This window comes from Schistocerca americana, chromosome 7, assembly GCF_021461395.2.
Source record: "Schistocerca americana isolate TAMUIC-IGC-003095 chromosome 7, iqSchAmer2.1, whole genome shotgun sequence".
NCBI lineage: Eukaryota > Metazoa > Arthropoda > Insecta > Orthoptera > Acrididae > Schistocerca > Schistocerca americana.
The window spans coordinates 162,071,405-162,215,583 of NC_060125.1; positions in this window are offsets into that span (position 1 = coordinate 162,071,405).

Sequence of the window (144,179 nt, forward strand, 5' to 3'; positions counted from 1 at the left end):
ATGGAGTGTAGCCATGTTTGGAAGTGAAACATGGATGATAAATAGCTTGGACAAAAAGAGAATATAAGCTTTCGAAATGTGGTGCTACAGAAGAATGCTGAAGATTAGATGGGTAGATCACATAACTAATAAGGAGGTATTGAATAGGATCGGAGAGAAGTTTGCGGCGCAACTTAACTAGAAGAATGGATCGGTTGGTAGGACAAGTTCTGAGGCATCAAGGGATCACCAATTTAGTATTGGAGGGCAGCGTGGAGGGTAGAAATCGTAGAGGGAGACCAAGAGATGAATACACTAAGCAGATTCAGAAGGATGTAGGTTGCAGTAGGTACTGGGAGATGAAGAAACTTGCACAGGATAGAGTAGCATGGAGAGGTGCATCAAACCAGTCTCAGGACTGAAGACCACAACAACACCAACAACATTGGTATTGATTAGTGGCAGCTTCACATTCACTTAAACTGGTACCTTATTACTGTAAAACAACTAAAGTAGCATCACTTTAGAGTCTTATCAACTGTATACGAAATTAGTTCTGGTAAACAATTTAAATTTTTACATTATCACTTTGTCACTGCACTTATTGCTTTGCTCTTAATACATCATAACGTATACCACAGCATTGCACCCTATATTATAGAAAGCAGCTCATTCAACTTCCTACACAGTAGTACCGCATAAGAAAAACAGTAAACTAAGTTCGGCAGGCAACTGGTTCCAATAGCTTGGCATAATTTCTTTATAGTAAAATGTAAAACACAAAAACCCCAATAAACATCATAATTCATGCCCGTTAAACATCAATAAACAAATTACATCTGAAAATAAAATTACTTGTATTCAGCGCAAAATGATATACATAATCCACTTCACTAACCGTATTACAGTGTCTTGACGTCAAGGCATACGAGTGCTTGAATCTCAAGGCATAATCGCCATATGCTTTGAGCAGCTTGAAGTTTTCCGTCCTCACTTTCTTCATAACAGTGTCTGTAGTTGCAGTTGACTACTGTGCGATGTGGTGGGTGGAAGTGCAGGGAGTGGCACAGCTTAACCGTGATACAGCTTTAAACGGTCAAAATGTTCTTCCACAGTGAGGTCAGGCAATTGAATTTCTGTATTTACAGGAGAAGTCACTTGTACATTGTGACAAGTGCCTTCATTTTGTGTTGTAAATGTCTTAGTCTTTCCTTTCTTAACCACAAGGTGAAGAAGCAAAATTACGTCCCTGGGTTTATACTGGGGGAAGCATAGCCAAATGGTTCAAATGGCTCTGAGCACTATGGGACTTAACTTCTCAGGACATCAGTCCCTTAGAACTACTTAAACCTAACTAACCTAAGGACAACACACACGTCCATGCCCGAGGCAGGATTCGAACCTGCGACCGTAGCGGTCGCGCAGTTACAGACTGTGGCGTCTAGAACCGCTCGGCCACACCGGCCGGCGAAGCATAGCCCCTTTGATATAAATTAATTATGTTTCTGAGTCATTTTGGAATGTTTCTATTCTACCTGCTTTCAGATTGACTTCAAGTAACGGGTTAACAGTTTCACTCCACATGAGTCCACTCCAGGTAGGAATTTATCAAGTTCAAAAGAGGAGCTCACAGGCCATCTACTACTGGCCATTAAAGTTTTTACACCTCGAAGAAGACGTACTACAGACGCGAAATTTAACCGACAGGAAGAAGATGCTGTGATATGCAAATGATTAGCTTTTCAGAGCATTCACACAAGGTTGGCACCGGTGGCGACACCTACAACGTGCTGACATGAGGAAAGTTTCCAACCAATTTCCCATACACAAACAGCAGTTGACCGGCGTTGCCTGGTGTAACGTTGTTGTGATGCCTCGTGTAAGGAGGATAAATGCATACGATCACGTTTCCGACTTTGATAAAGGTCGGATTGTAGCCTATCGCGATTGCGGTTTATTGTATCACGACATTGCTGCTCGCATTGGTCGATATCCACTGACTGCTAGCAGAATATGGAATCGGTGGCTTCAGGAGGGTAATAAGGAACGCCGTGATGGATTCCAACCTCCTTGTATCACTACCAGCCGAGATGACAGGCATCTTATCCGCAGAACTGTAACGGATCGTGCTGCCACGTCTCGATCCCTGAGTCAATACATGGGGACGTTTGCAAGACAACAACCATCTGCACGAACAGTTTGACCCATGGCTCTATCCTTCATTCGATCCCTGCGAAACCCTACATTTCAGCAGGATAATGCACGACCGCATGTTGCAGGTTTTGTACTGGCCTTTCTGGATACAGAAAATGTTAAGACTGCTGCCCTGGTCAGCACATTCTCCAGATCTCTCACCACTTGAAAACGTCTGGTCAGTGGTGGCCGAGCAACTGGCTCGTCACAATACGCCAGTCACTACTCTTGATGAACTGTATTATCGTGTTGAAGCTGCATGGGCAACTGTACCTGTACACGCCATCCAAGCTCTGTTTGACTCTATGCCCAGGCGTATCAAGGCCGCTACTACGGCTAGAGGTGGTTGTTCTGGGTACTGATTTCTCAGGATCTATGCACCCAAATTGCTTGAAAGTGTAATCACATGTCAGTTCTAGTATAATATATTAGTCCAATGAATACCCGTTTATCATCTGCATTTCTTCTTAGTGTAGCAATTTTAATGGCCAGTAGTGCACGTACTGCCTACATCTACATCTACATGATTACTCTGCAATTAACATTTAAGTACTTAGCAGAGGGTTCATCGAACCACAATCATACTATCTCTCTACCATTCCACTCCCGAACAGCGCACGGGAAAAACGAACACCTAAACTTTTCTGTTCAAGCTCTGGTTTCTGTTATTTTATTTTGATGATCAGTCCTACCTATGTAGGTTGGGCTCAACAAAATATTTTCGCATTCGGAAGAGAAAGTTGGTGACTGAAATTTCGTAAATAGATCTCGCCGCGACGAGAAACGTCTTAGCTTTAATGACTTCCATCCCAACTCGCGTATCATATCTGCCACACTCTCTCCCCTATTACGAGATAATACAAAACGAGCTGCCCTATTTTGCACCCTTTCGTTGTCCTCCGTCAATCCCACCTGGTAAGGATCCCACACCGCGCAGCAATAGTCTAACAGAGGACGAACGAGTGTAGTGTATTCTCTTTAGTGGACTTGTTGCATCTTCTAAGTGTCCTGCCAATGAAACGCAACCTTTGGCTCGCCTTACCCACAATATTATCTATGTGGTCTTTCCAACTGAAGGTGTTCGTAATTTTAACACCCAGGTACTTAGTTGAATTGACAGCCTTGAGAATTGTACTATTTATCGAGTAATCGAATTCCAACGGATTTCTTTTGGAACTCGTGTGGATCACCTCACACTTTTCGTTATTTAGCGTCAACTGCCACCTGCCACACCATACAGCAATCTTTTCTAAATCGCTTTGCAACTGATACTGGTCTTCGGATGACCTCACTAGACGGTAAATTACAGCATCATCTGCGAACAACCTAAGAGAACCGCTCAGATTGTCACCCAGGTCATTTGTATAGATCATGAACAGCAGAGGTCCCAGGACGCTTCCCTGGGGAACACCTGATATCACTTCAGTTTTACTCGATGATTTGCCGTCTATTACTACGAACTGCGACCTTCCTGACAGGAAATAACGAATCCAGTCGCACAACTGAGACGATACCCCATAGGCTCGCAGCTTGATTAGAAGTCGCTTGTGAGGAACGGTGTCAGAAGCCTTCCGGAAATCTAGAAATACAGAATCAACTAGAGTTCCCATGTCGATAGCGGCCATTACTTCGTGCGAATAAAGAGCTAGCTGCGTTGCACAAGAATGTTGTTTTCTGAAACCATGCTGATTACGTATCAATAGATCGTTCCCTTCGAGGTGATTCATAATGTTTGAATACAGTATATGCTCCAAACCCTACTGGAAACCAACGTCAATGATATAGGTCTGCACTTCGATGGATTACTCCTACTACCCTTTTTAAACACTGGTGCGACCTGCGCAATTTTCCAGTCTGTAGGTACAGATCTATCGGTGAGCGAGCGGTTGTATATGAGTGCTAAGTAGGGAGCTATTGTATCAGCGTAATCTGAAAGGGACCTAATAGGTATACAATCTGGACCTGAAGACTTGCCTGTATCAAGCGATTTGAGTTGCTTCGCAACCCCTAAGGTATCTACTTCTAAGAAACTCATGCTAGCAGCTGTTCGTGTTTCAAATTCTGGAATATTCCATTCGTCTTCGCTGGTGAAGGAATTTCGGAAAACTGCGTTCAATAACTCCGCTTTAGCGGCACAGTCGTCGGTAACAGTACCATCGGCACTGCGCAGCGAAGGTATTGACTGCGCCTTGCCGCTTGTGTACTTTACATACGACCAGAATTTCTTCGGATTTTCTACCAAATTTGGAGACAATGTTTCGTTGTGGAACCTATTAAATGCATCTCGCATTGAAGTCCGTGCCAAATTTCGCGCGTCCGTAAATTTTAGCCAGTCTTCGGGATTTCGCGTTCTTCTGAACTTCGCATGCTTTTTCCGTTGCCTCTGCAACAGCGTTCGGACCTGTTTTGTGTACCATGGGGGATCAGTTCCATCTCTAACCAATTTATGAGGTATGCATCTCTCAATTGCTGTTGCTACTATATCTTTGAATTTGAGCCACAACTCGTCTACATTTGCATAGTCAGTTCGGAAGGAATGGAGATTGTCTCTTAGGAAGGCTTTATCCGCTTTTTTAAACAAAATTATTTTGCGTTTGTTTCTGGTGGATTTGGAAGAAACGGTATTGAGCCTAGCTACAACGACCTTGTGATTACTAATCCCTGTATCAGTCATGATGCTATCTATTAGCTCTGGATTGTTTGTGGCTAAGAGGTCAAGTGTGTTTTCGCAACCATTTACAATTCGCGTGGGTTCGTGGACTAACTGCTCCAAATAATTTTCGGAGAAAGCGACAATCTCGAAAGATGTTTTCTGCCTACCACCGGTTTTGAACAAGTATTTTTGCCAACATATCAAGGGAAGGTTGAAGTCCCCACCAACTATAACCGTATGAGTGGGGTATTTATTTGTTACGAGACTCAAATTTTCTCTGAACTGTTCAGCAACTATATCATCGGAGTGACATACACTCAGTTGATTCCTGTATGCGATCTACGTAGGGAATATAACTATCCCAGTCACTGTGTCAATTCATTTCGTAAGACAACGTTGGAACTATTGCTCAAAGCACACATTCAAGGCGACCATTAGCTTTTGCAAGAAAGGGGCTTATTCTCCAGTTTTCATTCACAGTAATGTGAAGAACGGTACGAAGAGGGCAGACGTAAAATCAGTTCCCTGGTCAGAATAGCATTGGGCCTAAACCTAAATGATTAACAAAGGCACATGGAATTGTTTTGCCAGTCAGATTTGCAAGTGGTACTGTAATTAGATTCCTCAAAAAGTAATAAACGTTACCTATGACGTATTTGTTACTGTGCGTGGACTGTGGAAATAGACTGGCAATATCAAAAAATGATGGCCTTGTAGCTTCTGGGAAGGATTAGCAAATAAATTTAGGTTGTTGGTTGGAGTATACTCTGGGCACAGCGCAAGTAATTTTCTACATACCTCTAAACATCAACTTGTATTCCCTTCCACCAGAACTATGAGGCTGTTTTAACATTAATAGCTCTTTGTCTACTACGTCACACTTGCAGACTGTTATGGCACTGTGCTATTATCTGCTTTCCACCAGAAATGTGAGGCTATTCTAGCATTCCTAGCTCTTTGCAGACTATGTCGTGCTAGCCAACTATTGTGACACTGTGATATTACACACTGTTGCAACCATTTAGGAATTAATATGTTACTCAGGTTGCTCTTGTAGTATAAATTACTATCCTCTCTAGCAAAATCTGGAACGGAAGTGTAGCGGTGCATTCCATGTCACTTTCCTGTGTTCCTTTCAATTCTTCTATTAGAACTTCATCTGTCTCAACCTCTCTGACCTCACAGCTTAGTGCATCAGCATTTTACTGTAAGTGGCCTGGTTTGTGGTATACTTCCTAACACTATTTTGATGGTGTTAAAGCCCAATATGATTGACTTGTGAGATTCTTTAAAATGAGCATTAACAAAAGGCTCAAATGGCTCTGAGCACTATGGGACTTAACAGCTATGGTCATCAGTCCCCTAGAACTTAGAACTACGTAAACCTAACTAACCTAAGGACAGCACACAACACCCAGCCATCACGAGGCAGAGAAAATCCCTGACCCCGCCGGGAATCGAACCCGGGAACCCGGGCGTGGGAAGCGAGAACGCTACCGCACGACCACGAGATGCGGGCTATTAACAAAAGGGCATTGTAGTCAGTGATCGCAGTGAATTATCTCCCATATTAAGAACATAATTTACTCCATGTATAAGCACTAATCATTCTTTATCAGCGGTACTGTAATTTTTCTCTCCCTGATTTAACTGGTATGACCTGTCACCAATACGTGTTTTCTCAGCATTCTGTTCTTGACTAAGAATGACACTGATAGCATAAACTGATGTGTCTGTAGAAAGATTAAATGCTTCTCTCAAACTAGATACATTAGTAAAGGTGTACTCATCAAAATATCTTTGGCTACCCTCATGGATACCTCACATTTTTCTGCCCACTTAAATATTGCACCTTTCTTCAACAACTCTGTTAATGGCTCAGCCACAATGGAATAATCCATGAAATGATGAAAAGAATTTATGACCCCAAGAAAAGGTTGCAACTCTCAAAAATAGCGGCCATTAGAAATAGAGTCTACTGCTTCAGTTAACCATGGATCGGGCTTAAACCTTTCTGAACCGATGACATGTCTCAGGTACTTGACTTGTGACTGTGTCAAAAGGCGTTTCTCTTGTTTAAACGCAAATTTGCACTCTGAAGCTCTGATCATTCTCTACAACGGTTCTGGAATGGCCCATGAAAGTATTACAATACCATCCAACACACGGTAGGCTACAATACTCTTCGCACACAAAAATCTTTGAAATGTTTTAGGCGCGTTTCTAAGGCAAAATGGCATGCATAAAAAGTCATACCGCCCCGAGCGAACGACAAAAGCAGTTTTTATCGCTCCTGTGGCGCAATTGGTATTTACTGGTAAGTAGAATGCACGTCAGTGGTGGTAAAATACCTACACTTACCTAATCTGTCCAACGTTTCATTGACATATTGGAGAGCGAAACTATCAGGTTGATTAGCTTGTTTAGCACTTTCATATCGATGCACAGATGATAGCATTTTTCCCCACTGATAGAATTTTTTGGTACCACAATAGTATGAGACGAGAAAGGACTTGCAGAGGGTTGAATTATCCGTGAAGACAGCTGGTTATTCTTTAATAACTTGAACAACAGATTCAGGTGGAACTGGAGCCTGTATGGTTTCTGAGCAATTGGGCTAGTCCCTCCATTTGAAATTTCACGTTGAATATGGTCAGTTTCTGGTAAATGGGCAAACAACCAAGCATATTTCTCAAATCCTCAGTGCTACAGATTTCTCTTTGACTCAGACAAATGTGCTAGCATCTCATTTAATTGATTTCTAAGTAGGGGCACGGTTGTGAGCACTTTTCTTACTGGCTACTTCTTACACTTTAACTTATTTTCACACTGAAATTCCTCCTTTATAACCTCCTGATCTGTAGCAAGTGTTGTTCCACACACAATCTCAATATTCTTTGCCCAAAATTATCAATATGTAATGAAATACAAAACTTCTTCCCCGCTGCCTCTGTTTCACTGATGCTTGTTCCCACGTGAATCGCCAACCTGTCTAGAACATCGTTCTGACTCACAAACCAACCAGAAAATCCAATCCCATTGATGTTCAGCTCTTGACACCTGAGAATTCTTCCTGTGCCGTCGCTGATTGGGACAGGGGTGTTAGTTTTTACTCCACAAATAAACAGTTCAGCTGGAGCTTGTGGAAGACACCTCACTCCACAATTTCCTCGGGATTGATGGGCCCTGGCATCACCGAATATATGTCTTATAATCTACCACCACGTGGTTGTTGTTGTTGTGCTCTTCAGTCCACAGACTGGATTGATGCAGCTCTCCATACGACTCTATCCTGCGCAAGCTTCTTCATCCCCAAGTAACTACAGAACCTTACATCCTTCTGAATATGCTTAGTGAATTCATCTCTTGCTGTCCCTCTATGAGTTTTACCCTCTTCGATGTCCTCCAGTACTAATTTGGACATCTGTTGATGCCTCAGAACATGTACTACCAACCGATCCCTTCTTCTAGTCAAGTTGTGCCACATATTCCTCTTTTCCTCAATTTTATTCAGTACCACCTCATTAGTTACGTGATCTACCCACACAATCTTCAGCATTCTTCAGTAACACCACATTTGGAAAGCTTCTACGCTCCTCTTGTCTAAACTTTTTATCGTCCATGTTTCACATCCATACATAGCTACACTCCATACAAATATTTTTAGAAAATTTTTCCTGACACTTAAATCTACTCTCGATGTTAATAAATTTTTCTTGTACTAAAAATCTTTTCTTGCCATTGCCAGTCTACATTTTATAATCTCTCTACTTCGAACATTATCAGTTAGTTTTGTCCCTAAATAGCAAAACTCATCTAATGATTTAACCGTCTCATTTCATAATCTAATTATCTTAGTATTACCTGTTTTAAATAGACTACATTCCATTATCTTCGGTTTGCTTTTGTGGATGTTCATCTTATATCTTCCTTTGAAGACACTGTCCATTCCAGTCAACTGTTCTCCCAGGTCCTTTACTGTCTCTGACAAAATTACAACGTCATCGGCATTAAACTGATAGTTCGGTAATTTTCACTCCTGTCAACACCTGCTTTCTTTGGGATTGGAATTACTATATTCTTTATGAAATGTGGGGGTACTTCGCCTGTCTCATACATCTTGCTCACCAGATACTAGAGTTTTTTCAGGGCTAGGCTATCAGTAGTTCTAATGGAATGGTGTCTACTCCCCAGGCCTTGTTTCGACTCTTCACTCAGTATCATATCACCCATTTCACCTTCACCTATGCCCTCTTCCATTTCCATAATATTGCCCTCGAGTACATCGCCCTTGCACAGACGCTCTATATACTCCTTCCACCTTTCTGCTTTCCCTTCTTTTCTTAGAACTGGTTTCTCATCTGTGTTGATACTCATATAAGTGGTTTTCTTTTCTGCAAAGAACTCTTTAATTTTCCTGTAGGCAGTAGCTATCTTACCCTACGACTCTACATCCTTACATTTGTCCTCTAGCCATCCCTGCTTAGCCATTTTGCCCTTCCTGTCGATCTCGTTTTTGAGACGTTGGTATTTCTTTTTGCCTGCTTCATTTACTGCTATTTTATACTTTCTCTTTTCATCAACAATTTAGAATCTCTCTTCTATTACCGAAGGATTTATACTATCCCTCGTCTTTTATCTACTTGATCCTCTGCTGCCTTCAGTATTTCATCTCTCAAAACTACCTTTTACGATGGAGAAAATGAGTAGAACTACATCTAAATTCCTTCTGCATGGCCTCGCAACTTAGAAGTCAAAACTGTACTTCGTAACATGTATCTGTATATTTACAAAACGTGTTCCTGTGAGTACTATTACTTTACCCTAATACTACGCTGCAGCAACTTCAATATGTCCTTAACACTATGAAAAGCAAATAATACACTGATAATAGCCCCTTTATCTACTAATACTTAAACAGTCTAGTCATCTAACATTATTTTAGCCAACTCATTTACATTTCGATAATGGACAAGTCGAACACGTGTTGTCGGCGAGGGTGGGTGGCAGTTCCTACACCCTGGGCATCACCCCACTGTGTCCTCGCAATTTGTCTGTTATTACACAGAGAATTCCGCTGTTGATAACTATACGCCTGACACTGTCCGTAACCATTACTGATGTGACCTACCACGCAGCACTTAGTACAGCATGGTATGTGACAGTGCTCAACTGAATGATTCACTTCCCATACTATTTCCAATTTGTGTCATTGACCATAATTTGGTACTGATCACTTCTTTGTGATGGGGTTGAATTAAATCGTCCTGCCTCCTTGCGAAACAAGGCTAATTTTATTGCGTCATGCACCTTGACTACTTACCTGCGGATTCTTTCTACATGTGACAACGCGTCGACAGATTCTACATATGTCTGTGCATTGTCTGACGGAATCAGTTTTGATATGAGGAATAAGAAGCCAATCGGCCAAAATCAAGTGTGTTTTACATCACAGGCGTTCTGTAAGAAGGTGGCAACATCTCCGTCCACCTTATCCAGAGTAGCAGGAATCAAAGATACTGCAGGGAATGTGCTTGCAATATTTGGCATATAAATGACACTACTAACTGCAGACGCTGCTGAGGTGCTTTCAGTGGTCTCACTCGCTGTTTACTCTGTTTTAGATAAGTGGGGCAATTCAGGAACCTGTTCCTGTAACGCTGCACCGAGCGAGGTGGCGCAGTGGTTAGCACACTGGACTCGCATTCGGGAGGACGACGGTTCAATCCCGTCTCCGGCCATCCTGATTTAGGTTTTCCGCGATTTCCCTAAATCGCTTCAGGCAAATGCCGAGATGGTTCCTTTGAAAGGGCACGGCCGATTTCCTTCCCCATCCTTCCCTCACCCGAGCTTGCGCTCCGTCTCTAATGACCTCGTTGTCGACGGGACGTTAAACACTAATATCCTCCTCCTGTAACGCTGCGTTTTGCAAGGTTAAGGCACTGATTTATTAATTGACAACAGCGCAGGCTCTGTGTTAGCGTTTTCAGCAGCGGCAGCTTCCTGCAATTCTTGCAGCCGATTGATTACAGAGCTCGTATCAGACATGGTTACAAAACATGGGGAAAAGGGTACTTTAAAAACGACCAAAACTTTGGCAAAATAAGTAGGGGTCTCAGTACTAAAACAAAGAGTAAAGCCCATCAAGAACAAGGTGCAACAACAGCCGCTCACGGAGGAGTGGCGACAGAAGAGGGTAACAACGCTTGGCGTTTGTGACTCGTTTTAAATATTCATGGTGAGGCGCAATAGTTATGGCAAGTTCATCAGAGTCGGTGGTACTGTACGAAGCGTCGGCGTCGGTGTTAACGATGGTGGATCAAAAGCAATAGCCTGGAAGAGAGGGCAGAACACAGCGACCGGCATCGGGGCGGCAAGGTGTTGGCTCCAACTCCCGTTGAACGCACACTTAGCGGAGGCAGCAGTGGCTCAGGCGGGTGTAGCATGTTCAGCAGTGTTGTGACGGCGTGGCTTTCAGAATATGCACGTGTGGAAAAACGTCGGATGTGGCTGAATGCAGTGATAAACGCACCACATGCAATTTCATGGGGGAAGGGGGAGGTGATATAGGACCATCTCATAGCTTGAAACATTAGAAGATGCCTCACCATGGAGTCCAGCATAGTACTATGAGGTAACAACACGCAGACAGCCCCCTACCATAGAAAAATTCCATAAGTCAGACCAATCAGTGTGTTCAATCCCAATTCTGATACTAGTGTTCAGGACCTGCTTGAGGGTAAGGAGTTTTCTACATGTGGGCATCTGGGTACATGAAAGTTGTCGAAAGGAGAGCAATTTGTTTGATGTAAGAAATTGGCTTCAGTTTATACCAGAAAACTTCTGCTAAGGGATGCAAGTGGTGACCGAATGGCTACCAAATGACTGAGGGGAATACTGCCTGAGAATGGAATGCAGAAAGCACATCTGATCAGGTCAGAAGCAGGCTACTAAGAGAGTGAGCAGTCTGTCTCACTTTGGTTTTACCAGCCTGCTCTGCAGCCCTACATGACCATTCGTATTTCTGTGACTGGCTGCTGGAGGTCCTTCTAGAAGCCTTCCGTCATCATCAACACTTCGCCTAAGCTTCACCCCATCAGTGTTACCCACTGTGGGAGTCGTATGGACAGGATAAGCGCATAAACTGGCAATGACGTACGTGGAAAGCAAGCGCCATGGCAGCACAGGCCCAGCCACAGCTTTGCAATGAATCACAGTTCTGCTGTAAGTAGAATAAAACTTTGATAAAGCAAAAATTAATATTAAAAAGATAGCTTGTCCCACTCTGTCAGCCTGAATATCACACATTGTTGCTCACTGAGAACATTCCATTGAAATAGCTCAGTGAACCAGAAAGGCACATTTCAATACCTATAAAAAATGGATAATGTAAATATATGAAAAAAACATTTTATGTAAAAACGTTCCATGCAGAAAAAATTTATAATACATTTTATGTAGAAAACATTTTTGTTTTGCGTTTATATCTGTCCAAATCATACTTAGATTATTTACTTCCTGCAACATTAGCTTAGGAAGCCTCTCTATTAACACAGCTGGCTCACCTATGTGTCTGTTCTGGACAGCTCAGATATACAGGGATAACTGTATGCATTATTGCAGCTCTCAGCCTTGAAGCAAGTGTGAGCCTCCACTGACATCCATACAGGGTGTATTGTACATGTGTGTGTGTGTTACTAATGGCAATATCTCGAGATCTCAAGTATGTATTCCTTTTATGAACATGGCATGAAATGTTAGGGCTTTTTTGTTATTAATTTTGTGTAACAGATAGGAAGGTGGTGAATATGGAATTTAAATGACGAGACAGCACAGAACACAGTTTGTCACAGTATCGTTGCATAATTTGGTACAACTCTGACACAATTTTTAACAGTTCTGAAAAACTGTTAGAATTTTAGCGACATTAGTTAGAATTTTGCGGTGATTCCCGACAGTTTTAGGGAAAATTTGTTTCACAATTTGCGTCAGTTTGATGTAGTTCGAGGGGTAGTTTCATGCAGTTTGAGAAGCAAGCTAACACTGCTTGTGTTAAGTTGATACATTTCTAAGACATGTGCATTCAGTTTCAAAGGTATCTTGATACAGCTTGATGGGCAACTAGATACTGTTGTTACAGATTTTGAGGTAATGTGTTGTGGGTAACAGGTAATATGTAACAGGTAGTTAATATACCTTAGCATTGACCAGGTTTAATAATGAATAGGAAAATAAGAATGCGGGGTAAGCTACTACAAACAGCATAGTGAACACATTATTGTGGCCAAGATAGATACGAAGCCCACGCCTACCACAGCACGCCAAAGCAGATTGAGTTTCAATCAAACAACAATACAAAGCAGTATTGTACTAAAAAAGTATCGAAGAATAGGTGGAATACCTCTAAGAGGCATTTGGGGTTTTGCATACACACCTGCAACAAACGTGGTTCGATCACCCACAGTTTTATCAGTTCTGAGACAATCCAATGGCACAATGACGACAGACTAGCAGACATCAGTGCAGTGCCTAGTCAGAACTCTGCGATGGAAGAGTACTACTGCGTCATTAGTCTGCATTATTAGCGTAGCATGTGAATAATGGTTGGTCACCAGTCATACAGCTGAGAAATGTACTGACATCAGCTTCTGATCTTTCTTATCTGTGATGTGATATTATAGTTGAGACAACTAAACATTTCATGTTCTGCTGACATCAGCACTTTCCTTTCATTCTTGGAATCGTACATGAAAGGGAAGCAGTGGTTGGGAAGGGAGTGAGACGGGGTTGCAGAGCAGTTTTGCTTATTATATTTTGCTATCAGCAGTATCTTATCTGGCTACAAGCCCAGGGGAGGGGGGGGGGGAGGGGAAGGAACAAAGAGCATCTACAACTACATGCTCCTATGCTCTCACACTCATGTGACCCTATGCCTCATGCCACCACGTCCTGTGTTGCATGTCAGCAGCCAAATAAAACAAAATACTTGAACTGCCTAAAATACAGGAATTACCGAACTGTCAAGTTAATAAGCCATGGCTGCAAAATACAAACGCGAATTCTTTACAGACGAATGGAAAAACTGGTAGAAGCCGACCACGGGGAAGATCAGTTTGGATTCCGTAGAAATGTTGGAACACGTGAGGAAATACTAACCCTACAGCTGATCTTAGAAAAAAGGTTAAGGAAAGGCAAACCTACGTTTCTAGCATTTGTAGACTTAGAGAAAGCTTTTGACAAAGTTGACTGGAATACTCTCTTTAAAATTCTAAAGGTGGCAGGGGTAAAATACAGGGAGCGAAAGGCTATTCACAATTTGTACAGAAACCAGATGGTAGTTATAATAATCGAGGGACATGAAAGGGAAGCAGTGGTTGGGAAGGGAGTGAGATGGGGTTGTAGCCTATCCCCGATTTTATTCAATCTGAATATTGAGCAAGCAGTCAGGGAAACAAAAGAAAAATTCGGAGTAGGAATTAAAATCCATGGAGAAGAAATTAAAATTTTGAGGTTCGCCGATGACATTGTAATTCTGTCAGAGACAGCAAAGGACATGGAAGATCAGCTGAACGGAATGGACAGTGTCTTGAAAGGAGGATATAAGATGAACATCAACAAAAGCAAAACGAGGATAATGGAATGTAGTCGAATTAAATCGGGTGATACTGCGGGAATTAGATTAGGAAATGAGGCGCTTAAAGTAGTAAATGTTTTGGGGAGCCAAATAACTGATGATCTTCGAAGTAGAGAGAATATAAAATGTAGACTGACAATGGCAAGGAAAGCGTTTCTGAAGAAGAGAAATTTGTTAACATAGAGTGTAGATTTAAGTGTTAGGAAGTCGTTTCTGAAAGTATGGAAGCGAAACATGGACGATAAATAGTTTGGACAAGAAGAGAATGGAAGCTTTCGAAACGTGGTGCTACAGAAGAATTCTGGAGATTAAAACTTCCTGGCAGATCATATCAGCGCACACTCCGCTGCAGAGTGAAAATCTCATTCTGGAATTCTGGAGATTAGTTGGGTAGTTCACATAACTAATGAGGAGGTATTGAATAGAACTGCAGAGAAGAGAAATATGTGCCACAACTTGACTAGAAGATGGGATGGCTTGGTAGGGCATATTCTGAGGCATCAAGGGATCACCAATTTAGTATTGGAGGGCAGCGGTGAGGGTAAAAATTGTAGAGGGAGACCAAGAAATGAATACACTAAGCAGATTCAGAAGGATGTAGGTTGCTGTAGGTACTGGGAGATGAAGAACCTTGCACAGGGTAGAGCAGAATGGAGAGCTGCATCAAACTAGTCTCTGGACTGAAGACTACAACAACAACATGTGACGTATTGACAACAGTTTTATGAGATACTATTGGATGGTCGATTAGGTAATACAGATATAAATTTTATTAATGGCAATATGGTTCATATGAAGAACATATGAAGAATTTTTGGTTTCAATTCTCAGACTTTTCACAGTAACCTCATGAGGAATGGCCATCACCCACTGAATACGAAATGACAAAATGAATTTTAAAAATAAATTCTAATGTGCTGACAATGCCTAGTATTTCAGCTAGAGTTTTACTTCATTCCATATGGATTATTACCAGATCTTGCAATTTTTAGTGAGGTCATAATTGGCTCTGATTTTTATATATTGTATTTAAGTGAGTATGTTGAGCGCAGTTGTCATATTTGTATTGCACATAAATTTTTATGACTTAATAAAATTAATAATAATATATTAAAGTATACCTATAAAGGCTTTGGGTAATGTGTTGTGGGTAACAGGTAATTAATATACCTTAGCATTGACCAGGTTTAATAATGAATAGGAAAATAAAAATGCGGGGGTAACAGAAGAAATATTGAACTTAAATGACGAAAGGAGAAAATATAAAAATGTAGTTAATGAAGCAGGCAAAAAGGAATACAGACGTCTCGAAAATGAGATCGACAGGAAGTGCAAAATGGCTAAGCAGGGATGGCTAGAGGACAAATGTAAGGATGTAGAGACTTATCTCACTAGGGGTAAGATAGATACTGCCTACAGGAAAATTAAAGAGACCTTTGGAGAAAAGAGGCTTTTGGTGTGTCATCAAAAATCTATACAATATAATTAGTTCATAAAAAAGAATGTAGAATAATATCATAGGCACTGAGTAGCGTCCTTTATAGGAAAGAGCACGCCAAAGAAGACTGAGTTTCAATCAAACAACAATACAGAGCAGTATTATACTAAAATGTTGCCATTGAGGCAACAGGATGCAACCAACTGTAGACTGTGGTGCACATTGGAAAAATGACGCCTCTCATCAGGGCTCCAAGGTTATCCTTGGGTCATTCCAGTGACTCTCAGACAAGTTTAAGAAGAACAGCCATGTGCAAGGAGTTGCAACAAAACTCACAATTTGCAGCATTGTCTTAAGAAATGATCAGGGCTCCTTGGTTCTGAATCATTTGGAAGGACTGAACCAGAGACTTTGAAGATTCTGTGACTAGCTAGGCTGTACACCCTGGGCTTGCACCATAGGGTTGAGAACTGTAGGGTCCCCCTAAATACGATAGGTGTGCATTACACACCATAGGCTGCTTGTCAGGTAGCTGACTGACTGTGTGTGGGGTGCACACAAGGCTTTTTTCGATTAAGTGACTCTCCATCCAAACAAGATTATAAATGCTGTAGGAAACTCATAAGTATCGATGTAAGATAGAAAGAAATGCTTCCCACAGGTGACACCATTAAAATCCTAATGGTAAACTGCCTTGTAACAAAGTGCCAGAGTTTGGAGTGATCATGAAAAGCAGTGAAGCTCACATAACACTAGATACAGAAAGCTGGCTGAAACCTGTAATTGATAGCAGTGAGATATTTGGGAAAAATTTAAGTGCATATCAAAAGAATAAGCAAATGGGAAGTGGAGGTGTTGCATTTGTCACAGTAGACACAGAAACTCAAATCTAACGAGATAGAAATTGAAGCTGCTTGTGATATTTTTTTGGTATGACTCAGTATCAGGGATGGGTATAAAATGACAATTGGGTCCTTCTACCATCCTCCAGACTCATCTCCTGATATGACCAAAACTTCAGAGAAAATCTCAATTCACTTTAGCATAAGTTCCCCAGTCATACTGTAATCATTGTTGGAGACTTAAATTATCCAAAAATTAATTAGGAAAATTATGATTTTGTTAAAGCTGGATGTTATAAGATATCCCATGAAACTTTACAAAATGCCTTCTTATAAAACTACCTTAAATATATAGTTAGGAACCTCACTCACGGTGTAAACACACTGGATCTAATGGCAACACACAGACCTGACCTCTTTGTGGATGGTAACATCAAAACTGTCATCAGTCCCATAATATGGTTGTGGCAACTGTAATTCCCAAAGTACAAAGGACAACTAAAACAAGCAGAGAGATATACATGTTCAGTGAACTAGTTAAAAAATCAATAGTGTCATTTCTCAATAAGGAACTTGAAACTTTCAGTACATGTCACTAATATTCAGAGGAACTCAGGCTCAAGTTTAAAATAATAGTTGAAGATGTACTGGATAGATATGTACCCGGTAAAACAGTTCATAATGGGAGGGAACCACCACGGTATGCAGTCACTGTAAAGAAACTTCTAAAGAAACTGCATAATAGATGTAAAACAAACTAGTGCTATAGATAGAGATGTGCGAAATGAGATCCACTTGGCTGAGACGGGAACTGAAACTGAGAGTAGCAAAGCAAAAGCTGAAATGCCAAACTCCAGTTTGAAATTTTCCTTTACAAAGGAAAACACAGGAGAACTGCCACAGTTTAGTCTTTGCACCACTGAAAAAATGAATGAAATAAACATTAGTATCAGTGGTGTTAAGAAAAGTTGAAATCATTAAAACTGAACAAAGCTCCAGGCCCTGATGAATTGCTGTCAGATTTTTTAATGATTTTGTGGCTGAGTTTGCCCTTCTTCTAATTATGATCTATTGTATACCCCTCAAACAGAAACCATGCCCAGTTCTTTGAAAATGACACAGGTCACACTCATCGACAAGAAGGATAGTAGAAGTGATCCACAAAAAAACCATCCAATATCCTTGACGCCAATTTGTTGTAGAATCTTAGAACATATTCTGAGCTCAAAAATAATGAGGTATCTTGAAAAGAATGACCTCCTCAATTCCAACGAGCATAGATTTCAAAAACATTGATCAACTGAAACACAACTTGCACTTTTCTCACAAGAGATACTGAAAACTTTGGGTCCAGCTACCAGATAGATGCAGTGTTTCCTTTTTTCTGAAAAGCATTTTACTCAGTACAATATCTACACTTATTGTCAAAAGTACAATAATAACAGGTATCAAGTGAAGTTTGAGACTGGACATCACAGCATGTTATCTTACTGTAGAAATAACTTTGGGTGTAGTAGTAGTAGTAGTAGTAGTAGTAGTAGAAGTAGTAGAGTAGCTTTATTCATCTGTAGATCTCTTTTTACAAGGCTATAGGACATGTCAAAGTATTTACAAGTTTAGATCAATTTAAAATAAGCTAAAAAACAAAGATGATGTGACTTACCAAACGAAAGTGCTGGCAGGTCGATAGACACATAGACAAACACAAACATACACACGAAATTCAAGCTTTTGCAACAAACTGTTGCCTCATCAGGAAAGAGGGAAGGAGAGGGAAAGACGAAAGGATGTGGGTTTTAAGGGAGAGGGTAAGGAGTCATTCCAATCCCGGGAGCGGAAAGACTTACCTTAGGGGAAAAAAACGACGGGTATACACTCGCGCGCACACACACACACACACACACACACATATCCATCCACACATATACAGACACAAGCAGACATTAATATGTCTGCTTGTGTCTGTATATGTGTGGATGGATATGTGTGTGTGTGTGTGTGTGTGTGTGTGTGTGCGAGTTTATACCCGTCCTTTTTTCCCCCTAAGGTAGATCTTTTCACTCCCGGGATTGGAATGACTCCTTACCCTCTCCCTTAAAACCCACATCCTTTCGTCTTTCCCTCTCCTTCCCTCTTTCCTGATGCAACAGTTTGTTGCGAAAGCTTGAATTTTGTGTGTATGTTTGTGTTTGTCTGTGTGTCTATCGACCTGCCAGGGCTTTCGTTTGGTAAGTCACATCATCTTTGTTTTTAGATATATTTTTCCCACGTTGAATGTTTCCCTCTATTATATTAATATCACTAATTCATATACACATATACACTCCTGGAAATGGAAAAAAGAACACATTGACACCGGTGTGTCAGACCCACCATACTTGCTCCGGACACTGCGAGAGGGCTGTACAAGCAATGATCACACGCACGGTACAGCGGACACACCAGGAACCGCGGTGTTGGCCGTCGAATGGCGCTAGCTGCGCAGCATTTGTGCACCGCCGCCGTCAGTGTCAGCCAGTTTGCCGTGGCATACGGAGCTCCATCGCAGTCTTTAACACTGGTAGCATGCCGCGACAGCGTGGACGTGAACCGTATGTGCAGTTGACGGACTTTGAGCGAGGGCGTATAGTGGGCATGCGGGAGGCCGGGTGGACGTACCGCCGAATTGCTCAACACGTGGGGTGTGAGGTCTCCACAGTACATCGATGTTGTCGCCAGTGGTCGGCGGAAGGTGCACGTGCCCGTCGACCTGGGACCGGACCGCAGCGACGCACGGATGCACGCCAAGACCGTAGGATCCTACGCAGTGCCGTAGGGGACCGCACCGCCACTTCCCAGCAAATTAGGGACACTGTTGCTCCTGGGGTATCGGCGAGGACCATTCGCAACCGTCTCCATGAAGCTGGGCTACGGTCCCGCACACCGTTAGGCCGTCTTCCGCTCACGCCCCAACATCGTGCAGCCCGCCTCCAGTGGTGTTGCGACAGGCGTGAATGGAGGGACGAATGGAGACGTGTCGTCTTCAGCGATGAGAGTCGCTTCTGCCTTGGTGCCAATGATGGTCGTATGCGTGTTTGGCGCCGTGCAGGTGAGCGCCACAATCAGGACTGCATACGACCGAGGCACACAGGGCCAACACCCGGCATCATGGTGTGGGGAGCGATCTCCCACACTGGCCGTACACCACTGGTGATCGTCGAGGGGACACTGAATAGTGCACGGTACATCCAAACCGTCATCGAACCCATCGTTCTACCATTCCTAGACCGGCAAGGGAACTTGCTGTTCCAACAGGACAATGCACGTCCGCATGTATCCCGTGGCACCCAACGTGCTCTAGAAGGTGTAAGTCAACTACCCTGGCCAGCAAGATCTCCGGATCTGTCCCCCATTGAGCATGTTTGGGACTGGATGAAGCGTCGTCTCACGCGGTCTGCACGTCCAGCACGAACGCTGGTCCATCTGAGGCGCCAGGTGGAAATGGCATAGCAAGCCGTTCCACAGGACTACATCCAGCATCTCTACGATCGTCTCCATGGGAGAATAGCAGCCTGCATTGCTGCGGAAGGTGGATATACACTGTACTAGTGCCGACATTGTGCATGCTCTGTTGCCTGTGTCTATGTGCCTGTGGTTCTGTCAGTGTGATCATGTGATGTATCTGACCCCAGGAATGTGTCAATAAAGTTTCCCCTTCCTGGGACAATGAATTCACGGTGTTCTTATTTCAATTTCCAGGAGTGTATTTACAGATTTCTAGTTACAGACACTCAGTAGATTTACTCCTGATAGACAATACTTTTTTTACAAATAACTTATTAAATAATGTAATGCCACACTGTTCACTCATATCTCACTGTCAGTGAGTGCACACACTATACACGCATTGTTTCATAACACTTCACTCACTACACACACACACACACACACACACACACACACACACTGGTGATCTCTAGGCCATTTTCTGTACTGCCACTTCCCATTTCCTATCCTCAGAAAGTGAGTAAGCAACCCTCCATAATGAGTGAGAAGTTGAGCTCAAAAAGAGGAAAAGATATTTGTAGCTTGGGGGTATGTATTTCTAGAAAGGGAAAAAGAAGGAAAAAGCCATAAATTGAAGTATTTATGTGGAATGTTAGATGTTTTATAATCATTATTATTATTGTTATTTATTTGTCTAACATTTTTTATCAAACACCTACTGTTTTATCTAAGTAATCCTTCAATGTAGAAAATGTATTGCATAATAGCTGCTTTTTTAAATAAGTGTATTTTTGTAATTTCTTTATTCTCTTTTGGTAATTTATTGTACAGTTTTATTCCTTGGGAGAAAATGTTGTTTTGAGTTTTACTTTTATTTTTTCTTGGCAAATGTAAATGAAGTCTATCTCTTGTTGCATGGTCATGGACAGAGCTGTTTGTGCAGTAGTTACGTTACTTTTTATGTGTATAACTGACTGGTACATGTATTCAGATGGAGCAGTTAAAATCCCCAGTGTTTTGAACAGATCTTTACAATGAGCTCGACTAGTATTTTTGGTTATTATTCTTATGGCTCATTTCTGGAGTTTGAAAATTGTATTCATATTTTGTGCATTTGTTCTCCAAAAAGAATGCCATCGTTAAGAATTTGTAACTAAAAGACACTGCATGTTGCACACTGATGATAGGATTCTAAGGCGATAACATGCTGATGACATTCTGTTTGCAAGTACCTTCGTGTGTTTACACCACTTCAATTGAGAATCAATGTTCATTTCTAGAAATTTTGCATTTGTTATACAGGATATAGAGGTGCCATCTACATTTAATTGAACATTGTCATTTTTTCTTTTGAAACTGAAATTCATACCATTAATTTTCTTTTTGTTCAATGTCACTTTATTGCTTATTGACCAATCATAAACTTCCTTGAGAGTCTCATTTGCTTTCTCGGCAAGGAGTTCTCTTGTTTTCTGAGTGACTATTATATTGCTGTCATCAGTGAAGAGAATTTTTTCACAAGTCATGGATGTATATCAGGAACAGTATTGGTCCTAATGTGCTACCTTGCAGATCCCCTATATTAATGGATTTTGATTCTGATAAGTGTTTTACTAAATGTTTAGATCTATTTGAAGTATGTGTTATCTCTGCTCTTCGTACCCTATCTGTGAGGAACGATCAAAACCAGTCATTAGCTACCTCTCTTATTCCCAATGCTCCTAATTTATATAATAGATTCTGGTGGTCAACTGTATCAAACGCCTTAGAGAGATCCAAAAATATACCTATGACACACTCATCTTTATCAAGAGCATCAAGTGCAACTTTTGTGAATTCTACTATGTCTGACTCCGTATTTTTGCCACTTCGGAAACCAAACGGTGATTCACTTAAATGATTGTGTTTATTCAGGTAATTCATTAATCTGTCTTTCATAATTGCCTCTATTATTTTTGAGAATGCTGACAGCAGGGAAATGGGCCAGTAATTTTCTATGTCCTTGCATTACCTTTCTTAAGCAACGGTACAACTCTTACCTGTTTTAACTGCTCTGGAAATGTCCCTGATATGAAGGATTCAATTCTTATATTTGTTAAGGGGCCTTGTATAGTCCCTATGCATTGTTCCAGTGCACACTTTGATACTTCATCTAAGCCTGTGGCAGAACCGCCAGAAAATATTAATATCTTTGCTTTTTTGTACTTCGTTTTTACTTACTTTGGTTGTGGACTAGTTGGTGTGAGACATTCGTCATGACTGTTACCGTGATTGTCGAAATTTATTTCTTTGTGTTTTGATTTATCGTCTGCCAATAAAATATTATGTAGTGAAAGTAAATGGTGTTTTCTGTGTTATAAGTATAACACCCGCCATACTGGTGACCTCCGACGCGCAACATACGTCCGATTCGACAATGTGGCCGTTTACTTCGACATCTCCACATCGCTCACCTTCCGCTCCTTTCGGACTACAACATGATACTAATAGTGCCTCTACACTGCCTTTCCACGGTTTACTACGCACAAAGCCACCAACAACTGGGACAAAATTGGAAGATAAGTACAACGCCGTGGAGTTTTCTCCGTCATCAACAATGCCGTTGTGGAAACGTTCAACATCGTCAGCGATGTCACCTGCTATGAAATCTTTTTCTACGTTCGTCTATAACAAACCAATCATGAGTGCTGTGCCTAAATTTGTGACTCAGAGTGCGTCGTATTTACAACCTCCTGTGACATGTAGTGTGCAACAGTGCCCCAACACTATTAACCTCACAGACTTTTCGAGGCCACAGATCACTTGGAGCTCCCCATATATTGCTGATAAATCGGTTTTGGACACATTCTCACCACAAAAACAGATGGGTACAAATTTCTGTGACAACAATTACTGGTTGGACAGTCGTCCCGCCCCGATCGTTTCCGCAGCCCCGCCTGCGCCTGCCGCGCCAGCCGTGTTTAAACCAGCCGCCGCGAGTGACAGCTTCATAAACACTCCGCCCCTCCCGTCCGCTGTGCTATCAAATCTGTTACATCCACAACACAAGAGTGAGAAAATTCCTAAATTACCAAGGTTCACGATGGACAATCCGCATACGTGGTTTATTTTGGCAGAGACTATATTCACCGCCCTAAACATTGATTCAGACAGTGCTAAATTTATTGCGCTTATTTATGCCCTAGAGGACCATGCTGAGTGGGTACAGGACTTAGTACCGCAAATCGTTACGCACTGGCAAAACAACAGATCTGCAAACGTCTAGCTAAGACTACGCAAGAGTCTGTTTTATACATACTGCGAGATGTACATCTCAAAGACTCGACTCCTTCACAACTGTGGCGACGTATCAGAGCAACCTTCGATAGCAAAACTATACCAGATGAAGCTTTATTTTTATTTTTTTTGGGTTGCAAAGCTGCCGCAAGCTATCCAACTGCAGTTCCTATCACACGACCAGGAACCTCTACAAACGAAATTATTGCTGGCCGACGCCGCATATAAGATAATCAAGAGAAGAAAGTTATCTACGTGTGTCCCCCTCGATATTACGCCTCCCCCGCGTGGCAGAGGCCGATCTTTCCAAAACAACAGACAGAGTACACTGGCTGACCACCAGATTCCACACCGTCCTTCACCATCCCATACCACAGCTTCAAGTGACGTCCTTCACCCGGTAACAACACAGGATCAGCAAGTTTATCCTTTCTGCTGGTATCACTCCGTTTACGGTAATACAGCCAGGAATTGCCGCTCACCTTGTGCAATGCGCCCAAACATGCGCGGCGGGCCGCTATAGGCGCACCTGTCCGCACTGTGACGTCAAGTCGCCTAACAGATCACAGGCTAGTACCGAATTATTCTCTCGGACGTTTGTATATCCAGGATATAGCTTCTCAGAAATGGATTTTAGTGGACACTGGTGCCGATGTGACCGTCATTCCACGTTCAATGGTCACTTCTACAACCAAGCATTCGCCTCACCAAATCAGAGCAGCCAACAATTCCTCAGCCCGCATCTCGTGGTCGTGCGGTAGCGTTCTCGCTTCCCACGCCCGGGTTCCCGGTTCGATTCCCGGCGGGGTCAGGGATTTTCTCTGCCTCGTGATGGCTGGGTGTTGTGTGATGTCCTTGGGTTAGATAGGTTTAAGTAGTTCTAAGTTCTAGGGGCCTGATGACCATAGATGTTAAGTCCCATAGTGCTCAGAGCCATTTGAACAATTTGAACAATTCCTCATTAAAGGTTTATGGTGTAACGCAACTTCGCATTTACTTCGATGATACACATAATTATGAATGGACATTTTCGGTAGCAGAAATCGACGAGCCAGTATTAGGATTGGTCTTCTTAACTGCTCATAGCTTTTCTTTGGACTTAATTACACCTGCCCTCTGCTCAGTGGATTTTAAACAAAAATTTTCGGCGAGATTTTCCCCAGCCACGCCGACAGAATGCAGCTCGAATACGTCCTGTCAACAAGACAAAGAGACAGTTTCTATTCTACCTGAGGAGGTCAAAGATGCCGTAGTGAACTTAGTACGCAACGCCTTGAAATCGACCAACTGTCTGAAGACAATGCAAGGCTACTTCAACGTTGTGATGCCCTGACTGATGAATTGTGCGGGTTTAGAGAGGAGATCAAGATCAAAAGTAATAACACGCACGCAACTACACGGGACCTGCATACCGCACCGCTGTTAATACGCAGCCACAACAGCGCCTGCCACGACCCGGACAGCGAAGACGGCAACCCGCCCACCAACCCCCCACCTTGCGCTTCACCGTCCGCCTCTCATCAAAACACAGAGGCGACAGCTGTTACAGGCGACGCCGCGCATGCGCGCGCAACGATTCCTTCGTGCACTGATACCATAGTCAATGGAACTAGAGGTGGGTCGAACTCGTTCATTCCCGTGAACTACTTCATTCATTTCATTCTTTGCCGTGAAGCGTTCAAATGAAGTAGTTCATTCGTGAAGTACGGAAGCCTAGCGAAGTTGTCCAGTTCGCCGCTCAGCCGCTGCTACGCTCGCTTCGCCTCGCTCGTACAATAAAGCTTCGTGATACTTCACAATTTTACCAACAGATGGCGGAACTATGGAGTAACGTGCACGCAACGTTTTACGCTCTTACAGCGTCTGAGTTATCTTAAATACAGCATGGTCGAAGGGGACAAAGGGCGTTTCTGTCTGTGTCCAAGTGTCTGAACAATTTTGTCTTGGACTTTACGCCCGTGAACGGCACCTTGTATTTTGAAAAGTGTAGTGACGTAACAAGACTGTTACGCCACTGGAGGTAGCCGAAGGAAAGGCACGCGTGCACACACACCGACGGGCGTGAAGTACTGGAACAGGCTACGTAATTAATGCTATGAAGAAAAGTACGTAGCTGGATTAATACTTATCTTTAATCAATCATTGTGGTACATCGCTCTTGACTATACACAGGAGACTTTAATTACAATCACTGTAAGGCTAATGGCGCCTTGCTAGTTCGTAGCCATTAACTTAGCTGAAGGCTATTCAGTCTCTCGGCTAATGAGAGAGAAAGGCTTCGTACATCTAGTCGCTAGCTAGGTCGTCCGTACAACTGGGGCGAGTGCTTGTTCGTATCACGAGACCTGCCTTGTGGTGGCGCTCGGTCTGCGATTACACAGTGGCGACACGCGAGTCCGACATGTACTAAATGGACCGCGGCCGATTTAATCTACCACCTAGCAAGTGTGGTGTCTGGCGGTGACACCACATTCCTCCCCCGCAAATCGGCGAACGGTCGTGAGATAAGGCTTCTGCCCGCCGTGGGGAGGACCCCATGTTGACGTATGCGATGAGATGGGGAGCCTAACAACAGGCGAGGCTGTGCCACCCGCACCCGGCCATTCGGTCCGAGGGGAGCTAGGAAACGCCTGAAAACCTAGTCCAGGGTGCACGTCAACATGCGGTGTATGCGCCCGTAAAGAAACAGGAGGGGCCGAAGGGTCGACCTCCATTGCGTCGGGGTAGCCGACGCGCGATGACGTCATGTGGTCCGGAGCGGGCGGGAGTTCCATGGCGGAGGACAGCTGATCACGGGAAGCGATCGGCGGCGCGTGACCCTGGGAGGCGCTTGGCGGCTGCAGCGAAGCGTCGAATGCGGGCGGCGCCGGCCGGAGTACCGGCGGCGGCGGCGGCGGCGGCGGCGGCGCGTCGCCATGGGGCAAAATGGAAGGCATCGTCGGTAACACCTGGGGATGAGGCGAGCCAGTAGATGGGTCCCCAGGGCGCTGACCGGACGGCACCGTCGCTGAAAGCAGACGGTGAGCGGCAGAACCCGTGCGACGACAGAGGCGCAGCTGATTGAGATGCCGACGCACCTCACCAGAGGCCCCCAAAACCAAATACATCGCGCGGCCGAGGCAGCGAAGAATGCGCCCTGTGAGCCAACGCCGTGAACCGCGAAAGTTGCGATAGAATACAACGTCGCCCGGAGCAAAAGCAGGAGTCTGCCGCTGCACAGGAACCTGATGCGGCGGATGCAGCAAAGACATCAAGGCGCGATGAGGACGACCATGGAGCAACTCAGCCGGCGAGCGACCATCTCGGGGCTGAGAGCGATACGAAGACAAAAAGAGCAACAATGCGTCCTCCCGAGAATGCGACTCTTTCAATTTCAACATCTGTGACTTGAAAGTCCGGACCAATCGTTCAGCGGCACCGTTTGACTCAGACGAAAACGGCGCGGATGTCAGATGTTGAATACCATTGGCCTGGCAGAATGACTGAAATTCTGCGGACATGAATTGTGGGCCATTGTCGGAAACAATAGTCTGCGGAAGACCTTCAATACAAAAGATAGCAGACAACGCTTGGATGGTGGCGGAGGACGTCGTGGAAGACATCCGGACAACAAAAGGAAAATTAGTGAAGGCGTCGACCAGAACCAACCATCGAGCATTCCAGAATGGACCAGCAAAATCAATGTGCAAGCGTTGCCAAGGGGAAGTGGCTTTTGGCCATGCAAAGAATTTCCGCGGCGGTGCGGATTGTTGTTCGGCACACGCCATGCAAGAAGAACATATTCGTAATCGCAGCATCGATTCCGAACCAAGTACAGTGCTGACGAGCTAGTTGTTTCGTTCGCACTATACCCCAATCTCCGTGGTGAAGAAGCCGTAAGACAGAGGACTGTAACGAACGTGGGACCACGACTCTTGACTGATCATTATCAGAACGCAACAACAAAACACCATGTCGAACAAAAAGTCTCTCCTTGTGAGCAAAAAATCGGCGAACCAACGGATCCACAATCCGAGACTTTGACAATGGCCATTGCGTAGCAACAAAACGCAAAACAGTAGCAAGGGCAGGGTCAGCAGCGGTGGCTGTAGCTACACGACGAAAATCAATCGGAAACGATTCGACCACTTCATCGGTTTCCGAATCAATGAACATGCAAGCAAGTTCGGAAGAATCGAATGCTTTATCCTCAGCAACAGGCAAACGGGACAACGCATCGGCGTTTCCGTGCTTAGCAGTGGACCGATACAAGATATCGTAGCGGTACTGCGAGAGGAAAATAGACCAGCGAATGAATTTCTGCGCTGTACGCGGAGGTACAGGCTTGTTCGGATGAAAAAGCGATGTCAAAGGTTTGTGGTCTGTGATGATGGTAAAATGACGACCATACAAGAAATCATGGAACTTAGTAACACCAAACACGAGAGCCAAAGCTTCTTTCTCTATCTGCGAGTAATTTCTTTGCGCAGATGAGAGCAATTTCGACGCAAAGGCAATAGGGCGATCATGCGAGCCAACTTTGTGCGCAAGCACAGCACCGATCCCGAAATCCGATGCATCTACCATCAACAAAAAGGGTTTCTGGGGATCGAAAGGCGTGAGGCAAGTATTAGAAAGCAACGCCGATTTCAACTGGCGAAAGGCGCGTTCGCATTCCGTCGTCCAGACGAACAGAACACCTGTACGGCGTACGCGATGAAGTGGAGCTGAAAGAGAAGAGGCATTGCGCACATTCACTCACACCTTGTGATTCTACATTGTTCAATGTTCTTGCGACCTCCGGACGCAATGCGTGAAGAACATTGCGCGCTCTGAAAAATTGCGGTTGCGCGTTGACCTTCAGTTCCAAATGTGCTTCACAGTTTTTAGCGCAACCTAAGCCCGGTGCAAAAATGTCTGCAAATTCGTCACATAAGCGAGAAACACTGTCTGATGGCACAGTCTGATTGACTGATAGGATCTGATTTACAATAGACATGTTAAACAACTGAAATAAATTTAAGACAAACAAGTTCACTGCAGAAGAACGAAGAACGTAAAACGACACAAGTTTTGTTTGTCCCTTGTATGTTGCAAGAAGAGTGCACTGTCCTAACACAGGAAGTGTCTGTCTGGAATATGTAGTGAGCTTAACATTTGCGGCACGCAACGTAGGTGCGCCCAGTTGTTTGTACGTTTCGTGATTGAGCAATGAAACTGCAGCTCCGGTATCGAGCTGGAATGGTATCACTTTGCCTTCAAAGTCTAAGTCCACAAGAAGTTTATTGTCCTGCGGACGACAAGAGCGACTGTTTTGTGCAATAGGTATAGACACTGGTACAGAATCACTCGCTAATTGACGTGATTTCCGGCGACGTCGACGCACAGTTTTTGTGGGACGAACACAGTCACCGTTAGAGAAAGTGGCACTGGACGAATCGGAATTAACTACATGAATGTCCATGGGCGAAGGTCCACGATCCTGAGTGTCCTTGGTTCGATTCCGGCGCGAAGCAAAGGGCCTGGAATGATTGTGATTGTCTGATCGGAGCTTTTTCTGGCAAACACTTTGAACATGTCCTTTCCTATTGCAGAAAAAGCAAATAGCTTGGCGTGACGGGCAATGTTCACGCGAATGTCTAGTAGCACACCGCGGGCACGATTTCACTGCAATTGTGGGCTGGCGCGGCACACCTGGTTTATAACGCGGCGGCAGCTGCGTTTGTTTGCGCGAGGTCAGTTGACCGGGCCGCGCAGCTCGCCCGGCGGGCCGGTTAATGTTACACACTGCTGGCGAAGTTTCAAAAGATTCCTGAGCACAGTCAAGTGTGTCGTGTCTATCTAATATGTCGATCACTTGTTGAAGGGAGGGATTAACTAGTTTCAATATTTGCTCCCATATGCGAACATCAGAAACGTTCTGTGCAATTGCATCACGTACCATTGTATCTGAATAAGAAAGACCACAGTCACAGTCAAAGGCACAGTCCCTAGTAAGTCCTTGCAATGTTGCTACCCACTCCCTATTAGTTTGACCGGCCGTATGTTTTGTACGAAAAAACGTATACCGTTTTGCAACCACATTAACTGTTTCTTTGAAATAGGCATCTAAAGCAGACAAAATTTCCTCGTAAGACAGAGTTGCTACGTCGCGTCGGGGAAACAATTTCACTATCACATGGTAGGTGGACACACCGACACAAGAAAGCAAAAACGGCTGCCGCTCATTACCTTGAATTCTGTAGGCGGCGAGGTGGAAGGCAAATTGACGGGACCACTCTTGCCAGGACTTGTGGGTTGCATCAAAGGGTCGGAATTGAGGTGCAACAGCATGTTGTGGCTGCGGTAGCGATGAAGCGGCGGCGGCCGCATCGGTGTGCAGCGCACGTTGACCCTGGACGAGCTGTCCAAGGGCATCCAATAACGCCTGCGTCTGCTGATTCTGCAAGCGATAAAATTCGGACAGTACATCTGGAGAATGTGGAGAAGCCATGACACAAATAAATTAGGGCAAAGTAAAACACAAGATCCTTTGTAGACTCGTCGCCAATCTGTAGTGACGTAACAAGACTGTTACGCCACTGGAGGTAGCCGAAGGAAAGGCACGCGTGCACACACGCCGACGGGCATGAAGTACTGGAACAGGCTACGTAATTAATGCTATGAAGAAAAGTACGTAGCTGGATTAATACTTATCTTTAATCAATCATTGTGGTACATCGCTCTTGACTATACACAGGAGACTTTAATTACAATCACTGTAAGGCTAATGGCGCCTTGCTAGTTCGTAGCCATTAACTTAGCTGAAGGCTATTCAGTCTCTCGGCTAATGAGAGAGAAAGGCTTCGTACATCTAGTCGCTAGCTAGGTCGTCCGTACAACTGGGGCGAGTGCTTGTTCGTATCACGAGACCTGCCTTGTGGTGGCGCTAGGTCTGCGATTACACAGTGGCGACACGCGGGTCCGACATGTACTAAATGGACCGCGGCCGATTTAATCTACCACCTAGCAAGTGTGGTGTCTGGCGGTGACACCACAAAAAGTGTTTGGCTCCGTTAATATGTCCACCATCTTTTTTATCTAATTGTCGTCATTTCTATCTTTTGTGTTTCTCTGCGGCCAAAGAGCGGCGTAGTATGCTGCTGCAGGCCTGCCTGTATACAGGTTTCAAAATGACAATAAAGAAAAAAAAAAAGGGGGACAAAGGAAAGATAAACAGAGAAGGCTGTCACATATAAAGAAGGTACTACATTTAATCTTGCTCGACATTTTCTCATGAAGCGCCCAAAAAAGTCTTTATCTGCCAAATGAAACATTATTTGTTGTATTCATGAACTGAAAAATAGGGCTACCAACGAAATGCAGTCCAATTTTATGTTCCTTTTAAAATTTAATCCAAAATAGAATGAGTATGTTTAACACTGTCACAAAGTCTATATACCTACGTTAAGTAATTATTCAGAAGTTTTCCTGTAGATTTTATTTTTGTTGACAATAATAACCCACTAGATTCAAAACGTAAACTGTCACCTGTAGTCACTGGTACGATTTCAGGTAAAATCCCTCTTTCAGTGTTATTAACAAACCTTTTGTTTTCATGTTTGCTGTGCGTGCTCACACAGATAGCCACTTTGTTTCTATCTTTAATATTCATTTGTCTTCAAGCGCTGCCAACGGTAGGCTACCCGTAGACGCGAAGTTTCACTGCACAAATAGTCACGGGTAATGATGTCAGCACTGCAGGTAGCAGCTGACGCTGCCTTCTCCTCACCCCTCACCTCCTCCACCCCTCCTAAACCTATCGTTCCCCACTAACACCGCGTGATTCGTCGACAGGCAGGACAGGGAGGAGTGAAGTGATGGGAGGAGGAGTGACGTGGGTGAGGGAGAGGGGAAGAGAGTGAGTGAACTAGAAAAAAGTGTGGAGTGTGCTATCTGTGAAGAGTTTGAAGTACCAGTTCATTGAAATTGAATGGTTAGTTCACGCTTCACAGGAGTGAAGCGTTCATTTGAACGACTCATTCACGAGCTCCCCATCACTAAATGGAACCCCGCCGGCTGTTGCACAGCGCAGCTCCGCGGACAACATTTCAGCTTTCACTGAACTACCGTTCAATGATGACGTGTTTCAGGTTAGTTCCCTTTCATACTTACCGCGCACCGACGATAACGTCGCGCCGTCCTGCGTCCCTCCACGTATTTAGGCCACACCTATTCACAAAATCAATGCGATTACTACGGGCGTCTATCACCGGCTTAACACAACTGAGGGACCGCCTGTCCGTTCTCGCCCCCGACGCCTCAATGCAAAAAAACTTACCGCTGCCAAAGAATGTATTAATGAACTTTTACGCTTGGGTATAGTCCTCCCCTCGGACAGTGCGTGGTCTTCCCCAATACGTGTCGTTCCCAAAAAGGACAATTCCTTTCGACTCTGTGGAGACTATAGGCGTTTGAACGCCAGAACAATACTGGATAACTTGGGGCTTATGGGCGCTCAACATCGAGGTCATCAGCGTACTGGATAACTACCCTGTCCCACACCTCACTTTTCACAATCCATGTTCGGTGCCAACTTTTTCTCTGTGTTAGACTGCAAAAAGGCATACCATCAGATTCCGATGCACCCAGAAGATATCCCCAAAACCGCTCTAATCACCCCATTTGGACTATATGAATATTTGTTTATGCTTTATGGACTGAAGAATGCCGTTCAGACCTGGCAAAGATTCATTGACACCATTCTACGTGGCCTTAATTTTTGCTATGCCTACCTAGCCGACATTATTATTTTCTCCACAACTGCAGAGGAACACAAACAACACCTCCAACAGGTATTTGATAGATTGACACGACACAGAGTTGAGATTAATCATGACAAATCCCAACTGGAGAAGCCAGAGTTTATTTTCCTGGGACATTTTGTCAATAATGAGGGCATTCGTCCCACCTCAGATAGAGTACAACAAATACTTGACCTTCCCCTCCCTCAAACCTATAAAGAGTTACATAGATACCTCGGAATGGTAAATTTTTTTAGACTCCACATTCCACATGCGGCATCTCTTCAAGCCCCTCTCACTGAGGCCTTAAAGAAAAAGAATACCACAGGCGACAGACACATAGAATGGGAACAGACCATGCAGCGAGCCTTCGACTCGCTTAAGTACGCCTTAGTGAACGCTATTTACCCTGTCTCACCCTCACCCTGACGCCCCCCTGACAATAACCACAACGCTAGCGATAATGCCATTGGCGCAGTTTTGCAACAGACCCTACCGACATGCACTACACCCCTGCGTTTCTTTTCAAAAAAGCTCACCGAAACGCAAAGAAAGTGGTCCGCATTTGATCGTGAACTTTACGCCATTTATGAGGCTGTAAAGTACTTTCGTACAGATATTAAAGCCCGACTTGTGACAGTTTACACAGATCACAAGCCCCTTGTCGAGGCTCTCCGCAAACCAGCATTAGATGTACTACCCAGAAGGTTCCGCCACATGGATTTAGTATTACAATATGTTTCAGACTTTCAATATATCACGGGTAATGACAATGTTGCAGCATACTACCTGTCACGCCTGTCCTCCCTGAAGACAGCTATTGATCCTCACCGCTTACACGAGCTCCAGCTATCCAACCCAGAGATACAGCACCTTGTCTCTGACTCTGATACTTCCTTACAAATTGCTCTACTTCCCTTTCCTAATGATGATTGCTCTTTGTATTGTGACATTAAAACAGGTCATCCTCGTCCTATAGTCCCTAAAGCTCTTAGGAAAGACGTTTTTGACACAATCCACAATCTCACTCACCCGAGCATTCGCGCGACTACTCGCTTCATTACAGAGAGATACGTTTGGCTTAATGTAAAAAGAGATTGTACTCGGTGTGGGAGAGCATGCATACCTTGCCAGAGAGCCAAAATACACAAACATACTAAGCCTCCATTAGACCCTCAGGTAGATTCCGTCATGTCCACTTGGACATTGTCGGTCCGTTATCGATATCTAACAATTTCCATTACTTACTGACCATGATAGATCGTACCACACGTTGGGCCGAGGCTATCCCCATTGCGGACATTACGGCCGACACTGTAGCTAACGCTTTTGTCCACCATTGGCTTTCTCGTTTTGGTTGCCCTACTTCACTTACCACAGACCAGGGGAGACAATTTGGATCTAATCTGTTTAATCGCCTCTGTCAACTGTGTGGTATCAACAGATTCAGAACTACAGCCTATCACCCGCAATCTAACGGCCTAATAGAACGATGGCACCGTACCCTGAAGGTCGCTCTCATGTGTCATTCTTCCTCTTGGACTGAGGCACTCCCATGGGTCCTTTTAGGGTTGAGGACGGTTTTCAAAGAAGACCTTAAAGCGTCAGTTGCTGAGATGGTATACGGAGAAAACCTCGCACTTCCGGCGGATTTTCTTGATGATCCTCCTCTACTGCCCGAGGATCAACTTCCAGAGTTGGTACGACAGGTTCGACAGCATATCGCCACCTCGCAACCTCGATCGCATGCTATGGTTTTCATTCACCCACACCTCAGTTCTTGTAACTATGTGATGCTTAGAGAAGACGCCATGCGTCCACCCCTTGCTCCACCCTACACTGGCCCATACCGGGTCCTGTCACGCTCTGAAAATACTTATACGATTCTCTTCAAGAACAAACCATCTGTCGTGTCCATTGAATGATTGAAACCAGCCTGGATCCGTAACGACACCGACATACACGATAATGAATCTGTTTTGCAAGAAACTTCAGAGGCCTGTCCTAACCCTTCTCCACATGCTAATCAAACACTCTCTGCAAGTCAAGGCCCCCCTCTTCTGTACTTCACACCTCCAAGTGCCAGCAGTAATGAACTAGTGTTTCAAGTGAACTTGAGTGACTATGATGTTGACTCTATAAAAATACAACTTGTGGACACTTTTCTTTTTTTATTTGAAATTCAAAACAATTCTGTGCCATCTGACCAGAAAGACATTAAGCTATTACAGTGCTTCAATGTGGCTCCTGGTACTTCACAAAATGACATTTCAGCCTATGTAGACTCCAATAATGTTTTATTTATAATAGTAATCCCCCCTTCTCCTTCATCTTCCCCAAATCCTCCTACTCCTATTGCCATCACCTGTGCTGGCCGCACCGTATGGCCACCTCTCAGACTTCAAGATTACGTCAAGCCTTAAATGTTTACCTTCCCTTTATCACTTACTCCTCATCACTCCTCCTATGCACTCCGCGCTCTTTGGGGGGGGGGGGGGGGGGCTCTGTGGCAGAACTGCTGTCAGAAAATATTAATATCTTTGCTTTTTTGTACTTCGTTTTTACTTACTTTGGTTGTTGACTAGTTGGTGTGAGACATTCGTCATAACTGTTACCATGATTGTCGAAATCTATTTCTTTGTATTTTGATTTATCGTGTGCCAATAAAATATTATGTAGTGAAAGTAAATGGTGTTTTTTGTGTTATAAGTATAACACTTGCCATAAGCCTACTGACTTTTTATTTTTTAGTTTTTGAACAGTTTATTGACTTCATTCTCTGTGGTTGAAAGTAACATCATTGTATTCAGTGCAACATTATTGATAGGTGTTATATTTGTTTGGGGGAATTTTTGCTGCAACTTCTCTGCAATACTTGAAATATGCCTGTTTACATAGTTTGCTAAGTGTTGTGGATCATTTATTACCTTATCCTTCCCCCTTAACAGTATGTTATTCTTCATTTGTTTGCCTCTCCCCATTTCCTTTTTTATAACATCCCAGACTGCTTTGCTTTTGTTCTCTGCATTATATATTATTTTGTCATTAAATGATTTTTTGCAGCAATCAGCACCTTCCTATAGATCTTTTTGTATCTATGATATAAATTTAAGAATACTGGATCATTGTGAATCTTTTTCATGGAACTGAGGTGTTAAAGTGTTTGGAGGACTTCTTAATACTTGCCATTATCCATGTGTTTTTGTGAGATGTTGATATAGACATGCATACTTTTGGAAATGCCTTTTCAAAGTTCGATTTAAACAATGTGGAGAATTTAGAGAATTTCATATTTACATTGGTTTCCTTATACACTTCAACCCAGGTTTGTTTTTCTAGTTCTTTTGAAAAATATTTTCTTCTGATTTCTGATAGATGTCGTTTGTAGGCTTGTAGTTTAAGGAATGATTCGATGCCTGATTTTACTGTTGTTATTTGACAGAGATGGTCTGATAGTCAGAGATCTTTTACAGCTACATCACATTTTTCCGTGTCCATATTTGTGGCCACATGGTCAATTACCGTTGCAGTCATTGTAGTAACCCTTGCTGTACTATTGACCAACAGTGACATGCCAAAACTTTGAAGTATGTTTATGAAGGCGCTGCTGTATTCATTTATGATACTGGTGTTGATGTTAATGTCACCACACAGAATTGTGTTGATCTTTGTACTTGAGACTTTATCTAGAACTCCTGTTAATTTATTGAAAAAAGTCTCCACACTACCACCAGGAGATCTATACACACACAAAATGATTAATTTTCTGGTGATATCAAGCCCATTAATTCAATTTTTTATATTTCAAAGTGTTGGTCTTCACTTACTGTACTGAGGTCATGTCTTGATTTGAACTGTGTTCCTTTTCTGATATAAATGCATGATCCTCCACCCCTTGAAGCAGTTCCGCGGTAAGATTTTGCCTTTTCATACAATGATAATACTACATGTTGGATTTCTGTGTCTCTACACCAGTGCTAACTAATACAAACTACTATGCAGTTCAAAGATTGGACCTCAACTTCTAATAGTTGTATTTTATTTTTTATTCATTACATGTTTTGATGGAGGTTTGTTAAGTCTGTGAAATGCCCCATGTTACTCTTTCCAGTGGTTTGTTTTTCTTTGTGACATCTGGTGTATGTGACATTTGAAGTGTTGAAATCTGTTTTGTGCGTAGTTGTTTCAGTATTTTTTAAGCTCCTGAAGATACTCTTTAGGCAGGGTAACTTGTTGTCTGGATTTATCCTAAAAAAGACCTACTTTTCCTACCTAGAACAGGTATTTGACCATGTGTGGCCCAAGATCCACCCCCTATACTTTCATAAATCAGCTATACCAATCTTCCCTTCCTAGTCCTGTTTAGGTGTAGGCCGTGCCTAGTGAAACCCCATCTGATAAGCCTGGTGGGCACCAGAGAAACATGAGCAACGTTGGCTGTCCTTAGAGCCATCCCTAACCCAAATTGATTCGCCTCACAGCTCCATCAAGATGTGGTTGATCATGATGCCGGAACAGCTGAACAATGTGTATGTTGTGCCATGAGTCAGGGAAGCTACCTTGTCCAGGTCACCACTTACGTCATATGCCCCTTTCCTGTCCAAACTGTTTCCTACCATACCCACTACCACTACATGGTCCTCTTTTGTAAAGTCCTTACATAAAGACCCTAGGTCCTCTATCACATGACTTAGCCCTGCATTTGGCTTGAAGATACTGGTGGCCTGATACACTGCCCCTAAACTTTCCTGTAACTGAGGGCCTACACCTTGCCCATGGCTACTACCTAGCAGCAGCACTTTCTTCTTCCTAGGACTTTGTACTTCCATAGGCTTCTTGCCCTTGGTTGAAGTGTGCTGCACATTTCCTGCTCCTCGTTATACCTGAGGCTCTTCTTCACTTAGCTCTGACAGTGGTGTGCCCCTGGGAAGTGTGTTGTTACCTTTGCTGTTCATATCATATACAAATGACTGCACACAATATTAATAGTAAAATGAGGCTTTTTGCAGATGATACTGTTACCTATAATGGACTACTATCAGAGTGAAGCTGCATAAACATTCAGGCAGATCTTGATAAGATTTCAACATGGTGCAGAGATTAGCAGTTTGCTGTAAATATTCAGAGATGTAAAATTTTGAACTTCACAGGACGAAAATAGTAGTATCCTATGACTATAACATCAGTGAGTCACTTTTGGAATTGGACAACTCATACAAATATGTGGGTGTAACAATTTGTAGTTATACGAAATGGAATGATCACATAGGTTCAATTGTGGGTAAAGCAGGTGTTAGACTTTGGTCTATTGGTAGAATACCAGGGGAAGTGCAATCAGTCCACAAAAAGGATTGCTTACAAATCACTCATGCAACCAATCTACATTTACATCTATATCTACATGGATACTCTGCAAATCACATTTAAGTGCCTGGCAGAGGGTTCATCAAACCACCTTCACAATTATCTATTATTCCTGTCTCATATAGTGTGCGGAAAGAACGAACATGTATATCTTTCCATACAAGCTCTAATTTCCCTTATTGTATCAAGGTGATCTTTTCTCCTTATGTAGGTTGGCATTAACAAAATATTTTTGCATTCGAAACAGAGAGTTGGTGATTGGAATTTCATGAGAAATTTCCTCCGGAACGAAAATACCATTGTTTTAATGATGTCTGTCCCAAATCCTGTAACAGTTCAGTGACGCTCTCTTGCCTATTACACAATAATACAAAACTTGCTGCCATTCTTTGAACTTTTTTAATTTACTCTGTCACTCCTATCTGGCAAGGGTGTAGCAATATTCTAAATGAGGATGGATAGGCATAGTGTAGGTAGTCTCCTTAGTAGATCTGTTACATTTTCTAAGTGTCCTGCCAATAAAATACAGTCTGTGGTTAGCCTTCCCCACAATGTTTTCTATTTGTTCCTTCCAATTTAAGTTGTTCGTAATTGTAATCTGTAGGTATTTTGTTTAATTTGTAGCCTTTAGATTGTATCTCTTGACTTATCTTGTAACCGAAGTTTAACGGATTCCTTTTAGCACTCATGTTGATGACCCCGCACTTTTCATTATTTAGGGTCAACTGCCAATTTTTGGACCATACAGATATCTTTTCTAAATAAGTTTTCAGCTTTTTCTGATCTTAAGTTGTTTGCAGACTACGCTCTTGTTTATCAACTAGTAAAGTCATCCTAAGTTGGCTGCTCAGATTGTCTCTCAAATCAGTTATATACATAAGGAACAGCAAAGGGCCTATAACACTACTTTAGGGAACAACAGAAATCACTTCTGCCTTGTTGTTGTTGTGGTCTTCAGTCCTGAGACTGGTTTGATGCAGCTTTCCATGCTACTCTATCCTGTGCGAGCTTCTTCATCTCCCAGTACTAACTGCAACCTACATCCTTCTGAATCTGCTTAGTGTATTCATCTCTTGGTCTCCCTCTACGATTTTTACCCTCCACGCTGCCCTCCAATGCTAAATTTGCGATCCCTTGATGCCTCAGAACATGTCCTACCAACCGGTCCCTTCTTCTGGTCAAGTTGTGCCACAAACTCTTCTCCCCAATTCTATTCAATACCTCCTCATTAGATATGTGATCTACCCATCTAATCTTCAGCATTCTTCTGTAGCACCACATTTCAAAAGGTTCTATTCTCTTCTTGTCTAAACTATTTATTGTCCATTTTCACTTCCATACATGGCCACACTCCATACAAATACTTTCAGAAACGACTTCCTGACACTTAAATCTATACTCGATGTTAACAAATTTCTCTTCTTCAGAAACGCTTTCCTTGCCATCGCCAGTCTACATTTTATATCGTCTCTACTTCGACCATCATAAGTTATTTTACTCCCCAAATAGCAAAACTCCTTTACTACTTTAAGTGTCATTTCCTAATCTAATTCCCTCAGCATCACCCTACTTAATTCGACTACATTCCATTATCTTCGTTTTGCTTTTGGTGATGTTCATCTTATATCCTCTTTTCAAGACACTTTCCATTCCGTTCAACTGCTCTTCCAAGTCCTTTGCTGTCTCTGACAGAATTACAATGTTATCAGCGAACCTCAAAGTTTTTATTTCTTCTGGAAGGATTTTAACACCGACTCTGAATTTTTCTTTTGTTTCCTTTACTGCTTGCTCAGTATACAGATTGAATAACGTCGGGGAGAAGCTACAATCCTGTCTCACTCCCTTCCCAACCACTGCTTCCCTTTCATGCCCCTCGACTCTTATAACTGCCATCTGGTTTCTGTACAAATTGTGAATAGCCTTTCACTCCCTGTATTTTACCCCTGCCACCCTTAGAATTTGAAAGAGAGTATTCCAATCAACATTTTCAAAAGCTTTCTCCAAGTCTACAAATGCTAGAAATGTAGGTATGCCTTTCCTTAATCTTTCTTCTAAGTTTAGTCGTAAGGTCAGTATTGCCTCACGTGTTCCAACATTTCTACGGAATCCAAACTGATCTTCCCCGAAGTCAGCTTCTACCAGTTTTTTCATTCGTATGTAAAGAATTCGAGTTAGTATTTTGGGGGTGTGACTTATTATACTGATAGTCCGGTAATTTTCACATCTGTCAACACCTGCTTTCTTTGGGATTGGAACTATTATATTCTGAAGTCTGAGGGTATTTCACCTGTCTCATACATCTTGCTTAGTTGATGACTTTCCATTAAATACTACGAATTGCAACCTCTCTGACAGGAAATCACGAATCCAGTGACACAAATGAGATGATATTCCATAAGCATGCAATTTCGTTACAAACCACTTGTGAGGCATATTGTCAAAAGTATTTTGCAAATCTAGAATTATGGTATCACTTTGGAATCCCTTGTCAGTAGCATTCAACAATTCATGTGGGTAAAGAGAGAGTTTTGTTTCATGAGAATGACGTTTTCTAAATCTGTGTGCATTGTGTGTCAATATATGGTTTTCTTCAAGCTAATTCACAACATTTGACCCATCCTAGAATACTGCTCAAGTATGTGTTCCAGATTGGACTAACAGGGGATATTGAATGTATACAGAGAAGAGCAGCAAGAATTATCACAGGTTTGTTTAATATGTGGGGGAGATTCACAGAGGTCCAGGAGGTACTGAACTGGAAAACTCTTGAAGATAGATGTAAACTATCCCAAGAAAGTCTATTAACAACATTTCAAAAACTGGATTTACATGATTGCTCAAGGGATATGCTACAATCCTCTACATCTTGCTCACATAGGGATTATAAGTATAAGATTGGAATAATTACTGCATGTGCAGAGGATTCCAACAATATTTCTTCCCACACTCGATACATGAATGGGAAAGGAAGAAACCTCAATAACTGGTACAGTTGGATGTACCCTCTGCCACACATCTCACAGTGGTCTGCAAAGTATAGATGTAAAAGTAGATGTACATGTACATAAAGTATGTAACATAAATTTGCAGAAATATTCTCATTCCAATATAGCGCCTTGTGTCAAATTAATTCTCAGACAGCAATTATTTAAATAAAGTAGCTGCCTTATCTCTTAACAATCTATAGAAATATATTTTCCCGTGCTAATAGTAATTCATGTGTGTGGTTTCTTTTTTAACATTGTTAGTACAACTGACTAGTTTCCAGTATAAAGTTCTGTGTGCATAATCAAGTACTCACTTGAATACAGCTCAGCACTGTTTATTTTTAAATAATGTTCATATATATGCTACTTAGTTGTACTATTCACCTCTTCAACAAACTCTCCAAATGCCAAGCAAACTGTATCTCACATGTGTAATACTACCTGTGACAATTTTTTTGTATGTACACTATGTGATCAAAGGTACCCAGACACCTGGCTGAAAATGACTTACAAGTTCGTGGCACCCTCCATAGGTAACTCTGGAATTCAATATGGTGTTGTTCCATCCTTAGTCTTGATGACAGCTTCCACTCTCACAGGCATATGTTCCATCAGGTGCTGGAAGGTTTCTTTGGGAATGGCAGCCCATTCTTCACAGAGTGCTGCACTGAGGAAAGGTATTGATGTCAGTGGGTGAGGCCTGGCACAGAGTCGGTGATCCAAAACATCCCAAAGGTGTTCTATAGGATTCTGGTCAGGACTCTGTGCAGGCCACTCCATTACAGGAATGGTACTGTAGTGTAACCACTCCACCACAGGCTGTGAATTATGAACAGGTGCGCAATCATGTTGAAAGGTGCAGTTTCCAACCCCGAATCGCTGTTCAACAGTGGGAAGCAAGAAGGTGGTTAAAACATCAATGTAGGACTGTCCTGTGATAGTGTCATGCAAAACAACAGTGGGTGCGAGCCACCTCCATGAAAAGCATGACCACAACATAACACCACCGCCTCCGAATTTTACTGTTGATACTTCATGCACTGGCAGAAGACGTTCACCAGGCATTCACCATACCCACACCCTGCCATCAGATCGCCACATTGTGTACCATGATTTGTCACTGCACACAACATTTTTTCACTGTTCAATTGTCCAATGTTTATGCTCCTTACACCAATCGAGGCATCATTTGGCATTTACTGTCGTGATGTGTGGCTTATGAGCAGCTGCTCGACCATGAAATCAACGTTTTCTCATCTCCCCCCTAACTGTCATAGTACTTGCAGTGCATCCTGATGCAGTCTGGAATTCCTGTGTGATGGTCTTGATAGATGTTTACCTATTTCACATTACGACCCTCGTCAACTGTCGGTGGTCTCTATCAGTCAACAGATGAGGTCGGCTTGTACGCTTTTATGCTATACATATGCCTCCATGTTTCCACTTGACTATCACATCAGGAACAGTGGACCTAGGGATGTTAAGGAGTGAGGAAATGTCATGGTATGACACAAGTGACAACCAATCACCAGACCACATTCGAAGTCTGGGAGTTCCGCCTAGTGCTCCGTTGTGATCTCTCACAACATCAAATGACTACTGAGGTTGCTGATATGGAGTATCTGGCAGTAGGTGGCAGCACAATACACCTAATATGAAAAACGTATGTTTTTGAGGATGTCCGGAAACTTTTGATCACATAGTGTAGTTGCGTAGCTTGCAAACTTGTAGAATGCAAATAAGATGAAATGAATACAGAAAGGTAATAAAGTTTCAGCACACAGACTGAAATTCTTTTTAAGATTAACACTTCATCTTTTGTTACTAAGTAACTTTTCTATGTAACTTCTTTTTTTATGGCCATAATTCCACAGAATTAGTTAAATGTAAATTAACATTCACAAGTCAGTTATTAGCAGCAAGAATAGAGCAAAATATTAGTTAGAGATTAACTGTACCATCAGGAGGCCACATTGCAGATGCAAATAACATGTGGCTAGGTCAGCAGAGGTTGCCACACTTTAATGAGCAAAGAAAACTTTTCCACAGGGAAAAATTGACATTGTTGTAAAATAAAATTGTATGTCATACTTTACATGTTCAGAAATTAGTATGTAAAAGATTTCTAACTTTTCAGCTCCACATCACATGATAGTTTACTTTCCCTTTCCATGGCTGTAAGTGTTTAGTTGTACTACATTCCTTAAGCTAAATAGTTATCTTGTTTCCTTGTTTTTGGATGAAGTAATCTGTAAACATTTGGATGAGGATTTGATATAGCTTCAAATGGCCCAATACATACTGTCAAAAAACTTTCTCATTTCATTACTAAATTCTCTAGATCTATCATTGATCTTCACAACAACAAAGGCCTCAGTGCTGGATTGTGTAACTTCTCCTTTCCTGTCATGTCTGTGTTTTCTTAAATTGTACTGTTGTTCCATGGCCATCCTAACAATTTCTTCCCTTTTTGTACATTTAAGCTTCTACATCATAGGTACTCTACTGATTCTTTGAAAATGTTGCCAGGTTTTTTCTTGTACATAATTTTGCAAGGAGAGAACCCAGTAGTAGAATGTTGTAAACTACTTGAAACATCTACAAAGTCTCTCACCTAGTCTGTTCATCCAAAACGATTTTTACTGCAACATGTTCTTCACAACCTAACTATATTTCTCATGTATCTTTCTGTTGGATTGCTAGCTGGAAAATATACAGAAATTAATATGTGTTTTATGTTTCCATCTCTCAAAATTTTCTTTAATGTTTTGGACATTGGATTGTTTCTTAGTGGCTGATAACTGCTCTATTTAGCTAGTGTGGTGATGCTTTAATTGCTTAAGCAATGTCTTTTCTAGAGATATTACACCTGTAGCTGCACCTAGTTCTGCCACCATAACACCAATAGTGGTGTAAATTTTCAGCCTTGCAACTCAAGTGATTTACATCAGGGTTCAGCTATGCTGGGCCCTGTTCTCCTTTGCCGTAGAGCTTCCTTCTTCCGTGCAGATTCTTGTAAGTGTAGTGGCTATAATACAAAGCATAGCTTCTCTACTTAAATAAAGTGTAGGTTGCTTTCAGTTAACTCTGTGTATCATCACAGCTTCCAATAAAAGTTATACGTTACATGGAACCCAACTAATATTTCTGTCTCAAAGACATCTCGTCAACATTCTGTCTGTGAATAGTATATAACAACAATCGCTTGAATACATCATGTTTATCTTCTGTGGCGCTGGGAATCATCCAATGTACTAGAGCTTCTTTATTCCCCCTTGCTCCATGGAGATTACAAATGCTCTCTAGCAGGTAGACTCGACACTTATTTAGTAATTCTTTCCCATATTTGTGTGGGCCAATGTTTATAAATTAATTGTAATCACTCCCATCTTTACTCAGAGCTCTATATTTGATGTACACGGTACAGCCCCTTCCATGAATGGCATGGATCACTACATGTCCCTCCACCAAGAAAAAAGATGTCATGATCGTACACTTAACAAACACTCATGACAAACATACATATCCTCTAATATTAATTTTTTTAATTCATTTGTTTTATATATAATAGTTCCTCAGTTGTTGCTTGCATAGTGACATAAAGTGAACCATAAGTACATTGCTTTCTTTCAGAGCACTTTCAGCTCTTTAACCAATAGTTCCATTAATTTGTATTTTCGCCATTGAAGGAAGCAATTGTTATACAAATTTAAGATTAAAAATTGGACTATGCAGAGACTCAAATACTCATGGTAAACTGTACAGTTAGCTAATTTCTTACACTCTCAGTTTATCGTCCATTTTGGAGGCGATTATCTCTTAAGCAAGAAATTTACTATTTTTCTTTATGAGTGTTTCCCTTAAGCACTTCTCCCTAATTGAAGGGTATCTTTCCAGGGATTCAGTACTCTTTTCCTGTTATTCTGTATGCCCGGTTGGTGTGATGTTCCTCTCCATTCTTCTAAAGTGGTTGGGGTCCTCTCTTCCACAGGTTCATCCAAATCTTACATCAGCTCTGTTCTGTGGGGATTACTTACCCATATATCCCAAATTAAGTACCTCCCCCCTCCCTTCTTCTACTTTACTGAGTACTTCAGTATTTTCTCTCCTTTCACTTTACCTCATCTTCATGAAACTCCAGCTATCTAGAACTTTTCCACCATGAGTTCTACTGTCTACTTTCCTCCCTCCAAGAGTCCTTTTCTTCTTTGTTTTGGCTTGTTATTTTTATATCAAGGTTATTAGTGGGACACTTGCTCTATTCCTCCCTCCCCTTGAAACAGTGACAAGCCTAGCAAAAGAATAACCCTAAATCATCTTGCTTTGTGCATTGTCTGTAGGTATACATATGAGTATGGGTGTGTGTGTTTCTATACAGGGTGTTACAAAAAGGTACAGCCAAACTTTCAGGAAACATTCCTCACACACAAATAAAGAAAAGATGTTATGTGGATATGTGTCCGGAAATGCTTAATTTCCATGTTAGAGCTCATTTTAGTTTCGTCAGTATGTACTCTTCCTCGATTCACCGCCAGTTGACCCAATTGAAGGAAGGTAATGTTGACTTCGGTGCTTGTGTTGACATGCGACTCATTGCTCTACAGTACTAGCATCAAGCACATCAGTACGTAGCATCAACAGGTTAGTGTTCATCACGAACATGGTTTGGCAGTCAGTGCAATGTTTACAAATGCAGAGTTGGCAGATGCCCATTTGATGTATGGATTAGCACAGGGCAATACCCGTGGTGCAGTACGTTTGTATCGAGACAGATTTTCAGAACGAAGGTGTCCCGACTGGAAGACGTTCGAAGCAATTGATCGGCGCCTTAGGGAGCACGGAACATTCCAGCCTATTACTCGCGACTGGGGAACACCTAGAACGACGAGGACACCTGCAATGGACGAGCCAATTCTTCGTGATAACCCTAATGTCAGCGTCAGAGAAGTTGCTGCTGTACAAGGTAACGTTGATCACGTCACTGTATGGAGAGTGCTACGGGAGAACCAGTTGTTTCCGTACCATGTACAGCGTGTGCAGGCACTATCAGCAGCTGATTGGCCTCCAGGGGTACACTTCTGTGAATGGTTCATCCAACAATGTGTCAATCCTCATTTCAGTGCACATGTTCTCTTTATGGATGAGGCTTCATTCCAACGTGATCAAATTGTAAATTTTCACAATCAACATGTGTGGGCTGACGAGAATCCGCATGCAATTGTGCAATTATGTCATCAACACAGATTTTCTGTGAATGTCTGGGCAGGCATTGTTGGTGATGTCTTGATTGGGCCCCATGTTCTTCCACCTATGCTCAATTGTGCACGTTAACATGATTTTATATCTGTGCTGCTAGAACATGTGCCTTTACAAGTACGGCACAACATGTGGTTCATGCATGATGGAGCTCCTGCACATTTCAATCGAAGTGTTTGTACACTTCTCAACAACTGATTCGGTGACTGATGGATTGGTAGAGGCAGACCAATTCCATGGCCTCCACGCTCTCCTGACCTCAACCCTCTTGACTTCCATTTATGGGGGCATTTGAAAGCTCTTGTCTGCACAACCCCGGTACCAAATGTAGAGACTCTTCGTGCTCGTATTGTGGACGGCTGTGATACAATACGCCATTCTCCAGGGCTGCATCCGCGCATCAGGGATTCCATGTATTCTTGCTAATGGAGGACATTTTGAACATTTCCTGTAACAAAGCATTTGAAGTCATGCTGGTATGTTCTGTTGCTGTGTGTTTCCATTCCATGATTAATGTGATTTGAAGGGAAGTAATAAAATGAGCTCTAACATGGAAAGTAAGCGTTTCCGGACACATGTCCACATAACATATTTTCTTTCTTTGTGTGTGAGGAATGTTTCCTGAAAGTTTGGCCGTACCTTTTTGTAACACCCTGTATATGTGTGTGTGATGTGTAGTATGCATAAATCCCACATCTCCCTTATAAAAGCTAAACACAAACCCACCCCCACCACTTCAAATTACTATAAAAGTTAAAAAATATCATCGTTTACATCCTTGATGATCATGACCAAAAAAAAAAGAAAAAAAAAGGGGAAGTATAGAGACAGGTATGTTAGGACAAAATAAGGAAAAAAGACAGTACCCCATACATGTATTCCCTCAGCATCCCTATCCCAGGGATCCCATCTGGTAAGGTATTCCACTGTGGCACTGGAGGGAGACGTTTTTCAGCATTCCCTACAGAATGCGCTTGCCATGGCTTCAGCATCACAGAAACCCAGAAAATTGATCCTGACATACCCCTATGAAATGCAATGGTGTAGGCAAGTATATTCTCACAGGCCACCATCAACAGTCAGTATAATATCTGTAGCCATTCTATTCATCAGTCAATAAATTGAGATGATATCACTACCCATGATTAATCTTCATTAAAAAAAGTAAAGTATACATCCAATCACTGTCTTTACTGTGTGATGGTAAATAACCTGCCTCTCCGGTCAGGGATTTTACACGGAAAGAATACTGAACAGCTGATTAAATATTGGTCGATAGTATTTATTTACACACTTAAGAATCATATTTTTTGTTATTGCATATCTTTCCCAAGTTTAATTTAATGGAGCTTTAACATATCAATGTTATATAATCTCTTTTCTTGACTAGCTTCTGGAATGACCAAGAAAACTGCTTGGGGATGTGGTACATTTAAAACTTTGTAAGAATCACTATATCAAGGGAAAAACTTACGTGTTTCATTCTTCTTATTTTTACTATGGTGTACTTCAATTTCAGTTTCAAGAGAAAAAATGACAATGTTAAATCAAATGTAGATGGCACCTTTGTAGACTGTGTAACAAATGCAAAATTTCTAGGAATGAATATTGATTCTCAGTTGAAGTGGTGTGAACACACAAAAGTACTTGAAAACAGAGTGTCATCAGCACGTTATGGACTTAGAATCCAATCATCAGTTTGTAACATGCAATGTCTTTTAATTACATATTCTTAGTGACGGCATTCTTTTTGGGAAACAAATGCACAAAATATGAACACAATTTTCAAACTCAAAAAGAGCCATAAGAATAATAACCAAAAATACTAGTTGAGCTCATTGTAAAGATCTGTTCAAAACACTGGGGATTTTAACTGCTCCACCTGAATACATTTACCAGTCAGTTGTACACATCAAAAATAACATTGGTAACTACTGCACAAACAGCCTGTCCATGACCATGCAACAAGAGATAGACTCAATTTACATTTGCCAAGAAAAAATAAAAGTAAAACTCAAAACAACATTTTCTCCCAAGGAATAAAACTGTACAATAAATTACCAAAAGAGAATAAAGAAATTACAAAAATACACTTATTTAAAAAGGCAGCTATTATGCAATACATTTTCTACATTGAAGGATTACCTAGATAAAACAGTAAGTGTTTGATAAAAAGATGTTATACAAATAAATGATAATAATAATAATGATTATAAAACATCTAACATTCCACATAACACCTTCAATTTATGTCTTTGCCCTTCTTTTTTCCTTTCTAGAAATACTTACCCCCAAGCTATGCATAGCACAATACTAACACCTTTTCCTCTTTCTGATCTCAACTTCTCACTCATTATGGAGGGATGCTTACTCACTTTTTGAGGATAGCAAATGGGAAATTGCAGTACAGAAAATGGTCTACAGATCACTAGTGTGTGTGTGTGTGTGTGTGCGTGTGTGTGTGTGTGTGTGTGTGTGTGTGTGTGTGTGTGAAGTGTTATGAAACACTGTGTGTATAGTGTGTGCAGTCACTGATAGTGAGATAGGAGTGAACAGTGTGGCATTACATTGTTTAATAAGTTATTTGTAAAAAAAGTATTTTATACCAGGAGTAAATCTACTGACTGTCTGTAACTAGAAATCTGTAAATATATGTGTATATGAATTAGCTTATTTTAAATTGATCTAAGCGTGTAAATACTTTGACATGTCTTATAGCCCTGTAAAAAGAGATATACGGATGAATAAAGCTACTCTACTACTACTACTACTACTACTACAACACCCAAAATTATTTTTACAGTTGATGATGACTCTCCAGCCAAGATAACATGCTGTGTCCTCCCTACAAAAAAGTCCTCAATCCAGGCTCAAACTTCACTTGATACCTGTTATGATTGTACTTTTGACAATAAGTGAAGGTGTTGTACTGAGTAAAATGCTTTTCAGAAATAAGGAAACATTGCATCTATCTGGTTGCTTGATCCAAAGTTTTCAGTATCTCTTGTGAGAAAAGTGCAAGTTGTGTTTCAGTTGAGCAATGTTTTCGAAATCCATGCTGGTTGGCACTGAGGAGGTCATTCTTTTCAAGATACCTAATTATGTTTGAGCTCAGAATATGTTATAAGGTTCTACAACAAATTGCTGTCAAGGATATTGGATGGTTGTTTTATGGATCACTTCTACTGTCCTTCTTGTCGATGAGTGTGGCCTGTGTCATTTTCAAAGAACTGGGCATTGTTTCTGTTTGAGGGGTATACAATAGATCATAATTAGAAGAAGGGCAAACTCAGCCACAAAATCATTAAAAAATCTGACAGCAATATAATCAGGGCCTGGAGCTTTGTTCAGTTTTAATGATTTCAACTGTTTCTTAACACCACTGATACTAATGTTTATTTCATTCATTTTTTCAGTGGTGCAGAGATTAAACTGGGCCAATTCTCCTGGCTTTTCCTTTGTAAAGGAAAATTTCAAACTCAAGTTTGGCATTTTAGCTTTTGCTTTGCTACTCTCAGTTTCAGTTCCTGTCGCAGCCAAGTGAATCTCATTTCGCACATCTCTATCTATAGCCGTAGTTTGTTTTAGATCTATTATGCAATTTCTTTAGAAGTTTCTTTACAGTGACTGGATACCATGAAGGTTCCCTCCCATTATGAACTGTTTTACTGGATACATACCTATCCAGTACATGTGCAACTATTCTTTTAAACTTGAGCAAGAGTCCCTCTAAATACCAGTGACATGTGCTGAAAATGAAACTATTTTTTTAACTAGTTTACTGAACATGAATATCTCTCTGCTTGTTTTAGTTGTCCTTTGCACTTCGGTAATTACTGTTGCCAGAACCATATTATGGGACTGATACCAGTTTTGATGTTACCATCCACAAAGAGGTCAGCTCTGTGTGTTGCCATTAGATCCAGTATATTTCCGCAGTGAGTGGGGTTCCTAACTATATGTTCAAGGTAGTTTTAAGAGAAGGCATTCTGTAAAGTTTCATGGAATGTCTAATAACATACAGCTTTAACAAAATCATAATTTTCCCAATTAATTTTTGGATAATTTAAGTCTCCAACAATGATTACAGTACGACTGGGGAACTTATGCTAAAGTGAATTGAGAGTTTCTCTGAAGTTCTTGGTCATGTCAGGAGATGAGCCTGGTGGATGGTAGAAGGACCCAATTATCATTTTATGCCCATCCCTGATACTGAGTCGTGCCAAAGAAAACTCACATGCAGCTTCAATTTCTATCACAGTAGATTTGAGTTTTTGTGTCTACTGTGACAAATACAACACCTCCACATCCCGTTGTGTATTCTTTTGATGTTGTTGTTGTTGTTGTTGTTGTTGTGGTCTTCAGTCCTGAGACTGGTTTGATGCAGCTCTCCATGCTACTCTATCCTGTGCAAGCTTCTTCATCTCCCAGTACCTACTGCAACCTACATCCTTCTGAATCTGCTTAGTGTATTCATCTCTTGGTCTCCCCCTACGATTTTTACCCTCCACGCTGCCCTCCAATACTAAATTGGTGATCCCTTGATGCCTCAGAACATGTCCTACCAACCGATCCCTTCTTCTGGTCAAGTTGTGCCACAAACTCCTCTTCTCCCCAATCCTATTCAGTACCTCCTCATTAGTTATGTGATCTACCCATCTAATCTTCAGCATTCTTCTGCAGCACCACATTTCGAAAGCTTCTATTCTCTTCTTGTCCAAACTATTTACCGTCCATGTTTCACTTCCATACATGGCTACACTCCATACAAATACTTTCAGAAATGACTTCCTGACATTTAAATCTATACTCGATGTTAACAAATTTCTCTTCTTCAGAAACGCTTTCCTTGCCATTGCCAGTCTACATTTTATATCCTCTCTACTTCGACCATCATCAGCTATTTTGCTCCCCAAATAGCAAAACTCCTTTACCACTTTAAGTGTCTCATTTCCTAATCTAATACCCTCAACATCACCTGACTTAATTCGACTACCTTCCATTATCTTCGTTTTGCTTTTGTTGATGTTCATCTTATATCCTCCCTTCAAGACACCATCCATTCCTTTCAACTGCTCTTCCAAGTCCTTTGCTGTCTCTGACAGAATTGCAATGTCATTGGCGAACCTCAAAGTTTTTATTTCTTCTCCATTGATTTTAATACCTACTCCAATTTTTCTTTTGTTTACTTTACTGCTTGCTCAATATACAGATTGAATAACATCAGGGAGAGGCTACAACCCTGTCTTACTCCCTTCCCAACCACTGCTTCCCTTTCATGTCCCTCGACTCTTATAACTGCCATCTGATTTCTGTACAAATTGTAAATAGCCTTTCGCTCCCTGTATTTTACCCCTGCCACCTTTAGAATTTGAAAGAGAGTATTCCAGTCAACATTGTCAAAAGCCTTCTCTAAGTCTACAAATGCTAGAAACGTAGGTTTGCCTTTCCTTAATCTTTCTTCTACGATAAGTCGTAAGGTCAGTATTGCCTCACGTGTTCCAGTATTTCTACGGAATCCAAACTGATCTTCCCCGACGTCGGCTTCTACCAGTTTTTCCATTCATCTGTAAAGAATTCGCGTTAGTATTTTGCAGCTGTGACTTATTACACTGATAGTTCGGTAATTTTCACATCTGTCAACACCTGCTTTCTTTCGGATTTGAATTATTATATTCTTCTTGAAGTCTGAGGGTATTTCGCCTGTTTCATACATCTTGCTCACCAGATGGTAGAGTTTTGTCAGGACTGGCTCTCCCAAGGCCGTCAGTAGTTCCAATGGAATGTTGTCTACTCCGGGGGCCTTGTTTCGACTCAGGTCTTTCAGTGCTCTGTCAAACTCTTCACGCAGTATCGTATCTCCCATTTCATCTTCATCTACATCCTCTTCCATTTCCATAATATTGTCCTCAAGTACATCGCCCATGTATAGACCCTCTATATACTCCTTCCACCTTTCTGCTTTCCCTTCTTTGCTTAGAACTGGGTTTCCATCTGAGCTCTTGATGTTCATACAAGTGGTTCTCTTATCTCCAAAGGTCTCTTTAATTTTCCTGTGGGCAGTATCTATCTTACCCCTAGTGAGATAAGCCTCTACATCCTTACATTTGTCCTCTAGCCATCCCTGCTTAGCCATTTTGCACTTCCTGTCGATCTCATTTTTGAGACGTTTGTATTCCTTTTTGCCTGCTTCATTTACTGCATTTTTATATTTTCTCCTTTCATCAATTAAATTCAATATTTCTTCTGTTACCCAAGGATTTCTACTAGCCCTCGTCTTTTTACCTACTTGATTCTCTGCTGCCTTCACTACTTCATCTCTCAAAGCTACCCATTCTTTGTCTACTGTATTTCTTTCCCCCATTCCTGTCAATTGTTCCCTTATGCTCTCCCTGAAACTCTGTACAACCTCTGGTTTAGTCAGTTTATTGAGGTCCCATCTCCTTAAATTCCCACCTTTTTGCTGTTTCTTCAGTTTTAATCTACAGGTCATAGCCAATAGATTGTGGTCAGAGTCCACATCTGCCCCTGGAAATGTCTTACAATTTAAAACCTGATTCCTAAATCTCTGTCTTACCATTATATAATCTATCTGATACCTTTTAGTATCTCCAGGGTTCTTCCATGTACACAACCTTCTATCATGATTCTTAAACCAAATGTTAGCTATGATTAAGTTGTGCTCTGTGCAAAATTCTACCAGGCAGCTTCCTCTTTCATTTCTTAGCCCCAATCCATATTCACGTACTACATTTCCTTCTCTCCCTTTTCCTACACTCGAATTCCAGTCACCCATGACTATTAAATTTTCGTCTCCCTTCACTATCTGAATAATTTCTTTTATTTCATCATACATTTCTTCAATTTCTTCGTCATCTGCAGAGCTAGTTGGCATATAAACTTGTACTTCTGTAGTAGGTGTGGGCTTCGTATCTATCTTGGCCACAATAGTGCGTTCACTATGCTGTTTGTAGTAGCTTACCCGCGTTCCTATTTTCCTATTCATTATTAAGCCTACTCCTGCATTACCCCTATTTGACTTTGTGTTTATAACCCTGTAGTCACCTGACCAGAAGTCTTGTGCCTCCTGCCACCGAACTTCACTAATTCCCACTATATCTAACTTTAACCTATCCATTTCCCTTTTCAAATTTTCTAACCTACCTACCCGATTAAGGGATCTGTCATTCCACGCTCCGATCAGTACAATGCCAGTTTTCTTTCTCCTGATAACGACATCCTCTTGAGTAGTCCCCGCCCGGAGATCCGAATGGGGGACTATTTTACCTCCGGAATATTTTACCCAAGAGGATGCCATCATCATTTAATCATACAGTAAAGCTGCATGCCCTCGGGAAAAATTACGGCCGTAGTTTCCCCTTGCTTTCAGCCGTTCGCAGTACCAGCACAGCAAGGCCGTTTTGGTTATTGTTACAAGGCCAGATCAGTCAATCAACCAGACTGTTGCCCTTGCAACTACTGAAAAGGCTGCTGCCCCTCTTCAGGAACCACACGTTTGTCTGGCCTCTCAACAGATACCCCTCCATTGTGGTTGTACCTACGGTACGGCTATCTGTATCGCTGAGGCACGCAAGCCTCCCCACCAACGGCAAGGTCCATGGTTCATGGGGGGATTCTTTTGATATGCACTTAAATTTTCCACAAAACTCACTGCTATCAATTACAGGTTTCAGCCAGCTTTCTGTATCTAGTGTTATGTGAGCTTCACTGCTTTTTATGATCACTCCAAACTCTGGCACTTTGTTGCAAGGCAGTTTACCATTAGGTGTCACATGGTGTCACCTGTGGGAAGCATTTCTTTCTATCTTGCATCAGTACTTATGAGTTTCCTACAGCATTTATAATCTTGTTTGGATGGAGAGTCACTTAATCGAAAAAAGCCTTGTGTGCACCCCACACACAGTCAGCTACCTGAGAAGCAGCCTATGGTGTGTACTGTGCACCTGTCCTATTTAGGGGGACCCTACAGTTCTCAACCCTATGGTGCAAGTCCAGGATGTCGCAGCCTAGCTAGTCACAGAATCTTCAAAGTCTCTGGTTCAGTCCTTCCACATGATTCAGAACCAATGGGCCCTGATCATTTCTTAGGACAATGCTGCAAATTTTGAGCTTTGTTGCAACTTCTTGCACATGGCTGGCCTTCTTAACCTTGTCTGCCAGTCACTGGAATGACCCAAGGATGACCTTGGAACCCTGATGAGAGACATCATTTGTTCCAATGTGCACCACAATCTGCAGTTGGTTGCACCCTGTTGCCTCAATGGCTGCTGGGACAACCTCTTCAATATGTTGAATAGAGCATCCAGGCACACACACTGAGTCCACCTGGTGTCCCTTTCCTGTCCCTTTTTGCCATTTCCCTAAGGTGTACTATCATTTTCTGTATGCCTGAAGAGCCAAAAAATAGATCCCTATCCTTTTGCATTTGTCTCTTCCTGACACGGTACAAAACAGGTTTAGTGGGTCGCACTGGCTCAATTTTAGTTTCATTGAAAGACAACACCTCAAACTTATTGGTTAAGGGGATAGGTTCAACACCCTGAGTCCTTCCTGGTCCATGCCCACCCTGTACAGGATACCTAGATATACCATTGACTCATCCTGTGGGTAATTTTGTAGTTCAGATGTAATGAGTAATGAGGCAAATGGATACTGTTTTGAAATAATGCACACATATTTCACCCAAAGCTGCTTTATAGATAAATATTGCCTTTGTACACTATTTCATGTGATTTATATTCTACTGGTAAAGGAAAAATGAAGTTAGTGATACAGAATGAATATGATCAGTATTACCTTACACTATTGTTCTCATCATCAAGCTGTTGAGTAACTGGGGGACTATCAGTTTATCAATCAAGTGTCTAAAAAAATGTTCAGAGAGAGAGAGAGGGGGGAGGGGGGGGGGGAGTCTGTGAAAAGAGATACTGAATAATTCACAGAAAAGATTCTCTGACTGATGTGACTCACAGCAGTTTGTGAAGCCATTTAGTCAATGCCCTTGTCAGACACATGCGTTCTTCCTTTCTTGTATTTATGATTTTTCACATGTTCAGTGTTCACATGTTGTAATATCAATGGGCAAGGATCAGAATGACTGGAGAGTTTTGTTGGGCATTAATGTATTTTACTACACCTGTATTTCATGGTAAAGACATATAGCATAAGTGTCACACTTGTAAACCTACACTGGAGTTATTTGTTTGTCGAGATATGCATTTGTATACACAAGTTCCATTGTATTGCATTTTGAAAGGTGTTTAATTTGCAAAACTTAAGTGAATAATTTATGGTATAATACAGGTTTGTTGAAATTAAAGCCTACTATTCAGACATTATGTATATATTTCCAGTATATTGTTTTTTAAAAAGTATTTGTATGACAGACAAAAAGAATGCTTTTTACACAGCACATTTATGAGAATTTGAAAGGAAGATTACTTTGGATATCAGAAAATGAGTTAGCTGAATAGAATTTGCATATGAGCTATCACTTGCAGTGACACATCTGACTGGATTAATAACTGTTAATTGTATAAATTGCACACTGAATAAATTAATTCATCATTATATGAAAGTTATGTTACACATCAATATGTTGAATGCTTTCACAAAATCATGTACCTGCACAGCATTCCTCACCTTAGTTAATCAAAACTGCACGGTACTGAGAAACTGAAGAAATGAAATAACAAACTGCTAATTTTGTAACTTTGTGAATTGACACATTACGTTGTTGACCAAGAGGGACATCAGCACAGAAGTATGTGCCCACACAGAATTTCCTACTTTTTAAAAGAAAGAAAAAAACCCAAATATTTTGATGTTTTCTGAGTTTTGGACTACTTGGTAGTGAGAGTAAATATAATGTGAAAATTAATAAAAAAATGTGAATGAAATGAAAATAACTTATATCAATGACAACACAAATTGATTATCTTGTTGCCTGCATGCTATTTTAACTTTTATTCTGTTTTGGAGGTGATATTTGTACATGTTACCCACAAATACTATTTGAAGAACTCATGCACCCATATCAGTAGAATTGACCAAAACTAATGTTTCTAGAATGCTACTGTCTTTGAAGCAATATTTGTGTTATGATAATTAAATTTCAGACTTTAATATATGCACTATATCTGAGTTTTTGAGCATTGATATGTATAAGTATTTCCTGTTATACACTATGCTGTGTCTGTTGCAGTGGTGAATAGTGACTAAAAGTCAATTGCACATATGTGCAGAAATGTTGGAAAAGACACTATGTGCCTGGGAGCACCAGAGGAATATACAGAGACTGGAAGGAGGAGTTACCACAAATGGACTGGAATCTTTCCAAGCAGTGAGACGAACACATAAGAAAAGCATATACATTCTTCTTTATAATTTTGCATAATTGATTGATTTATTTCTTTTTCAAATTATGTGGAAATGAACAGGATTTAAATATCAGTCTTTGTGACATACTTTTCTTTGAGCATGTATTCATGATTTCTGCATATTTGATCTACTACCCTCTCTGTTTCATTTTATGTTCACTGAAGTCAACTTCATGTTGTGCTAATTTGTAATTTGTGGGGAATTTTATACTATGTTTATGGCAGTCGAGTGCAGCTTTATTTTTGACAGGGTATACCTTGGGAATGGGAGGGAGGAGACGGGGTGGAGGATTGAAACATACCTGTATATGATCGTTTGAATAAGTATGACATGAAGTGTGGATCTCAAGTGTCAGGTTGCCACATTTACAGGCATATATAAATTTTGTAACAAACTTATTTCAGTTATCAGATCATTTAGAATTCAATTTATTGTACTGATTAATATTGTCATTAATTTGATTCTCACTTTAGTAAGCACACATATATCAGTGTGTTGCTTGAAATGTTACTAATTGTTATTTTAACACAAAACAGCAATAATTCTCATTTTGTAATTGCAGGATAGCTTTTGTAGGGACTGAAATCAGCATCCTGTTTGTGTTTGTGTAATAAACTCACAGAGATAATGGAAACTTGAAAAAAAAAAAAAAAGAAAACATGACAGATCTCATTTTATAACTGCATGATAGTTTTTGTAAGGGTTGAAACTAGTGTTGTGACTGCATTTGTGTAATAAACTCATGAAATGTTAGGAACTTTTCCATCTAATAATCTTCATGATATAAGCAACTTTACAGAAAACATTTTTAGTGAACATATTTTGTGAGTTTCAATACTAAAAGCTGAAACGTGTGTAAAACTTCATGTTGCAATGTGAGAGAAACAAATTACTGTTTAACTGAATAACAACAGTCTGCGATCACTAGCAAGATTTTATCATAATTCATAAATTTTCTGTTCTAATAATGGATGACTTAGGCAGTAATTGTTAGAAATATTTATAACGAGTGGCAAACTACCCATGTGGGGGTCAATTAGTTTTCTGACAATTTTAGTGAGAAAGTTTGGTCACAATATTATGCACTAATGATGTGGTTTTGAAAGAGGGCATTGTGTCAATCTGAGTTTCTTGGAATCTCTCTTACCACTACCAAATCTATACCTACACTGTCAATAACTTGGCAAGTGGCAGCAAAGTTAGGTGAAGCATGTAACTCACAATTTATTTTACAGCTGCTGGAACATCAAAGAAATCAAGATGAGTCTCTGCTAATAAACAGCTATGCCTTAGTATATTTCACATACGAAAGTGATTGGTAGGTACTCAAACAGTTTATATTATTTTAATGTTGTTAGTTATTGTATTTACATGAATGATTCAGATCCATTTTAACACTCTTTTTAAATTGAAAGTGACAACTTATTATGGAACATTAGATCATTGTAAATGACAGTGGCAGCACTTGTTATTGCTTTTTTTTTTAGCTATACAGGTAATAGGAAAATGGTATCACTTTATATCCAGGACTGTGGTTGTTAAGCCACCATGATATTAAAATCCTGTATAGCAAACTCAATACCACACGATAACAGGTGGCATGAGAACATAGTCCAGTAAAGAGCCACACAGGTATTGCTGCTGCAGCCATACTGAATGGGCACCCACCAGTGGACTGACAACATCACCCCATTCCATGCTCATTTGTGCTTCACTGTCAATAACTTTGTTATTTTCAGCTGGGTATAATGAGTTATATTTCCTTATTTCTCAGGGATAAGTTGCTGCAGAAGTAGGGAGGGTGCAACATGTTGTCTTGGATGGAGAGTCCCACATGTTGTCTTGGATGGAGAGTCAGCATCAGACATAGATGTAATAGAAGTAACTTTGGGTGTGCTCCAGGAAAGTATGTTGGCACCTTTGCTGTTCATGTTGTATATTAATGAGCTTGCCGACAATACTGATAGTGAAATCAGGCATTTTGTAGATGATGCAGTTATCTATAATGTAGTACTATCTGAAAGAAGCTGCATGTATATTCAGTCAAATCTTGGTGAGACTTCAAAGTGCTCTAAATGTTCAGAAATGTAAAATTTTGGACTTCATAAAAGAAAAAGTTAGTGTCCTATGAATACAGACAGTATCAATGAGTCATTGCTGGAATAAGCCATCTCATACAAATACCTGTGTGTAACACTTTGTAGTGATATGAAATGGAATGACCACATTAGTTAAATCAGGTGATAGATTTCAATTAAGTGGTAGAATGCTAGGGAAGTGCAATCAATCTACAAATGAGAGTGTTTACGAATCACTCATATGACTGGTTCTAGAATATTGCTCAAGTGTGTTGGACCTGTACCAGACAGGAATAACAGTGGATATTGAATGTATAGAGACAAGGGCAGCATGAATGGTCACTGATTTGTTTAATCCATGGGAGAGTGTCACAGAGATAGTGAGGGAACTGAACTGGAAGACTATCGTGAGAAAGTCTATAAACAAAGTTTCAAGAACTGATTTTAAATGATGGTTTGTAGAGTGTAGCTGTAGATATAGATATAATGTGTTATAAATGAAAAAAAAAATGATGGGCAGACATGTCTGTCAAAAGGGAAAAAGAGTCACGAAAATTGGTATTACCACACACTGTTCTGAAACGTGTGGAAGGGGGGGGGGGGAATTCAGGCCCATAAATCTTGTGGATCATAACATAACCAATACAAATCTCTTCAGATCTTCAAGTGCTGATTTGGGCACCTTCTTTGAGGATTTTGGATTAATAATAAAAAATTTCTTAAAATCTACAACAATAATTGCTATCAGTGGGGACTTAAATATAGGAATGGAAAACAAGATGAGCAGGTCACTTAGTCATTTTTCAGCCTCCTGAGAGGTTCAATCAATTTTGTACCAATAGAAGTGCCATACACAATGAAGCATATATAGATAACATTATTGTTAACTTTGAACGGGATTTGTACAATATCAGTGTTGCTGTTGAGGAATTACTCGTTAGGGATAACCAAACCAAAACTAGAGTAATCTACTCTAATACAAGTTCTGTCACTAAGTGAACTGTGACATGGGCTACAGAGCAGAAAGTGGAAGTAGTAAACGAGTTCATTCAGCAACTTAAGAACTATCAAGTGATTACCATATATACCAGTGTCGAACAGGAATAAATAAAGTTAAACTGCTTTTGACAGTATTATGAAAAGGATAGCTGCTACTCACCATATAGCAAAGATGCTAAGTTGTGGATGGGAATGACAAAAAAGAAACTGAAAGTGAGCTTTTGGCCAACAGGGCCTTTGTTGGAAATAGACAACTCTCTCTCTCTCTCTCTCTCTCTCTCTCTCTTTCGCTCACACACACACACACACACACACACACACACACACACACACACACACACACACACACACACAGACAGGACCACATTCTCTGGCAGCTGTAAGCCACACTGCAAGCAGCTGCACGTGATGAGAGAGGCAACTGGCTGGTGGGGTTAAAGAGGAGTCTGGAGTGGGGAGGGGGTATAGCAGTGTAGACCGTAAAGTGTTGCTTGTGACACCAAACAGGAACAAGGTGGAGAGCAGATAGGGTTCCAGTCGTCAGGTTAGACAATGGGGGTGGGGGGTGGAGATATCATCAATGAACCTGAACCAGGTAAGGGGTTTGGATTACTGGGTGCCTACAAAGGATTCCTCTAGATGGCCCATGAATAGATTGGCATAAGGATGGCGCACGGTGGGTGCCCAAAGCAATACCCAAGATTTGTTTGCAGATAATGCTTTCCAAGGAGACTTAATTGTGGGTGACTGGTCATGGTGACTGGTCATGGTGACTGTTGTTTTGAGCCAGAAGGATCACCTGGCAGAAGGTTTTTGCCAACTGTCGGAGTCATCTGCCTACAAACCCTGTTGCAGCTACCCCTCTCCAGTGATCTAAAATGATATCCAGTCTCTCTTCAAAATCTTAGGCCCATCCCAGAACCTCATTCCAGAGTCCATTTCTCTGCTCATCCCTACCACTCCCTGCAGTTCATTCCTCTAAATGTTTTCTAAATTCCATAATCCCAACCACCCAGGATACCCTATTGGAACCAGTTACCAGCAGTTACTGTGGTCCCATTCACAGAATTTCTGCTCTCATAGAACACCACCACTAACCTGTTATCTGCAACCTGTCTTCCCCATGGCCTTATCACAACTGAACAGTACCTTTCCCAATGCCCAACTGATTCCAAACCAACCACCTCTTTCCAGTCGCCATGACCAACTACATCCTCACCCACAATTACTTCTCCTTTAAAGGCATTACCTTACAATTAAATCCAGGGTATGGCTATGGGCACCCACATGGCACCATCAAATGCCAACCTATTCATGGACCTTTTAGAGGAATCCACTTACAGCCTAGCCACCAATAGCCTTCACATATATAGTGACGAGCAGCCCCTCTCGAACTGGTCTCACTGAGGCCTTCACAGACCATGCTTACCCTCTTAACTTTGTGCATCACCCACCACCTCCAAAATTCCAACCATCCAATCACAGAGCGGCATTCCTTTAGTGATTCAGTACCACTCAGAACTGAAGCAACTAATTTACATTCTCAGCCAGGTTTTCCACTATCTCTCATCATGCCCTTAAACGTGAAATATCCTGCACACTATCCTTTCCGCCCCTCCCACAGTGGTATTCCACCAGCCTCCAAACCTAAAAAACATCATTACCCATCCCTACACAACCCCTGCTCCCAACCCTTCCCCCATGGCCTCATATACCTGTAATAGACCTAGATGCAAACCCTGTTCTTTATGTCCCCCCACCACCACCTATTCCAGCCCATTCACAAATATCACCTTTCCCACCAAAGGCAGGGCTATCTGTGAAACAAATCATAATCCAAACACCTAAGCTGTATACACTGTGATGCATTCTATATGGGCAAGACAACCAAAAGGATGTCTGTCACGATGAATGGTCACTGACAAACTGTGGCCAAGAAACAGCTGGATCTTGCATTTGGTGAGCATGCCATGCAACACTACATTCTTAGCTTTGGTAACTGCTTCACAACTTGTGCCACATTTGCCCTTTCTGCGAACATCAGTTTTTCTGAATTGCACAAGTGGGAACTCTCCTGGCAATGTATCTTACATTCCTGTAACCCTCCTGCCCTCAACCTTTGTTAATCTTTGTCTTTACACATCTACCCCTTTCTGTTTCCATTCCAGCACTACACAGCCCTGTATTCCGCCAATGCATCCTCAATTCTTTACATCTCCTTTTCTGCTACTCTCACGCCCTCCCCTCTAACCTCTGTCTAACCTCACAACTGCACCTACCTGCCATACCTGCCCTCTAACTCATTCCTGTGTGCTCCCACAAGCAGTAATTTACTGTCCTCCATCTCCACCCTGCTTTCCGTCCCCCTCCCCACCCCAGACTCCTCCTTACCCCCACAACCCAGTTGCCTCTTCCAACTTGTGCTGCTGCTTGCAGTCTGCAATCTGGCTTCAGATGCCAGAGACTGTGGTCATGTGCATGTAAGTTGTGTGTGTGTGTGTGGGGGGGGGGGGGGGGGGGGGTCCATATTCGGCAAGATGTTGTATACCAAAACCTCACTTTCTTTTTGTGGTGCCTATCTGCGACACACCATCTCCGCTACATGATGAGAAGCAACTATCTTTTTACAGTGTTGTTACATTCCGTCCTGGATTTTTCAATTTTCGACTGAACTGCTTTTGAGAAGTTCATTCAAATCTCTTTAGATTTATGGTATATGTGTTCTTCTAGTATGAAAAACAGTCATAAAAGCAAACCTATTAAGAAGAACGTTAAATGGTACATAGATAAACTAACCAATGTTAGGAAAAATATCTTATCTTCATACCATATGCATAAAACATATTCTATATATGAAGTGAGCAGAAAGTTGAATTATACAAAGCTTATCTTGAATGTAATAGAATGTACAGAATAAAGTTTAGAGTGACAAAAAGAACAGCATATGGTAGATACACTGAAAGTGCTCCTAATAAGTGCAAAGCTGCTTGGATTGTTGTTGTATAAAAGCTTCACATGTATCATGAACATAACATAGCTCTTGGCCTGAATAAAGTTAATCTTTTTTTCGTGGATTCTCTAAGTGATTTTAGGAACAGAATTAAAACTGCAAGTACTAATGCAACTTAGGTAACACCTACATAGGAAGTATTGCATTAAATGGAGGACAGTCACACCCACTGGGGGTGTAAAAATTGTAGGCAATTTCTGAAACTTGAAGAGACTGCACAACTCTTTACCATACAATTATATAATTAGAAAAACACTAGTGTTTATTTTTAACAGGTATCTAGAGTTTTAAGTATTTCTTAAAACACTAATAGTACTGAAAATTATTCTAGTGTACAAAAAATGGAACAAACGTGATCTCAGAAATTATCTACCAGTTTCAATAGTTTCTATTTTATTCCAAATATTCGAATCCCTGATTTATAACCAGCTAATCATCTACCTCGATTTGCATAATGTATCTTCTGATGATCAATTTGGCTTCTGCAAAGGAAGAAATACTACCACTGCTGTTCTTCAATTGGGAATGAAGTAATAACCAGTGTTGAGAATAAAAATAAAGCTCTTCTTCCTTTGCGTGACTGAACTGAGGCATTTGACTGTATTTATCATGATATCTTAGTTGCTAAACTCAAATTCTATTGTGTACATGACTCTTCATTGTCAGTGATTGTATAATACCTAAACAATGCAAAACAGATTGCCTCTGTCAGAAACAGGCACTTACAGCTACCAGAAGTTAGAACAGAGGTTTAACAAGGTTCTGTTCTTGGGCCTTTCTTTTTTATAACTTATCCCACTGTGTTCCAGACTCTGTTAATTATTATGCTCATGAAACAGCTTAGCCAGCTCTGTGTGAAAACACAGTAATTCTGCAAGATGGCATGGAAGCAGCACTGCATTGGTTCTCATCAAATACACTGCTTTGCATCCCTGACAATAACCAGCAGATGATATTAGGACTGTCAAAAAGGGGTAGAGATAAAAGCAGTTATTCTAGGAATTCCTGTAGACTAAGTTAACTGGGGAAATGCACATCAACCACAACTGTAAAAAACTGTATTGAATTACTTATTTAATGTGAAAACTGAGGGGCACAGTAGCAAAAGAATATTCAAGAGTTATTTGTTTTGAACTTTTTCCGTCAGACTGTGGACTACAGATATGGGAACATTTTTCTCATATAAGCGAAATTCTAAAAATTCAATAGAAGCTTGTACCAAATTGACAATAAACAATGCTGGTAAATTAGAGTACTGCCAGCCAATGTTCACACAGCTCAAAATACTAACAGTCATTAACCCATCTGTATAGGTATGAGTACTGTATGTGGAAAAGCAATATAGCAGATCATGAAATAAGGGAAAAACAAAAGCTACCATAACAGTAGACGCAAAATAAAACTAGATATACTTATGCACTTTTAGGTAAGAACAGGGAATTCCCATCTACTCAATAGCTTAAGGATATTTAATAAATTTTCACTTCCTTCTCATTCAGATCATAACTAACTTCAGAAGCAAGGTATTAGACAGGTTACTTATTAATCCTTTCTTTGATGTGACTGAATTTATGAATATAAAATCAATTAAGATTAATATTTAAGGTTTTCATTACTTGATGTCATTCACTGTATTTATTTATCATTTTATTGTTTATCCTATAATTTCTAGGTTCTATTTGAAATATTCAATGCTCATTTAGTTTTAACTGAAGGAAAATGTAACATACTATCAATGTAAAATGCCTATTCCAGCTCAGGTGGCCAATTGTAGATAGAGAATCTGAATCAGAATCATGAAGATGAATTTACTTTCAAGATGCCTCCACAAGAAGTTTTGAAAGTAGAAAAATCTCCTCCTAATGGGGAAGAGCATGAAAAATTTGCAGGTAAAGGGGCAGTGCACGTGCAATTTCAGACAAAGTAATTCAAATTTGACATACTAGAATGAGACTATGGAATATGGTAGGAAGTCTGTTCTTGTCAATAGATGGCCCCTTGTATGTGGTCCATGGTGAGGAGCTGTTGCTCACAATGGAATGGAATAAGAACTATGGTCAAAGGCAGGTACGAATGAGAAAACAAGTGATAGAAGAGAGCGGAGAAGGCTTAATGAAATCATGAACGAATGTGGGAGATAATTAAGAAAACAGAAGACTGGACCAGTTTAGTTGTGTAGGTGAAGTAGTTACCAAAAGTTAAGGTATTTTTCGAAAATGGCCCTACAACAATCATGACCAAGTTAGTAAACAGAATATATAATTATTTACAAGGGGCAAATGTCAATTCAAGGAATATACTGAAAGAAAGTAGTGTCTGCGAATGCAGTACAAATTAACAGTGTTAGTTAAGTTTATTACACCGAAAGTGTCTTCAGATATTTGTATTACTGACTGAAGCAAGCCAATCACAGATACAACGGCAGTTCAAAGTTCAGTCATATTAAAGTAGTTAAAGTGATTATTAATTTGAGTTCAGAAAGGGACTGCAGAGACAGGAAACAAAAGTTCCATGAGTAACATCATTAACTTCATGTATAAAAGTTAAGGGTGTAGCTCATGATTTGGAGATTGTTGAGAAGGTAATACTTTTCTTTGAGTACTGGTAATAACATTTTGCATCACTTGGACATATTAAGACTATGATTAAAGAAGTGACTGCTTGCAGTGTATAGAACGTACAAGACTGGTGGTAGGCTATCAGACTTTTGGTACATAGATCATCCACACAATTCCAAGGAAAGCAAGAGCTAACTAATTTGTGAATTGCCACACAGTCAGCTTTGCAGCTCATGCACCATGCATCGAAATTGCTGACAAGAATAATTTACAGAAGAATGAAAAAGAAAACTGAGAATCTGTTAGATGGCAATTAGTTTCACATTACAATGGCACTAGAGAGCCAGTTCCCATGCTGCTGTTGATAATGGAAGCAAAATGAAGAAGATCAAGACATGTTCAAATGATTTGTCGACACTAACAAGGCGTTTGACAATTAAAAATGTTGTTACATGTTCAACATTCTGAGAAGAATAAAGGTAAACTATATGGAAAGGTGGGTAATATACAATATTTAGAAGAACCAAGAAGGAACACTAAGACTGCAAGACCAAGGGGGAAATGCTCGGATTAAAAAGGGTGTAATAAAGTCATGTCCCTTCCAGGGACACCAACTTATCAAAGAGACCTTCAGTGCCAGGCGGGAGGATTTGCATGCTTTGATGAGGTTGAGAGCTGGCTGTGCTGGCGGTAGTATAGCTACTGGCAGGGTCACCTAAGCCAAAGTGGTCTTGACTGAGGAGCTATACGAAGTATGTTTCGCACCGTAGGGTACGGGGGGACTCTGTAGGTTAGGTCATCAACCCCTCTAGGGTAACAAACCCCAAAATGAATGAAAGCCTGGTCCTCCAGGGTAGGGGTTCATTGCAGGCTTGATTCCCTTACCTTGTGAAAAATCTATTATTGTGAATAATTCAACAAGGAATGCCAGACCGTCCCGACAAAGACAGACTATGCTAGGAAACAGTAATATGGATTTATCGGTAAATGGGCATTCTCCCTGTACTATTCAGGAAAAGACGAAAGAGAAGGGGACTATGGAGCAGGGTTTATAACCTCCAAGGATATGCCTAGAACTATTATTGCTTTTACCCCACATAATGAAAAAAATGTGACCTTTGAGAATGTATACGCACCAGCGGAAGAATCAGATGAAGATACTGTGGACATCTTCTACGATCAGCTACAGGAAGTTTTGACAGAATACTCAGATATGATTCCAAAATAGTTCTTGGCAACTATAAAACAAAACTGGGAGAGAAAGAGGCGTTCAGAAATGTGTTTGGGAAGGAAAGTCTGCATGATGAAACTAATAATAACTGTGTGAGAGTTACCAGGCTGGTTTCTGCAAACAAGATGAAGGCATTAAATACCTATTTTCCAAGGAAAAAATCTACAAAGGGGCATGGAAAATACCAGGAATAAATAAAGCAAACCAAATAGACCATATATTGATCTCAAAGAGGTGGGCATACAATATGCAAGATGTGCGCTCATTCTGAGGAGCTAATTATGATTCTGACCATGACCTAGTAGGAGCCAAAATGAGACAAACTTGCCATGCCTGCCAAAGGAAGCAGTACCAGAATAAACAAATTGAATATAGAACAGCTGAATGATAGTTCTACTGTTCAGGAGCACCAGAACAGGTTGAGACGGGAGTTACAAACAAACGATGGGGGAGGTGATGTAGACAAAGAATGAACCACTATTAAAGATGCCATCAGGACAACAGCACATGAAATAATGGGGGAACAAGGGGACTTAGTCGACTCAGATATGGGTATATGCTTACGATGTAGCAATTATTAATAGAAGAAGGATGTCACTACAGAGGACGACATGTGAGATGAAAGAAGCCACATAGCCTAGAGGACTTTTTATTAATGAAACAAGTTCTAAGTAGATGAATTTCACCAGGAAGGAAAATAATAACTTGGATAGACCATGACTATCAGCAGACGGTTTCAATCTTGATCATGAGTGGAAATTTGACTGTTTGGGCTCTAATATAAACAGTACAAATTCCATGTCAACTGAAATAAAACTGCTCATCCTAAGTGGTAATAGATGCTTCCACATGTTTAAGAAATTGTTGGCCTCTAGGTTATTAAATAAGCAGCTGAAACTGCAACTATAAAAGGTCATGATCAGGTCAGTTGCAACCTGAGCATACGAAACATGACACTAACGATTGTGATTAGCAGCAGCACAGGATATACCAACGTAGAGTGCTGCGCATAGTCTATGGGGCAGTTCAGAATGGCTTCTCGAGATCTAGGCCTCATACAAGGAGCTGGCATCGTAGGAATTGTAAAAAGTAGAATAGCCTGGCTTGGACATGTCCTCAGGAAGGATACTTAAAAAACAACTTAAAAAATATTTGTATGGGGACCAACTGGAAGAACACAGAGAGGAAGGTCACGAAAACTGTGGATAGATAATGTGGAGGAAGAAATAAAATCTCAGAGTCTGATGATGGAGGAGAACCATGCTGGAGAGGGCAGAATGGAGGAAACTTGTTGATGAGGTCTTAACCCCACATAAGATTTTAATGCCATGAGAAAGTGAAGAGGAAACGTATGTAATTTCTCACCCCAGCTGTTAAATGACAGAATTAAGAAAAGTTTCAAGAGAAGAATTAAAATCTGAAGTGAAAAGATCTGCACATGGTTTACTGATGACATTGCTATCCTCAGTGAAAGTAAAGAAGAATTACAGCATCTGTTGAATGGAATGGACAGTTGGATAAGTACAGAACATGGTATGAGAATAAATTGAGGAATGATGAATGTAATGAGAAGCAGCAGAAATGCAAGCAGTGAGAAACATAGGACCATAATTGTGGATCATGAAGTAGACAAAGTTAAGGAGTTCTACTACCTAGGCAGTGAAGTAGCCCATGATGGAAGAGAGATGAGGACATAAAGATTGGACTGGCACTGCAAGAAGGGTATTTCTGGCCAAGAGAAGTCTACTAGTTGGAAAAACTGAGAATAGGAGGATTTAGGATGTGTTGCTACAGAAGAGTGCTGAAAAATGGGTAGACTGATAGGGAATGAGAAGGTGCTCTGCAGAATAGGTGAGGAAAGGAACATATATATATAGCACTGAAAAAAGTAAGGGATAAGATGATAGGACACCCATTAAGACATTGTAAAATAACCTCTGTGGTGGAGGTAGGGGGTAAAAACTATAGGAGAGATAGGCACACTCTCAGCAAATAATTGAGGAGTGAGGTTGCAACTGCTAGATGAAAAATGTTGGCATAGGACATGAAAAAAAAGGTTATTACAAAACAGATTTGTAATAGGTGTAATCATACTTCATTTCTTCTTGCTATGGAGCACATCATTTTGCAGTTCACTTGTAGACACACACTCACAATATATTGCAATAGGGCTATGTGTGTCCTGCTGTACTGGAAGTAAAATGGAATTTCGAAAGCAGGACCAAAAGATCACCACTGTCAGAATTGCTGTCATCTTGGAATTTTTGAGAATACAGTGAGGTCTGACAGCTGCAACTGGCAAGTTTTCTGTGGCAGTGGAAAGTGTCAGCCTAACCTTCCCTGGCATCCAAAACATTTCTGAGGAATTAGGGAGGAAGACCGGGCATTGACGAAAGCTTTGTTTCGTTTCAGTTGTTGGGTAACCTGGATAATCTTCCTACTGACACTGTCAATGTAAATTACATCAAAAGTAGTATGTTCCTTAGGAAGAAGAATTTAAATGTGGTAATGCCTGCTACAGAGCCGTTCTGTGATATCATTATGGAAGTTAAAATTTGTGATCAAGTGGACTGTGAATAGAAATTACAAAAAGAGTGGTCTGTAATGTCAAAGAAAGAAATGTGTGGTCCATTTAACAACTAACTAGGTGATAGATTTCCCTTGTTCATCACTGTGAGACATGGTGATGATGATGAAGTTTGGTTGGTGGGGCACTCAAATATGGGGTCATCAGCACCTGTACAAAGTCCCAATTATTACACATCCCATTTTTTCTAGACTGTCCAATCTAGCCTTTGCCACGAATGATGATGGAATGATTAGGATAGCACGAACAGCCAACCCCCGGGTGGTGAAAATTCCCAACACAGCCATGAATCAAACCAGGGACCCCGTGATCCAGAGGCAGCAATGTTAACCACTAGACCACGAGCTGTGGACATGAGACATGGTGTGAAGTCAAAGCTATCTTTTCTCCTACACAGGAATGACAATTTAGCAGCAAGAGAAGAACTGGAAGAAATTGTCATTGGTGCAGAGGAAACCATTTCTAAGAAACATAACAATCCTATGGCTGTACCACATAAACTGGAATTAGCTGAAGCTAAAGTGGATGTTCTGATGGATTAGTTGCCTGGATAACTTATTTTGTTTATTTGTCCCTATAAATCTCTTTTTCAGTACATATATTGCACACAGGATATTGGATCTTTTTATCTATTGGTTTTTCAAATGTCAAACATACATTATTTAAATTTTTATAAAAAATTGGATCTATACATATAATAATTACAATTTTTTAAAAAAAATACTGTATATTTATAACTTATTTCTACAGTTAAAGTAACAAATTACATTTATTTTGTGCATAAGATACTGTGAGATTGAATAGTAGCAGTTTTTCAGAAGGTAGACTGTCACAGACTTTTTAAAGCTCTGTAGTTCAGGAAGACATTTTATACGTCTTGGTAATCTGTTGTATAGTGATATACACCTCTCTGGCATAATATGGTGTTACAATGATTAACATGTATGTCACTGTCTGACCTGACCTGTAATCATGGACACTTTTGTTTTGAGGAGAAAGGTTTTCTTCTCTCAGTATACTTTTTCTGACATGCACGACTACTTCCAGTAAATAAGGCACTCAGAGCAAGAGTGGACTAACCCATATTTGTTGCCATGTTAAGTTACCTGCATGAAATGATGCCTATGTGAAGTATACAAACCCAGCAAAACCACATATTTAAATTCTGTATGGTATACGTAGATGAGGCGCCCTTGTCACATTTTCATGGAGAAATAGCGTACTTTGATTCATCAGTCCGCTGCTACACAGACAGCAGTTTCCTGCAGCACCTTCAGTGTTCGCTGTGCGCAGTCATGCCCAGCACGCTGCGATGATGTTGCCTTGTGTAATAGTTGCTACTGCACTATTTGCGTCACTTCACATTGATTCTCACTGTAAAATTGTGTAGTGCAGGCATAGTGTGTTGGTTTGGTGGTAGTTGTTGAAGTTACAATGATGGATCAAAACACAAAAGCTAAAATTATAGAGGAACAATTACAATGTATGTTATTATTGTTTGTGTGTGCTATCATAATATGTAGAGGTAATTCGAAAATATTGATTCCGGTACGTTTGACATTGAACTTCACAGATATGTTTCAATTGGAGTGGGAAGGTGTGATCAAGAACGTGATACAGAGTGGCTTGATCTTACACCTCAAAAAGAATGCTGAATGGGACCATGTTCTTGTATGAAGCAATGCCACCTAAATATAAGAGCAGACAGGCGGTGTAAAATATTTAATGATTTTTATGGATTGGCGAACTTTGATTTGCAATTGGCCTTTACATTTAACAGTGTCTGTATTTGTAAAACATCACGAACATACACCACGTTTCTTTCTCAATGGGAAAATGCCAGGCAGTTCTTTTTGCTTGATATTTATTCATGGTAATGATGTGCAAGTGAGCAAACCATTTTTCAGAACACGTTGGCAGTATCTGCAGGATGAATAGACAGGATACTGAAGCAGAAAGGTGTTAGAGCAACTGCTCCACTTGACTGACGAGGACGATGTGAATCTGTCAACAAAACACTGTCAAATAAAATAACCGAAGTGAAGTGTTTTGCTGACAAATTTCCAGCATGTGAAAGTCACTATGCCATACAAAAATCGAGTAGAAAGTATTTAACACCTGATTTAAGCATCAGTATTATGTATTCTGATCATATATCTCATATTCTGATCATATATTTTGGAAAACCTTCAATGAACAGTTTAATTTATCTTTTCATCCACCTATTTTGGGTTCATGTAGGAAATGTGATTCTTTCCAGATCAAAATAATGGCCTTACCAAACAACAATTCGTTCATCTCACAGAAAGACGAACATTTCAGCAAAGTTGAGTGTGCACGTAAAAGTTTGCAGAATGATACTTCACTTGCTAAAGCAAATGATAATGTTACAGTTATAACATTTGACCTCATGAAAACTTTGCCTACTCCTGTATTGTCAACAGGAGTATGCTATTGCAAAAAGGCAAATGTGGACCTATTGCCTCGGTATTCGTAATGTAGGGAATGATGATGGTCACATGTTTCTTTGGAATGAGTTGATAGTATCTAGAGGTTCTCAGGAGATTGGCTCATATTTTTTGTGCTATGTGAACCATTTTGTGAAATCTTCCCAGTTAATTATATACTCATGTCAGTGCAGAGGTCAAAATAGCAATATTAAACTCCCAAGTATGTGCCAGTACATAGTTTCCAATTCTGTTTACATAGTAAGTGAAATTGATCACAAATGTTTAGTCAGTGGTCATATTTACCTTGTCGTCAAGATTTTGGCTTGATTGAAAAATAAAAGAATTATTTTAAAAATGTTTACATTCCAGAACACTGGAATGAGATTATTGAGGCTGCTAGGGAGCAAAAGTCTTTCAAATTAGTTCATATGGGTAAAGATGATTTTTTTCAACAAAAGTACTTGAAAGGCATATTACGAACCAGAAAATATTGGTTGATCAAACCAAAGAGTGGTTCAACATCCAGTGGTTACAATTTGAGGAAAAGCTGCCTTTTGATATACTTTTTAAATATTCCAATGAAACAGGTGACATATTTAATAAAGTCGATGTGTCCAAGAGGACATCAACTCTTATAAAGGAGTTAGAATGGGTGTATCCAGAAGGTAATGCAATGAATGAACTCAAGAAGAAAGATTTATTGAGTCCAGTGGACTTCATTCCACCAGTTCACCATGATTTTTATAAGACCCTGTGGACAGTTGTTGCAAAGTCTGCAAATGTGTTGCCTGTATCGTATCTTGATAGTGAAGATTATGATGTGCAATAACAGTTTGTGGAAACTTTTGTGGTTGTTGTAACTTCATATTTCATGACATTGTTTCTTAAAGCTGTTCAATGATGTGAACAAACTATAGATCATATACCACTACAATAGTATATAAAGAACAATAACTCTTTGCATTCTCGCTATTTTGTAGCTATTTCAATGAGTATGTTGTATTCACTTCCTCACTGTATTTGCTTATTCATTTCTTTCATGTATATTACTCTACTTTCTTTTCCGATGTTGATGTTTTCATACTCGGATTGCAAAGTACACAATCTGAAATATGTTTGAATCCAAAAGTAAATGGAAATCATTTGTGACAGAGGCTGTAAACCTAATGCAACAGTGACTATCTGCTGAAAGTCACGATATGTGTAATGCAAAAGTGGACTAACCCACATAAAATTCGGGAATATTAAATGTCAAGATGTAATTTGGTTGTATAATTCACCTACGAGACCTGCAATACTGCTAGAAGCTAAAAGTTGTAACATAAAATGACTGGGTAAAGAACAGAATATGTTTGCTAAATCCAGTTTCTTTCTACCTTGATTATCTCTGTTGGAGGAAAGTTGAGGTTAGTACGTTATTGCTCTCAGTGCCTCATGTAAATGCAGGGAAGGGGTAGGATCTTTAGATTTTATAGAAAGGTTTGCATGGTTTTCTGCTGCTCACTTGTTTCATTATTCTTATAATTGCCTTTTGTTTCCAGAAAACTGTTATTGCTTGGTGTACATTTCCCCAGAAAATGATACCATACTTCAGCATGAGCAAAGTATACAGCCCTAACTGTTTCTGATCTAGTACTGTTGCACAGAATTCTTACTACATGGCCATTTTTGTTAGTTTTGAATTTCGGGATGTGATATGAGTGCTCCATTTAAGATTTTCCTGGATGTGAATCCCAAGAAATTTAGTTTCGTTGACAGCACTAATGTTTTGGTTATCTATACATATTACGAGTTGTGACGCATTTTTATTTTGATTGGTATGGACATCCATGAGTACTGTTTTGGGGATTAACTGTTAGCCTGTTTCTAGTAAACCATTCAGACACTCTTTTTGTAATATCTTTTACAGATGCAGTAAGATTTTCTGCTTTAGTCCTTTCAGTCAATAGACTGGTGTCATCTGCATACAGTAGTGGTTCAGAACCCTAATGTGTGATGGGAAATCATTAATGAACACCAAAAAAAAGAAAGGGGCCTGAAATGGAGCCCTGTGGAACACCATGACTTAGTCCACATGATTCTGAAAGGTGTACCTGGAGTTCATTTCGTTCCATGAACTTAATTTCAGTCAGCTGAGAGCGATATCCCAAATATGAATTAATCCACTGATTTGGCACACCTCTACACCATACCATCCAAGCTTCCTCAGGAGCACAGAATGATCAATCACATCAAAAGCTTTTGTTAGGTCCAAGAATATACCTGAGATATTTCTCTGGTTGTCCACTGCATTTAAGACATGGCTTATCAGATTAAAAGTGGCTGTTTCAATTGATCGCTGTGGTCAGAAGCCATGTTGACATCCAGAAATAATATTATTCTTGTCGAAGAATGTAATTAGTTTTGAAAGGAACACTTTTTCAATAATTTTTCGGAAACCCTGGCAGTAGAGACACAGGCCTATAGTTACCCATACACTGATGATCATCTTTTGTATATAGGAGTATTACTTTTGCCTTTTCAGTTGGTGTGGGGAGACACCACATGATAAGGATGAATTGCACACATCCAATAAAGGTGAAAAGATTTGTCTTGCTGTTATTTTTATAATATAATCTGGAATATCATCAATATCAGAAATTGTTTGGAGGACCATGGTACAACAGTATAATTGAAGGAAACAGAGACGTGACAGGAAAGGAGAAGTTACACAATCCGGAACTGAGGCCCTTGATGACGTGAAGACCAATGAAAGATCTAGAGCATTTAGTAAAGAAATGTGAAAGTTTTTGACAGTATATGTTGGGCCATTTGAAGCTGTATCAAATTCTCATCGAAATGTTTACAGATTACTTTATCCAACGACAAGAAAACAAGATAACTATTTAACTTAAGGAATGTAGTACAACTAAACACTTACAGCCATGGAAAGGGAAAGTAAACTGTCATGTGATGTGGTGCAGAAAAGTTAGGAATCTTTTACATACTATTTTCTGAATACATAAAGTACGATATATAATTTTATTTTACAATAATGTCAATATTCCCCCCAGGAAATGCGTATTATCGTAAAAACTTACATTGTTGACTCTCCATCGTGGTCTTATGAAACCATTAAAATAGCACTTACGGAAGATTACTTTCACTTTTAGAGTAACATATTTGTTGTTCACTTGGACATCCCTATTCTTGTTATTATCGTTCTGTGGTCATATTCTTGCTATTATCGTTGTGTTATCATTTAGCAAAAATATACATGTAATGGGGCGTATTTCAAATGGCAGGTAGATGACAGCATGTTCTCAGAGTTCTACTGGCAGTTACGAACGCGTATTCCTATCATATTTTTAGGGTAAAGCTTTAACAGCTATGTCGTTCAGTATTCACTAAATCAACAGATGAAGTGCGAATCCATTTGACATATACGTGATTAACTGATCTTTAGCTCAGCGTGTTCTATTGGCAAGGGATATTTTCCCCTTAGTTCCATTACCAATAAATATTTGTGTTTTCAATTCTCAACTGCTACGATAACAATATTGGAGACGTTAAATGACACAAGACAAAATGATCACAAAACTTTAGTCACTTCCATTAACACGTGACATCATCAGTTGCCAGTTCCTATGTCTACTAATAACTAACACGCACAACTTAAATAAATGTATCGTAATGACAGTGTTTTCCACCAATTAATTCTCTTGCTGCATGCAGGACTTTTTCCAACTGTTTACATGCCATCTCAGATCTAACTCCTGAAACGTAAATCATAAGGGTGCTTTGACCTTAGACTATATCTATGTAGCGATCTAGGTGGTTGCATTTTCTTCTTTCTTGCTTTCTTGAGTGGAACTACTGGCGTAATAGGCCCGACTTCATTGTTAGGTGGGGGTGGCTCGGGTCCTTTATACAGTTTCAGTCTATCAAAGTGAACGATCACTGTACTTTCTGCTAACTGAATTTCCGCATTTACTGGGGAAGTAAGCCGGATGATATGGTATGGTCCTTCTTAAGTAGGTGTAAACATCTTGATTCTTCCTGTTTTTACTGCTGGAGTGCTCAACATAACTAGGTCTCCTCCCTTATACTCGGGCATTTTTGCTTTTTGATTACTTCTCTTTAGCTGTTGGGCAGTGGTTTGGGCATTGTTCCCTCTTACTTTTTTCCAGATGGCTTTTAGATGTCATGCTAAACCTTTCATGTCCTTCGATTTAATTCCAGGGGCAGTTTGTCAATCTCAAAAGGCGAATTCGTAGGGCGGCCATATATTGCTTCATAAGGTGAGTATCCTGTAGCTTCATGGACACGGCTGTTACATGCTGACGTAGCCTAATGTATTGGACATACCTGTCCCCGTCAGAGTGACGTTTATTAACATAGTAAGACAGCATACACATAACGATGTGGTGGACTTGCTCCAGGCGACCGTTCGATTTTGGGTGGAATGGTGTCGTTCGCCACTTTTTAATTCACAATAACTGACAAACTTCTGTAAACAATGCAGACATGAAATTCGTACTTTGATCTGTAAGTACAGCTTCAGGACTTCCGAATGGTAATACCAAATGGGTGACAAATGCACGAGCTACTGTTTCAGCCGACATATCCGGTATGGGAACGAGAATCAAGAACCTAGAAAAATGATCTATAAGGGACAAAATATACCGATTATTTTGGGGACTCACAGGGAAAGGACCAACGATATCTGTGGCTACTAAAGCCCAAGGACAAGTGGCTTCTGGTACTTGCTCTAAGGGCACTTTCGCCAGAGGTGGCAATCACCTCTTAACACAAGGCAAAAAATTTTGTATATACCTTTGCACTTCTCACCGTCTGCCTTCCCAGACGTAACGGGCGGCTGTTCGGCAATTGGTGGCACGAAAGCCATTATGACATGCTTGCAGACTATCGTGACATTGTGCTATCATTTTGGGACGTAGTTCTTTGGGAATTACCACTCGTTTTCCCAAGGGGGTCTTTCGATATAAAATTCCATCTTCAACAGAAAATTCAGGCAAAGCCCCATATTTCTGACATTCAACATCTCTTTGCTGTGCTTCCCTCAATTCTTCAATAGAGACATGATTAGTTACAATTCCTCGGACTTTCACGCTTAATGCGTCGGCGTTTTGATGGAACTTGCCCTGTTTGTGTTTTACCTCATGCTCAAAGTCGGTCAGTTTAAAGCCCTACGAGTTAACCTACTGCTAGGGTCTTTTTTAACGTAGCATTCACTGTAATGCGGCATGATCAGTGATGACAGTAAATTTTCTCCCATACAAATAACATCAGATATAAGTTACACCAAATGCGAGTGCTAAGAGTCCCTACTCAGTTGTGCTGTAATTTGACTGCTTTATTAAGCTGTTGAGACGCATAACCAATTGGTCGTTCTTTGCCATCTACCTCTTGTGATAGAATGGCTCCTACAGCATAGTCTGAGGTGTCTACTGACAGTATGAATGGTTTTTCAAAATCTGGGTAAGCTAGTACAGTCAACACGTTGAATTTGTTGCATAGCTTCATCACATTCTTTGGTCCAAATAAAACTAACTAATTTTTTCAATAATTTAGTCAGGGGCTTAGCAATGGTAGTATAATCATTCACAAAACGTCTGTAGTAGTTTTCAAGGCCTAAACATGACTGTAGTTCGTCGACATTTGTCGGTGTTGGAAATTCCCTTACTGCTGTGGTCAAACGGGAGCCTGGTTTGACACCTTCTCCACTTATTATATGACCTAAATATTGTACCTGTGATTGGGCGAAAGCACACTTTTCTAATTTTACACTCAATTGATCTCCTTTCAACCTTTCCAAAACATCACTCAGACTTTCTGCATGTTCTTTTATCGTTTTAGAAAAAATAATAATGTCATCTAAGTACACCAAGCGTGTTGCAGGTTTCAACCCACGCAGCAGCAAATCTGCAAATCTTTGAAAAGTAGCGGGAGCGTTTCTCAAAGCAAATGACTTCTTAGAGATTCAAACAATCCAGTAGGTACAACAAAAGCAGTTTCATGGCGGTCCTGGGGTGCAACAGGGATTTTATGGTATCCAGAACGCAAATCAAGGGTGGTAAAACACACTTGCCCAAACGGTCTAATGTCTCGTCAATTCTCGGTAAGGGGTACGAATCTCGAACTGTCACCCGGTTTACTGCCTGCATATCGACACATAGGCGATAGGCTTTCTCCCCTTTTACTGATTTCTTTGGTACAACGACAATGGGAGACGCCCACGCACTCGAGGAGGGCTGTATGATTCCTGCAGTTAATTACCGCTGAATCGTATCTTCAACTACAGACTGAAAATGGTATGGTATACGGTAAGGTTTTTGTGCAATTGGCCGAGCTTCTCCGGTCGGAATTTCCTGCTGAACCCAATCTGTGGCAGATAAGAACTGCTTCTCTTCAAACAACCAAGAAAATTCCTCTAACACTGGCTGCAATATCTTCTTCTTCTCAACGTTTAAATGACTTAATTTCTCTCACAATTAACTCCTTAATGACGACGCGACATAGCGCACTTCTCTAACTGAACACATCTTTCTCCTCCGTCCCTTCTCATCTTTACCTCACTGCATCTCAGCTCCTCCTAATTCCTCAAAAATTTCCTTTCCACTGGCAACAGCAGTACCCTTCCGTATTACAACATCTTTTACACCAAAATTATCTATACTTTCTGGTATCGCAAATGCTTCTGTCTCCTTTCCGGTCGGCAGATACTTATCTTTATATGTACTGACTGGCGATCTAAACCATTATTCTGGGTGAGCAGATCAACCAGAATGTCTGTCTTAGGCTGTTTCTGATTTTTAATATCTATACAAGAATCTTTCTACTTCTGCCTTTTATCCTCATAGGGTCAGTGGTTTTTATCGCCCACCTCTGCGGTTTTATGGGAGACTGTGAACAGCACGTTTCACAGCTCCATCACGTCTGACGGGGATGTGCACTGCCAAATCGGTGAATTGCTTCACAGAACTGCACAGTTCACGTTCGATAATCCACTATCCCCTGATAACGGTGCGGGAAGTCATTCCCTAGTACGATGTCAAAATCACCCTTCTTTAGCCTTATTACTTCCATCTGTTGACTGTATTTACCCTCGTCTATCTGCAGATTCACTACACACGAACCGACAGGGAGAATTACTTCCTCTCCAAGGCCACTGATATGGAATTGGGGTGGCTGTAACACTCTGTGATCACTTTTCTCCACAAACAATACACTAACTTGAGCACCAGTATCAACAAAAATTCTAACTATTTTGTTCCCGAGTATGCCAACTAGACTAATGTGTTCCACCTCTTTACATTTTCCCGTCCTCACCTGGTGTATTAGTTTTGTCGGGGGCGCGGGTGGCTGGCGGAACCTGCCCCCCACGCATTTCCCTGATTCGACCCCACGTTGCGGCAGTGGTCGCGCATCTGATTTGAAAATGGTGGCTTTGTGAGACAAAGATTATTAGCATGACCTACTGTCTGGAAAATAGTGCAATTCGGCACGTGACAGTACATGGCCGTATTGCTGAGCCTCCCGAAGCGCTGACAAAATACTTCTTTTGCTGGGACCAGTACTGGGTCCGGCGGGCGCGGTGCAGCAGCGCAAAAGCGCAATACCTATTCGCGTGCAGTTGCCAAATGAACAGCTTCAAACAGAGAAGTGGGGGAGGCTGCTTTGACTTCTCCTCTGATGCGAGGGTCAATATCACGAACAAACGCATCAATTGCACGCGCTTCCACTTCAGAGTGCAAGATCCCATTTTCACTGGCATTTTCACCTAGCTTGTAGGTACGACAAGATACTGCTCGTAGGCGGTCTACAAGGACACCAAAATCATCATTAGGCTTTTGCATAAGGGTTGCTAATTAATCTCTGTAATACCCGGTACCTCTGGTATCGGAATACCGTGTAGTTAGTCCGCGAGCCAAAACTTCAAACTCGCGCGTATCACGCAATTCGTCCAATGTTTCTATAAACATTTGGGCTTCTCCTGTCAACTTCAGCCTGGCTACATTGACCAATAGATCATTCGGCCAGGCACACGTGCGACCCACATTGTGAATATTCTGTAGGAACATAGCCACATTTTCGTGGGACTTACAGAAAAAGTGGGAATGAAATCAGCCGCAGGAAATTGTGTCATTTGCATTAGAGACAGAATTAATGTTAGTTGCCACTGTTTGAGCAACACAGGGGTGGAGCTAGCCACAGGTACGGAAGTTTGCTCACTAGCTTCCAGTGACTGTTTCAAGACGCGGTTTTGTTCAAATAGCTCCTGATTTAGTGCGAACAACAGGTGCATTTGTGCATTTATGGCCTCGAGTGGGTCTTGCGAGGCAGGTGCCTCTACGGGAGTACCCCGTTCCATCGCTCGTGTTCCCATTGGCATGTTTACAAATTTAAGGGTCGCTAGGGACCAAAAAAATTGTTACAAAAAAGTGTGGCCACAAAGTTTCGTAATACAGCGTAATACAGATTGGCTAAAATTTACAGACGCGCGAAATTTGGCACGGACTTCAATGCGAGAAGCCTTTAATAGGTTCCACAACGAAACAATGTCTCGAAATTTGGTAGAAAATCCGAAGAAATTCTGGTCGTATGTAAAGTACACAAGCGGCAAGACATAGTCAATACCTTCGCTGCGCAGTGCCGATGGTACTGTTACCGACGACTGTGCCGCTAAAGCGGAGTTATTGAACGCAGTTTTCCGAAATTCCTTCACCAGCGAATATGAATGGAATATTCCAGAATTTGAAACACGAACAGCTGCTAGCATGAGTTTCTTAGAAGTAGATACCTTAGGGGTTGCGAAGCAACTCAGATCGCTTGATACGGGCAAGTCTTCAGGTCCAGATTGTATACCGATTAGGTTCCTCTCAGATTACGCTGATACAATAGCTCCCTACTTAGCACTCATATACAACCGCTCTCTCACCGATAGATCTGTACCTACAGACTGGAAAATTGCGCAGGTCGCACCAGTGTTTAAGAAGGGTAGTAGCAATAATCCATCTAACTACAGATCTATATCATTGAGGTCGGTTTGCAGTAGGGTTTTGGAGCATATACTGTATTTAAACATTATGAATCACCTCGAAGGGAACGATCTATTGATACGTAATCAGCAAGGTTTCAGAAAATATCGTTCTTGTGCAACGCAGCTAGCTCTTTATTCGCACGAAGTAATGTCCGCTATCGACAGGGGATCTCAAGTTGATTCCGTATTTCTAGATATCCGGAAAGCTTTTGACACCGTTCCTCACAAGCGACTTCTAATCAAGCTACGGGCCTATGGGGTATCGTCTCAGTTGTGCGACTGGATTCGTGGTTTCCTGTCTGGAAGGTCTCAGTTCGTAGTAATAGACGGCAAATCATCGAGTAAAACTGAAGTGATATCAGGTGTTCCCCAGGGAAGCGTCCTGGGACCTCTGCTGTTCCTGATCTATATAAATGACCTGGGTGACAATCTGAGCGGTTCTCTTAGGTTGTTCGCAGATGATGCTGTAATTTACCGTCTAGTGAGGTCATCGGAAGACCAGTATCAGTTGCAAAGCGATTTAGAAAAGATTGCTGTATGGTGTGGCAGGTGGCAGTTGACGCTAAATAACGAAAAGTGTGAGGTGATCCACACGAGTTCCAAAAGAAATCCGTTGGAATTCCATTACTCGATAAATAGTACAATTCTCAAGGCTGTCAATTCAACTAAGTACCTGGGTGTTAAAATTACGAACATCTTCAGTTGGAAAGACCACATAGATAATATTGTGGGGAAGGCGAGCCAAAGGTTGCGTTTCATTGGCAGGACACTTAGAAGATGCAACAAGTCCACTAAAGAGACAGCTTACACTACACTCGTTCGTCCTCTGTTAGAATATTGCTGCGCGGTGTGGGATCCTTACCAGGTGGGATTGACGGAGGACCTCAAAAGGGTGCAAAAAAGGGCAGCTCGTTTTGTATTATCACGTAATAGGGGAGAGAGTGTGGCAGATATGATACGCGAGTTGGGATGGAAGTCATTAAAGCAAAGACGTTTTTCGTCGCGGCGAGATCTATTCACGAAATTTCAGTCACCAACTTTCTCTTCCGAATGCGAAAATATTTTGTTGAGCCCAACCTACATAGGTAGGAATGATCATCTAAATAAAATAAGAGAAATCAGAGCTCGAAGAGAAAGGTTTAGGTGTTCGCTTTTCCCGCGCCCTGTTCGGGAGTGGAATGGTAGAGAGATAGTATGATTGTGGTTCGATGAACCCTCTGCCAAGCACTTAAATGTGAATTGCAGAGTAGTCATGTAGATGTACACTCCTGGAAATTGAAATAAGAACACCGTGAATTCATTGTCCCAGGAAGGGGAAACTTTATTGACACATTCCTGGGGTCAGATACATCACATGATCACACTGACAGAACCACAGGCACATAGACACAGGCAACAGAGCATGCACAATGTCGGCACTAGTACAGTGTATATCCACCTTTCGCAGCAATGCAGGCTGCTATTCTCCCATGGAGACGATCGTAGAGATGCTGGATGTAGTCCTGTGGAACGGCTTGCCGTGCCATTTCCACCTGGCGCCTCAGTTGGACCAGCGTTCGTGCTGGATGTGCAGACCGCGTGAGACGACGCTTCATCCAGTCCCAAACATGCTCAATGGGGGACAGATCCGGAGATCTTGCTGGCCAGGGTAGTTGACTTACACCTTCTAGAGCACGTTGGGTGGCACGGGATACATACGGACGTGCATTGTCCTGTTGGAACAGCAAGTTCCCTTGCCGGTCTAGGAATGGTAGAACGATGGGTTCGATGACGGTTTGGATGTACCGTGCACTATTCAGTGTCCCCTCGACGATCACCAGTGGTGTACGGCCAGTGTAGGAGATCGCTCCCCACACCATGATGCCGGGTGTTGGCCCTGTGTGCCTCGGTCGTATGCAGTCCTGATTGTGGCGCTCACCTGCACGGCGCCAAACACGCATACGACCATCATTGGCACCAAGGCAGAAGCGACTCTCATCGCTGAAGACGACACGTCTCCATTCGTCCCTCCATTCACGCCTGTCGCGACACCACTGGAGGCGGGCTGCACGATGTTGGGGCGTGAGCGGAAGACGGCCTAACGGTGTGCGGGACCGTAGCCCAGCGTCATGGAGACGGTTGCGAATGGTCCTCGCCGATACCCCAGGAGCAACAGTGTCCCTAATTTGCTGGGAAGTGGCGGTGCGGTCCCCTACGGCACTGCGTAGGATCCTACGGTCTTGGCGCGCATCCGTGCGTCGCTGCGGTCCGGTCCCAGGTCGACGGGCACGTGCACCTTCCGCCGACCACTGGCGACAACATCGATGTACTGTGGAGACCTCACGCCCCACGTGTTGAGCAATTCGGCGGTACGTCCACCCTGCCTCTCGCATGCCCACTATACGCCCTCGCTCAAAGTCCGTCAACTGCACATACGGTTCACGTCCACGCTGTCGCGGCATGCTACCAGTGTTAAAGACTGCGATGGAGCTCCGTATGCCACGGCAAACTGGCTGACACTGACGGCGGCGGTGCACAAATGCTGCGCAGCTAGCGCCATTCGACGGCCAACACCGCGGTTCCTGGTGTGTCCGCTGTGCCGTGCGTGTGATCATTGCTTGTACAGCCCTCTCGCAGTGTCCGGAGCAAGTATGGCGGGTCTGACACACCGGTGTCAATGTGTTCTTTTTTCCATTTCCAGGAGTGTATTTTGTTGAGCCCAACCTACATAGGTAGGAATGATCATCTAAATAAAATAAGAGAAATCAGAGCTCGAACAGAAAGGTTCAGGTGTTCGTTTTTCCCGCGCGCTGTTCGGGAGTGGAATGGTAGAGAGATAGTATGATTGTGGTTCGATGAACCCTCTGCCAAGCACTTAAATGTGAATTGCAGAGTAGTCATGTAGATGTAGATGTAGGCGGAAGATCGACGAAGTTAATGTTGGAAGCATCGCTCGACTCACATAGTAGTGGAGTCAGCATGACGCATTGCTGGCGGCGGCAGTGCGGTGGAGTGGCAGCGGCTGGTGGGTGGCAGTAGACAACAGTGGCGTCCGGACCCTCGGGCGGCGGCAAATGCGTTGGCGGCAGACGGCGCTGGCTCAGCCGGTTTGCTATGGCGGCAGGCCTCTGGTGTGTCGGCGACAGTGGCGGGCGACGGTGGGCGGCGCAGCGGCGTGCCGGCGGCGGCTGGTGCAGCGATGGATGACGGCGACCCGGCCGGTCGTGCAGTGCAGGCCCCTCGAACTCAGGCAATGGGCAGTGAGGCGGCATCCGGCTCACGTGGCTCACTAGTGTGCGCTGCCTCGCTGCAGCGCGTGCCCTACGCGTGTTTCCTGGCGCAGCCATGCACCACGTGGAGCAAACGTGGCGGCCGATTGGCGCATTCCATGTGCGAAGTGCACGGTGTCTTGCCAGAAAGGATTTAATGTAGCGACAAAGTCGCTACGGGAACGGATCCCGATTCTGACGCCAGTTGTACAGGATGGTCGGATGTAAAAGCAGTGGGCGTGATTAATTCATCAGCATAATATTTAGACAAACGCCATTTATTGGCGAAAGGAAGGTAAAGTATGCCGAAGGTTGGTGTCCGTGAAAACTATGTCCACAGTGTTGCAGCACCAGGAGAAGCGGCAGATGTTCACTGCTACAGGGCATGCATCCGACTCGCAGGAGAGCAAGAAAACGAGAGCAGGACTGACGACGGGCGGCCAGGTATATTCGACACATCATGCGGCTTCCTCCACCTTGATTGGTCACGACCGAGAAACCCACGGGGGCGGGAATGGAACTTTCCAGAGCATCGCCTCTGCAGAGTGTACCCTCGTCAACACACGAGGAAGGTGCGTGGTCAGGATGCCTTTCCTCGGTGCTGACTTCCTGTTGCTAGACCGTGGGACGAAAGAATTTAAAGGCAGCCAACGCTGCCGGCTGAGGCTTGGCCGTAATGGAAAAATGAAGTTACTTCTATGAGCTAATAAAATAAATTAAAATTTTTCTACCGACTGGCTCATCCTTTACAAAGCTTTCAGATATTCGAAGGGAAAGTAGGTTAGGGAGTGTCGAGGGTATGAGGTACCAGAGAAGAAAAGTCACAGATCCCCTTCTTGAGGTGAGCAACATTACTAATGAATCGAAAATAAAGAGTGATGCACACTCGCTTGCTGTGAACGAATTAGAATGCTTTGAGTTTGTTGTATGGATTGTCAGGTGGTTTGACGTTCTATTTGTCGTTAACGTAGCAAGTATGGCACTTCAAGCAGGAAACATGGACGTGAAAGTAGCAACAAAATCCCTCGAAAGTCAGTGAAATTTATTGAGAGTTTCCTTGGAAAAAGGTTTTGTCAATGCGCAGATAACAGCGTAAGAGATAGTTGAAATATAATTGCGTAGGGTTCCGCGGCCAGAGTCAGTCGACATAAAAGTTTTCTGGGTATGGTACCGCGTCATAACGTAAAAACTACTGCTGCTGGAGGAAAAAACCAACGTTTCGGCCACGATTGCAGCGGCCTTCTTCTGGGTCTAATGGTGCGTTCTAACTATGCAGTGTCCTTTATATTTTGTTGAAAGTTTAGAGACTGAACCAAAATTTGGAGAAAAGAGAATTGGCAACAAGGCGAAGCAATTTTATTACGAAGGTGACAAAATGGTTTGCAGAGGTCAATCTTTGGAGGCAAAATAGAAAAACCACTTTTTTCTACCCTGTTGTTGACACAGTGTTAAAAAGTTTGTAACAGAGTCTTTGCCAGCTTGCTAATTATTCAGAAATATTAGGCTTTTTCTTTTCTCCAGAAAGTTTAAAACACACACAGGACGAAGAACTAGAAATACTATGTAAACATAAATTGTCAATGTTCGAAAGACGTTGTTGCATCAGACCTTTTGACAGAAATTAAATTGTTAGAGGAATGGTGTCCAAAGATGTGAAAACTCTTACGTTAATGTTGATTGTTGAATGATATTGGAAATTCATTTCCCAACATTTGTATTGCCTACAGATTTTTGCTAATGATGAAAGTGACTGTCGGCTCCCCAGAAAGCAGCTTTTCACGTTTGAAGCTTGTCAATTATTATTTCAGAAGCGGCACCTCGCAAGAACACCTGTCTTCTCTTGCCATGCTTTCAGTGGAACACTACGAAGTTTCAAAACTGTATTTTCAAGACATTATTGATGAATTCGATGGCAAAAAGTAATGAAAAGATGTTTTGCATAAAGTGAGTAAAGCAGAAAATCCTTAGCGTTGAAAACTTACAACTCATTTAATTTCTTGTAAATATTGAGCGGAGTCAGGTGACGAAATCATTTAAGTGTATATCCTGTCAAACGCTTGTGAACCTTATTTGATTTTGAATTTCATTAAACTGAAAGTGTTCGTGTGGCTACGTTAGTTTTTGTTTTTAACATTTTAGTGATTACCATACCTGTTAACATTCCTTCAGCGATTAATTATTTTCCTATTACAAAAATGGTCTACGGTAGTAACAGTCTTTTGATACACTGGTATCAACGACGACACTTAGAATTCTTTTGAACGTGACGAAGGTATGTAATCTGTGTTGGAGGAGTGACAGGTAGACCCGCAGGGAGGGGGTGATTCGGGAGGGCCCCGCGCGAATAGTTTGCACATGGCTCCCGCACCAGGGGAAAGAGTTCATGACCAAGGCTGCTGACATGAACATAGTGGAAATAAAACAACAACCTGAAGACGAAATGAACGAAGGAGAATGGAACAGTGATTGGTTTCAGAACTAAATGTCGAAACGTAGTTGAGTATCAAAGATCTGTTGAGAATTTTGGCCACCCGAACATTCAATCAAATTTCGACGATAAACGAATTCTATAGTCAATTTATGGAACAAAGCAACAATATTAACAATCAAAACAAGGCGCAGGGTAATAAAACTGAACCACAGTGTAGCAGAAGAAGTCATAAAAATGGCAATTTTGGCCGGCCGATGTGGCCGCGCGGTTCTAGATGTTGCAGTTTGGAACCGCGCTTCCGCTACGGTCGCAGGTTAGAATCCTGCCTCGGGGATGGATGTGTGTGATGTCCTTAGGCTAGTTAGGTTTAAGTAGTTCTAAGTTCTAGGGCACTGATGACCTCAGATGTTAAGTCCCATTGTGCTCAGAGCCATTTGAACCATTTTATTTATTTATTTATTTATTTTTGGCAATGTTGACTAACAATTACGAGTTTTGAGTACATACATTAAAGTGTAAATCGAAAATCTGAATACTAGTATTGAGTTCATTCACAGTCAGGTAAATGACGATAAAGGAAGATTCGAATTTGGAATAGGGAAGATTCATAAAGATGGTGAACCAGTTATAGAATCACAAAGTGGCTTTCCTAAAAGCTGAGAATGAAAACGAAAATACAATTGGAAACTCAGATTTCAATAAAGCCATTTCTGATAGTGATGGTGAGACTGCATTAAATAAGCAAGTTACTGTTTGTGAATGTGGGTGCATCAAAGCCATTTCTGACATCCAGGGTAAAATTTTCGATCTTCAAAAGGAAATTAAAGATAAAACGAATTATGTGATACACAGAATCGTCAGTAGAAAATTTTTGGGTGCTGAAGAGTACTGTGACCCACATAGAAGCAAAATGAGTCGCACCAGTGGATCTTCTGAAGAACTGTGAACGAATCTTCCCGAAGAAATGACTGATCAGGAAAAGATTAATATGGTAAATAATACTGTAGCTTGAGATGCGAAGTGTTTAAATGTGAGATTAAGCATAAACCAAACCGATTCCAACAGAAATTTGGTAATAAGTTCTCGTCTAAACATAAACAGGATATCACATGGTGAGAATTTATTATCACTAGAACGTACGACAAAATGGTTCAAATGGCTCTGAGCACTATGGGACGTAACATCTGAGGTCCTTTGGTTAGTTAGGTTTAAGTAGTTCTAAGTTCTAGGGTACTGATGATCACACACATCCATGCCCGAGGCAGGATTGGAACCTGCGACCGTAGAAAGGACGACAACAGGGTCACAAAATCACATCTTAGGAGCAGGCATTCGGAATCCGAAATTGTCTGGTAACTTTCTAAAAACTCGCAGAAGATTCTAGATCTCATGCGAGTAACAATAATAAAAATTTTGCTATGGATCTGGTAGACATGGAAAATTTGAAATCACGGTATCTGCCAGTTAAGTAACCAGAACGAAGTAAGTAAAAAAGAGAAAAATAACATCGAAAGGTTTTGGGCCAGTATGACTCATGGAGGCTGAGACAGAGCAGAATCAGCTCAGCAAGACAGGTCAAGGTGTTCTTTTGCCCATGGAGCGTAGAAAGTTCGCTATGTACTCTCCACAGGCGTCAAACTCATCTCTGGTTTTAGATAAAGCAGTTTGTAGGGCATTACATGCCTCTCTTATACGAGGATCTTCGGCCCTTTTTCTCTGATTTTTTTCTAGGTGAAGCAACTGCCATCGTGTGTTTGTATGGTGTGGGTGGTAGTTTCTTGGCTTGCGTTGTTTGATCATTGACATCTTGACTACTAATTTCTTCGCAGGTGCTCGCTGTACCTTCGTTTGTATCTTGACCGGCAAAAATTCCTCCTAAAACAAAGCGACGACAATAGATAGATATAAACAATATCGAAGGAAGCAGAGTAAAAACTTAAAGAATGGATGTAGGAATAGGGGGATATACGATAACTATCGTAAAAAATTAGGAACAATGTCAAGTTGATAAGTGAAATGCTGAATATTCATTATAATGATTACATACCTATTATTACGCAATATTATTGATTTTAATTATTATTAATGGTCATAATTATTAGAATGTCCGTTATGATCAATGCTATTAATAATTATATATACTATTAAGAGTTATTACTTCGTATTTACTTTTTTGCAGATGCCACAGACACAACAAGAGTGGTTGCTTGTAGAGAAATATGAGAAAAAAATGGAACTTTCCTCATTGCCTCGGTGCAATGGATGGCAAACACTGCGCAGTCCAAAGCCCAGTTAATTCTGGAAGCGATTTGTTCAGTTATAAGACGCTTTTCAGTATAGTTATTTTTGATCTAGTGGATGCTGACTATTGTCTTTTGTATACTGATGTCGGCTACTAAGGTAGAATTTCAGTCGGTGTTTTTCGAAATACATCTTTTTTTAAGAATATGAGTAATGGTACCATCGTTATTCCAGACGATGATAGTCTCCTAGGTAGGCAGAAAGAAGTACCCTATGTTATTGTCGCAGACGACGCGTTTCCCCGTAACAATAATATCATGAAGCCGTATAATGGACAACCTCTGAGGTCAATGAAAAGAATTTTTAACCACAGACTTTCAAGGGCAACGGCCTTGCCGCAGTGGATACGCCTGTTCCCGTGAGATCACCGAAGTTAAGCGCTGGCGGGCGAGGTCGGCACTTGGATGAGTGACCATCCAGGCCGCCACGCGCTGTTGCCATTTTTCGGGTTGCACTCAGCCTCATGATGGCGATTGAGGAGCTACTCGACCGAATAGTAGCGGCTTCGGTCAAGAATACCATCATAACGACCGGGAGAGCGGTGTGCTGACCCCACGCCCCTCCCATCCGCATCCTCCACTGAGGATGACAAGGCGGTCGGATGGTCCCGGTAGGCCACTCGTGGCCTGACGACGGAGTGCTTTTGCAGACTTTCAAGAGCACGCCGGATTGTGGAAAATGTGTTCGGAATACTTTCTTCCGTGTTCCGGATAATAAGAAAGCCTATATTAGGTCTACTACAACGTGAGAAAGCACGAAGTGTTATTGTGACTTGTATATACTCCCATAATTTCTTCAGAAAAAGTTCTGCTTCCAGACAAATTTATAACCCGTACGAGCAGTCGATCATGAGAAGAACGGGGCATTTAAAGCAAGGAACATGGAGAAATGAAATCACTCCTGCTACAACGTTTACACGATTAGCGAACATTCCACGACGTTCAACGCAGACTGCTCAGCACGTTCGAGATGAATTCGCAGCTTTTTTCATTTCCAAAGAGGGAAGACCGCCATGGCAAGTTGATTACCAATGACTTATTAAAGAATTTTTTTCAGCTACTAGCTACGTACGTCCTAGTGATTGCTTGACTGCACACATTTCAACTACCTATATATGCGAAGTTTTACCTTCAGTAATTCATATTTTATTATTTTTATTTCCTCAAATAACATAATATACTAATAAGACATATAAATGTACTTAAATATATTGTATTGGGAAAATAAATGTTATTCATTATCATTTATTTATTACTAGCTGAGTACCCAGTGTTGCCCTGGTATGTATTCCAATACTGTTAGTCCAGTTCCTCCTTTCCCCTCTGTGACGTTCAGAGCTCATTTTGCCATAAACCCTATAATTTTATCACAATTAGAACGTTTTTTAATCTTTAAATTTGAAAACTATATGCAATTACTTTTAGTTTTCAAATTTAAAGATTAAAAAAAAAAAAACTATATGCAATTATTCGACTGAAAGCAAGGGGGGAAACTACAGCCGTAATTTTTCCCGAGGGCATGCAGCTTTACTGTATGGTTAAATGATAATGGCGTCCTCTTGGATAAAACATTCCGGAGGTAAAATAGTCCCCCATTCGGATCTCCGGGCAGTGACTAATCAAGAGACGTTGTTATCAGGAGAAAGAAAACTGGCGTTCTACGGATCAGAGCGTGGAATGTCAGATCCCTTAATCGGGCAGGTAGGTTACAAAATTTAAAAAGGGAAATGGAGAGGTTAAAGTTAGATATAGTGGGAGTTAGTGAAGTTCGGTGGCAGGAGGAACAAGAATTTTGGTCAGGTGAACGCATTATTGTGGCCAAGATAGATACGAAGCCCACGCCTACCACAGTAGTGCACGTTTATATGGCAACTAGCTCTGCATATGACGAAGACATTGATGAAATGTGTGATGAGATAAAAGAAATTATCCAGATAGTGAAGGAAGACGAAAATTTAATAGTCATGGGTGACTGGAATTCGGTAGTAGGAAAAGGAAGAGAAGGAAACGTAGTAGGTGAATATGGGATGGGGGTAGGAATGAAAGAGGAAGCCGCCTGGTAGAATTTTGCACAGAGCATAACTTAATCATAGTTAGCACTTGGTTCAAGAATCATAAAAGAAGTTTGTATGCATGGAAAAAGGCTGGAGATATTGGAAGGTGTCAGACAGATTATATAATTGTAAGACAGGAATTTAGGAATCAGGTTTTAAATTGTAAGACATTTCCAGGGGCAGATGTGGACTCTGACCACAATATATTGGTTATGAACTGTAGATTAAAACTGAAGAAACTTAAAAAATGTGGGAATTTAAGGAGATGGGACCTGGATAGATTGAAAGAACGAGTTTCAGGGACAGCATTAGGGAATGATTGACAAGAATGGGGGAAAGTAATACAGAGGAAAAAGAATGGGTAGCTTTGAGAGATGAAATAGTGAAAGCAGGAGAGGATCAAATAGGTAAAAAGACAAGGGCTAATAGAAATCCTTGGGTAACAGAAGAAATATTGAATTTAATTGCTGAAAGGAGAAAATACAAAAATGCAGTAAATGAAGCAGGCAAAAAGGAATACAAACGTCTCAAAAATGAGATCACCAGGAAGTGCAAAATGGCTAAGCAGGGTTGGCTAGAGGACAAATGTAAGGATGTAGAAGCATGTATCACTAGGGGTAAGATAGATACTGCCTACAAGAAAATTAGAGAGACTTTCGGAGAACAGAGAACCACTTGCACGAATATCAAGAGCTCAGATGGAAAACCAGTTCTAAGCAAAGGAGGGAAAGCAGAAAGGTTTAATGAGTATATAGAGGGTTTATACAAGGGCGATGTTCTTGAGGACAATATTATGGAAATGGATGTAGATGAAGATGAAATGGGAGATATGATACTGCTTGAAGAGTTTGACAGGGCTCTGAAAGACCTGAATCGAAACAAGGCCCCGGGAGTAGACAACATTCCATTAGAGCTACTGATAGCCTTGGGAGAGCCAGCCCTGACAAAACTCTACCATCTGGTGAGCAAGATGTATGAGACAGGCGAAATACCTTCAGACTTCAAGAAGAAAATAATAATTCCAATCCCAAAGAAAGCAGGGGTTGACAGATGTGAAAATTACCCAACTATCAGTTTAATAAGTCACGGCTGCAAAATACTAACACGAATTCTTTACAGGCGAATGGAAAAACTGGCAGAAGCCGACCTCGGGGAGATCAGATTGGATTCCGTAGAAATGTCGGAACATGTGAGGCAATACTGACCCCACGACTTATCTTAGCATTTGTAGACTCAGAGAAAGCTTTTGACAATGTTGACTCGAGTACTCTCTTTCCAATTCTGAAAGCGGCAAGGGTAAAATAAAGGGAGTGAAAGGCCATTTACTATTTGTACAGAAACCAGATGGCAGTTATAAGAGTCGAGGGGCATGAAAGGAAAGCGGTGTTTGGGAAGGGAGTGAGACAGGCTTGTAGCCTATCCCCGATGTTATTCAATCTATATACTGAGCAAGCAGTAAAGGAAACAAAAGAAAAATTCGGAGTAGAAATTAAAATCCATGGAGAAGAAATTAAAACTTTGAGGTTCGCCGATGACATTGTAATTCTGTCAGAGACAGCAAAGGACCTGGAAGAGTAGCTGAACGGAATGGACAGTGTCTTGAAAGGAGGATATAAGATGAACACCAACACCAGCAAAACGAGGATAATGGAATGTAGTCGAATTATATTGGGTGATGCTGAGGGTATTAAATTAGGAAATGAGACCCTTAAAGTAATAAATGAGTTTTGCTATTTGGGGAGCACAATAACTAATGATGGTCGAAGTAAAGAGGATATAAAATGTAGACTGGCAATGGCAAGGAAAGAGTTTCTGAAGAAGAGAAATTTGTTAACATTGAGTGTAGATTTAAGTGTAAGGAAGTCTTTTCTGAAAGTATTTGTATGGAGTTTAGCCATGTATGGAAGTGATACGTGGACGATAAATGGTATAGACAAAAAGAGAATAGAAGCTAGAGAAGGATGCTGAATATTAGATGGGTAGATCATATAACTAATGAGGAGGTACTGAATAGAATTGGGGAGAAGAGTAATTTGTGGCACGACTTGACTAGAAGAAGGTATCGATTGGTAGTACGTAATCTGAGGCATCAAGGGATCTCCAATTTAGTATTGGAGGGCAGGGCGGAGGGTAAAAATCGTAGAGGGAGACACTAAACAGATTCAGAAGGATGTAGGTTGCAGTAGGTCCTGGGAGATGAAGCAGCTTGCACAGGATAGAGTAGCATGGAGAGCTCCATCAAACCAGTCTCTAGACTGAAGACAACAACAACAACATGCAATTACTAGGTATATTCCTAATAGAAATGGTAGTAAGCTAAAAGAAACATGAAAAAAATATCTTAAGGTATGATACGATTAATAGTATACAAGGGAATAATATGAAAAAATTTAAAAATAACAAATGAGCAGGGACCGAAATGTTAGCTGAGAAAGGCAAAAAGTTAAGTAGCCGTGAGACAGAACCCAAAAGCGACTGAACCCCATTAAGTTTGTTCATAGGTCTTTTAACATTTCCAAAAATAAATATTTTTCACTTAGATGTGTGTTCATTGTCTTCCGCAGTAGATATCTGCGGGGCAGAAATTCAAATGCTTTGAAAGTGAACCCATTTGGGGCGTTCACTTCCTCAACCCCAGCGCTAAACTTCCCAGCCTCATTTATGTTCTGGCGGGCTTTCCTGTAAGTGGCTAATAAGCTGGTCACTTTTTTTAATTCGACAACATCCACGCGGACTTCTGTCGTGATGGAATCCCTCGCTTCCCCTTTTTTTAAATTTTATTTTATATCGGGAGTTTGTTGCATCCCACAGCACAGGATATTGTTCATAAGTATTTATGAATTTAATGGCAAAATCGTTGGTCCACTCTATTTTAAAAGAAAAACCGATGTCCACAACACAGGAAAAGAATAATACCAAGATCAAACTGCACGAGTGCAGCGAGCCAAGTGGTCAGTGCTTGTTGCCATCCACACCCCTCGCGCAGCTCGCCGCGCATCCCTTTGATGTGCTGACAACAGCCGGAGCCAGACAAGCCGTATTCTCAGGCGGCTCGCAAGCCTGTTTGGCGGCGAGCCCTCGGAGCCTACCTCCGTCCACATTACTCATAAGGCTCGGAAGTCTCACGAGCCACACTAGTAGTGTGGACGCACCTCAAGAGAAGAAGGATGCAACAAACATAAAATGATAACTGGGGGCGTCAAGAGACTGTGCATTCATTGCAACAGGTGTGTGCAGGGACGAGTCACTGCAGGAAAACAAAGAATCCCGGTATTAATGTCGAGCTCCTCCAAACAACGGGCATAATGAACCGAAAAATTGAAGGTGAGAACAGAGTGGTACCACTGGCAAGAGAGGGAGGTGATATTACTGTTGAAAGTTGAAGACAGGGTGAAATTAACATGTTAGTCAATAACGAAAATACATTCATCTCACCGTTCCGAAATATTGGTTCCCTTCATTAGGCGACACAGTCATCAGTTAGCAACTTATATGGCGGCTGTATTGGAAACGATAATCGTAGGAGAAAGAAGAGATAAAATTTCCCACTGAAAAAATACAACTAAGAAAAGTTACTATTAAATTTAGCAAAAAATTTACTTCAGATGGTGTCTGTTCGGCAGCCGGCTGTCATGGCATTTCGTTAAATTCCATTTAAGACTTCACAGTTAAAAGTCATAAAAAATTTTCCCGTTCAAAACCTCTAATTCATTGGACAGACAGCAAGTAGTAAAATAATGGAATAGAAGACACTGGCGACCAAACAGAGACTAGATTCCGCAATCTGTAGATCATAAATAAAAAGTAATGTAACTGCAACAGTGATTATTGAAACATTATTGCATTCCATCTTTATACCATATATTCGACGATGTGGATACAATGAGAAAAGGAGAATGTTACCAGTAAAAACTGAACAAACTTGTGGAAACTAGAGAAAACTACAGAGACAAGTAATTGAATTTTATGGATCGTGAACAGAAGTACGTAAACCAAAGGTAAGATCAAGAATATCCCATTCACCATAGCAGGCAAAAGCAATTTCGCCAAAGTATCCTGATTCTTAACCTGCTTGAAACCTTTTTGCAAGCGACAATATCTACGGTAGAATTGATTTTTCAGTCGTAAACGTAACAGTGACAGCAACGAGAAGCTATCTTCTCGTGAACTTACATCGCGAGTGAAAGTTTCCACCACTATTGAATTTCTGCTTTATTTCAATAATTTAATAACAGTATGTACGTTTTGTTGCCAGTAAAAATGGAGTCAAATATCAATGAGAAATTTAATACTAACGATAGTAAATCACGAAAATACTAAATAATAAAAATGACAATGCACCACGACGGGATGGCAACGTCACAATCGAAAACAATATTCAGCTGAACTCAACTGTAATCAATCGACATTATGGCAGACCAAATGATGTCACGTAGCTAACAGTCGATGAGGTTAATTCACATTCCTCTTTAAGGAATGCCTCTTTCGAAAATAATTTGGATAGAAAAATTGCAGGAAATTTACCGAGTTGATACTGAACGAACGAAACGAACACACGCATACTCAGGCTATACATACATTAGGCAATCATCATTCGCAGGAATCAACCACAGAATAATACAAAAATTAATAAAAATGAATTCAGACTGGAGTACACAAATTGCAAACGTGTCCACTGGTCTCGGCAACTTGTATCAAAGTCTCGGTACCTCAGATCAAGAAGTCACGACACTTTCGAACGACTTCGAAAATTTGCGTACTGGTTTAAACACACAGTTGACAGAGGCGAATAATAAATTACATGCATAATGTACTAATATATACACAATCGATTAGACAAAAAACTTTTTAATATGAGTGACAATCAGGGTGAAAGTGCACGTCAAGTTGAAGAACTTGCGACGGCGCATGGTAGTTTACAAAGCGCATATGAAAGCTTCGCTCTAGTGGTGACAACAGTTCAAACACACGTACCTGAACTTAAGTCTGCGTGCGGAAGTTTACTAGATAATGTAGAGAAACGCACGCAAGATTTAGGATATCTGAGTTTTGGGCAAACCTTTTTAAAAACCGAGAACGACCGCATCCAAAAGGATGTAAAAAGATTAAATGAGAGACCTGAGGCCGGCGACTTTCACAGCGTTTCTACTCTGGCTGAAAATTGAGTCCGGGAACAAGACAGGTAAGTCGACGCGGTTGAAGAGATCATATACGAAAGAGAAAAGAAACCGAGAATTCAGGAAAGACTACAAATGGAAGATTTTGACCGACGGTCATTTAACGTAAAACAGAAACGCTGCGACGGTATTTCAAAAGATATTTGAACAAGACGAGATACTGCAGCAATTCAATATCAGACTTGTATACTTTGAGAATATTAAAGAGCCGTTTGCCGAATAACAATCGTGGGAAATTAGAAACCGCTGCCAACTTATGACCTAGAATACTTTCTCATGGTCGATGATTCGATTGATCACATTTGCGAGAGCAATCAAAACTCAGATGAGTGTAACAGAAACCAGTCGGGTCCATCGAAAAATGAAGAACTTAATAACGATGGTAACGCTAACAACAACAACGGTAGTAATTCCAGAAATCAGTACGGCAACGCGCAGTGCTGTTGGCAGGGATATAACTGTCGCCGCAGTGATATAACTGTAATGGAGAATTCGGAAATCGTCAAAGTAACGGTTTCCAAGGGAGAAATAATAGAAATTACAATCCAGCATACCGTGGCTCACTATCAAGAAATAACCACAACGGTCCAGATAACAGAAAACAATGCTATGGAACTGGAATGAATACCCGCGCACATGTAACAACTATGAAAACAACGGCTGTGGTAGGAGCATAAACCAAAATCAGAGAAACGCTACCCCAGTTATACGCAGAACATTTAATATGGAATATCGCTTAACAAAAGCAGAGCTGGCGGTCGTCCACCGACAAATTGGTAAAATTTGGCGTTGCTTAAATAAATTTTCGGTAACTGGTTTGGAGTTCAGGGTAAAAACGTGTCTACAGAATGTGTGTGCCCGGGAAATTAATACGATTTGACCCAGATGTCCAGCGATTTCGAAGTTTTTGTCTGGGGTCAGCAATTTAAGTGTTGGTAGGCATACCCGGCATATTTAGCCTTCTTGATTATTGTAAGTGGTACTCGTACATTAATATACATCCAATGTATATTAATAAATAATAAGACTCTCATTTTAATGTAAATGATATTTATTGGTTTAGATAGTAAGCTATTTGCCGCTCTTATTCTTTTCTTAAAATGTGTTCGAAATACACTGCAATCTATATTACTACATAATTATAAAAATATGATTGAATCTGAATTAATTTTATATCATACTGCATTGTGAGGGGGGGCTATAGCCCCCATAGCCCGCCCCCCTTGCCACCGCCCCTGAACAAGAGGAGAAATGATAAGTAGTAGTACAGGATACCCTCCGCCACGCACTTTTCGATAGTTTGCGGTAGAGGTGGCAAAAAATAACGTAACTGATAGAAATAACCGGTTACTGAAAAGTAGCGGTTACTGCGATAACCGTTCCTCTGATACAGGCAGTTATTTCAATAACTGTCTAATGTCAACAGAGCCTCGCGCCATCTGTTGACCGAAGATCGTACTACGCTTTCCCGTCAACTCATCGGAGATCATTTTCCGCTGCTCGACTCGCTGCGACTCAGATCGTCTCTGCTCACGCAACGCCATGGCTGGGAAGCAGATTGCCGCCGCATTGGCTACTCTCATTAACGCGATGGGGTTCACCGGCGGCCGCCAATGGCAGCCAAGGCGCAAGCGAACGCAGCGGGACAGGACGATGCTCCAGTGCTACAACTGCCAGCGGCTGGGGCACACCGCGCGCGGGTGTAAGAACGCCGTCGCGTGCTTGAAGTGCGCGGCGGCTCACGACACCCGCAGCTGCACGAAGCCTCGTGGGGTAGCCTGCGTCTGCGCGAACTGCGGCGGACCGCATGCCGCCAACTCGCGTAGCTGCGGCTACCTCCGCGAGTCACGCCGTTTACCCGCCGCACCACGCCCTGCGGCGACGTCAGGCGCCTCGACGGCTGCCCCGCCCCCCCGCTTCGGCGAGGGGTGCGAGCCGCGCCGCCTTGAGGCCACCACCGACAAAGCTATGGCCGGCTTCCAAGCCGCCTTCGCGGCCGAAAGGGCCGCACTGATGGACGAGCTCACAGCTGTGCATCGCCAGCTCCAGCAGCTACGCGACGAGCTGCGGGCCATCAAGAAGCAGCCGCCAGATCGCGCCGCCACCCCCGCCGTGAGTCGTCCGATGGGGGTAGACGCGGCCACGCAAACCACCGCTCCTCCTCCTGCAACAGTTCAGGAGGTGGCGCCCATGGAGACAGAGGAGGTGCCGCCGAGGCTGCCCCCCTCCAAGGTGGCAGCCACAAGCAAGGGAACTACCGCGCCTCCTGACTGCTCGCAAGCCGAGCAACCAAAGAAGAAGAGGAAGGTGCGGCCACCATTCCCAAGAGCGGACGGTGTGCAGGAAATCCTCAAGTACACTGCCTCGTCACTGAAGAGCGGGTCGTACCCCCAATCATATCTCCCATACCCCTACACCCCACCCGGCCAGTCTAAGCCTCCCCTCCCCCATCAACCGCTCGACCTACGGACATACAGATGGCGTACCATACTAGCGGAAGCAGCCACGGACGAAGAGTTAGACATCATCAACTCTTACCCAATATTTACGCCCCCCCAATGGGACATGCTGGTCGACGTCGTAGAATCGTGGGTGTGGGAAGAGGCCCGGTCGGGTAGGAGAGAGAAGAAGCTTCCAGTTGACATATTTGTCAGGAAAAAATTGAAATCACTGGCCCAAGTCCAGAAATGAACACACACCGGGCAATCATCAGGCGTAGCGGAGACTAACCATGACCACCGGCCAGTCACTTTGGCCTTTCGTTTTCCCTCTCTCTCACTGTCTCTCTCACTGTCCTTTAATCTGTCATTAAAAAAAAAAAAAAAAAAAAAAAAAAAAAAAAAAAAAAAAAAAAAAAAACCAGCGCAACAGTCAAGGTCAAATACCACCCGTCATGTCACACCCACATCACCTCACCAATGAAGAAGGAGAAGCGCATTAACATAGCGCTAGAACTTCGTTCCCGGCTGAGGGTTTAACCCTCCATCATGTGCGTCGTCGTCGTCGTCATCGGAGACCTGGCTAGGAACGTTTCTTACGTGATCTGGGCTAGGAACTAAGGAGAGGGTAGGCCATTTGGAAGGCGTTCTATAGGCCATGGGAATAACTGTGAGACTGCGCGCCATCTGTTGATAAGAACTGTGTACTATATCGTGCGCCTTATATCGTGTACTATATCGTTACTTTTAGCACAAAGAATTAAATAAGGTTAATGTCCGAGCGGTGGCTGATAGGAGTTGCAGTACAGGCATTAACAAGTACGGTCGTTCCCTTAAGCCACCGCCTCATATGTCAATTTAGCTTGGACGGGTTGTATAAAGAGAGGTACCATAAGGAATTCGAGCGACTATGGAAATAGCTGTCAGAGATCGGTATTTTCCTCTGGCAGTTATCGTTATTGGCTCACAGTTCTCGCTCTCTGGCAGTTATCGGACTACCATTACAAGTAACCTGGAAGTTGGTAACGGAATAACTGTGTGTCTGTGTTCCTGATACAGTGACTCCAGTCTTAGACCCCGGTGATATTACAGAGACGATAGTTACTGGAGCGAACAAATATTTACGTACTTGAAACTTCCTGGCAGATTAAAACTGTGTGCCCGACCGAGACTCGAACTCCGGACCTTTGCCTTTCGCGGGCAAGTGCTCTACCAACTGAGCTACCGAAGCACGACTCACGCCCGGTACTCACAGCTTTACTTCTGCCAGTACCTCGTCTGGATTTACGTACTTCTTCGGAAATAGCAGCTGGCCATCGCGAATGACAAATAACATGTCAGAAAGTATAACATAATACAGTGGAATATAATAATTATCATCCTCATCATTTGTCAGGAGATTGTCAAAATATGTGAATATATCACAGTAACTGCTAATATTTACAGAATTGGTACACTGACAGAATAAAACACAGTTACGTACTTGTAATAAATTTATCGTACACAGTATACCCGATCTTGACTGTTGCAACCAAGTGCTGTAAAAACTGAAATATAGCAGAATTTTTACCTAAGCTGGTCTATCAGTCTCTGTTACGATATTCATCTACAGAGTAGAAGGAGGGGTCAATGGAAGCGTCTGATTCCACCCGTCTGCTTCGACGTAAAGGTGTTGTGGTGTGTGAATGTCATTACGGCACGGTGTTTATGAGTTGGTTTGTGTGTGTGTGGGGGGGGGGGGGGGGGGCTGTCGATCATCTAGATTGCAGTGCCGGAATTTGCTGGTGGTAATTAATTTTTTTTTTCTAGCTGTGATGTTTTGTGTATTTATGAAGTATTGAATGTCATTTAATTTACGTAGGGATGATTGATTTGTGGACTTTTGGGATTGTGGTTTTATTTTTCGCAGTTGTAGGTGTTGGTTTTTTGGCATCAGTAGCTGTGGTGGACCTATATAGGTCACCGAAAATGACCGATTCCCATTTTCATAGTTGTGTGTGTTGATGTTTTAGTATCGTCATCTGAGGTTGACCTATGTAGGTCAAGGGAAATGTCCGATTCCAATTTTCGTACTTTTAGTTGTGGGTATTGGTGTTTTAGTATGGTCACCTATAGTTGACCTATATTGTTCAAGGGAAGTGTCCGATTCCTGCAGATTTTTGTTGGTGTAGCAGAATGCTGTATTTTTTTTTTCTTTTTGTTCTTCATTCTGTGTTTTGGGATCATGGTGTGTTTTTTTTACTAGCTTGTCCTCACCCTAAAACCCCCAACTTCCCGCAGTCGTCCCATTGGTTTGATTGTATTTTTGGTGGGAAATGTTATTGTATTATTTATATGTATCTTCATGTTTATTGCCATGTGTATGTAGTGATGTCATAGACACACTTAAAATAGCCATTTCCGGCATATTGATGACGGGTGGAATCAGACACTACTGTATCAAATAGTCTTTCAGACACACTGTAAACCGTGCCTTTTCTGAAACCAAGTTTTTAATGGTTGCTGACTTGCTGGCAGTTTATTGAAAACGCATCTTCCTGAATATTGGACCCCTTTTGGACCACGGTAAGTAATTTTAGGTCTTTATGTAGATTGCTGTTCCCATTTCTAGTACTGATGTTATGTATTAAGCTATTGGTTGGAAATACTTGTAACAAATTTCATTAAGGAATAAATATACTAGGAAGCAGTGGTTAGAATAGAAAGTTCCTTGAACAGGTTCCTACATGATGTTCTTGAATTGATACCACAAACGATTTTTATTACACGCTTTTACATGCGAAAAACTTTTGCTACGTTTGATAAGTTACCACAGAATATGCTCCCTTATGAAATAATAGAATGAAAAAATGTGGTATGCCCTTCCCAACTGAATTTATTATCGAGTTGTAGTCCCAGAAATGTAACACTATCAACCTTTTCGATCTGCATGTCTTCATATGTTATAAACATGCTGTCGCTGGAGAAATCGAGCATTTTCCAAATCTGACATAAAACTTGGATTAGCGTACTCACACTTTCCCCAATAGGACTAGCTTTTACAGCACAGGAGTAAACGAATCTGTCACATTACGTATATTTTTTGTTGTATTACAAGGCTGTACACTTCATTCTATTATGTGAGCAGCACAAGAAATTAAGCTTCGAATTTAACCTACAGTACTCAGTTTACATATTACTTCATACTTAAAAACGCACGTTGTTAACATTTTACTTAAACAGTGTTTTGGCGAAGTTCCGCGTACTTTCTGTCGCAGCTGCGAAGATAATATTTCTAATAGCGACCGATAACCTACAAACATATACCCTGAAACACTAATAATCGTTCTAACATCAACTAAAATGTACCCGGAGTTAATAAGCTAAGGTTATGACACGATTCATACGACATTCCTGCTATTTCACACTACTCGCAGTTATACTGATAACTAAACTGATGGATTTCAACTATGTCGTTATTTAACTGTCGGAGTATTCGGTATTCGCTAGCGAAAAATAACTTGGCAGTTATTAATAACGGTTAACGATAACGGTTATCAAAGAATAACTGGAACTGTGATAACGGTTACTCCAGAATAACCGTTTGGCCCACCCCTAGTTTGCAGAATATCTATGTAGACGTAGATTACCGCACGCTTTGTATTCGCTACACAGAGTTTACTGGTATGAATTATTTTATTTAATGATGCGTCCAATTTGCCATGTCATTATGTGATAAACACAGCAGTTTGACACACACCTGCACCTAGACGTAGTACTAATTATAAGAAGACGCCATATACAAAAGATGTTATTTATACGGCAAGAGCTATGGTCACAACCGAGGAAAGAACTATTTACACAAAGGTTATCATTATACTAAATTGATAAATAATACGAATGTTAACGAGCAGGCTATGAAGAAGAACCATCTAATGAATATAGTGACGGTACTAACATTAAGTGCGATGTTTGCTACACTGTCTACAGCTACTTACAATGAAAGGACTACAGTATTTATATAAAACTACAACCAATTAAATTATGACGGTTATTTATACTGTACTTTACTATGGTCTTGAAAACTTCCTCTACATTAAAGTGAATACGAAAACTAATGTAAATGATAATTAATTGAAACCCTCAGTTGCCGACAGGTGTTGTTGACATACCTTGATGGGGACAGCTGAAAATGTGTGCCCCGACTGGGACTCGCACCCGAGACCTCCTTCTTGCATGGCAGACGCTCTGTCCATCTGAGCCACCGAGGACACAGATGAATAGTGCGACTGCAGGGACTTACCCCTTGCACGCTCCCCGTGAGACCCACATTCTACAATCTACATACGTAATGTTCTTAATAGATACTTTACCCAGCCACTCGTTACTCGTCAACTTAACCGGGCGCGATTAACGAGTGGATGGGTAAAGTATCTATTGGGATAATTACGTATGTAGATTGTGGACAGTTGGGAATGTGGGTCCCACGGGAAGCGTGCAAGGGATAAGTCCCTGCAGTCGCACTATTCATCTGTGTCCTCGGTGGCTCAGATGGACAGAGCGTCTGCCATGTAAGAAGGAGATCTCGGGTGCGAATCCTGGTCGGGGCACACATATTCAGCTGTCCCCATCGAGGTATAGCATCAACACTTGTCGGCAACTGAGGGTTTCAATTAATTATCATTTATTCTAGAGAAGCTGCACAGTCATCAATGGTATCTGTGCTTTCGAGAATAGTTACTATCTTCAGAAAACTAATGTATTGTATTAAGAAAAAAGAATTAAGAAGAAAATGAAATTAGACACACGTGATTAACTGGTGAAAAATTTGCATAACTAGCAACTTCAGGAGTCAAGGTATGTTAAGGTTCATTACGGGAAATAAGCGTTATTTACACAACCACAGTGCAGCAGGCAAATCACTGTCAATGAGTGCATAGGTAAGCACACTTTGAGAGATATGAAGATGAAACATTATAAGTAAAGCAGGAAATGTACCGACTTGTGCCTTATGTGTGTGTATTTGTGAATGAACTGGCTGACTGACCTACCAGCAGTTATGCATAATTAATAAGTTAGATGGCACTAAGAATTTTGTAGGGAATGGTGCAAAGTGGCACGTCACACTTGGTGGAAAGATTGAATTGAAGGTGGAAGAAATAAAATAATTTCCCCCCCCCCCCCCCCCCCCCACCCCTCTCCCAATATCAGTTTGTAAGTTACATATAATTTTCATTGTGTGTGTGTGAATATATGTATAAGTAGGTACATTTATATTCACCACGTTGAACTAGCTAAACACGAGTGTAGATCTGCCAGCTGAAGAGTAATAACAAGTACAGTGGATCTCACACTACCTTGGCTTGCGTGTTAGGCTATCACGTAAACATATGAGTGCTATGTCCAATGAAATACATACGTAGTTATGCAAGCTACGATTGAGGGCAAATTAACGATTATGTACACGTTGTAGAAAGAGAAATACAAAACTAGCGTTTTACAACGCTTTAACACTATATTCAAACAGTGTTACCAGTGAACCCGAACATAAAATGCAATGAAAGCGTGTATACACGTATATATCGGTTTGTAGCATAAAAGGATGGTTTCAACAGTGATTAGCTGAGTGAACAATAAACATATTAAACAGAGGACTTTGAGATCTAGACACGAATATACGAAACACTATGGTGTGACCAGAGCATGTTTTTCCAACCGGTATTTCACCTGTCCGCGGTGTAAGCAGCGTAAATTGTCTGTGAAAACAAATACTAGAAGATGCATTATGACAGAAGTCGTTTGACGAAGTTTCCATGGTTTCGCTTTCTACATCTACATCTGCATTTATACTCCGCAAGCCACCCAACGGTGTGTGGCGGAGGGCACTTCCTTTCCTGTTCCAGTCGCGTTTGGTTCGCGGGAAGAACGACTGCCGGAAAGCCTCCGTGCGCGCTCGAATCTCTCTAATTTTACATAAGTAGGTACATCTATACCTCCTCGGGAGGTATAAGTAGGGGGAAGCAATATATTCGATACCTCATCCAGAAACGCACCCTCTCGAAACCTGGACAGCAAGCTACACCGCGATGCAGAGCGCCTCTCTTGCAGAGTCTGCCACTTGAGTTTGCTAAACATCTCCGTAACGCTATCACGCTTACCAAATAACCCTGTGACGAAACGCGCCGTTCTTCTTTGGATCTTCTCTATCTCCTCTGTCAACCCGACCTGGTACGGATCCCACACTGATGAGCAATACTCAAGTATAGGTCGAACGAGTGTTTTGTAAGCCATCTCCTTTGTTGATGGACTACATTTTCTAAGGACTCTCCCAATGAATCTCAACCTGGCACTCGCCTTACCATCAATTAATTTTATACGATCATTCCACTTCAAATCGTTGCGTACGCCTACTCCCAGATATTTTACAGAAGTAACTGCTACCAGTGTTTGTTCCGCTATCATATAATCATACAATAAAGGGTCCTTCTTTCTATGTATTCGCAATACATTACATTTGTCTATGTTAAGGGTCAGCTGACACTCCCTGCACCAAGTGCCTATCCGCTGCAGATCCTTCCGCATTTCTCTGCAATTTTCTAATGCTGCCACTTCTCTGTATACTACAGCATCATCCGCGAAAAGCCGCATGGAACTTCCGACACTATCTACTAGGTCATTTATATATATTGCGAAAATCAATGCTCCTATAACACTTCCCTGTGGCACGCCAGAGGTTACTTTAACGTCTGTAGACGTCTCTCCATTGAGAACAACATGCTGTGTTCTGTTTGCTAAAAACCTCGTGTAGTGGTGAAATTGCTCTTGATTCTGTTGATGATTGTATCAGTTTTCGGGTTTGTTACTTAAGATGAGAAGATTTTGATAAGTAAATTCTTCACTGACTAAAATAAATAAAAAAGAGAAAGTTTTCTTATGTCTATAAATAAAGGTGTCAGCCAAAATTAATTACGATGAATCTCGAATTAGAGTATAGATAAGGTTTTCTTGTAACTGTGCTTGCATGACTTTTATTTGTTTCATGTCTTTGTTAACATGTTCATGTATATTTTGTAAACTTGTGAAAACCAATGTTACCTGATATCAGACTATCAGAAAGAGGAAGTATGTGTGGAAAATATGTTCATGTATATTTTATAAACCTATGAAAACCAGCCTTATGCGAGACCAGAGGTATTAGAAAGAGCAAATACGTGTGCAGGTGTTCTACGTTAGTCGTGTGAAGTACCTCAAGTATGTGGGGTTGCCACGTAGCGGTTAGAAGTAGTGCCGGGCGACGATTAAAAGTTCGCAAACACCAACTGAGTCATCGTCATCAGCAGTGTAGAAAGTTTAATGAATGTGCAGTGCCGCGTTGAATTAATAGAACAATGACACTTGTGTGCTAATGGAAAGACGAAAATTTCATCTAGACGTAGCTACCTAGAAGTGACCTTCGGCCTCGTGATACACTGGAGACCGTCGTAGCTTACGGAATCCGTATGCAGGTGTAAACAGTTACCCTGAATGCACACTATGATCTATTAACACTCCCAACACGCGCGCGATTAATGCTCTGCGTGGTGCGGAAAACAATAATCGCGAGGAACTCCAAACAATAGAGTCATCTCATGCCAACGACTTAATGATAATAGAGAAACAAAGAGAAGACCCATTTTTTTTTTGAAAGCTAGAGTCACACAAATGCAATATGTGTAAATAAAGAAAGATAAATACTTAGCTGAATGTGAAAAAGGACTACATGATGTAAAACAAAATTTGTAATATTTTCCTTAGATGTGTAAAGTAACTGATTTTCATATAGAGCAAGAAAATTTTAGTAAAATATACGACACATAAAGAATTTGATAAAATCCAGCGTCCCACATAGATGACACACATTAGTCAGTGTATTAGAGAATAATAGACAAATATGCCAATAGTTGAACGGCCAAAATAACGATTTCTGACCCTTCGCCAAGAAAACAGACGCCTTCACCTTGCCTCACTCGGTAAAAAATGTAAATTTGTATAAATTATTAAGAAAAGGAAATTTTGTATTGTGTGCTATGTGTGTGAGTCCACGGCCCACAGTAGTGGAGATGGCGTAATAGCACCTGCTGAATGTTTCTAAATAGGTATACGTACGTTAAAAAAAGAAGCTATCCGCTGTGGCAGAGATGTTACATGATAAAGATTTGACTGTCAATTCTTTTAAGTCGGCAGAAGGAGAGGACCCCATGGTGTGTCTTGATGAATAGAGGACGCGATCGTTTTTCATCGCCCTTCCTGTTGTTACAGTTTTCTGAGTGAAACTGTTCTTTGTGTTAGTATAAAAGTGATGCGAAACACAGTATCTATCTGAGTCCGCAGCTCGTGGTCTCGCGGTCGCGTTCTCGCTTCCCCAGCACGATAGTCAGCTCTCAGCCGTGGCAGCGTGCGGACGGCCCCGCGCGCCGGCCAGTGCTCCGCTGCAGGCGTTGTTTACTTCCGCGTCGTAGCTTTCAGGCTTGCGTCCGTCCACCGTGAACAACATGTCGAGCGCTTACCGCCGTGCGACCCTTAAAGTTTCCTTCCCAGCTGAACATGCGCGACCTCGTGCACATGAAGTTGAAACGTTCATACGTGAAGAAGTTCGTTTAGATCCTAACCACGTTATCGGAATCCATTTTTCGATCACGAGTAGTGTCGTTCATATTAAAATGACAAACACCGAGGTGTGTGAAGATGTTATTCGCCGCCATGCCAATGGACTTAAGTTCAAATACTCTGATGGTCACGTCGGAGCTGTAACACTTGAACTCGCAGAGTACGGTCAACGCACGATTAGGGTGTTTGAACTACCTTTTGAAGTGCCGAAGGACGAAGTTGTCTCTGCGTTACAACCATACGGTAACGTCATCGGTTACTTAGAGGAAAAATGGCAAACCTTCACGACCTACCATGTCCTTAATGGTGTGCGTCAGGTCAAAATTGAACTGAAAAAGCATATTCCATCATACCTGACCATTGGCGGGGTGCGAGCCATTGTTATGTACGACGGCCAACCCCGAACATGTGCGGGTTGTGGACAAGAAGGCCACGTCAGATCCGCCTGCATGCGACGCCGCCTGATCCAGACGCCGGTCGGCGAGGAAGCGTCCCCAGCGGTGATGACTCAGATCCCTGTCACATACGCCAAGGTTGCCCAGGAAGGTAGCACGTCTACACAGAGTATTCCTGCTCCGTTGACGTCGTCTGATCAGGTAAATGCAACCGCTCCTGAGATTCCTTCTGAGGTGCCCCAGACGCCAGATCCTATCCTGCTGAATCATCGCAGCACTGTGACTGAAAATGCTACTGAGATGGACGTTGATCCGGGAGTGGTACCTACTTCTGCTTTCCTTCAGACTGGTCCGGAGTCAGACGAAAGCCACCCGCCATCGGACTCTGAACGACTTGTTCGAAAACAAGGGTCGACACGAAAGAGAAAGAAACGTAGCCGTACACCCCCTGATGAATCCATTCTACGGATGGATACCGGGGATGCAGACCCGAAGATGGACGACAAACCGATCTTTGATGACCGAAAGGCTGATGCGACAGACCCGCCACAGGCGACCACTGGCAACGAACACCCCTCATTACTGACGCCGTCGCCCCCACAGGTCGACGTTGAAGAGAGCCTATCCGATGAGACGAAAACTACGTCTCCTCTCCACGTGGATGACGTGCACAGCCGATGCCCTACTGCAGTATCAGTCTCCTGGGCAGACGACGTGGAGATCGAAGGGACTGGGGTGGATGCTGCTGATGATGGGGCACCCCCATCGGTTGCGCCCGCGCCCGCGCCCGCAAAATCTCCACAATAGCAGCCTCTTCAGCGGACCGGCAAGATCGACGACCTCTCGCTCCTGAAGAAGAAGCCCCGCCTGTGCCTGTGGGACTCCAACACCAGCATTATCGTGTCGCAACGATTAACCTCGCGACCATTCGTGCGCCCCACAAACTAGCGCTGCTCCGCGATATGATTTATGATGCGGACATAGATATTGCGCTTTTTCAAGAAGTGCATGTCGCCGATTTTTCACCACCACATGGCTTCACGGTGCATCTTTCTCCCGCTTCGGACACCGGTAGTGGTGTTGCCATCATCTTACGCGAAGGTCTTCCTGCCGAAGATGTCCTATACCTCCCCAGCGGCAGAGGTATGGCCCTTACTCTCTTTAGTGTACGCATCATCAATATTTATGCGCCGTCGGGCTCCAGCTACCGTCGTGAACGCAATGCCTTCTTCGCGAATGAAGTCACACCCCTTTTTATGGGACCACACGATGACTGGATCATGGGTGGAGACTTCAACTGCACCCAGCGACCTCAGGATCAATTGCCGCGTCACTCACCATGCGCAGCGCTGGAAACAGTCGTCACGCGGCTACAGTTTGTCGACACGTGGAGACATGTTCACGGTGATCTTTTGGGCTTTACGTACCACACTGCGCACTCATCTAGCCGACTGGATCGCATCTACATCTCGCGATCCCTAATTCAACACACTCGACAGGCTGAAATCTGGCCTGTTGCTTTCTCAGACCATGAGGCTTACTTCTGTGATGTTGTTCTCACAAGACAGGCAGTATGGCACGGACGTGGTTTATGGAAACTGAACACGGCACTTCTTAATTCACCTGACTGTCGACTTCTAATAGAAGACACTTGGATCACATGTAATAGACGCCGACCCACGTATCCGTCTACCATATCCTGGTGGATCCAGTGTGCAAAACCTGCTCTTCGAAAAACTTTAATCCGGTATGGCAAAGATGTTGTCGCCTGGAGGAAGAGCACTATGGACTTTTACTACAGGATCCTACGAGAATGCTCCACGATGCCAGCCTCCCCTGAGCGCCATACAAGGATGAACCAAGCTAAGGCCCAAATCTCCAATCTCATGCGACGGCATTTGGAAGGGGCGATAGTACGATCTCGTACTGCTGATCGCATGCCTCATGAACATCCGTCGATGTACCATATCATCCAAGAACGACAAAATCGACGCCGAAAATTGATTCACGTCCTAACGGATCAAGAAGGGCGTCGCTACGTAACCCAATCTGCCATAGGGAATGTGCTTCACGCCCACTACCGGCAGCTCTACGCCGCAGTTCCACATTCCCCAGAGTTGATCGAGGAAGTCTCACAGCTCAACTTCGGTGGTATCCCAGGAGATGCGGCGATTGAATTGATGTCGGAGGTGACTGATGAGGAAGTCCGCGATGCGATCCGGGCAGGAACCATCAATCGCTCCCCGGGCCCCGACGGTCTTCCCCTTGATTTTTATCGCACCTTCCGTGATTTGTTAGAGTCCACCTTCACCTCCATCTGTCGGGAACTGATGTCTCCGGAAGTACCTGTGCCGGACGCTTTCATGGAAGGAATTATTATTCCTGTACATAAACCGCACGGTGGCAACAATATCAGTGATTATCGGCCCCTCACCCTCCTTAACAGTGATATGAAAATCTTCACTCGCCTTTTGGCAGCACGACTTAAAAACGTTGCCCGATATGTTGTATCGCCAGACCAAGCATCTTTGGGAGGCGACAACAATATTCGCACGGCTTTATGCCGCTACAGGGATATGATCGCCGTTACCCAGGCACAACGCCTCTCTGGGGCACTTGCGTCTTTGGACTTCAGTCAAGCTTTTGATAGGGTTGACCATTCGTTCCTTACGGCCGTTCTCCACCATATGGGTTTCCCGGTCGCCGTTATCACGGTAGTGATGCGCCTTCTGCGGGGTGCCTCATCCAGGATTATGTACAATGGCAGACTCACTCCACCGATAATAATAGGTCGATCCGTACGTCAAGGTTGCCGTCTATCAGCAATTTTGTACGCCTTTTCCTTGGAATCCTTGCTATGTGGACTAAGACAACGTTTGGTAGGGTTGTCCATAGATCGCTTCCGATTCTGTTGCACGGCCTATGCTGACGATGTCGTCATCTGTTTACGTAATGCCGACGAAGTTCGAGCTGTATTGACGTGGGTAGCGACTTATGGTGAGGCGTCGGGTAGCTCTTTAAACGTACGTAAGTCACAAGTTATGTTCATTGGCACGTGACTTCCCGTGGAGTGCGTTACACCTCTCACCACCGTTGATACCATTCGTTGTTTGGGAATAGATTTTTCATCTGATCTCCGGCGTTCAGCCACCATCAACTGCCGACGCCTCCTTTTAATGATCAGAGCAGGTCTTATGGACCATCGCCTTCGATCCCTAGATATTCTCCAACGAGCTCGATATGTCAATACATATATCGCATCCCGAGTTCCCCATGTAGCGCAAGTTCTACCTTTCCCGCTTACTGTGGCACGTCGCATGTTGGCAGCGATGGCATCTTTCGTCAGCTCTGGGATGTTGTTCAAAGTTAACTATGCGACCCTTACTCTTCCCCGTGAACGAGGTGGGATAGGTCTGTTTCACGTGCCGGATAGAGCTCGCGCCCTATTTGTCAGCTCCCAGATGACGGTATGGACACGTTGCCCAACGAGCCTCACTGGTCTCCTCCTGTCGGCATACTCGCCGGTCTCACTGTCAGCCCCAGTGATGATCTCGGATGTTCCGGCCCAGTTCCATTATATACGGTACTTCTTTCTGGAACTCAGTTATCTACGCCTCACCTTACCAAGACAGCTTTTACTCAAGACAAAGGCAGTATACAATGTCCTCCAATTAGGTCGTCCACCTAACCCGATTGAGCTAAAGTTTCCACAGGTTGACTGGCGTCATGTATGGCGCGCGGTGTTCGCCTGTTACCTTGACACGAATGTTCAATCTGTCTGGTACACAACTGTCAATGGTAAGCAAATCAACCAATTTCGCCTTCATCGTATCCACCTCGCCCAATCACCTCTATGCTCCACGTGTGGAGTGCCAGACAATGATGATGGTGGTGGTGGTTAGTGTTTAACGTCCCGTCGACAACGAGGTCATTAGAGACGGAGCGCAAGCTCGGGTTAGGGAAGGATTGGGAAGGAAATCGGCCGTGCCCTTTCAAAGGAACCATCTCGGCATTCGCCTGAAACGATTTAGGGAAATCACGGAAAACCTAAATCAGGATGGCCGGAGACGGGATTGAACCGTCGTCCTCCCGAATGCGAGTCCAGTGTGCTAACCACTGCGCCACCTCGCTCGGTTCGACAATGATGAACATCGGTTTGTTTGCGGACCGGCGGCGGAGGTTTGGCACTTGGTTCGACGTATTGTGGCTTTTCTAACGCGGGACATTCCGGATCGGATTACTCCCCTTTCATTATTATGTCCGGAACGTGACTATTTTCCTCGGACAAAGACCAATGCTGTGAATTGGATTCGCGGACATGCCATTCACTACTTATTTGGACAAACTGTAGACTCTGTACTCGATTTTTGGACATACCTCAATGACCGTCATTATGTCGTTGTCCGTCACCCAAAATACAGACAATTTTTCTCGAACTTCCTTGGTAGTGCTTTCCACGAGCCGCCTCGCAGCTGGAATGTGTTAAGCCAAGAGAGGAGAAGGTTTCCTGTTTGAACCAATGAACATTTCTGAACAATTGAACGGAACACATCAATTTCGAGAAGACGTGACTCAACATATTACCAGCGGGGCGCAGAAGGCCTCTGATCAATTACACACAAAAAAAAAATATAAAATAAATAAATATAAAACAAAAAAATTAAAATAAAATTCAGAGAAAGGAAGATTTTGTTTTGTTTGTAAGGATAGCCCTAACCTTGATTTCCCATATTTCCCCTGGTATATAGGCAGCTCTCTGGGGTAGGTTTAGTCAGGAGCCAACGCCTGAAGTGGACCAGATTTTTTTTTTTTTTTTTAATAGGATGAAAAGTGGCGGTGGCACTTGTTTTTTTAGTTCCATTTTATTAAAAAAAGGGGTTAGAAAAAAAATATAAAAAAAGAAAAAAAAAACAAATAAAAAAATAAGAAAAAAAATAAAAAAAATAAAAAAAAATAAAAAAAAGCACGGGGTCCCGGGTTCGATTCCCGGTGGGTTCAGGAATTTTCACCTGCCTCGAGATGACTGGTTATTTTTGTTGTCCTCATCATTTCATCATCATTCATGCAAGTGGCGAGATTGGACTGAGCAAAGGTTGGGAATTTGTACGGGCGCTGATAACCGCGCAGTTTAGCGCCCCACTATCCAAACATCATCGTCATCATCAGCTATCTGTTTGAGAAACAGTTCATCTCACCGCATCAAAATATAAGTATCTGTCATTTGGCGGCATGGTCAAGAATAAGCAGCTTCTACGGCGGCTGTATTCGAAACCGGTTCCCGGGTTCGATTCCCGGCGGGGTCAGGGATTTTCTCTGCCTCGTGATGACTGGGCGTTGTGTGATGTCCTTAGGTTGGTTAGGTTTAAGTAGTTCTAAGTTCTAGGGGACTTACGACCATAGATGTTAAGGCCCATAGTGCTCAGAGCCATTTGAACCATTTTTTGTATTCGAAACCATCGTCGCAGCAGAAAGACGAGGTAATTTATCCCACTAAGAAGAAAACACAACTACGACCATTTACTATTAAATTTCGTAGTAAGTTTATTTCAGATTTGTCTGATGTCTGCTCGGCAGCCGACTGTCAAAGCGCTTCCTTAACTTCCATTTAAGACTTCACGCTTAAAAGCCATGACAGATTTCCATTCAAAAACTCTGATTCATTATCCAACCAGCATGCAGTAAAAAACTAGAATAGAACAAAACCGCAATTGATTGTGTGCTCTCGTGTGCTAAAACCTATGTTAGTCATTAACCAGTCGATGCTCATTAAATAACAGAAAGATCACAGAGCTCGACAGGTAGCATGCGTTAGTGTGACGAAGTTCATTGCTTTGTTCATGCCCGTCAATGGACAAGTACAGAGTTGTAGTAAAAGTAACTAAGGTCTATAGCATATTCTCACGAGCTTTCATTTGCTTATTGCGTTGTGGAAGTAGAAAGACTCAAGTGGTAGACTCGGAATGTAAAAGTTGTTAATATGTGTTCCAAAAATTATTTTCTCGAGATGACGACCATTTTTCTTCATCTTGCCACTTACAGCTACTATTATCTACGGAATATAGATTCGAATCCCCTTATTGCTGTAGTTCATTCCATTTAATATGAGACTACATTCCAAAACGAAATTCTTTCCTCGATTGTTTACTCAATCACACTCTCGTTCATGGTCGACTAAAATCCAGTCAAAAGGGGTGGCATAAAAAGGAGGTGCAGATTCATAATTTTAATGGAGAGTTATTATTGTCATTACCGCGACAAGACTATTTAGATCTGTTACTTTGACGGAAACACTGCTATGCCAACATCAATGGAGTGTTATGGTGACAGCACATAAACTCAATAACACAATACATCACATTCAGCAGAGTGTGGAATGAAGTCGCATGGGGTACACTAAAGAAGACATTAGGCGATACTATCTCCGCAGTATCACACACTGAATGTTTGAACAGAAGACCAAACCGTGTTTAGCATAAAATGCAGTACCAAGAGAGATCCACAGCCTACTCGAGTACAGTGATCGACGAGCGATCAAAGAGTCAAAGACACATTTAATATAAGACATTTAGTGATCGACAATCAACTGCTAAGTAAATAGCCATAAACTTGGCGTTATAAAAAAAATGTTACTATAAACCTGTTAATAGAGACATATACTAGATGTAGATAGTGATCTGTTGTTTACCAACGTCGCTAAAATCCGTACGTAGATCCATATATTAGATGTAGATATTGATATAGGTAAACATAATACACTTAACACTGTACACATTACAACTATACACTCGAAAGCAAATAGTCTGCAACACGTGGGACAAATATGTAATGTATGGAATTTAAGAGTGACTGGATGTCATAGACTCTAGAAAACATTCAGAGGCTTTCACCGCCAGACGCCTAGGTTGTGTGCAAAGTCCTCTAGAGAGCATAAGTGAACTAAAGACGAATCTGTTCTTGTGGGTCTTTCAAGATGTGCCGTTGTCACCAACAATAAGTATGAAACAATGAATTTGTTTGAAAAAGGAAAAACCAATTAAAAACAGCGTCTTCGTTAGATGCATCACAAACTGGATAGGAAAGCTATCGCATTTTCCTACGTATTATTGTGGCAGTAATTTTCCCAGATGGCAGGGACCTGCAATTACTTCATTAAAGATTGTATTACAAATTCACAACAAATTTATTCACAGAAACTTGTTTACATAAGCCAACGTCAGAGTATTTTTAACACACTGGAGATGCTGTCGCCCTTAGTGTTGAAATACCGTGATCTCTCATTCTGAACGCAGTGCTAGACAACTCGTTTTCCCACTCGTATTTGCGTCGCCATGAATAAATAAACATATAATTAAGTCACTGGTCACTGTAGCGTGGCGGTAGGTTTTCTTATATACAACGGCGGAAAGAAGATCGCAAAACGAGGCATTGTGCGATATAGACGAAAGTTGGTAGGTGTGTTTTTATATCTGAAAATAATGTCGGTTCAAACTTCACACTAGTCGCTTAAGAGAGGCGCTAGCAGTCCCACTATGAGGCAGCACAACAGGTTTGCTTGAAATTCACGCTGTAACGGTCGTGAGTTAACTTCCGTATGTTGATAAGGAGGCCAGGTAAAGGACAGCAACCAACTTGTTTGCTTGCTAGACGCACTAGACCTACTGCTTTGGTTGGCAGGAGAGCCAACACCGTGTTACTAGAGGAGGCCGAAAGGCACGCGTTTTAGCTCACGCAGGCTGGCGTGAGGTCTGGAACAGGACAAGGAAATTAGAATTTAGAAAAAAGGACGTAGCTGGTGGAATACTTAACTTTAATCCATTAATGTTGAACGTCGGTCTGGACGATACATGATTCACAATATCAATAGTAACTGATAATGGCGCCTTGCTAGGTCGTAGCAAATGACGTAGCTGAAGGCTATGCTAAACTATCGTTTCGGCAAATGAGAGCGTATTTTGTCAGTGAACCATCGCTAGCAAAGTCGGTTGTACAACTGGGGCGAGTGCTAGGAAGTCTCTCAAGCCCTGCCGTGTCGCGGCGCTCAGTCTGCAATCACTGATAGTGGCGACACGCGGGTCCGACGTATACTAACGGACCGCGGCCGATTTAAAGGCTACCACCTAGAAAGTGTGGTGTCTGGCGGTTACACCACATTCCTCCCCCGCAAAACGGCGTACGGTGGTGGCATAAGGCTTCCGCCCGCCGTGGGGAGGACCCCATGTTGACGTATGCGACGAGGTGGGGAGCCTAACAACAGGCGAGGCTGTGCCACCCGCACCCTGCCATTCGGACCGCGGGGAGCTAGGAAACGCCTGAAAACCTGCTCCAGCGTGCACGCCAACATGAGGTGTATACGCCCGCAGAGAGACAGGAGGGGCCGAAGGGTCGACCTCCATCGGGTCGGGGCACCCGACGGGCGAAGACGACATATGGTCCGGAGCGGGCAAGAGTTCCATGTCGGAGGACATCCGGTCACGGGAAGCGATCGGCAGCGCGTGACCCAGGGAGGCGCCCGGCGGTTGCAGCGACGTGTCCACTGCGGGCGTCGCCGGCAGGAGAACAGGCGGCGGCGGCGGTGGCGGCGGCGCGTCGCCATAGGGCAAAATGGAAGGCAGCGTCGGTAACACCGGGGCTGAGGCGAGCCAGTAGATGGGTCCCCAGGGCGCTGGCCGGAGGGCACCGTCGCTGAAAGGAGACGGCGAGCGGCAGATCCCATGCGGATGTAGATGTAGATGTAGAGGCGCAGCTAGTTGAGATGCCGGCGCACCTCACCAGGGGCCCCCAAAACCAGATACATAGCGCGTCCGAGGCAGCGAAGAATGCGCCCTTCGAGCCAAGGCCGTGAACCTCGGAAGTGACGATCGTAGACAACGTCGCCTGGAGCAAAAGCAGGTGTCTGCAGCTGCACAGGAACCTGATGCGGCGGATGTAGCAAGGACATCAAGGTTCGATGATGACGACCCTGGAGCAACTCAGCCGGCGAGCGACCATCTCGGGGCTGAGAGCGATACGAGGACAAAAAGAGCAATAACGCGTCCTCCAGAGAATGCGACTCTTTTAACTTCAACATCTGTGACTTGAAAGTCCTGACCAATCGTTCAGCGGCACCGTTTGACTGTGGCGAAAACGGCGCCGACGTCAGATGTTGAATACCATTGGCCTTGCAGAATGACTGAATTTCTGCGGACATGAATTGTGGGCCATTGTCGGAAACAATAGTCTGTGGAAGACCTTCAATGCAAAAGATAGCAGATAACGCTTGTATGGTGGCAGATGACGTCGTGGAAGACATCCAGACAACAAAAGGAAAATTATTGAATGAATCTACCACAACCAACCATCGAGCATTCCAGAATGGACCAGCAAAATCGATGTGTAAGCGTTGCCAAGGGGAAGTGGCTTTTGGCCATGCAAAGAATTTCCGCGGTGGGGCTGATGGTTGTTCGGCACACACCATGCAAGAAGAGCACATATTCGTAATCGCGGCATCGATTCCGAACCAAGTACAGTGCTGACGAGCAAGTTGTTTCGTTCTCAATATACCCCAATGTCCTTGGTGGAGAAGCTGTAAGACAGAGGACTGTAGCGAACGTGGGACCACGACCCTCGACTGATCATTATCAGAACGCAACAGCAAAACACCACGTCGAACAAAAAGTCTCTCCTGGTGAGCAAAAAATCGGCGAACGAACGGATCCCCGATCCGTGACTTTGACAATGGCCATGGCGTAGCAACAAAACGCAGAACGGTAGCAAGGACAGGGTCAGCAGCTGCAGCTGTAGCTACACGACGAAAATCAGTCGGAAACGATTCGACCACGTTATCCGTTTCCGAATCAATGAACATGCAAGCAAGTTCGGAGGAATCGAATGCTCTATCCTCAGCAACAGGCAAATGGGACAACGCATCGGCGTTTCCGTGCTTAGCAGTTGTAACCTCCCCACAAAAATTTAAAAGGAATGTAATGACAATACTTAATAGAAATGGGAGCCAAACGTAACCTCCCTGCAATTAAATTTAATGACAATAAAAGTGAGAATCGCAATCTGACTCAAGTATAAGTTCTTCATAAAAAAATTAAGGTCCATTCAGTGATAATGATTATTCAATTAAACCGAAATATCGGTCTTTGGCCCCGTGCAAAAAAAATCAAAATTAAATTCTTACCTCATTGCAACACCTAGTCAAATTTCTGCTCTTGTTGTTGCGCACCGCTTGGAAGAACTGCATTGCAAATAATAATATTCCTTTTTTTTTTTTTTTTTGTAATCTAATTGAAAACTGAAACCTTTGTTTAGGGGAAGTGGAACGAAATAGTTACTTCAATAAAAAATGAAAATTTTTATGTAAAATTGCTTTTGAAATCAAAGTTATTATTGGGGGCACTTGTTGAAAATTAGTTACAATAATTAAACTTTACATTATCCGATGATTATCTTAATTAACAGTATACCTCATTCAGCATCTTGACCAGTGTTGTCGCCAGACCACATCACGCAATCCCACTGGACTGCTACCACTGACCGACCGCTCTGCATGACAACTACTAGCGTACTGCACGCCACTGAACAGAGCTACTGCTCGCGACGACTACTGACAGAGTACTGTCCTCAACTAGACAGAGCTACAGACTCGCAACGACTACTCGACAGACTCGCAACGACTGACTGACAGACTGAGAACCGCTCGCAACACTCGCGCGGTCAAGCGCATACTCTCTGGTCACAGATGCTACAATGCCTCGCCATCGCTGCTATGTTACATACGTGTTTCATAACCCTCCACTGGGGGGGCAAAAATTTGGCAGCGATGGTGAGTCATTTGGACTTGCCAAGCGCGGCAAAATTTTTCTTTAATTAACAAAATTCTACAACTTACAGAATATTTAAATGTTGTGCACACGCACTAAGTACAAAATATATCAGACAAAGACAAAATGTGAGTACAAAACATAGTAGCAAATCAGAAAAATGTATATACAAATTATTTGACAGATAACAAAGTGCACAGGCACTGAAAAAAATTCTTTAGCATATTCAGAACAAATAAACAGACTGGCAAAAAATATTATGTTGACAAGTGACATGAGTGCACATGCACTGCAGTTGAGAACATATCAGTAATTGATGAAATGTATGTACAATTAGTAACAAATGGCATAAGTGCATTCGCATTAAAGTATTGAATATACAGAATAGTAGAAATCATATTGAAAAATGAGAAAAGTGTACAGGCACTGAAGTTCAGTAGAAAACATATTAACACCTAACAGAAGTGTACATGCACTGTAGTTCAGAACATATCATTAAAATAAAAAAATGTATATACAATATAAAAGACAAGAGTGCACATATACTGTACTTCAGAACAAATCGAAAAAAATGTCTTTAGCATTTTGGCAATAAATAAACATAATAGCAAAAAATCATGTCGACCAGTGACATAAGTGTACTCGCACTGGAGTTTAGCGAATTGAAAAAATGTATAGCCATGAACATAAATAATGTTAGCAAAAATGATTTTCACTATGTGACAAGAATTAGGATAGGAAAGGGAAGGATTGCATCATGGTTGTAGCACTTTAGATTGCACACAGCTGTTTTGAAAGTCCATATCTTTCCACAGAAGTACAACACCAAGTGACACAACTTGAAGTTCTTTTCCCCTCAGAATTTATCAGCGTAGCCAAGACACTGAACTGTCGTAGTAATATTCCATTTTTTTTTTATTTTGGCAGTATATTAGGTACACCAAACAGTGGGACCATAATAACGTCTTCATCGCTCACGGTGGTGGACAGCATGTCGTGTCAACACCACGCTCTTACACGGCACATCAACGTAGAATTAGTGCAGAACCAAATATAGTGCTCCATGATCACTAGGATAAACAGGACAAATGGACATTGCAGTAATTCAGGGTAGTTAGCTCATAAGGTGAAGGACATTAAGTCACATAATATTGTCAATTACAGCAGTAGTTTGCGGCATTCATAGCCCAGTTATTGAACATTTCTGTACCAAGTATGTAGTATTACAGAAAAATGTTCATGAATTGTTTTACATAGAATCAGTAACCTTCTTTTCCTAGTTACAAAGTATAGCATGGTTAATTAATCATTTGTCATTCCAATAGTATTAATCATTAGCCTTTTCCTAATTACAAAGCATTATTAAACAGTCACATTCCTTTCCAGTTACAAAGTATGGCATCGTTAATTAATTATTTGTCATTCCAATATAGTAAGAATTATTAGCCTTCTCCTAATTACAAAGCATTATTAAACAGTAATTAAGATTCATTAGCCTTCTAATTACAAAGCATAGCATCATTTGTCATTTCAATATAGTAAGAATCATATTCTTTTCCAGTTACAACGTATAGCATAGTTAATTAATTATGTCAGTTAATTAATCATTTGTCATTTAATTAATCATTTGTCATTCCAATAGTAATAATCATTAGCCATTTCCTAATTACAAGACTGATGACCTTGCTGTTTGGTCCCTTAAACCCCAATCAACCAAAACCAACCTAATTCCAAAGCATTATTAAACAGTCGCATTCTTTTCCAGTTACAAAGTATGGCATAGTTAATTAATCATTTGTCAGTTAATTAATCATTTGTCATTTGAATATAGTAAGAATTGTTAGCCTTCTCCTAATGACAAAGCATTTTCATTTCCAATTACAAAGCATAGCATAATTAATTAATCATTTGTCATTCCAATAGTAATAATCATTAGCTTTCTCCTAATTACAGTTAATTAATCATTTGTCATTCTAATATAGTAAGAATCACTAGCCTTCTACTAATTACAAAGCATTATTAAACAGTCACATTCATTTCCAATTACAAAGTATGAACATTGAAAACAAGAGCTAATTAATGGCATAATTAATAATAATTCATTAAGTGACACTAATTATTGGCACTCAGTGGCCATCAGGTATCGAATAGTATAACGCATTGTTCCTCATTCAGTATTATTCAGATCATTACGAAGTCATTATTAAAAATCAGTTAATTATAGTCATAGCATTAATAATCATGGGGATTATAAGTAGTCTCATTACAATAACAGTGGCAATTACTAGCCAGTTACTAAGCATTATTTTATATATATGTGTATTTTTGTTGTCTCATTAAGAAGTCATTACTCAAGTGACATACTATTCAGAGCTAATCAGTATTATTCAGAATTTTCTCAAACTGGTATCACTATTTGGGACTGTTAATACATTTTTTTTTGTTAGCAATGCATTGCGTTGGGATCGATAATTAATTGCTGAGGCATAACACTTTTTTTGCTTTTGACCTATTGCTGCAAATGAGGATAGGTAACGTCATACGTCATGAGTCAGCTGTAGCAAGGTTATGTAACAAGGCAGTATATGTGATTACATTTATAAATGGTAAACACAAATGGGTAAAAAAAAATAAAAATGCAAGTACTAGAACAGGTATAATAAGTAACAGGTTTAGTAAGTATCATGAAAAGCTTCTCCTGAAAAAAAATACAAAATGGATTATTGACCTGAAAGGAGAAACGCACACTATGCTGAAAAGTAGTGAACTTCGAATTAACAGGTAGTGAAATGTGTATAAAATGTGTTCCATAGCTGTCCTTTCCAAAACTTTCCGTCATCCTACTATGCAATATAACACCTGCTGTCAAAGCAAACTGCAACAAATACTTAAATAACTACATAGCATAAATACATAAGTTCAACATTATCCTCATCTGTAAAGAAAACTTCATTATCCATATCATCAAAACTTCACTATTATCATCACCTGTAAATAAAAACTTCATTATTCATAATACCATATCCTTCATCATTATTCATCAGTATTCATTATCATCTGCAAAAAATCACTTCATTACTCATTATATAACTATTCCTTATCTCTAGCATATTTCATCACTAAAACTAAGATGTGTCGTTCAGTCTGACAGCCTGCATCAATCACCTTGTATTCTGAAAGAAAAGATTAGTTAAGACTGCTATTCTACGATGAGTATAGTATATTCTTGTTAATGCTTGTTAATCCTGATCCATTTACTCTTCCCCATAAAGTTATTGCATCTTCTATCGTTTATTCCGTGGGTGAATTTCCCATTTCTGTTGAATTTATTTCTTACACGCATCATTTCTTTCTGAAATTGATGAACAAAGATTAATGTCTTGCATTTAAATCATATACCCACTAAATAATGACTAGTTTATGGTGATATAATTAACCATACAGCATAACATGACAGAAAACGTAATATGTCAAAGACATTGACAGTGTTCAGATGCAAAAATGTACCCAGAATAATACAATGCAGCAGCAAAATATGTAAAACAGTCACGATCTTGAGATGTCATAGGGCAAAAGGAATGTCAAAGTCGACTGGTGCGTTATATCTTAACTATATCATAGTGCATACAAACAAAACTGGAGTACAATCATATACACACAAAAAATGGAAAATGTGCACGGTCTGATGTGTAACGACAAGAAAAGCGACCTGCTAACCTTACCTTGCCGGGCACTTGCCAAGAAAAAAATACGATAATCATCAGTAATTAGTCAGGTGAATATAATTGCATTAGTAAATGACATCATAGTGTGTTGAATCATAAGGTGTCCTCACTCAATAAACGGTTTAATGTTTGAGATATGGTGGTTGCCTTTCGATTTTCTGGTTCTCAAAGTTTCGACGTGTATAATATTGGGGTGAGGGATGCTGCGAATCCGATATGGACCTGCGTATAGAAGTTCAAATTTGCTGCACTTACCTTTTAATTTACTGGATAAATAGTGTGTACGTATCAATATCTTCTGTCCAACGTGAAAGTCGCGGCGTGTACAAACCTGTTTTTGCTGTCTTCTCCGGCGCTCTGCGGCACTTTTGATGTTGTTCAGCGCAATGTCGATTATTTCGTGGTGTCGTAGGCGACGACTTTTGGGGAATTCTACTAATTCTTTAATTTTGTTTGGCGGTTCAACGTTTTTCAGTATAACAAACGGAGATAGCATAGTGGATTCATTTGGTATGGAATTAATTACATCTTGGAATGAGAGTATGTGTGTATCCCAATCAATATGTCTTTTGTGGCAGTATATTCTACACAGCTTACCAATTTCTTTCATTAATCTTTCACAGGGGTTCGAAGAAGCGTGGTACTTGGATATATAGATCGGAGAAATGTTTCTGGCTCGTAACATGCGTGTCTATATGGTACTACGAAATTGAGATCCATTGTCAGAAATAACTTTCATCACATGCCCTACATGAAATAGAAAATGTTTTACAAATGCTTTCGAAACAGTTTCGGCAGTAGCTTTGCGCAATGGAGTGAAAGTAACAAATTTTGAAGTGAGCTCAACAGCGACAAAGATGTAGCAAAAACCTCTGTTAGTTCTCGGAATCGGACCAAAAATATCTACTGCGGCCATGTGTCTTAATTTAACAGGTATAATGGGATATAATGGAGGAATATGTGAAGTGGTGTCTGATTTAGCTTTCTGGCAAATTTTACAAGACGCTAAAACTCGTCGTATACGTTTCTCCATGTTGGTAAAATAACAGTTCTGTCTCAGTATAAGAAAACATTTTCGTGCTCCGTAATGTGCGTAACTTAAATGAGTGTACCAAATTAATTTGTTAACCAGTTCGTCAGGAATGCATAATAACCAATTGTTGCTGTCAGGATGAGAGCGGCGAAACAGAATGTCATTGCGTACAGTGTAGTGGTTCCTAATCGTAACATTTTTCCTATCTTGCCAAAGGTGTTTAATTTCTTTCCACACATTGTCCTTATTTTGCTCTTGCGCTATGTCCTGTAGTGACGATGAAATAAAGTTTTCAAATGCGACTTGCTGAATGTACATGACACTGAAATTTGTTTTGCAGAAGTTGGTTGCTACGTCTTGCTGATTGTTGCCGAGAGAACGCGATAGTGCGTCTGCTATAACATTTTGTGTGCCGGGAATGTGAACAATCGTAAAATTAAATTCTTGCAAATAAAGTTTCCATCTGCTTAATCTGTCGTGAGTAAATTTAGCTGAAAGCAAAAATTGTATTGCTCTGTGGTCTGTGTAGACGGTGGTATGTCTGCCATAAAGAAAGTGCCTAAATCTCGTAAAAGCCCATACAACACATAATGTTTCCAGTTCTGTAACGGAATAATTTCGTTCAGCAGGTGACAAAATGCGGCTTGCAAATGCGATGTTTTTAATTACTATTGAACCATCTTCTTCAATTTCCTGGAAAATGTGTACGCCTAAAGCGGTGTTGGAACTGTCGGTGGCAATGGAAAAATTTCTAGTAAGATCTGGGTGCGATAAAAGTGGAGCATTCAACAGAGCATGTTTCAGGTTCATGAATTCAGAATGTGCTTGCTTATCCCAAGACCAAATACTGTTTTTACCTGTTAATTGACATAATCTGGGTGTGTCTAAAGCAGAGTGATGAATAAATTTACGAAAAAAGTTAATTAAGCCCAAAAAACTGCGTAATTGTTTCTTCGTCGTAGGAACAGTAATGTCACGTAGAGCTTGAAGTTTTTCCGGATCAGGTGCAATGCCTTCTGCTGAAATTACGTGTCCAAGAAATTTTATGGAAGTTTTGCCAAAGTGCGATTTACTAAGATTAACTGTAAGTCCTTGTGCATGGAAAGTTTGTAACAGTTGTTCAAGAATCAGATTGTGTTCAGACCAGTTAGCTTCTGCAATAAGAATATCGTCTACGTACGTCGTAATTCTGTCCTTAAGTTCTGTCGGAAGTATTGTGTTCAAACCGCGAATAAAAGCTGCAGAAGAAATAGTTAAGCCGAACGGTAATTTGCAAAATTGATAACAGTCGCCGAAACAGAGAAAAACTGTATATTTTCTGCAATTCGGATGAAGTTGAATTTGCCAAAATCCCGATTTCAAATCTAGTGTAGAATAAATAGCAGTACCGTGAAATTTCTGTAAAAGTTCCTCTAGTGTCTGTGGTCGATCAGTTTCATTAATAATAATGTCATTAATGTGACGTGAATCAAGTACGAGGCGAAGTGAGCCATCTTTTTTCTTAACAATATGCAACGGGTTTATGTACGGACTAACTGCTGGTTCTATAATTCCTTGATCAAGCATATCCTGCAATTCTTTTTTAACTTGTTCTCTATGAATATACGGAATAGGATAATGCTTAGCTTTAAATGTATCGTGCTGTTTGACTTGAAATTCATACATAAAACCGGACATAGTACCAGGAATGTTGTCAAAAACTGGAGCTTGCTGTATAAGAATTTCGTGTAATTGCGTTCGTTCGTCGTCTGTAGTTGCACTCCTTTGTCTAACTTTATCGGAAATCATTTGCATTACGTCGTAGTCAGCTTCGTCTGGAGTATTATAGTTGTGTACGTATGTATCCGTGAACAATGTGGGATTATAGTCTATGTTACGTGTTGCGGAAATGACCTCTGTGCGGTTAATTGTTTGCTCTTCCGCAGATAGTGAGTGCTGAAATTCTATAGCAAATTGTATATTTTCATCCTTTAACATTAAATAAGAATTCTGAAAATCAATGACTGCGTCGTGTTGTACCAGAAAATTCGTACCTAAAATTATGTCTGTTGTCAATAAAGGAACAATCCAAAAATTAGAGTGGAAAGTATGACCTCCAATATAAAATGATAAATGCGTCTGTAATTTAACGTCTACTCCTTTACTCGGTACTGCTCCTTTCACTTTTGTTTTGCCTAATGGTAATGTCGGATACGTATTCTCTTTGTTGCATTCGTTGAAAGTCTCCTCATTTATTACTGATATTGGTGATCCGGAATCAATTACTGCTGAGAATTTCGATGAACCAATTTTAATTTCGATAACAGGATGTGAAATGGTTTTCTGAACAACATGTCTTTCCTGTAAAAGAGTGTCTCGTATGTCGTCAAAAGTAATTACATTTTCGTGAACAACATTTTGCGTGTCTAAGGTAGTGCTTGTATTATTGGAAGATGCGTCCTGTGCAGTATCTAGTCAGATTCTATCTGACGTGTTATTATTATTAGCAGGATGCTGTGGCATTTCTACTATTTGAACTGTCCTATTACTTCTTCCAGACGTGTTACGCTCTGGATGGTACCTACTGTCGGGTTCGTTCACGAGAATAGATTCTTGCGGATAATTCTGCTGTTGGTATGACCGACTGTTGTTAGATGTACGCTGATAATTGTGCTCATCGTTTTTACGTCTGTCGTGAAAGTCATTCCTATACGGTGCATTACGATAGGAATTGAAATACTGTCTTCTTTGTACGTAGTTGTTTCCTTGCTGACGTACGTTACTATTTGTGGTATCATGGACTATACGTGCTCGCGGCGGAACATTAAAGCCTCGTTGACCTTGTGCATTACATTGTTGGTTACGTATGCCAACCGGCTGACTTTCATGCTGTTGTGGTGGAAAACGTCCATTGCTACCAAAATGCGCTTCCTGTTGCTGAAAATTTTGACGATATTGATAATCTGAATTTTGTCTGTGATTTAAGTTCTGGTAGTTGTCGTTCCTAAAGCGTCTGTTACTTTTCCTATTGAAATTACGTGTCTGATCATAACTGCTGTACTTTTGTTGACCTTGGTTATTATAAGAAAAGTTTTTGTTTACAAAAGAATAATCAGATTGCTGTACTTCCAAGAGCTGTAAAAGATCTCTGAACGCTGAAATATTTTCTTTTTGCTGACCTGTTAGAAGTGACACTCGTAATGACCGTGGTAATTTGGAAATGCATAATTGTATAAGTGCGGATTCACTGTACGGCTCACTCAGGTATTGGTTTTGTTGTACCATGTGCTCAAAAAATTGCGTAACACTGGGAAAATTTGTGTTCTCATAATTTGGTAAGCTAATTAACTGATCTTTAATTCCGCGCTGTGTCGTCTTCGACCAATACGCTGACAGAAAAGCATTCTGAAACTCTTCTACTGAATAGCATTGCCTCGCGATCGGTCTCATACGAGTTGCCGGTTCGCCTTCCAGAAAACTGCAAATAAATTCAAGTTTATGTGTTACAGGCCAAGTCGGTGGAAGAGCAAAGCTAAATTGTTGAATCCAATCCAGTGGGTGAATCTGCGTTCTATCGTTTTTGAAAACCTTAAACTTTCTCACTGACAGAAAATGTTTGTAGTCGAAATTATCATCTCTGTGTGATGGAACAGGTTCAGGATCGTAAGAGAATCTATTGAACTGTGGTTGATCGGAATCTAAGTCCCGTACTCTCTGTAGATTACCCAAATTATACGCACTGCGTGAGTCTGACACATGTTCATAAAGTGGCGTCTGTTGTGGCATGTTATTAACTGAAATGTTTTTCATCTCTGTTACTTCTTGTTGTAAATTTGATAACTTCCTACGTAACGTGTTGTTAGACGAATCAATCTCATTAATTGCCTGCTGTAAATTTTGAAATTCAGGTGTTTGGATAAATGAAACCGGTGCAGTATCGTCTGATTTATTGTCATTAGTATTTTCGATAACATCAATACGACTGGCCAATTCATCACATTTTTCAGTCAGTATTTTAACCTGATCATCGGTTTTAGAATCAGACGCATTAATCTGTTTTTGCAACTTACGCGTAGTTTCGCTCAGTTTTTTAACATCAGCTTTGATGACATCGCAATCCTGTGTTAGATCTAATTGTTCGAATCTGTCTGTCACTGTTTGAATATTCACTGTGTGTGTATCTGTTTTTAATTTAAGATCAGAAATTTCATCCCGTAATTCCGCGTTCAATTGTTCTATGGTATTAATTTTGTCGGACACTGTAGTAATATTATTATCTACATACGTCTTCGCTTTCGCGAATATTTTACGTTTGTCCTCTTGTCTTTGTGCAGTGATTGTTTCCATGACTTGTCGTTTTACTTTGTTTTGATCTTGAATAAATTTGCGGAAACGCGTATCACTGTTTTGTATGTGCTGATTAAAGCGCTCGTTCATCTGAGTGTTCTGCTGTTCGAATTTCGCGTCTATCTTTGCGTCCACTGTGCGCGAAAGTTCTACCGTCATTGCTTTAAACTCTTCCCGTAATTGTGTAGCTTTTTCAGAGCATTGTTTAGCGACTCCGCTAATTTCGTCTCTGAGTGTTTCTGTTGCGGCTGTTTGCATTTCCCTTAATTCTTGCGCAACAGACTTAATTTCTTCGCTATTTTTTCTTGAACAAGCCTCAATTTCCGCGCGCAACTGTTCCTTAGTGTCATGACACTGCGCGGCAACAGCTCTAATTTGTTCACTAAGCTGTCTGGAATTGTCTTCTAATTTTTCATTTAAGTGTTGTTTGAGTTTTTCGTTATCTTGTTTGACCTGTTCACTAAGTTGTTTGAGATTTTCGTCATTATTGTCAAGTTTTTCATTTAAGTGTTTGGCCTGTTCACTCTGTTGTTTGGAATTGTTATCAAATCTTTCATTAAACTGCTTAGTCATTTGTAGCAACAATGCCATAATTGGATTCGACTCAAAGTCAGCATTTCTATTCTCAGTGCTGTTTAATGGTGGATCTGGAATTGTTTCGCTTTCTGTAACCATTTGGTTATTTTGAGATTTACAAAAAGGTTTGTCAGTCGAATGTACACTGTCGGTCATTATTTCTGAATTAAATGGATCCGTCGTACTTTCAGAAAACTGTCCATTTTCATTAGACAAATTTGTCTGTACGTTACTTAAACTTTCCAAACCGGGTGTATTAGGCTCGGCAGCGCTCATTACAATAGAGCGTCCCGCGTCATCAATTGTCGTCAAATTAACAGACGAGACAACTGAGTTCGTTTGTTCGTCATTAAGACAAAAGTCATCATTAGTGGTTGGAATGCACTGATTGTTAGTGAACGCAGGATTGTCCTCATTACACTGCGTGTCATATGTCCTATCGGTAAAGTTGTTTGTGTCGGTAATTTCATTCATAATACCTCGCGATACACTATTCACAGTCTTTCGCGGCATTTTAACAATAGTCAAAATTATTCACAAAATAAATAAGCACAATGCAAAAGCAACACACAGATACAACAAAGCAACAAATTGCCGTTGACCTGTAGAAAGAAAGTCATAATATTATTAAAAGCGTTGCGCTAAATCCTAATTATATCTAAGCAAATAAGAGCAGATATCTGACTGTCGCTCAAAAGACTCTCAACGAAATACGATCCTGGACTGGGTGTCGCCAAGTGTAACCTCCCCACAAAAATTTAAAAGGAATGTAATGACAATACTTAATAGAAATGGGAGCCAAACGTAACCTCCCTGCAATTAAATTTAATGACAATAAAAGTGAGAATCGCAATCTGACTCAAGTATAAGTTCTTCATAAAAAAAATTAAGGTCCATTCAGTGATAATGATTATTCAATTAAACCGAAATATCGGTCTTTGGCCCCGTGCAAAAAAAATCAAAATTAAATTCTTACCTCATTGCAACACCTAGTCAAATTTCTGCTCTTGTTGTTGCGCACCGCTTGGAAGAACTGCATTGCAAATAATAATATTCCTTTTTTTTTTTTTTGTAATCTAATTGAAAACTGAAACCTTTGTTTAGGGGAAGTGGAACGAAATAGTTACTTCAATAAAAAATGAAAATTTTTATGTAAAATTGCTTTTGAAATCAAAGTTATTATTGGGGGCACTTGTTGAAAATTAGTTACAATAATTAAACTTTACATTATCCGATGATTATCTTAATTAACAGTATACCTCATTCAGCATCTTGACCAGTGTTGTCGCCAGACCACATCACGCAATCCCACTGGACTGCTACCACTGACCGACCGCTCTGCATGACAACTACTAGCGTACTGCACGCCACTGAACAGAGCTACTGCTCGCGACGACTACTGACAGAGTACTGTCCTCAACTAGACAGAGCTACAGACTCGCAACGACTACTCGACAGACTCGCAACGACTGACTGACAGACTGAGAACCGCTCGCAACACTCGCGCGGTCAAGCGCATACTCTCTGGTCACAGATGCTACAATGCCTCGCCATCGCTGCTATGTTACATACGTGTTTCACAGTGGACCGATACAAGATATCGTAGCGGTACTGCGAGAGGAAAATAGGCCAGCGAATGAATTTCTGCACTGTACGTGGAGGTAGAGGCTTGTTCGGATGAAAAAGCGATGTCATAGGTTTGTGGTCTGTGATGATGGTAAAGAGACGACCACACAAGAAATCATGAAACTTTGTAACACCAAATACGAGAGCCAGTGCTTATTTCTCGATCTGTGAATAATTTCTTTGCGCAGACGAGAGTAATTTGGACGCAAAGGCAATAGGGCGATCGTGCGATCCATCTTTGTGCGCAAGCACAGCACCGATCCCGAAATCCGATGCATCCACCATCAACAAAAGGGGCTTCTGGGGATCGAACGGCGTAAGGCAAGTATGGGAAAGTAACGCCGATTTCAACTGGCGAAAGGCGCGTTCGCATTCCGTCGTCCAGACGAACGGAACACCTTTACGGCGTAAGCGATGAAGTGGAGCTGAAATGGAAAAGGCGTGTGGGATATAATGGTGATAATAATTAATTTTTACCAGCACACTCTGTAGCTGCTTCAAATTCTGCGGTGAAGGCAAGTCTTGTATGGCACGGAGGTGCTCGGGACTAGGATGTATGCCTTGGGCATTGAGTACATGTCCCAGTTAGGGCAAGTCACGAGCAAAAAACACACATTTGTCCTTCTGCAAGCGAAGACCATTTTGTCGCAAGACCTGAAATAATGTTCTGAGATTGGCTAAATGTTCTTCTTCCGTCTTTCCGGAGATCACAATATCGTCCAGATAGTTTGCTGCAGTAGGGACCGACGCACAAACAGTGTGGAGATATTGCTGAAACAATGCAGGGGCGGATGCACACCCGAATGGCAGTCGTTTGAATCGATACAAAACAAGATGCGTGTTAACCACCAAAACGCGCTGGGAGTCTTCGTCCACCGGTATTTGCAAGTACGCATCTGCTAGGTCCAACTTCGAAAAATATTTACTCAGGCACAGTTTGTCAAAAAGATCTTCCGGGCGGGGTAAAGGAAAAGTTGCAATCACTAGTTATGGATTCACTGTTGCCTTGAAATCCACACAAAGTCTCAATGTTCTGGGAGGTTTTGGCAAAATTACTAAGGGTGATGCCCAGAGAGAAGCCTGCACACGTTCAATTACACCTTGTGATTCCAAATCGTGTAATGTTTTTGCGACCTCATCACGCAATGCATGGGGAACATTGCGCGCTCTAAAAAATTTCAGTTGCGCGATTACTTTCAGTTCCAAATGTGCTTTATAGTTCTTAGCGCAACCAAGGCCTGGTGCAAAAATGTCTGCAAATTCTTCAAATAGACGAGAAACACTGTCTGAAGGCACAGTCTGGTTCACTGATAGAACCTGATTTACTATAGACAAGTTAAACAACTGAAATAAATCGAAACGAAACAAGTTCACTGCAGAAGAAGAACGAAGGACGTAAAATGACACAAGTTTTGTTTGTCCTTTGTATGTTGCAAGAGGGCTGCACTGTCCTAACACAGGGATATCTTGACCTGAATAACTAGTTAACTTAACATTTGCGGCACGCAATGGAGGTGTGTCCAGCTGTTTGTACGTGTCTTGATTGATCAGTGAAACTGCAGCTCCGGTATCGAGCTGGAATGGTATCACTTTGCCATTAATGTCCAAGTCTACAAAAAGTTTATTGTCCTGCTGACGACAAGAGCGACTGTCCCGTGCAACGTGAACTGACGCTGGCACATAATCACTTGCGACTTGACAGGATTTCCGGCGATGTCGACGCACACTATTTGTGGGACGAACACAGTCACTGTTAGAGAGAGTGGCACTGGGCAGAGTGGAATGAACAACATGAATTTCCATGGGCGAAGTTTCACAAGCCTGAGTATCCTTGGTTCGAATTCGGCGCGAAGCAAAGGGCCTGGAATGGTTGTGAGTTTCCGATCTGAGCTTTTTCTATCAAACACTCTGAACATGTCCTTTTTTATTGCAGAAAAAGCAAATAGCCTGGCGTGACGGGCAATTCTCACGTGAATGTCTAGTGGCACACCGCGGGCATGATTTTAGCACTGCATTTGCTTGCCTGCACGGCACACGTGGCTGAGAGCCTAGTGGCTGCGCCATGGCCGGGCGCGAGGGCTGTTTACTGCTCCGTGCAGCTCGCCTGGCGGGCCGGTTAACTTGACACACGGCTGAAGAAGTTTCAAATGATTCCTGAGCAAAGTCAAGTGTGTCCTGCCGGTCCAATATGTCCACCACTTGTTGAAGGGAGGGACTGACTAGTTTCAAAATCTGTTCCCTTATACGAACATCAGAAACGTTCTGTGCAATTGCATTACATACCATAGTATCTGAATAAGAGAGTCCACAGTGACACTCAAAAGCACAATCCCTAGTAATGCCTTGCAAGGTTGCAACCTTCTCCCGATTAGTCTGACCTGCGGTACGTTTTGTACGAAAGAAGGTATACCTTTTCGCAACTACATTGACTGATTGTTTGAAATATGCATCTAATGCAAACAAAATTTCGTCGTACGATAGAGTTGCTACGTCGCGTCGGGGAAATAATTTGACTATCACACGGTACACGGTCACCCCTACTGAGGACAACAAAAAAGGCTGCCGCTCGTTACCGTGAATTCTGTAGGCGGCGAGATGGAATCCAAATTGACGTGACCACTCCGTCCAGCTTTCCAGTGCAGCATCAAAAGGACGAAAAGTTGGTGCAACTGCGAGTTGTGGCTGCGTTAGCGGTTTAGTGGCGGCTGCCACATCGTTTTGCATTGCCCGTTGACCCTGGACGAGCTGTCCAAGGGCTTCCAGTAAGGCCTGCGTCTGCTGATTCTGTAAGCGATAAAATTCGGACAGTTCATTACACAAGAAAACCAGGGCAATATCGATAAGAACGCGGTTTTGCCTCGTCGCTAATATTTTGGTTGGCAGGAGAGCCAACACCGTGTTACTAGAGGAGGCCAAAAGGCACGCATTTTAGCTCACACAGGCTGGTGTGAGGTCTGGAACAGGACAAGGAAACTAGAATTTAGAAAAAAGGACGTAGCTGGTGGAATACTTAACTTTAATCCATTAATGGTGAACGTCTGTCTGGACGGTACATGATTCACAATATCAATAGTAACTGATAATGGCGCCTTGCTAGGTCGTAGCAAATGACGTAGCTGAAGGCTATGCTAAACTATCGTCTCGGCAAATGAGAGTGTATTTTGTCAGTGAACTATCGCTAGCAAAGTCGGTTGTACAACTGGGGCGAGTGCTAGGAAGTCTCTCTAGACCTGCCGTGTGGCGGCGCTCGGTCTGCAATCACTGATAGTGGCGACACGTGGGTCCGACGTATACTAACGGACCGCGGCCGATTTAAAGGATACCACCTAGCAAGTGTGGTGTCTGACGGTGACACCACACCTACACCTTGAGATATGGTGTGTGGTGCGAGTTCATATGAAAGTAGAAGCGCTCTCATTGCTATCCCATGCACCCAGACTGCAAATTTGTGCATCCCTCTGGTGATTCTGCCTGTTGTGCTGCCTCATATTGAGCGACCAAGTGCAACACTAATTGATATCCGGGACCTCTTACAACATAATTCATTCACGTTCGCATGATTGCATTCAACATTCTGGCGTTTAAGCTGGTTATTAACTACCAGTATTTTACATTTGCAATGGCTTATCTCGCTCTTTCATTTGCCAATGACCTGGAAAGTAAGTCACTTAGATCTGTTACCTAGGCAAATGTATTCATTCATTTGCCTATATTAATTACTTTTTGGTGCTGCAATTTTTTTCCGTCAGTGCAGTTAGTTTGAATCTTTGGGTCTCTCTACTTGGCTTAATCCTATTACTTATAGTCCACGACGCAAAACGTGCGTGTAACATACTGAGGCCAGTAACCTGAAAATAGTACACTACTGGCCACTGAAATTGCTACACCACGAAGATGAGATGCTACAAACGCGAAATTTAACTGACAGGAAGAAGATGCTGTGATATGCAAATTATTAGCTTTTCAGAGCATTCACACAAGGTTAGCGTCGGTGGCGACACTTACAGCGTGCTGATATGATGAAAGTTTCCAACCGATTTCTCATAAACAAGCAGCAGTTAACCGGCGTTGCCTGGTGAAACGTTGTTGTGATGCCTCGCGTAAAGAGGAGAAATGCGCACCATCACGTTTTCGGATTTGATAAAGGTCGGATTGTAGTCTATCGTGATTGCGGTTTATTGATCGCGACGTTGCTGCTCGCGTTGGTCGAGATCCAATGACTGTTAGCAGAATATGGAATCGGTGGGTTCAGGATGGTAATACGGAACGCCGTGGTGGATCCCAACGGCCTCGTATCATTAGCAGTCGAGATGACAGGCATCTCATCCGCATAGCTGTAACGGACCGTGCAGCCACGTCTCGATCCCTGAGTCAACAGATGGGGACGTTTGCGAGACAACAACGATCAGCACGAACAGTTCGATGACGTTTGCAGCAGCATGGACTATCAGCTCGGAGACCAAGGCTGCGGTTACCCTGCATCACAGAGAGGAGCGCCTGCGATGGTGTACTCAACGACGAACCTGGTTGCATGACTGGCAAAATGTTATTTTTTTTTTCGGATGAATCCAGGTTCTGTTTACAGCATCAAGGTGGTCATATCCGTGTTTGGCGACATCGCGGTGAACGCACATTGGAAGCGTGGATTCGTCATCGCCATACTGGCGTATTACCCGGCGTGATGGTATGGGGTGCCATTGGTTACACGTCTCGGACACCTCTTGTTCGCATTGACAGCACTTTGAACAGTGGACGTTACATTTCAGATGTGTTACGACCCGTGGCTCTACCGTTCATTCGATCCCTGCGAAACCCTACATTTCAGCAGGATAATACACGATCGCATGTTGCAGGTGCTGTACGGGCCTTTCTGGATATAGAAAATGTTCGACTGCTGCCCTGGCCAGCACATTCTCCAGATCTCTCACCAATTGAAAATGTCTGGTCAATGGCGGGCGAGCAACTGGCTCGTCACAATACGCCAGTCACTACTCTTGATGAACTGTGGTATCGTGTTGAAGCTGCATGGACAGCTGTACCTGTACACGCCATCTAAGGTCTGACTCAATGACCAGGCGTATCAAGGCCGTTATTACGGCCAGAGGTGGCTGTTCTGGGTACTGATTTCTCAGGATATATGCACCCAAATTGCGTGAAAATGTAATCACAAGTCAGTTCTGGTATAATATATTTGTCCAATGAATACCCGTTTATCGTCTGCATTTCTTCTTGGTGTAGCAATTCAAATGGCCAGTAGTGTAGTTAACGAGTTACCTGTAGTCTGCATTCCACTTGTCCACATTTTCAGCTCTTCGTAGAGGAAAGGAACTTGATACGTGATACAGTGAGATAGAGAGGAAATATCTACTGAAATCGAGTAATCCACATCTCACAAAAAAATCCAGTACCTCCAAGTTTGCTTGACATAAAACACACAAAATACCAAAAGTGTTTCCCTTCCTCAGCACCTACCTGAGGTCAGAATCAAGACCCTCACACAGTTCTACAAATTCCCTCACTATCGAACATCAGTCTGACCAATCAAAGATGGTTTAGCACGCCTAAAGAGAAGAGATTACATCGATTTAGGCGCCACGAGGCTTAAGAGCAGCGCACAGAACCTCATTTGTAATGGAGCAGATGAGGTATATAACATCTAAAGTTCACACGAAGTTGAAGGTTTATCGAAAGCGCATCAGGTACGATCACAGTCTCTCTTATGATAACTTACAGGTCCGTCTCTCAAGGTTCCAAGTATCATTACGAATGAATACATTCTGAGACTCGTCAACAAACTGATACTCCACATACGATTGCGATAGATTGCTTCTAAGTGCGCTACTGAAGCCGCCTAAATAACCCTGAAGCAAGCGGCAATGGAAATACTCACTTCTTGCAAGCCAGTCCACACAGTTCTGTGTTGGAAAGGTACCCTTTTTACCGCATTAAATTTCAAGTAACTGTAACAATTTAGAGTAGGTCTACCTTCTGGTTATTCCTATAATATAAGAGGCGATCAAAAAGTTTCACTTCGAAGGCCGCACAGTTCAGAATCGGCGTGCCAATCAGCCAGAATCTCGGTAAGCAGTGAGGCAGTAATTACAGTGCAGCACCTGGTTGAAGACACTAGTTTGGTAAAACACCGTATCCCGTTGCGTGAATAAGACCGTAACTGCCTGGCACAAATCCTCGTCGGTTACGGGATCGAGGGAATGATAATCGCACAGGGGTACATCAGGGCTATAATGGGGGTGATCAAAAAGCAGCAGCACCCCTTGTCAGTGATTTTTGACAGATATGCTGCTCCATACACCTCCTTCATTCTCCAGTGGATGTATACAGGTGTTTGTTCTTTAGTAACCACTAAAAGAAAAACAGCACGTTGGATCTGTCTAGATCCATTTGGAAATAACGTCGCCATAGTTCTCGTTTCCGCATTTATTGCACGCTCGTTGGAAAAACGCGAATGCCACAATAATCCCTTGGCTACACGTCGGTGTTTATATACTCACGTCGGAGTCGCGCTACGTTACAAGTACGTTGCAGCAACACCCTCAGACGGAAACCTTTTGGTCGCTCGTTATAGATATATGTTAAAGGTACATGCCATTTAAGTTTTGATTTTCTACTCCAGTATATACAGCTTCTACGATTTTTAAAACAGAACTTTCATTATACATTGACCATTGATATGCGCTTTCTCTCGTCGCTGTACCACTTAAAACCAACTTAATTTCTTTGAAACTGAGTGCATCTCCATCATTTGATGGTCAGAATATGGTACTGTAATGTCTAGAATGTAACATAGTTCTCAAAACAAGATAATGTGTTACACTTCACTAAATTCTTGTCCAAAATCCACCATTAATGTCATCACTTCGTAAATAATAAACCTACCGTTATGGATATATCCATACCATGCATTTACTGTAAAACGCATCTAATATTATAGTTTCATCTCTGTAGCTCCAAGTTTCAAAAGATTTGAAATTTCTAAAAATCGTCAGTAACTTGAAAAGTACTTAACCTAACTGTACAGATATTACTATATAATGATTTGTGATACACCACATATGCTGTCAAAATCTTCAGGTTTCAGCGGACGTGAAACTTGATTAAAACATCAGTTTTTCTGGAACCTGTTGAAACAAGGAGTACAAACTCAGGATTAATTACTCTTACAGGTTTCTGAAAACTATCTTAGAAAAAATGAAATGACGTTAAACTATAAAAATTTGAAGCAGGCTCATGCGCGGCAGTATGGCAACACACCCAGACAATAGTCTGCACGCTCAACTTCGCGACTCACACCTACCGAGCGCTATCTACTGTACTAGTTTCCCCACAAGATTGTGTTGCATCGTAACTGTTAGTCATGCTCAGTAAGCAAATAAGCAATTTTTAATCAGTACAGGTCTAATATGTATGAGACTGATTCTAATCTATCTTCCTACTGCAGTTGCGCAAGGATGCTCTGTAAGTGTTTTAGGAATTTGTGTTGAACCTATGGCCTGCAAGGTAGGAAGACACCAACTCACCATGCAAATTTCAGAAGAGTGCAGCGGGTCGGAAAGTGATGTAATCAGACAATAATCGCAATGTCACGTCCACTACACTCCCTGTAATGGAAATGCTATCACAGACAGAAATTAGTGTACGCGCTCATGCGTAACTATATGTTAGCAAAAAAATGAAAATCTTAGATTTTCGTTATGGAGGTTTACATTTTACTCTATGTATGACTTTATGACATATCAATCGTAATATGTACAGGATGTTAAAATATTGATGCTGGGCGTTCACAAGTGTGAAGCGAAATACCTAACTATTCAAAGGTTATTTAATAGTAAGAGGGTTGATGACCATGTCTTGGGATTGATAAAATACTAACAAATTAAGTACAATTGGGGCCAGAGATATCAATTAAGCTAAAAATGCACAGTGAAAATACCCAGATTTAATAGGGTGTGTACAGAGTACGTAAATATCGCTGCAAATATAACTGCACAATCAAAACAGTTGAGTAACTTCAGAGCGTAAAGCACTCTTCACTGACTGTTCAGTCCTTTTCGTTAGGTTGGACATCTCGCGTTTCTGCTGCAATTAAGCACGACAATCGTGAATATGTTCAACTACAGGTCATAGTTGAATGTACGAAAAAATAGGAGAGATGGAGACGACCACATTTCTGAGTGTCCATTGAATATGACTTGCTGGCATAGCGTGAGCACGCGTGTTTACATTTCGTCGGCGATGTAAGTGGATGCTGTTGGTGCATGCTGTGAACCTGAGAATATATTCTAAATCTCTCACGATTTTTAAACACCAGTCTGATACATTTCCTAAGTCTTTGGTGAAGCCAAGACTCCAAGTTGTTCCCTAGGTAAGTTAATTGGCGTGGTACACGCTATTTGACTGGAATAGTGTGTATGTGGTTGCCCTCAAATCTCTCACAAGTGTTAACTGTCTGTGCTTGGTGCAATTCTCCGTACTCCTCAAGAGTTAAAGCGAGCCTGTGAACTAGTTTTCACATAATTACTCTTGCAATCGTCTCAGTGTGGCGTGAGTCGCCTTGCTCAAACATTTGAAGATTTGCTGCAAGAGAAGAGCGAATTTTTCTGTCTGCATTTATAAAAGCTGGTGGCCATGCGTTTTCTCTATGGACAGTCAGAGGGTTTGTACTTGTTATAACTCCGCTCACTAGAGTTTCTGTAGCCTATCACAGGCGTCGTTCCTTTCGTAGGGCAGAGTTTAATTTCTGCTACTTGATACTGAGGCAAACAGCTTTTTTCCACGTGGGTTTTTACGCAGGCGGCTACAGTGAGTCACCAATGTTTTGAGTTAGTTTTCTCTGGACTTTTATCTCCAGTTGTGTTCCTGCAGAAAGGCTTTCTGAAGTGTCGTCGTTAAAAGCAGGAACAAGGGCGGCTTTTGCTGGCTGCCTGCACAGTGGCCATTTCATTGCAGTGTGTCCGCTCTATATCCCGCTCTGAAGGTTTCGGCCAAACATGGGACGGGCGTTGCTGTCGTAAAGTTTTCCTTGCCTAAACTGCATCTCATAGCTCGGATTTGGGAAATTACTTGAGTGCAATTACTAGAGTCAGTGTTAGTGGTTTATAGTCACGAAATATCAACTAGTTTATTCGATTTGCATATCAATAAATTTCATACATTTTCACATAACTGTGTCGTGTAACATATCAATTTAACCGGAATTGTTTCAGAAATTCAATGTAAGGTGTGTTATTTGTCTGACACCTTAAACAGGATTTAGTAACTGCAAAATATTCATGTTCATTAGAACGTATTTCAGGAACATATTCTGTACTGAATTCCTTATTAGTTCGTGAAGTCTTATGGAATGAGTGAGTGGGTATTGAAGACAGTAGCTTCAGTGGTGCCAACTAGGACTATTATGGTATTAGCGCTCCCCTCTCTTAAGGGGGTCAACAACAAAATCGCAACAATATTACGGGACAGACTCTTGCCCTACATTCATAGTCGAAATCAGCATCAGGAACTATAAGCTCTACTTAATATCCAAAATATGTCCTTCGCTCTAATAGCATAACAATATTCATGCAATGGCGATGTCTTCGTCTCTGTATCGATGGTTTTAAAATTCTGTATTTGACTGTAGTGTCTCGAGAGCCGATGGAGACAGAAGATGATCTACAAATTGTATGTGCTAGGATCAACAGTTGAACGATAACACTGCCACAATGAACATACAAACGATTACATTTATTATTTTTCAACCACCAGTATGGTTCGTTATCTGTGAATATTTCGATCAATTATATCATTTTATTCATTATACCTAACGGAAAAGAAACAAGATGTTCAGATTATTCTGCAGCGATTTGCAGCTTTTGGTCTTAGAAGATCATACCACTGTGAAAACAGTTTGGAGAAAGAAAGTAAATGGGAACAACTAGCATCACACACTACCTATTGTCACAATAATCAAAGATGAAGAATTCGAATGGGCTTATACATTTTGCACAGTTCTACACGTATGACATGGAAATGTGAAACAACCACAAAAAGTTACAAGACAATGTAAATATGTAGACGTAAATAAGGGATGACTTTTGAGCAATGAATCAATGGTTATACATAAACAGTTTGTCGATTAATTTTCATCAGATCATGATGAGAGTAGCATTGAAAATCGGTGTATTTAGAAAAGCGTTCTCGCATCCAACCTCATTTGATATCACTCACCTATGCACTAATTCCCCGATATTCACGAAGAACAATAAAATAAAATACTAGTAAAAACATAAATTTCAAAGATATATGATAATTAATTCTTAGTTATTACTTCACTTTAAATTATAAAAAGTTTTGGAGAAAATATTCACCAAAAACCTTCAGTACTTAATGAAAACAATCTGTAAAAGCCATTTTGTAGATGATTCATTACTTCTGATAGACAGAGACAAAAACGACAGCATTAACACTTCAGATGCATCCAGTAAGAAAGCAAGGGCTTTAAATTCAGATTGGAGCACAAAAACGTTTCTCTTTGGTTGGTTTTTGGGGGTTGAAGGGACCAGACTACAAAGGCCATCGGCCTCAAAAGTTTCTCATCCAAGAGATAAAAATACAACCTGGTCATTACAAGACTAATAAAAATGGGCTGACAACAAAGCTATTTTCATAGTTCCTTGTTCCATGATTCAGCACTCAGTCACAAACACTAGGAAGCCATCTTCATCAGGAAACAAACAATCCCAGTACATAAACTTGAAATAACGAGATAGCAGCAGGATATTAATACTCGAGTAAGGTCATTTACGACAAGAGAATAGTGGATAATGTAGTGTTAACAACAGAAAGACATTCTAACGAAAACACACCAGTAGGTGCTTTATAGGCCTACGTAGGAAGCTTCTCACAAAAACTGTTAGTCTGTCTAGACTTCACAAATTAACTAAAGATAAACCACAATAAAGCTAAGGTGGAACGTAGCTCTCAACACAGGAGCTATGCCCATAGAGCGTTTATGAATTAGGTAGCTCCATCTTAAGTCATATGATATAAACCAGACTTGTAGACTTAGAAATCAGATAACGATTACGTAAATGCTTTCGGAGCCAAATGGGTAAACATCTTCTCCTGCCAGACTCGTTTAAAATCATGGCAGTCCATTTAATGAGATTAATAACGATCTTGATATCTCTAATTGCTTCCTTGCCACTGCGACGTGAAACCCACATTTTCAGGTAATACAAAAAATGAATAAGGACAAATACGGGAATATATCCGAGGAAGTTTACAAATTTTGCAATAATTTACTCAACGAACAAAAAATGCCAAAAAAATTTTTTTTCAATAATTTAGTGTCGCTCCGAAAGCACCGCCTCGACATGAACCGTCTGTGATATTATACTTTCAGCATCTTTTAAGGAAAAGTCAAGCCTCCAATCACACTGTTACGTAGTTACAGCTTTTGATTCATAGATCATTAGTCATCTTTGAACTGTCGTCTCTAACAACAAAACTTGTCGTGTCATTTAGATTCACTGGTTTTCGACGTCTTATTCAGTATCAGTGTAACACCAATATGTCAATTCCTCTTTTAAACAACAAGTAATGCGTACGCAAATCCGTTTAATTTTTTTCATTTCCAGTGTTAAACAACTAACATACAGAAGTTTCTTTCCTCAATCTGTTTCTCCTTTAGTGAACTATTTCAAGATTTGAAGTGCCACATTGCTCAGCTGCCATGTAAATCTAACTTAATGTAAAGACGTTTGGAGATGAGGACACTCCCTTCAAAAGCTTAATAGAATTCTACGGGGTTAAAAATATAATTAATGATAAAACAGTAACACGTCTTTATTCCTCTACATTTACTTTCACTGACCATAGCCTTACACACATTGTAGGGAAGAGCAAACTGCAATGGAAATTCTTAAATTACGGCGATGTATGAGAAGCTATTTGAGGCAACTGCTCTGCCAACATTAAAAGCATCGTGTTGATTTCTCACTTTACGAAATAATTATAGATGTAGTAGTTACTTAATTTTGTTCGAAAACTTATCTTCACTTTTTTTTCCTCTTCGATATCGCATAACATTTTGAGCACAGTGGCTGAATTTATATATGATACTGATACGTCATTAGTGCAAGTGTATTGAGTAAAGAGGTTGTACTGATTCTTATACAAAACCTATGTTGTTATACAGACAGTATCCATTTCAATTAGATGCGAGCAAATTCATAGTATTATAGTGTACCCGTCGTAAACAGGTTTTCAGGGCTATCTTCTGTGCTATCTCAGTAGTTAACTTTTCTTGTACAACAATATAATCCACCTGGGCTACCCCAGTAGTTAACTTAGTCACGAATAACAATATAATCCGGGCAAATTCTTCCGTCAGCAGCCGAAGGAACTTAAACAGCATTTCCTGCTGTGATTGTAGGCTACCTTTAGCTTGACAGGAGAAGAAACAATTTGCACCTGATTACCTTCCCCATTACTCGATATTTCTAGCAGCTGCAACACTCTCAGAGTGCAAGGACGCCTATGACCATACTTCCTCATTCTGAACGCAAGTAAGCAGGGGGAAAAAAGACTCGAGACAAACACTTTGTATTGAGCACTAAAACAGGCAATTGATTACGCATCGCACCTCTTAGTGTCAGTCTTCACCGAGCATTTATGAGCTCACCAGGGATAATATTAAGTATCGCTATCCATCAAATACATGCGACCCATGGTGATCTTTAAAACTGGTTCATCTAATAGAGTTTAATGGCTTTGCGAGTAATATCACAGTTAGTGGCTGTGTAAGCAACGAATCACACTGGCGACCAAATGATAGCATGAACTTCAGCCATGCGTTTCCCATAACTATACAGAACGACTGTTTCAGGTGTCTTAAAGCCGGTCACTGAACGAATCGTAAAACAGATATTTGGGGACGGCAAAAATAGCTCCTTTTTGCCCATATTACTGGTACAGGGTGGAGTTTTCGTCTGCAACCAGGCCCTCTTTGTTTCCATTCATGACGTCCCTTGCACAGGTCTGTACTTCACCCATCACGCCACATGCCACGCCACGTTCTATATGACGTCATCATCTTGAATTATGTAGCCACACGCTCTTGATATGGCCGAAAAGAGGCTTCATCCCGGCCACTGGAACAAAATTTCACCCACCATTAAAATATAACAGGCCAATCAGTATATCGCCGTCATCTTGACAAAATGCAAAAATCTTTGAACGATGTGAACTTTAGATACGTTAAAAAGTATTCGATTAATTATCGAACTAAATATACCAACAAAAATGCAGTGATATGGTATTAGCGATCTAACTGACAGTTTAAGCACCACTTCAGCCGACTCAATTCGATTTCTCAATCACACTTGATGTAAGGCACAGTGGAAGATGCAAATTAAATATTTCCTCTTCCAGATAATAAGTATCGTTTATCAAATACACACACACACATACACACACACAATTTTTATGTCAAGTGACACAACGTTTTTTCCATATCTAAAGCATCCATCATAATTGATGCCTGAAACATGAATGTGGATCCTGAAATTATGTGCCCTAATACTATTTTCACGTCTGAATTGTTATAGAACAGTACAAAATACACGTGGCTAAAAATAACCTTCTAAGCAAACAGTTGACACTTCATTTTAAACCTACATGTGGCTTTGTACGAAAACGAACATGACCAGACCTATAGGCCTAACTATAGGAAACACCCGGTGGCTGAAGTACTGTGTAAGGCAGGCAAGCAGTGATAATTGACAAGCAGTGATAACTGACACAAACAAGTAGTCAGTCTCAAGAATTGTTCTGTATCTTTCTGCTAATGGAAGAGTGCAATTAATGTGTGAACTTGACACAAGAAATATGACTGCGGATCGTCAAATTTCCACAATGATATTTACAAGTCGAAGTTGTTCTGTAACTATATTAACCACATGTGTCTAAAAATAACGTGCTAAGGAGGCAGTTGGCACTTCATATTAGTGTTAAATGAGGCTATGTACAAAAACGGACAAGAACAAGTCTATAACTGTGCAAAATACTAAGTGGTCTGACGGAAGAGGAGATGGTTGGGGCCGCGCGGGATTAGCTGAGCGGTCTGGGACGCTGCAGTCATGGACTGTGCTGCTAGTCCCGGCGGAGGTTCGAGTCCTCCCTCTGACATGAGTGTGTGTTTGCCCTTAGGATAATTTAGGTTAAGTAGTGTGTAAGCTTAGGGACTGAGGACCTTAGCAGTTAAGTCCCATAAGATTTCACACACACAGATGGTTGGGGTCGGGCGAAGGCAATCTTCCGAAGATTGCTGTTCATCTGCAACCATGCACTTAAAAACTGTAAGTGAGAACGGCGATCGAGGTTAATATTCTGTTAGAGTACATCTGCCAGCTGCCCCCCCCCCTTTCCCCTTCCATCACCACCATCGCTCACCACGGTACGACAGCCTATGGCTGTTGACCAAGTGCCCCACTACGGCTGCTGCCGCGGTACAAGAACCTAGTAGTCTGCGTTTGAATTGGGTAGCCTGGTGGCGGTACATACACTACTGGCCATTAAAATTGGTGCACCACGAAGATGACGGGCTACAGACGCAAAATTTACCCGAAAAGAAGATGCTGTGATATGCAAATGATTAGCTTTTCAGAGCATTCACACAAGATTGGCGCCGATGGTGACACCTACAACGTGCTGACATGAGGAACGTTTCCAACCGATTTCTCATACACCGTTGCCTGGTGTAACGTTGTTGTGATGCCTCGTGTAAGGAGCAGAAATGCGTACTATCGCGTTTCCGACTTTTATAAAGGTCGGATTGTAGCCTATCGCGATTGCTGTTTATCGTATCGCGACATTGCTGCTCGCGTTGGTCGAGATCCAATGACTGTTAGCAGAACATGGAATCGGTGGGTTCAGGAGGGTAATACGGAACGCCGTGCTGGATCTCAACGGCCTCGTATCACTAGCAGTCGAGATGACAGGCATCTTATCCGCATGGCTGTAACGGATCGTGCAGCCACGTCTCTATTCCTGAGTCAACAGAAGGGGGCGTTTGCGAGACAACAACGATCATCACGAACAGTTCGACGACGTTTGCAGCAGCATGGACTATCAGCTCGAAGACCAAGGCTGCGGTTACCATTGACGCTGCATCACAGACAGGAGCGCC